General features: G+C 44.3%; 3 protein-coding genes and 1 long non-coding RNA gene across 4 annotated transcripts; 1 reads left to right on the forward strand and 3 right to left on the reverse strand.

Annotated features, from left to right (window-relative positions):
- Nucleotides 1–3,412: 3,412 nt before the first annotated feature.
- On the reverse strand, nt 3,413–10,149 carry nell3 (NELL (neural EGFL like) family member 3). The gene is made up of 5 exons (XM_084325659.1): nt 10,035–10,149; nt 9,096–9,830; nt 6,627–7,186; nt 6,446–6,512; nt 3,413–6,152 (listed from the first exon to the last, which is right to left on the reverse strand). The coding sequence occupies exons 2-5, from the start codon at nt 9,808–9,810 to the stop codon at nt 4,606–4,608; spliced, it is 2,889 nt and encodes a 962-aa protein (XP_084181785.1). The 5' UTR covers nt 9,811–9,830; nt 10,035–10,149; the 3' UTR covers nt 3,413–4,605.
- Nucleotides 10,150–20,318: 10,169 nt separating this feature from the next.
- apbb1ip (amyloid beta (A4) precursor protein-binding, family B, member 1 interacting protein) lies at nt 20,319–55,204 on the forward strand. Its single transcript, XM_084326169.1, has 14 exons — nt 20,319–20,458; nt 28,287–28,346; nt 32,427–32,514; nt 32,914–33,230; nt 35,254–35,331; nt 38,123–38,282; nt 41,783–41,904; nt 44,025–44,093; nt 46,506–46,649; nt 48,897–49,007; nt 51,687–51,785; nt 52,395–52,503; nt 53,142–53,203; nt 53,509–55,204. The coding sequence occupies exons 2-14, from the start codon at nt 28,287–28,289 to the stop codon at nt 54,259–54,261; spliced, it is 2,172 nt and encodes a 723-aa protein (XP_084182295.1). The 5' UTR covers nt 20,319–20,458; the 3' UTR covers nt 54,262–55,204.
- A 1,144-nt stretch (nt 55,205–56,348) lies between these two features.
- Nucleotides 56,349–87,022, reverse strand: LOC311237887 (protein adenylyltransferase SelO-like; the record flags this gene model as incomplete). Its single annotated transcript, XM_084325861.1, is given in 20 exon segments — nt 56,349–56,471; nt 56,669–56,748; nt 56,935–56,978; nt 72,934–73,010; nt 74,890–74,982; nt 75,329–75,410; nt 77,667–77,711; nt 78,594–78,723; nt 78,844–78,927; nt 79,039–79,111; nt 80,317–80,386; nt 80,516–80,603; nt 82,780–82,847; nt 84,624–84,722; nt 85,736–85,792; nt 85,885–85,949; nt 86,049–86,177; nt 86,657–86,717; nt 86,719–86,770; nt 86,977–87,022. Coding segments are annotated over 20 exon segments (1,566 nt in total).
- A 47,142-nt stretch (nt 87,023–134,164) lies between these two features.
- Nucleotides 134,165–139,226, reverse strand: LOC311237664. The gene is made up of 5 exons (XR_014620299.1): nt 139,146–139,226; nt 138,659–138,680; nt 135,235–135,299; nt 134,563–134,613; nt 134,165–134,287 (listed from the first exon to the last, which is right to left on the reverse strand). It is a non-coding gene; the product is annotated as an uncharacterized lncRNA (long non-coding RNA).
- Nucleotides 139,227–144,179: the final 4,953 nt, after the last annotated feature.

Here is a 144,179-nt window from a genome sequence, read left to right on the forward strand (position 1 = left end):
ATATTGTAATAACATATATTGTATGTCGGAAATGCTTAATCCTGAATAATCTTTCAGCTCCCCCCTCCCTTCAAGAGGCGTTGTCTCTTGCCAGGCCATCATTGTAAATAAGAATTTGTTCTTAATTGATTTGCCTGGTTAAATAAAGGTACAATAAATAAAATAAAATAAAAAATCTGGAATCGAACCGGGAACCTCCCAATTACCTGACAAAACTGCTCTACCTCCTGAGCCACTGATATGAAGTCAGGGGATCCAAATTCTATGACGGTAGAGCAGTCTAAAGATCCATGGAAAATGGGCGGCTGGGTGGCGCAGTGGAGATTGCGCTCGTCACCAATGCAAGAGACTCCGGTCTCGAATCCCGGTGTCAGCATTGCCTCCGGCTTGGGCCAGTCATCATACTATCTCAATTGGCAGAGGTAGCCGGTGGAAGTCGATGGGTGGGGATTGGACGTTGTGGACAGCGACTCCTACAGGTCGGTTGGGGGACGCCTGCACAGCAGAGACAGGAAGTAGCGGGGGTAGTGTGAGCCTCCCATGCATCTTGCAATCTTTATAAAGAAGGGGGAGGGGCGGTTACTCAAAATCAAATTGCATTGGATGTCGTTTTCCCTCAGGTTCAGAGAGTGATGCTATCACAAAGTATAGGCATTTTTTCCAGGAAGAGAAACCAATGCATTTCTTTAGACAAAAAACTTAAGGAAATTACTCTTGTGAATTGTTTTGGCACATCGTGATAAATACATGAGTAATGGGCTGCAGACTGACAAAGGAGGTAAAATGGAGGGAAGATATTTCATGAGATCAGTAACTATTGTCGGTGGTCTCCAGACTCCAGTATATCGTGGCTTGTGGCATAAAAGCTAAAGACATGGGTTTAACCGTTCCCCCTGGACGGAATGTCTTAGTAACATCCGCTTCTGATTAAAACTATGCGTTACTCTGTCTTTGTCCTTTTTAAGTCAACATTGGAGCAGAGAGGGGCTCATGTCTGGGTTCAGGAGGAGACTCCATAAACCATCAATTACTGTTAACTGACATATCTAGCCTAATACCATGGATCCAGTGGTCATGAATTACTTATGACACATCACATTATTCCCTTAAAGCCCCAATCCATTTTCTTTACCAGGGTATATTCACAGTTCACACACATTATTGAAGAGTTTGATTTGTAGTTGGGAAAATTGTTATTTGTAACTTTCTTAACCCGTTGTAAAATCAGAAGGTAGGTCTTATTTGCTCCAATGTTTACAAACATCACAAACATAAACAACAGCCCCAACATACTGCAAACACAATTTAAACACTTGTATTGAACATGTTGTTTAGTGCAGTGATTCTCAACCTGGGGTCTGGGGACCCTCAATGGTCCTTGACGGGGTTCCCCATAGAAGTGAGCTTAATGGGAGTAGGGGTCATCAAGAGCAACTATCATAGGTTTCAATTTATCACTGTTATCTCCTCAATAGTAGACAATTATAGAATTCAGGACATAATCATATCTTACAACAAAACTCTTCTGAGATGGAGGAGACTGCAATTAAATCTTATCCAGTGGCAGTGGGGGTCCACGGCCTAATGTTGTGTATGGATATGGGGGGTCCTTGGCACAAAAAATATTGAGAACCACTCATCTAATGTTAGTCCTTGTATCAAGAGCTCAATCAATCAACCAGAGAATGACGATGTGTCTCCATTCTTATTGAGATTTCTTTTAAACTTACTTTCAGTGGTAGCTGGTGTAGCCATTTTGTTTACGCTTGGATCACCGACTGGGCCTTTACGCGTAACTCGACCTCAGACGTTTTGGCTGTTTGTGAGCGAACGCTTGTGCCGTAGATCCAAGCAGACGCGAGGAGACGGAATTCTTGAGAAAGCAAATAAAACTCACAACATGTGTTGCGGTGGTGAAAGATGTCTCTCTATTTGACCTGCCGGGTCCGACTGCTAAGTAACTGGCGCGCGAGTAAACAGAGCATCAAATTGAGAGGCACCTTTGTGTTCCGTCGATGTCATAACGTTGTTGAGCTGTTTGTTGATTAATTAATGTCGACCGTCACATCCAATCAGCGCCAAAACACTTAGGGACATTATGTTAAGTTGTTGTAAGATGAACACACACACACACGCGGACCGACACGCATGCACACGCACACAGATCCCTCCCTCTGTGTCTCTCATGCCTTTGATATTTCCCCTCATGTACTGTGGCTCTCATTCTCATTTGATCTACAAGACATCTGGGTCCACAGTGGAAACACCTGTTTTCAATTCCGTCTGCAGACAGAAACATTTGATTATTTCTCACAATCAGTATTTCTCTCTCTCTGATTCAGGGACTATTAGTTATGTTTGGACCCAAATAATAGCTTTACCTGAAGGTAATAGACGAAGGATTTGAACTCGAGCAATTGAGACAAAAAACACTGTATGTGATTTCCCAGGTGTTATGTTACATCAGCTATTTTGGCACCAAATGTTGCTTTCAAATGGGTTCAGTATGTTTTTGAGTTGATGGAATGAGTAATGTCTGAATGTTCAACTTTCCCCTCGTTTGACTGTCATTACACTCGTCACTAGTTATTCTTTTTCTATTTTTCATTTCTTTTGTTGTTTGTATTGCCTTTGTTTGTAAGTACACACTTGTAAATACATGTAAATAAATAAATATCCAATGTAAATTAAATGTACTGTGTCTCTTTCTAAGCCCACTGTGGCACATGTTGCAATGCAGCTGGATTCACCATCTGGCGCATCAGGGTGTAGCCTATAGACCTGTTTGCTGTTTACAAACATACCGTGTTCGAGCCAATCAGCAATACCAACTGAGTCACGTGACTTAGTTGCCCCGGACCTGCGCGAGCTGGTGCGCTAAAAAAGTATGACGGGGCTCTATGGAGAAACCATGACACTCCCCTGACTAAAAGTAGTTTCAAACGAAAACGTCTGGATGTCAAATAGCCAAATCAGCATAGCTGTGAGTGTGAGTCTTTCACCTTTTACATATCTAGCTTTGGCATGGATTGATTATTTAGATCGCTAGCATGGCTAACAAATGCTAATATATTGTAGTCTGCTCCGTTGTTCTGACCAGGATTACGTTCCTTTCTGCCCCGGTGATGCACGTGCACACTGAGTCTGACGTATACAGTAAACAGGTCTATTTGACGATGAAGATAATGGTGACATAGGAAAGTCACATGATGACCTCACTGGAATCTTATAGCAATGCTTTACTTGCACATGTTGTAGGAGAGTCTGTTAGTAACATCCTGCGATCATCACACATGTTTCATCTATGACCTATAGGGCCAATAACTGCTTATGTTTGGTCGACTGGGAAACATGCAATGATCTGCCTAAAAGAAAACGTACTGTAGTCATAGCTTTGTACATGCATCAGAGTGGGATTCTACTCCGGGAAAAAAATACATGTACATTTTATTTGGCGTTAAAAAGGAATACACCATGAAGTTCGACTGTATTTGTGGAAGGAAAATCTCACACACACACACACAAATGTAGCGAGCATGATGAAGTGAAAATAAAGCACACTCATTTCAGTGGCTGCTTCGCTGCCAACTCTTTGAAACACTTCATTATGTCTAATTGTGTGGACGACAGAACACACACAGAGGCAATTAAGAACGCTACGCATGGGCAGCCTCTTCCCCCAGGGTGACAGCATCGAGACGGAAGAAAAACAACGTTTGTACAAATTAATATGATGTTAAACCAACGGCTGTATGAATAAACACATGAGAGATTATCACTAAATATATCTAAATATTAACATTGCCCACTCAGTGCTACACTCACTTGTGCCTGACCAAATACTTAACTTGTACTTCACACATTTACCGTATTTTTGTCCATGCAAAGATTTAGGGAGTGATATGATTGTATGGTATAATGAAAGTTCTATGATATAAAAAAAACAAAACGAATAAGTTATCATCAGGAATATCAAACAAAATACCTGCTCATGTGAACGTTCACAACATTACAATAGTAGTATATTGCTCTTTTTATGAAAAATAAAGCACATATGCCTACTTACATGTGCACTGGGTCCGATATACATGTATGTAGTATGTGCAGGAATGAATATAGATACAGTATGAGACCATTCACACACACACACACACACATGCAAAAACTGTTGTGTATGCATATCACATGCATGCAAACAAACAAACACACATAATTTGTACACCGTGTGTACAAATATGCGCACGCACGCACGCACGCACACACACACACACACACACACACACACACACTCAATGAGGAATTGGTCACTGTTCAACCAGCCGAAGTACTGTCTTAAAGCAAAAGCAGTACTTACAGTATGTAAAACATACCTAAAAAGGTAGATTACAATTAAAAAATAAAAGGTCTATGCATGTGATCAAAAGATAATATTGCATTAATATGATAAAATATTTGTAATAGACAAATAAGACATTTTCTCTGAGCCCAAAAAGCCTACGTCAGTTTGGTCAATTCTACAATCTGCTCTGCAATTCAATATTGTGCAAAACCATAGTCCCCCCCCCCTCCCCACGTATCACGACAAAAGCACCATCATTGGTTGGATCACAATGCTACCCAGAGGATAGAAATATTAGTGCCTCCCTCCTGTGTAATCTGGTTGACCCTTCCACGAACACAGTCCAGGGTAACGTAGATAGATGTGCCATTATAAACCTCAAGAGAGGCCCTCAGCCCCACACTGGCCCACTCAGTTCCCTCGGGCATATACCCAGACACCTGCTGCGCTACAGGACCCGCGGCACCTGCCCGCCCACCGCTGGATGCCCCTCCCACCCGGTGCACGGTGAGTTTCACCACGTTGCAGGAGTGGATCAGTTTCAGGTTGAGGGCAATGTTTGCCGTTCCTGCCTTGTGGAAGATGAAGTTCTTGTGGCCGTTTGGTTCCCCAGAGCGAGCCAAATGGACTTTGTCCGAGTCGGGGCTGATCTGCTGAAACAGGAGGGGTTTGTTTCGGACCGCTCCAGAGGGCAGGCCGGTCTTGGACACGGTAGCGGTCAGGGCCGAAGACACAGCCGAGGGGATCCAGATCAGACTCAACATACTGATTCCAGTGCTGTCCCCGAAGTAGCGGATGTTGCACTGGGCGGGGGAGGTGATCTCAAAGCTCAGGGTGTCTCCGCTGTCCACCTTCACTGCCCCGGAGAGGGTGACGGAGGTGTCTCTGTAGTTGACGCCCGTCTTGAACACCCGCATCACCTCCTTGCCGGTCCCGTTGTGGCTGGCATAGGCGATCAGCGAGAAGCCCTCTCGGACGCAGGTGTGGCCCATGGAGTACAGCGCCTGCTGGAGGACAAACTTCACCACGCCGCTCTCCGTGAAGCGCACCCCGCGGCTGTCGTGAGTCAGGCCCACCATGTAGGGGTCGGAGACCGTGGTCACGCGGAAGGTGGGCCGGTAGTTGGTCTGGTAGTGGGCCGACATGGACATCTGAGCCGTCATGGCCACGGCCCCGGTGTCGTGGGACAGCCAGAACAGACTGAAGGACGGTCCGTTCAGATCATACAAATGGAGGTCCTTGCTCTGGTTGCAGTATTGGTTGGGGCTCTTCAGCAACAGAGTCAGGGTAGAATTAGGCTCAACCTCCACTCCGCCACTGACGCTGACACCCTGGAAGTACTTTCCGTCTGGCTGTTCAATGCGCACGCTACTGAGGTCCCGGCCCTCTTCCTCCTGGCTGCCGTTGAGCCGCATGCCCACCTGGAGGAAGTTCCTACAGCTGTGCTTCAGGGCAAAGTTGTGGTCCAGCCACACCAGGCCATGCTGCCGGAAGGTCAGCCGTCCCGCCTGGTTGGACAGAAGGTCGCTGTCCTCCTTGTTACGGATGTTAAGTTGGAGGCCGGAGAAGATGTGGCTACCAGGAGCCCTGGCCGGGGGGGCGGCCACGTTAGCCGCCCAGGACTGGGAGAGACGGCTCTCTGGGAGGGGACCGCAGACGGTGTCACTGTTGGCTGTGCAGGCTATGGTGGCGGGTTCTCCGTCGCAGTCGGTGCAGGCCTGGCACTCCTGGAGTTCCTGGTTATAGAAGTAGTCGTGGCCACACAAGCCTGCAGCGGATTCCCTCTCGGAAATGCCCAAACACCTGAACCCTCCTGTCCAGCATAAAACCAGAGAGAAAGGGAGACAATGTGCTTTGGTCAGTTAGCTGTATAGAAATGTATTTCATTTCACGATTGGATTTCCATTGATAATACAAGAAGCGCTCCTATTTTTGTTGTTGTTGCATTATAGTTACTGTCACAAAGATGGTGAATAAAAAGGTAATATCATGATAGCATTTTCGATTTACAATTACTTTTTAATCAGGTTCTCCGTCATAATAAACTGTAGACTGTCATAACCTGTTGTGAACAATCAATTTAAAGGGGTAATATCTGAAACTCACCTGGAGTGTTAAGACACTTCACTCGCTCTCCGCAAATGGTGGGCAATTCAAGACACTCATCTCTATCCTGCAATTCATAAATACAGCAGTGTCATTTTCTGATTGAGCAATCTATACAAAACTCTACAACATTTTCTTTTACACAAAGTGTTGACAATAAAATAGTATAACAGCCTGATACCTGGCACAATCTGTCAGCGTTAGGAGAGCACTGAGAGACCAGGAAGAAGCCAGGCGGGCACATGGTGCAACTCTCACAGTGCGGCGGATCCCTCTGGAAGTCACAGTACTCCTCCGGTTCGCAAGGAGAGGCACACCCCAGCAGTGGCTGAGGAAAATGGGCCTCCCCGACTACATCCATCACCTTCGCGTCCATGTCCATTTTGTGGACGGCGTAGGACTTCTGCAGGTGACTGCGTGCTTGACTCTGGAGACCCGCCAAGTGTCTTTCGAAGTAGCTCTGCATCTCCCCCTGCAGGCCCTGGAAGGACACCTGCTTGATGGTGTCGGAGAGGACGCCGTACTGGGCCTTCACCACGTCCATCTGCTCGTACATGCGGAGCTGCTGTTCCAGGATCTCCCGCTGTTGGGCCAGCAGCGCCTCCTGTTGGTCGGCCAGCTTCTGCTGCAGGTCGCGGATGACTATCTGCTGGGTACGCATGACCTCCACCAGCTTCTCCTGCCCCTTGGCCAGCTGGAGATGGAGGATCAGGGCATCCTCTGAAGGAACCTCGTTTTCCCCTGAAAGAAAAAGGGGACGTGGAGATTGGGAGAGGCAAAGTTTTGATTAGTCTAGTAGCTGCTCTACTGGTCAAGGGAGATATCTGGAGATTAGATGATTTACTAAGGTGTGTTTTGTTTAGTTCACAGTATTCGAAATACTTGTCTGTAGATCAGTGGATGATGAAGCTTAAGGAAACGTAGTAGACCTACTGCATAATACATAATACTACACTTACCTATTGCATAATAATGCCCTCTAAACAGGCACATACACAGATAGGGGCCAAAGGGGGGGGGGGGGTGTTGGGGTGTGCGTGGAGAGCGGATCCTCATTATGAAGGGGATGAAGACCATTAGGGCTGTTTGGTCTTGGGCTCCAGCCCCTATGGTGAAACACACCTGCTCCCCTCTTTTAAAAGCCCAGCTCCAGTTTAGCTCTTGGCTACAGACAGGTAATGACCTATCCAGGGGGCCATAACACCCACTCCATTTAGCCTGTTGGCGGTGTGGTAACGCCCGGGTAGGAATAGTGCGTGTTGGTGGGGTGATTGCCTTTTTTTTTTTTTTTTTTAGTCCCTGCGAGCCTAAATGTCTGTGCACGGTCCTGCGTCTAAACTGCCCACGCTTGGAATTAAATGTTTGATAAAAATAAAATAAATATAATAACAAAGGGAACTCATGCATGTTTAAATAGTTTAAAGGGGGCCTATTATGTAACCTTTCAACTATGTCATACCTTCCTTGGATCTGTCTAACATGTTTGTTAAGTTTTGTTTTGCAAAGAAACAAGTCAAATCTTTATTATTTATTTTCCCTTGTTGTAGAAATATACCCATTTTAAAATGAATTATTTTGTTCCCTGCCTGGCTACCCCACACACAACAGTATAAAGACCTTTACAAATGTGGCAGTATAGTAGGTAAGCAGTGTTCCTAGCTCCAAAAAGCACAGCTAATCGATTAATCAAAGCTAATTGGTTGCTTGTGTCCACCATGACATCACCGAGGGGCCAAGGGCAATCATTTTGAACAGCTTGTTTGGGCTCGTTAAACAAGACTTCAAATCCTGGCCAAGCAGAAAGGAGTAGAAGTCATTTAAAATGAATAACATTTCAGAAAATACAGACAAAGACTAGAGGAAAACCTCATTTTCCATAATATGTCCCCTTGAAATGAAATTGGAATGGCCACCGCATTGTCTGAGTTTGATCAAACAATGATGGCACAGGCACTGGCCATGGAAAGTGTAATGAAAGTTTCCTATGAACAGACCAACATCAAAGTCAAAGCCTTCTACATTTTCTGGACAATTGACTCCCAGACATTTTTCCAGTTCAGACGCGGTTATAAACTGCAGTCTAAGAGATGACATAGCCACGCAGATGGGTTGCCCTGCGTGTATTATCGTTATCGTTTTATATCATTATCGCGATATTATCATATCATTTTGGGCTGCAGGTATAAAAAAAATAAACTAAAAGAAAGGAAACATTACACATATCTTGATGGTTTAAAGGGAAATTGAGGCTATACACATGCATGTCGTGACTTCCAGAGAGTATTTTTGGTTAATTTTGTACAACTCAAAAGTTCGTCAGCCAATTCCCATTAATATATATATTGCTAATTGGACTGCAATTAAAGCCAAAGCATTTTCTACACTCATTATGTCGAGTAGGCATTATGCTGTATTAATATGATGATGATGATGATGATGATGATGATGATGATGATGATGATGATGATGAAGATCCTGATTAATTGAAAATGGGGGACCCTGATGTAAACAAGACGAAAGTCTTTCTCTGGTCTGCATCCCCTTAATTAACAATTGTGTGTATTGAGCTGTAGGCCTACTGTATTGTACCCATTCTGCAATCTGTTAATAAAGTTTTCAATCAATCAATCAATCAATGACAACGACAGACCTGGTTTGATATCACATGTGAGTTGGACACCCAAAGGCGCACCGCCCGCGCCCAGTTCCGACGAGGGGTAGCCGAGGTCCGGGAACTCTCCCAGAAACTGCGCGGCTCTGTCCCGCATGTGGACCGGGGAGGAGGGCTGGCTGGCGGCATCCTCTGAACTAGCCAGACACCCCTCACCCACACAGGACTTTGGTCGGGGTTTAAGCCGTATTCTCAGTGGCAGTTTGCATTCGATCCCTTTACAGTCTCGCGTGTCGTTGCTGGTTTGAAGTAGTTTCTGCGGAGTGACACAATCCGTATCGGTACATCCCCCCGGCGATGATGACAAAACTTCTGGCGCTCTCATCCGTGCGCCCTCCCTGGCGCTGCTGCTGCTGTCACCGTGCCGTCCGCGCGACGGCTGCGCGGCCGAGGCGGCGTCCGAGGAGGAGACCACTGCTTTCGCAGAGCTCGGATACGCGTGGTGTTGGCTGCTGGCAACTATTTGCGCCGCTCTGCCCTGCTGTGTTGTTGCCGCGTTGTACGGTCGCGGTGGTCTGGAGGATCTACCCCCCGGACAGTGCGCCCCAATGCAGGGTCTTGGATCTCCAGTTTCCCCGCCATAACAGTGCGCGCCCCTGCACGGCTCTGCTATAGCCGTCACGGTCACACTACTGTCGTGCAGTGATAACCAGTACAGAAGCAACAACAACAGCACTGGTCTGGACAATCCCATTTTTAATGTGCTTTTATTTCCTGTAAAGAATGGGGGGAAACAATGGTACTTTATTCCAACTCAAATACTGAATAATGTTGTTGTGGAGAAAAATTTATTGGGATGAAAACACAATTACATGCTATATGAAAAAGGCAGAGTATACTATAAGCATTCCTTGTTAACATTTAACTACAGTAACAAACTTTTTCTTAATGACATAGCAGGCAATAACAGGACATTACCTTTTGCTCCAGGGTGCGGTGTGGCTGGCCTTTCCGAATGTCAGTTAGGAATAAAAACATTAGGCACATGCATTTCTGCTAGCTTTCCCCATGCCTGACCCACTCTGAGGGGCTCTAGACTAGAATGTCAGTATGTGGCATTCCAAAAACTTAATTAGCATCAGGTTTCCCCAGCTACAAATTAACCCTTCACCCTCCCAGCTCTCTCCATAGGAATGGTCCCACACTCCCAACCTTTGATGTCATTTCCTTCACATTTTGTGGTGAAGGAACAGGGAGGTAATACAAATATATATTCTAAACCACAAAAATATTATTGTACAAATGGATTTGCACCCAATTATTTTCATAATTATACAAATGAATGACCAAGAGGAAATGTATAATCTGGGCATTTCGCCAAAATCATGCTGCAGTTGTCCAATCCAGTTATGGAACATTAAACAGTAGAGCGGTAGAACAGTAGACAGCCAGTGTCATAGAGTATAGGCAGAGACATTTATTGCTAATAAATGACTCAAGAGTATAGACGGTTTCAGTGGCATTGCGCTACGGGGGAACAACTTGGACTGCAGTTGATTTACCGCTGCAGTGTTTGCTAATATCAACAACACTGATAGGAAATTAAAGGAACACGCCAACATTTTGGGAAATTAGCTTACCGTCTTCTCCAGAGAGAGACAAGAAGATAGATACCAGTTTCCTCTCTGTGCGTTCAGTAGAAAAAGCTATCTGGCTGCATGTTGGCCTAGCTTAGCGTGAATGAATGGAAGCGGACATGGCCGGTTAGCCTTCAGAAGAGGTGTTAGTTGGACAATGCCTAGACCTGTCCATTTAGAATGTTTATGTTGTCAAGTCGAAACTGTCTATGAAGGTGTAGTATAGAGTCAGTGGCATAGAGAGTAGACCAGATAGATATACAGGTATATGTTGTGGGAACATTAGCCAAAATAGTAGGAGGACATAGAGTCAATGGCATAGAATAGAGTAAGATATAAAAATAGAACAGCTTATAAAATTAATAATACATGAGGAGCCATGAATATTGCCACGGCTGTGATGCGCCCTTAGCCTCTCTGTCTTCCGAGTGTATTATTGCTTTTATACAACAGGTTGCGTCGGGAAAAATATAGAATGAATACAGACAATTCTATAGGGTCATATTATATAGATTTTAGTGAATTTGGCGTAGAAAAATAGTTCCTAAACATGTCTCGTTGCTATGGAATTTGGCAACACAAACAAAGGACATACAGTTCCGGGAGTTGGGCCAGTTCAATGCCTAGGCCGTCGACTTGGTGGTGTTGAAGGATTAATTGCGGCTTTTCTCCAGTGTGTCCAGCTCATCTTTCGTTGGACTTGGCCACTTATGAATACCGTTAGATGTTGGCCCGTCCTCTATATCTATCCACTAGTTTATAGTTAACGGGTACGTTAAATCAAACGTAATCGTAATGTTGTCCGCGGAGTAGGTCATGTTGACAGTTTCCGTTTGATGAATGGCAGTTGAAACTTTCTACAACATTCTAAAGCCAGCACAGTGGTATATTCATGGTGATTTAACCGTGAGTGTATCATGAATATACAGTACTCGCGGTTTAGAACGTTCTCGACCAATCTCAATGCGTGGTCGTACCTACCTGTTGTATAATTTGCCTTATTCACTTCGGCACCATCTTTATTTCCGTAGATTGCAGATTGATTGCTTGATTGATTGAAAACTTTATTAACAGATTGCAGAATGGGTACAATACACAGTACAGCTCAATACACGTAATTGGTAAGGGGATGCAGACCAGAGAAAGACTTTCGTCTTGTTCTGTCACCACTGGTTGCTGTCACGAGCTGTCAATTACCTGTCACTGATTGATGCATTGGAATGTTGGTATTTGACTATTTATTCACTTGTTGTTTCTCTCTGCCCCTGTCGAGGCTTCAGACTGTTGATCGTGTGGAAGGAGTTGGAGATTGTGCTGACCTTCTCGCTGTAGATTTATCTGCTGTATCTACCCTTTCTCTCAAGTTGACGCTCGCCGTCTTTTCCTGAATTCCCTTTGCTCTGTGATCTTACATTAAAAGACACCTCGAAGAAAGAGCAACCATTCTCTGTCTCACATTATTTCCTCCACCATTGGACTCACATTTGCTTACCTGCACTCGTAACAGGACTCAAACTAACAATGCTTGTGGTGGGGGGCAAGTGCACTCACCACTAGACCAAGCCACCCATCCTGATATACACACAACAATGCTATGGTGATGGTTAGTTTTAACGTTAACATAGAAAGTTAGGGTTAAGGTTAGGTTTAGGGTTATGGTTATTTTAAGGTAACAGTGTGGTTAAGGTGGCGAATATTCATGGAAGCCAAGGGAAGCCAAGCTTCCCCCAAAAAATTTTAAATTCAAATTTTTTGTTTGTTTTTAAATTACCTTTTTTTATAGTTTACAAAAATCATTATTTTTCATCTCTGTGTTATAATAATTTTCTCCCTCCTGGAGAAATTAACCGAACGAGCGAAACTGCACTCACTCTCTACACTGTCACTAAAAGCAAACGTGACCAAACGTCTTCGCCTCGCGGTATCTCACGAGATAAAGCTGGGAACGAGGTTAGCCTCGCGGGCACTTTGGCATATGCAATGAAGCATATAGCACTTTATTAGCAACTTATTTTTCGCCGGTGGGACCTTTACTGAGGACCAGCAGCCAGCACAGCACATCACTGTGGATATTATGATTTAACAAATCTATCTGTCCAGGAGGAGGACCACATTATTGGCCAGGTAAGCAGCCTACATAGGCTAGCTTGGTTTCTAACTAACGTTATCAGGCTAGCTTGGATGCTAACTAACGTAGCCCCAGTCACTTATTCCTCCGTAGTAGCCAGGTTAATGTGCACCATCAAGCAATGCTTAAAAGCTAGCGGTGGGTTCAAAATATATCAGATATAAATGTCAAAGGTACCCAGTGTTCCATTAGGGTTTCACACACACATGCGGCGGGGTTTGAAAGCTCGGCGTTGCTAATAAACATTTTAAATCATTTTTATAAACGAGTAAAACTGAGCTAGCCTTCACTAAAATGGCTGCTTCCGCATTTTACAGTAGGAGCGCTGTGATGGCTGGGCGCACCAGACACGTGAATGAATGAATGAAAACTTTATTTAACAGATTGCAGAATGGGTACAATACAGTACGGCTCTATACACACAATTGTTAAGGATTGGCAGACTAGAGAAAGACGTTTGTCTTGTTTACATCAGGGTCCCCCATTTTCAATTCATAGTGACAAAGTGACATGACGGATTGTGAATTTTGTGATTGACTCAAATTATATTTATTTGGAAAAATAAATATAGTCACTTTATTTGAAGAGTCAAAACTGTTCTCTTGGCTTTGTTTTGTTCATAGTAGTAACGCTCATGTCATGATAAATCTGGTTAGGTCAAAACTACAGGAATATACATTACCAAAACAAAATTTGTTGTTATGATTACGGTGCATCGCAGTCACGAAAGGGGCTAGGTGACTGCTTGGTTTGACTGGCCGCCGAGCCATACTGTACATGTTGACTGCTTGGTTTGACTGGCCGCCGAGCCATACTGTACATGGTGACTGCCTGGTTTGACTGGCCGCCGAGCCATACTGTACACCCATGCGACGCCAAGGTTAGGCTTAGGGTTGGGGTGAGCCCGGTGAGGCTATGAGAAAAGTGTGTCTCGGTAGCCCGATCTTGCTGTAAATGAGGGTAACCTCAGTGTCTCACGAGTTGAAATAAAATGAATGAATGAATGAATGAATGAAAACTTTATTTAACAGATTGCAGAATGGGTACAATACAGTACGGCTCAATACATACAATTGTTAAGGGGATGCAGACCTGAGAAAGACGTTTGTCTTGTTTCCATCAGGGTCCCCCATTTTCAATTCATATAGACATATATGACATACATGACATACAGATAGTCAGTACTGCTACATCTATACATTTATGACATACCAGATTTGCAAATACAGTACTTTTTGTGATACAGAAGGAGTCAAGAAAAGGGAGTATATACATTTGACGTAGAAACTGTACATTGGAGGAGGTTGGGTGGGGGGGGTTGGGTACATTGGGATATTGACAACCATACTGGGTAATTTACATTGGAGGTGGTTGGGGGGGGGGGGGGGGGGGCGGGGGGCACACTGTATAAACAAGTAACACTGTACATTGAGGGGGGGGGGGAGGAGACACTGTACAAACAAACACAATTGTACATTGAACTATTGACAAAACCATACTAGGTAAATGACTGTACATTGGAGGGGGTTGGGTTAGGATATTTACAGGGGCCAGTGTTGAATTGCAGTCTCCCGTAGGTGTCCCTTGAGAGAGGTTTTGAAAGTGGGTAGTGATCCACATTCCTTTACAGCTTTGGGTAGGGCGTTCCACATTGATGTGGCATAATTGCGAAACGTGTTTAGTCCCTTATTTGAGCCGAATCTGGGTTTAACATGATTTGTGGAGCTCCCTCTGGTGTTGTGATCGTGGTATTCCCTGACCTTTGGGAAGTATTTTGACATGTACATGGGTACCTTGGTCGTGTAGTGTATCTTGTAGACCAGGCCCATTGCAAGTTGTTGTACTCTGTCGTCTACTCTAAGCCATCCTAGGTTGTCAAAGTGGGCAGGGGTGAGGTGGGTTCTAGGAGTAAGGTCAAGCAGTAGTCTGACCAGTTTGTTTTGAGATGTTTGTAATTTTGTTTTTAGCGCCTTTGAGGTGCTTTGGTACCATGAGGTGCAAGCATAGTCGTAGTACCCCTGAATGAGTGCTCCTGCCAGAGTCTTCAGGGTGTTCTTGTTTACCAGAGAGGAGATCCGGTACAAGAATCGAGTTCGTTGGTTGACTTTTTTTATTACATTGGATGCCATTTTGTCACAGGAGAGATTAGCCTCTAGGATGGAACCCAGGTAGGTAATTTCATCTTTCCTTGTGACAATATTGTCACCCACTGTAACTGAGAAGCCGTCGGTCTTGCTGAGTTTGTTATTTGAACCGAAGAGAATGGACTCTGTTTTGCCCATGTGTAATGATAGTTTGTTATCAGCGAGCCATATGCAGATTCTGCCTAGTTCCGAGCTGAGGGTTTTTTCAACCTGTAACTTGTTCTTGTCAGAGACCAGCAGGGCTGAGTCGTCCGCAAACAGGAACAAGTTGCAGTCACAAGCTGACGACATGTCATTTGCATAAATTAGGAACAGTAGCGGTCCTAGTATGCTTCCTTGTGGAACACCACAGCTCACTGTGAGGGGGGGGGATAGAGTACCGTTTACCTCCACCATCTGTTCCCTCCCCTCAAGGTAGGATTGCATCCAGCTCACTGATAGACTATCAAAACCAATTGCTTTTAGCTTGTCAATCAGAATGGAGTGATTGACCGTGTCAAAGGCCTTTTGTAGGTCCAGCATGACCATGCCGCAGTATTTGCCTGCGTCCACCTCTTGTTTGATGTGGTCATTCAAATAGAGAAGGCATGTGTCAGTGGAGTGGGATGTTCTGAAGCCAGATTGGAATTCGTAGATTAGATTTTTTTCCGCTAGGTACTTTTCGACCTGTTCGTAGACTATTTTTTCCATGACTTTCGAGATGGAGGTGAGAATAGAAACAGGGCGGTAGTTGCCTGGGTCTAATTTGCTGCCCTTTTTGTGCAGAGGGGTCACCCTCGCAATTTTGAAGTCCTTGGGGACGTGTCCCTGTTTTATGGAGAGGTTTATTATGTGTGTGATGATTGGTGTGATGGCGGCTGCTGAGTCTCTGAGGAATTTGGAGGGGATGTTGTCATGGCCAGTGGCCTTGTTAGGTTGGAGGGCGCTCAGTTTATTGAGTACCTCATCTGTTGTTACCATTTCCAGCTTGAAGTCGTCCTTGCGGACCCCTAGGTTTTTGTAGTAAGCTACTATGTGTTCTACCCCATAAAGCCCTGAGTGGGAGGGTAGTTTGTTTACCAGTGTTGTGGCTATGTTTGTGAAGAAAATGTTTAAGTAATTGGCTACATCCAGCTTGTCTGTGATGAGCGTGTTGTCCGTTTTTATGTTTATGTTTGAGAATCTGGTTTTAAGTTTTTTACTGCATCCTAGTTGATTATTGAGTAATTTCCAAAGTTCACGTGGTTTGTTTTTGTTTTCCTCAGTTTTGTCATTGATGAAATTCTTTTTTGCAGTTTTGATCATGGAGTTTACGTCGTTTCTTAGTCTGTTTCTTTCTAGTTTGAGTTCAGTCACGTGGGCTTGGAGTTCACTGCTCGTGCTTTTAGTAAGCTTTGACTGACTTTTACGAAACTCAGAGCATTTTTTGTCTCTGGTTTTCATAGCGGCCAGTATTTCGGAGTGCATCCACGGCTCAGCGCGATTTTTTACCCTGGTGGTTCTTAGGGGGGCCATGTCGTTTAGTATTGCTGAGAATTTGGTTTTGAAACCTAGCCATGTTTCGTCAACCAGTGTACCATTGAGTTCATCTGACCAGTCCAGACTCTCCAGTTCAAGGTTAAAGGCCTCGCTAGAGTAGTAGGCTATGTGCGTGTCAGCTTTTAGCAATGCACTCTTCCTTTAATTTGATGTTGACATCCTCATGACCTTTACACCGGCCATCAGAGGTCCTTTTTTTGGTTTAGGACATCCTGAATGTCTCGACAGCTGCTGACTCTCAACCCATGTGTCCTGCTGGCAGTGAGCATCCTTCTCACATGCTTGAGCCAACGAACGGTCTGTCTGTTGTGGACGAGACCTCAGGAATGTAGCCTAAACCCAAACTGATTTTGGACCTCATCCCGCTCTCGACAGTGCTTTAGCAGAACCACACGCCCCAATATGAGTCTCAAGGCTTATGGTATGTTTGGCTTGGGTTCATTCACATCTGATATGAGTGAACATTGGAGTCGATATTCTAGCGTGGTCTGTTGTAAACTATTGTGAGATTATTTAAAAACAGGGTAATCAATTTTTACCCATAACGGTAAAAACAAACGTCTTCAGTTTTCCTGTCCTTCACATTTCAACAACTGGAGAATATAGAGGGAGATGGTGAGAAACCCAGGTGGGTTTCACTGAAACAAAAAGAAAGACTCCTGCTGCTTGATAATTGAACCCTTGCTTGCACTGAAGAACCATATAAGTCAGTTTAGATATTATCTGGACAGTTTTGCAGTTGTGAAGTCAATCTAAATCACGTGTGAATGTGATACGTCACAAGAAACTGCTCAACCCCCGACTGTCTTTAACTACGAGTGAACACAACACTCTTATCTTCCCATCTTTAGATAATAAAGTTTGAAAACGTTGTTCCTCTGAAAATCTAAAACAGACTTACATGGTTCTTCGTCTGAGGTGCTCAATAACCATATTCACATAGCGAGCAAAATGGCCACCGTGTGAATACACTCAATTAGTTCGCTGTGGTAAACATGTGGATAATTGTCTCACTTTTATTCTCCCTGGAAAGGAACTAGGAAATCCAGGTTGGTGGCGCAATTAGCCCCACTGCACCACCCACTAAGTTCAATAGCATTTGGCATGTGGTACACATGCAGCGGTACAATACAACACAGTGGCCTACAGTTATACACAGTGCTTCCTCTCAATAGAGGGCACCACTACACCCTCACAAAAAAATATAGAGCGCCTTCACATCATTGTAACACCCAGACGTTTCTTGCTACATTCTAACAGACGTTTTACTGTGTCGCAAGTCTCCCGCTGGTTCTTCGATTATCACCCCGTTTTCCTTTGACCTATAACAACTCAAGGGACGGTATCGAGAGGTGTGGGGGTAATGCGGCCATTTTAATGCAATAACATGTTGGAGGCTAATGGTTTTAGAGTATGCCCTCGTTCGCCTTTCATTCGTTGTTCTAACCCCAACACCTTACCATCTGGGGGGGGGGGTTTGTGAGGTCATTTGAAACCTGGCATGAATTTTAAAATCACTTTCTTCGCTATCGAGGCTGAGAGACTGCTCTTTGTCAGAGAAGGGAGGCTCTGTGGACCTGTTTTTCTCTTCAACCTGCCGTAGGACGTAACGTTTTATCAAACGGTTCCTATGAAAGAAACACTGACGCCGCAGAGACGAGGGGCCCGCTTCGTGTTTCTCTGAAGTCGGACAATTTATCGGAACCCTTCCTATTTTACAAACAAGCGTGTCTTTAATGCGCTAAACCTGTCGGAATGTAACACCGTAATCCTTTCACTCTTTTTAGTCAATGGACACATAGCGATGATGTCATGGAAACCGGCAGACAGCTGAGCGAAACCGTGCGCCGGTCTCGAATGATGATTAATATTCATTCAGTTTGACCCCCCTACCCCCCCCCCCCCCCCCCCCCCCGTCCATTAGTCTTTGAAAAGTGTGCGGAAAGACAAAGCAAACCACAAGACAAGTCCACATCACACTAAACACGGCCAAACTCCACAATAGCGCTCTTTCCCCCAATCAGTGTATTTATTTGAAAGGGGCTCTCAGAAAGCGCCAATGTGTTAGCGTTTAGGAGACGCTCAGAGTTAATGGGGGCAGGCCTGTGGTGTCCATCTGTTTATCAACCACTGGGGGAGAGGAAATGAGGGTGGCTGGGGCACATGCCCTCCAAGTGTTTATTGAATACATCACATCCCACAAAAGGCTCCTGCACTCATTCAAGGTTATTTGCCCCCCCCCCCCCCCCCCTTGGAGTTGAGCTCACAGTGTGACTTGACAGCCTCTTGCGCAGAGAGAAAAAGAGAGAGGGTGGTCTGCATTTCCCATCAAGGAGGAGAGAGTCTTGAAGGGGGGGGGGGGGGTAGATGTATTCGTGTCACCACAGTGCTAATAAAAGATAGATAATAGACTGTAGGCCTACATTTACCTATATAAATAGATGTAAGGGTTTGTTGCGACGGAGATCAGTTGTAGTCTTCATTGACCATATTTCTGGGAACAGGGTGGAAAGGAACTCAACCTGAGCGTGACATAAGAAATGGCCGCCATGTGAATATGGTAAATCCCTGCCTCAAGTCTGACAAGTCATACTTATGCCAATAAACTCCATTCCGTCTTATTATTGATCTCGATAAGAGATAATCATCGCCCTGCGACTCCTTGATCGGCATTTCCCAACGCTCTGACGCGCTTTTCGATTTAGATTCACGTGTGGGTGCTATAGCGCACCACCGCATCCTTGGTGGGCTCCTCCTCCTCCTCCTCTGGAGGAAAGATGTGAGATTGGCCTCCCAGGTTGAATCAAGGAGAAATGCAAATAAATACAGCTATCTTGAGTGTCTGCGTGGCCAGATAAGGCCCAGGGCTGTTCAGAGCTCGACAGCTTGACTCTCCCCTGGTTTGCCTTGAAGATAACTGACCTTGCAGCACACCAGCACTGCTTGGTTTAAAAATAAATGATAATGCTAACACCAATACTACTACCACTACTACTACTACCACTACCACTACCACTACCACTACCACTACCACTACCACTACTACTACTACTACTACTACTAATAATAATAATAATAATAACTAGACAATTTCAAACTGTGAAGTGAGGTTGCAGCCAACACAATGGTCACCGAGCAATTCATGGGTCTATCGCTAGTTTTCGGTGTATTGTAACTGCATTGTTAGGGGAACAGCGTTGGAGCTCTAGACGCATCCTCTACTGAAATGTGACAACCAGCACACTCGCAGGTGTTCGGAAACATTACGAAGGACACAGGGTCTTTCTCTGCGCGACTGGACTGCAGGGCTCCGGGTCCAGCCCAGGAGTGGTCTGGCATTCCTCATTCCAGACCTCAGCTCTGACGTGCCCTGTTGTTACTACCGCCATCTAAAGACCTACCATAAATCATTTTCAATGAGGTGAATTATTAACAGAGATCCTCACATTCCTTACACTGTTTCAATCCCTTCCCTTTCTCTCTCTCTCGCTCTCCCTGAAAACCTCCCGCCTTCCCCACCAACGACGTCAACAATAACGAGACACGTATACGTCTCACTAAGTCACCCTGGTTGCAAATCACACGTCTCATCACACTCTCAACAGTGTTTGAAAAAAATAAAAAGGGCCATCTGGTGTCTCCAGGGTTGAACCTGCGCAGTGTAGGGCTGTGGCACTGCAGATAAGCAGGTGGTAAAGAGCGGCCTAGTGTTGCCCGGACAGGACTGTTGTGAAAGTGCTGAGCTCTGTACGGAATGCACTGACAGGTCTAGACCTGAACTTCCGCATTAAGGCAGGAAACCATGTAACAGCCAGCAGCACCAAGACAGATGCAATCCACACACAACACACCCAAATCTGCCTGAATGATTGTGATGGTGTCGAGTGGGTGTTGGAGAATAGCATTTTAAAGCGGAACTGATGTTCACATCATATTGAGACTGGCTGGTGAAAAAGGTTTAAAACGTTGTCAAAGGTGAGAGCTATTATTTCTGTGTTTGCGGTACTTTGGTCTGATAGCATTAGGTAACAGTTGACTCCCAGAGCTGGTTGTGTGTTTGTATATGGTGAGAGTTTTGTGAGCTGTTTGATGATTTACATTTTCAATGACAATTTTCAATGTAGTTGATTGTAGGGCTACTGGTTCGAAAAGAATACGATCCAATTACTATAGATTGTATAATTGTGAATGGAGATGTTCAAATTGTACTCAGTTGATAACAACAATGGGCTGCTTTGCAACATCAGCTATTTAAACTCTACTTCGGTTTCTATGTGTGATACAGACAGTACGTACAAACAGTACGTATAGATTTTTGTGATGTCATTATGCATATTATAATAGGATCATACTAGCACAGAACGAGGTCACAGGCCTACTTGTCAAAGGTGGTCTCTCTGTACTAATCTGTTATGTCGTGTGCTCAGTCATGAAGCAGAATTTGATGTAATGAAAATGGTGTTAGCAAGTGTGTGCTTTATCTATCCAACTGGGTGGACCATGTCCTAAAAGTAGACCAGTGTATGATTCAATATCCACGTGAAACTGATATGGCTGGCCAAGCCAACAAATGTCAAGTTGTCCCTGTTGATTCTAAGAACATTTGTGCTGTTGAAATGGCTCCCAAAATGACAGTAAAAACCGACGGGAGGTAATTAATTTACTCATGAAACAACAAATTATTTGTGTGTTTTTTGTTTTTTAATCAAAGATTGATTGCAGTTTGACAGCTTTAGTTGTTTTCATAGAGTTGAGTGTGTGTAAGTGAGATGGGCGGGCCTTTGATGATATTTGTGTTCCCTACATTTATGATAAATATATTTGCACTCCGGCCATCGAGCATAAACATTATTCATTTGTCATGCCCTTTGACCTTTGCCCCGGTTTGTTACTAAGGCACCCCCTTCATGCAGTCTTCCAATACTGTCTTAGACCTTAGATCTGATTTAGACCCAGGCGTTGATATTTGATATGAGTAAGAGAGGGAGTTGTCTGAGGAGATGTTTATGTTAAGGTATAATATGCTGTACTTGGATACAGCCACTTAGAGCTATGGTCTGGTTTCCATTTTCCTGTCAGAGTCATGAATTCCACATGTGTATAGTCTTAAAAAGATCTAAATGTATTTCCTTCTTTTGAAGGCATTTTTGACAATCATTTGCTAGGATATACCAAAATCACTGGGCGCATCCATGTTCATCCTTTCTAAAGACAATTCTGTGGACACAGACTTCCAGTGATTTATCTGCATGCATTGTGCGGGTTTGGCATCACTACCCCACTGCCATTACCAGGTTCTGTGAAGACTTCCAGCCTTTGAACAAAGTGTGTTCTCAAATATCTTTACATTCTCTATACTGAACCGTGCTGTGTATTATATCACATGTTTTCAAAATGGCTTCTATTTTGATTTCTTGTTAGAAAAGATGACAGCAAATGTACAAAGAAGTAATAAGATGTAGGCAATAACTATGATAAACAACAAAAAAGGATAAACAACATTCAACCACCATTATGATTTTAATTCTGACATCTAAACATTCTAATAATGAGGCAACCATGATGGTGCCAATCACGTTCAAGGGGTTAAATCTGTTCCTAACCTTAAAACGAATGTACCCTACTAACAATATATAAAGTTCATATTTGCTTGATATGACGTTTGCCTAGCATTGTACATGTCTAGTTAGTCAAGATGGCTGACCCTCGCTAGCTAACGGAGGAATCATCTGAAAGAAACTCACTCAAAGACACACTCATGTCCACCAGACCCTGCGATGGATGGCGTCTTAACGTGGGGTTGCAGTCAAGGAAACTATAAAAGTAAAGGAAGGGTGGCGGCTGGGTGGCGCAGCGGACTAAGCGCTTGTCAACAACGCGAGAGACACTGGTATCGAATCTGGCTGTCAGCGTTGCCTCCGGCTTGGCCGGCCGTCATACTGGCTCAATTGGCAGAGTCAATGGGAGGGAAGCCGGTGGGGTGGTATTCTGGTCGTTGTAAACAGCGACTCCTACAGGTCGGTCAGGGCGCCTGCACAGCGAGGGAGGGAGATGGCGAGGGTAGTGTGACCTCCCACACGTTACACCTCGCCAATGAGGGTCCGCGCTAGCAGGTGAAAAGATGCTGCTGGCTGTCTCCTATGTCTCGGAGGAAGCATCTGATAGACTTCAGGGCTCCCTAGACCGACCAGTGGGGGGCACATGCGAGCAACGACCAGGAAGGGGAGGGGGGGAATTGGCATAACGACTAAATTGGGATGGGAGAAAAACATAGAAAAACAGGAGGAGAAAAAGTGGATTAAAAAAAAAAAAGTAAAGGAAGGGTCATTACATCACTGCAACGCGTGAATGCACATTGGTGCCATGTGTGGAAATGTTCAGTTTGGTCGACATTGAGTTGAATGGGATCTTCATCTCCTCATTTATGACCATGTCATTTAAACAGGTTATTACCTTGGAAGTCAGAATATTCTGCAATTTGTTGCATTGTTAACTAACTAACGTTTGGTATATTGGATGATGTATATTTCCTCAGATAGCTTGTATATTTAGAATTTGAATACAAGCTTCAATCAAACTGCCACCAAAGTCCAAAGTGACACCAAAGGTATTCTGATATGATGACCCTTCCTTCTTTTATAGTTTCCTTGGTTATGGTGCGTCGCCAGTCTTCAAATGTTTGTAAATACGAGTAAAATAGACCTACAGTATTGTCTTAAAAATATAAAACAAAAATAAGGTCTGTCAAATTAAGCGATGTAGACGAGATTTAACAGTGGCATGGCTGGGCGGCTGAATGGCGCAGCGGAGATTGCGCTCGTCACCAATGCAAGAGACTCCGGTCTCGAATCCCGGTGTCAGCATTGCCTCCGGCTTGGGCCAGTCGTCATACTATCTCAATTGGCAGAGGTAGCGGGTGGAAGTCGATGGGTGGGGATTGGACGTTGTGGACAGCGAAACCTACAGGTCGGTTAGGGGGTGCCTGCACAGCAGAGACAGGAAGTAGCGGGGGTAGTGTGAGCCTCCCATGCATTACTCCTCGCCACTGAGAGTCCGTGCTGTCTGGTGAAAAGATGCGACAGGCTGCCTCGTGTACCGGAGGGGACACGTGATGCAAGGCTTCTATCCTCCCTACGACCAACCAGTGGGAGGCATAGTCGAGCAACGTTCAAGACAGGGGAGGGAAGAATTGGAAATACGAAATTGGGATGGGAGAAAAATAGAAAAATAAGGAGAAAAAGTGGATAAAAAAAACAGTGGCATGGCGTATTTCTCCTGTAAAATGTTGTCTGAAACATATTTTTAGTGAACCCTTTAGGTGGAAAAAGAGGGAAAGCCACCATGTTGTTAACAAGCAAAGCCACCATGTGGTTGCTGTTTGAAAATGGAGAGCAGAGAACCAGGGACCGCCCACCTAGCAGCACCTTTATCCAATCAGGTGCATCATAATACTAGGGTCACCCATCAAGCGGCCAGTTGGGTGGAGCAGCGTGTACCTCGCCGGATCTGGTGGACGTGTCATTACGCAGAGCTGCCTCTACGCCTGTACGTCACACCACCTGCGAAACAGCTCTGTCCCAAGTGCCTGATTACTGTAATAACAACTGACCTCTGCAACCAAAATAGTTTGAAATGCGGTAATAACTTTGAATTGCATGTATACATAGTATCGCAAATAACCAAATAGTACATGTATGAGTTAGGCAGTGATGTAGTTATCAGAAAAGTAAACAGACTATCCTTTCTGCATAAGGAAACCACACCATGGCGGTGTTCATTGTCATTTCCATGGACACACCTTTTGTATTTTCTTTTACTTGTTTTTATTTGTATAGAAGGCTAAAAAAGGATAAGGGGAACAATGTTATGGGGAAATAATATGAGAATAAGTAGCACCGGTTAGTTTACTTCCTCTTTGGGGAGAGATGTTTGACAGTGGAATTGTATGCATTATTTTATATAAATGTGGGCTATTTCCACAATGCATTCTCAAAGAGTTTGCTTTGTAGGTGAAAATTTGACTCTCTTAACCCACTGTAAATCTGAATATATAGGTCTATTTTACTCTTATTTACAAATATTACCAATGGAAAGCAAACCTTTTTTTACAAACCCAAAGTACAGCCTGCAAAACAGCACTGCTGTTTCCTTATTAAGTACCTTATTACTGTAACAAAAACTGACCTCTGTAAAATTAAAAACACAATTAAAAATGTTTTCTTTATATTTGTCTACTTATTCTACTCTAGTTATTCTATTTCATCTTACAGAAGCCCATCAATATCATCAACAATGGTCCCTCTGTGGCAACCATGTCCAATTGACATGGAAAACCGATCCCAGGTCAGAGCCCAAACTGCAGAAGTCATGACCACTCTTTGAAATAGCTTTAGTCATGCTACTCCTCCACCTCCAACCATGAAGCATTCTGAAGCATTACCTACAGTATACTGATCTTCTCCTAGCAAAACACGCCGTATGCATTCACAAGTAGCCTCTACCAGGCTCCACATTTACCGTTATTGTATTGCTCTCGGCTTAATTGAAATGCTATTATTTCGGTATTAACCCTTTCACTACCACACTACCAAAGGGTTAACCCTTTCACTGCGACAATACAGAATGTTAACCCTTTCACTACCACACAACAAAGGGTTAACCCTTTCACAACCACACTACAGAAGGTTAACCTTCTGTAGTGTGGTAGTGAAAGGTTAACCTTCTGTAGTGTGGTAGTGAAAGGGTTAAATGTGCACTAATGCAGTTTTGTGAGAGACATTTTAAACATAAACTGAATGAGCAAACTGTCCCTGTTTGAAGCAGAGAGAAAACAACCTGAAAAATGTTGTTCCACCGCTAGTGTTGTTATTGGCTTATAAAACATCTTCCAAGCTTATGTTTGGTTCACAGAGCCTTACAGTGGGTTTGTTTTGATTTACGATGACATACTGTATATAGAATAAATATGTTTTGTAAACCAATTGCAGGCTCTGCTAATTTAAACAACCCCCCCCCCCCCCCCCCCCAGAACTGCATACTGCGCCATAAAGATGGTAAACGTAACCTACAGCCTGACAATATTACAGTAAGATGTTGGTTTCTATGACGACAGCAGTTTCAACACTTCCATGCCTGATGAAGCCAAAAAAATAAAGGAGCAAGCAAGACTTTCTAGGGTTCTATATTCCATGTTGACAGAGAGAGAGAGAGAGAGAGAGAGAGAGAGAGAGAGAGAGAGAGAGAGAGAGAGAGAGAGAGAGAGAGAGAGAGAGAGAGAGAGAGAGAGAGAGCTCTCTCTGTCAACATGGAATATGAATGAAAACACTAATGGTTCCCGTGTGCAACTATGAAAGTCCACAGAGAAACCAGCGTTGGCTGCTGGTGGAGGTTTTGTGTTCTGCATCATGATTATCGGTGCGGCAGATTGTGCTGATGTGGCCTGAAAACCACGTGACCTCGGTGGGGGGTGTTATTGTGCCCCGGGGTTGTCATAACAACTCCAAATAAAATGTAGGGCCAGAGCAAATTCAGGAACAGGGATCATGTGTTTGTTGATATGATGTCATTATGCTTTTACTGTTTCATATTACAAAGCGTGTGTTCCCGAGGTAACCTGTTGACTACACTCTTTATTTAGTCATTGACCAATATTTATGTTGTTTGTCTCACATGACATTATGTTTACAATAGGATTGTTCAAAGCTATGTATCTATTGGCACATGCCATTGATTCTCGTTGAGCCTATGGAAGCAGCTATGACGCAGCGTGTGTCAAGAGCTGTAAAGGAAACAGGCTGGGAGGATTTGCAAAAGACACTCACCGTTTTTCTACAACATGATTTCAACATTGCGAGCGACAGGAAGTTGCCCTCGACCACTTCCTCCTCCTCCTCCTTCTAACAAGGCGTGGAGTACATGCTACAACTGCCAGAGATGGAGAACCACAGCATGTGTGTGTGGGTTTTATTTTTGCACTGTTCTAAAATGCAAGTGAGTGTGTTTTTGAATGGTTAAAAATGTTTGCTACACACACACACACACACACACACACACACACACACACCATAATGAACACATTCAAATATTCTCAACACACACACCTGTTTGTGTGCGTGCACGCGCGCGTGTGTGTGTGTGTGTGCGCGCGCGCGCGTGTGTGTGTGTGTAGCAGCTCATATTTGAGGCTTTCTAGTCACACCCTCTTCTTGAGAATGGTTTGACATGCAATAGACCGTAATCAGCCGACAGCAGAAAAAGAGAAGCCAACATGCAAATCAGATTAGGTCTGGGAGTGGGAGGTAGGGGCTGTGTAGCATTGACCACAAGATAAGAAAGGGTAAGAGATTCTTTCATTTTACAGTTTACACGAGGCAAATTAAATGTGTAATATTTGTCAGAGAGGTCATAGCACTGGGTCACCGAAAATGTACCCCCCCCCCCCCCCCTCCCGGTGGAGCGGTTAGGCATTTGGGGTCTTGCTCAAGGACACTTCAAAATGGGAACCTTCAAATCACCAGATGACCTGCTCTACCTCCTGTGCCACTGCCACCCTGTGGTACCCTTTGAGAGAGGGGGAGAGCGCTGTGCAGTTGTTATATAAGCAGATCTGTGAACAGATCTAGCGCTACTGCAGATTAGTGTAATATCCTTTTAACTGCGCTGGGAAGTTAAACGCCAAATCCTAATTGGCTGACCAATCACAGTGTTGTTAACCGGGTGAACCCGGTCATATTCCAGGGCACCCTTCATGTTCCACTATAGAAAAACAGGGGGTATGTTTTGACTGCACATTCTAGCCCATCATAACATTTGCTCTCCTAAATGGGGCTTCACATAATCTATGGGCGAGAGGGACAGCATACATAATTAGATGTGGAAATCTCAGTTGAATCTTCTCAGGTTGTTTTCAGAAGAAACATCCAGCTCTGTGTTTCATCCACAGGCTATTTATTCTTTTCCATTTGACTTGACGACACTGTTTTCATTCTCATTTTCTGAAAACACAGTCAGCGGTAGTCCAGCGGCGGATATGAGTCTCTCAGAATAGCGTCGGCAAGCTTGACCCTTGGCCTGAAACGGCGAAAGGAGTGTCTACCGTTGTGTGTGACAATAAGATCAGTGTTTCAACAGACCAGGAAGTGAAATACCAAATTCTAATTGGCTGACAGGCATGAGCCAATCAAAGGTCTCTCTCGGCGTACACGGTAAAGAAAACTACTGCATGGCCCCAGAGGTAAAGTCTGCATGACGATAAACATGCCCCAAAGAGTTTGATGCAGCTTTGAAGCTCTGTAGTTGGGAGGAGCAACGATACGCCGGCAAGTTGCGACAAATAACGAATGCCTGAAGTTAGACATACCGTGCTTTCTTTCCTCCTGCACTCTAGGTTGGAGAGGTTGTGCAACACAGCTTGACCTAGGGCTACATTTTACCCCTGCGAGTTATTTCACAGTCAACTAATGGAGAAATACTAGTGTTTAACCTTTTCACTACCACACTACAGGCGGTTAACCTTCTGTAGTGTGATAGTGGAAGGGTTAATGCGAGGCACGTCTTCACATTTGTGTTGTTAAGCTTTCCACATGGAAATGGAAATGTGGGGGATTTCACTGAATGCTCATTCCAGACATTCCTTTGCTGTCATGTTGTCAACATGACGACCACATCCAGCGCAGTGAAAACAGCTCACCGCACAAATCAATGAAATTAAATGTTAACATTGTGCTTTTGACAATGGAGTCTCATGCTCCACACGCATTTGCAGTGTTGTTGTTATTAATCTTCCATTGTTGCTTCTTACCAGATGGATGACATCGACGCCATGTTCAGTGACCTGTTGGGGGAGATGGACCTCCTCACACAGGTGAGTCCAGTTAGTCAGTTAGTTAGGCCTACTCTACAGGCTAGAATAACACTGCTGCTTGTTCAGTTGACCATGTTCACACGGCAGCCATGTTGCTCTTATGTCATGCTCAGGTTGGGATTCCTTGTTAGTCAGTTAGTTAGGCTTACTCTACAGGCTAGAATAACACTGATGCTCTCTTCCATCAGTTGACCGTGTTCACATGGCAGCCATTTAGCTCTTATGTCATGCTCAGGTTGGGATTTGTCAGGACAAAGGTCATCAATAACGTTTTTTTTTTGCATAGCATAGCATACACAGAGACAGTAGGCTTCCCATTTTAGATCAACACACAGGTCAACCCACCTATACCATGAAAAACCATACCCATCCTCTGTCACTCCCAGTAAAAAGCAGTTGACCATATTCACACGGCAGCCATTTGCTCTTATGTCATGTTCAGGTTGGGATTCCTTTCCGGAAAGGAATCCCAATTAACCTGAGCATGAAAAAGGTAATCAATAAAGTTCTGTTTTGTTTTAGCAAAAAAGGAATCGAATCCCAACCTGAACATGACATATTTTTAGTTTATGCTATGCGGAAATTCTTTATTGATGAATGATTAAAAACAAGAATAAATTCTGTGAAGATTGAGTTAAAAGTAAGGATAAGTGACACCTGCGAGGGTGACCCCTGTGCACAAAAAGGGCAGCAAATTAGACCCAGGCAACTACCGCCCTGTTTCTATTCTTACCTCCATCTCGAAAGTCATGGAAATAATAGTCTACGAACAGGTCGAAAAGTACCTAGCGGAAAAAAATCGAATCTACGAATTCCAATCTGGCTTCAGAACATCCCACTCCAATGACACATGTCTTCTCTATTTGAACGACCACATCAAACAAGAGGTGGACGCGGGCAAATACTGCGGCATGGTCATGCTGGACCTACAAAAGGCCTTCGACACTGTCAATCACTCCATTCTGATTGACAAGCTAAAAGCAATTGCTTTTGATAGTCTATCAGTGAGCTGGATGCAATCCTACCTTGAGGGGAGGGAACAGATGGTGTAGGTAAACGGTACCCTATCCCCCCCCCTCCCAGTGAGCTGTGGTGTTCCACAAGGAAGCATACTAGGACCGCTACTGTTCCTAATTTATGCAAATGACATGTCATGTCAGCTTGTGACTGCAACTTGTTCCTGTTTGCGGACGACTCAGCCCTGCTGGTCTCTGACAAGAACAAGTTACAGGTTGAAAAAACCCTCAGCTCGGAACTAGGCAATCTGCATATGGCTCGCTGATAACAAACTATCATTACACATGGGCAAAACAGAGTCCATTCTCTTCGGTTAAAATAACAAACTCAGCAAGACCGACGGCTTCTCAGTTACAGTGGGTGACAATATTGTCACAAGGAAAGATGAAATTACCTACCTGGGTTCCATCCTAGAGGCTAATCTTTCCTGTGACAAAATGGCATCCAATGTAATAAAAAAAAGTCAACCAACGAACTCGATTCTTGTACCGGATCTCCTCTCTGGTAAACAAGAATACCCTGAAGACTCTGGCATTCAAGGGTACTACGACTATGCTTGCACCTCATGGTACCAAAGCACCTCAAAGGCGCTAAAAACTAAATTACAAACATCTCAAAACAAACTGGTCAGACTACTGCTTGACCTTACTCCTAGAACCCACCTCACCCCTGCCCACTTTGACAACCTAGGATGGCTTAGAGTAGACGACAGAGTACAGCAACTTGCAATGGGCCTGGTCTACAAGATACACTACATGACCAAGGTACCCATGTACATGTCAAAATACTTCCCAAAGGTCAGTGAATACCACGATAACAACACCAGAGGGAGCTCCACAAATCATGTTAAACCCAGATTCGGCTCAAACAAGGGACTAAACACGTTTCGCAATTATGCCACATCAATGTGGAACGCCCTACCCAAAGCTGTAAAGGAATGTGAATCACTACCCACTTTCAAAACCACTCTCAAAGAACACCTACGGGAGACTGCAATTCGAAACTGGCCCCTGTAAATGTCCTAACCCAACCGCGTGTTGCTTTTTAACAGCGGAGGAGTGCAAGAATGTGACAATGTGACCATGTGACCGCGGCAGCGCGAGAGAGCGGCAGTGCGGAAATAGGCTGTCTATTGCCATTCTCTAAGACAAACGCTAACCATAACCAGCTCCTTAACAGCGCCTAAACTTAACCCTTCTAACCTTAACCAACTCCGAAACAATGCCTAACCTTAACCTTAACCTTAACCATGCCTAACCTTAACCATAGAAAGAATATTGCCATTCTCTAAGACAAACTCTAACCTTAACCAGCTCCTTAACAGCGCCTAAACTTAACCCTTCTAACCTTAACCAACTCCGAAACAATGCCTAACCTTAACCTTAACCATGCCTAACCCTAACCGGCGAAAGAATACACGTAAAAAAAGAAAAAAAAAAAAAATTGATGGGATTCGAACTTGTCACCAACGGACCGCAGGACCGCAGCGCTGCCAGGTGAGCTAAGCTTCAAATGAAAATCATGGTGGATTACGGCTACATAATGCCGCAAGCTCTGCCGCTCCGCTCTGCGGCTGCCGCGCCTGCCGCGGGGCGTGTCGCAGCCAATCAGGGAAAACGCGGAAGCACTCGGCAGCACTCCTCCGCTGTTAATAAGCAATAGGCAACCCAACCCCCTCCAATGTACAGTAAATTACCTAGTATGTCTAATTGTCAATATTCCAATGTACAGTTTTGCTTGTATAGTTGTACAGTGTCGTCGTCCCCCCCCAACCACCCACCCAACCCCACCCAACCCCACCCAACCTCCTCCAATGTACAGTTTTTACGTCAAATGTATATACTCTCTTTTCTGGACTCTTTTTGTATCACAAACAGTACTGTATTTGCAAATCTGGTATGTCATAAATGTATAGATGTAGCAGTACTGTCTATCTGTATGTCGTGTGTGTCATATATGTCCTGATGAATTGAAAATGGGGGACCCTGATGTAAACAAGACGAAAGTCTTTCTCTGGTCTGCATCCCCTTAACAATTGTGTGTATTGAGCTGTACTGTATTGTACCCATTCTGCAATCTGTTAATAAAGTTTTCAATCAATCAATCAATCAATCAATGCCCACAGCCTGCATCTCAACGAAGTTCTGCCTAAGATGATGTCATCGGGCTGCGTTTCCTCCATACAAAAATCATTAGGCTACTATACATCAACATATTTAAAAATATCTGATATAAAATATTTGAGACATTTATATTTTCCATTGTTCAGTATTGGGTCTATCTGGAACTTATTCCCATGACACATGGTTTCGCAAAAAAAATTTAAATAGTCATGGTCATAATTGTTGGGGGAAATCGCCTCATTCTCTCAAAATGCAGATGGCCTGAGACTGAGATCAGATAAGACAGGTATCCACAAGACGTGCTGCCACATGACCCAGCAAACAAACAACACATGGAGACATTTTTGGTTTAGTTTCAGATTCCACGGTTCATTCAACACCACAATACCCACATTGGCAGTAAACGCAATGTTTTTCCTTTTAAAAGACACATGACAACAGCGGTAAAAGGCGCTCCAGACTGAGCAGTCCCACTGACACAGCAGGAGAACACTTCCAGTGGTCATCTCCTGACCATCAATTATATTCCCTTTTAAGAGAGGAGGTCAAAAGGCCACCTCCTAAGTTGGCCACACATTACTCCCCCCTCTCCCCCCTCGACAACCTGCTGGTCCCTTTGATGGTGTTTTTCCACTCGCAAGATCTTTTCAATCACCTCCCACACATTGCCAGGGGAACCATACATTATCAGACGTAGAAGTTCACTCACGTACCGCGCTTACAAATAGACGCAAAGGGTAAACATTGCACTTTCGTACGTAAAACTAGAGAGGATTTATACGTTCTATAGAGCACTCTGAATGTGTTGTGGATTATAGCTGAGCCCCTCAAGGGGGTGTTCCGCTAGCCCCCGTGGTCACACGGAAAACTGTATTGGTTCTCTTTTCCATGTATAACCAGGACCCTCTTGTCGTCTCCCCCCCCCCCCCCCCCCCCCCAGAGTCTCGGGGTTGAGACGGTGCCACCGGCGTCTCCCTCCAGCACCGCCAAACCAACCAGCTTCTCCACCGGCTTCACGGACCTGAATGGTGACTTTATGTCCACAGTGTTGGAAATACGCCCACCGTCTATGGATGTTTTTTATTTGAATTATGTCTTATTATCTCAGTGCACCCATTTTGGGGGGGGGGGGGGGTTATTAATTACCAAACTATTTCAATGATAATGATCACAGGGGCAAGTCGCCGCTGTCGTACAGAGGCAGATAAATGGCCCTCTGTATGTATCTGGCTACTGTTCAGGCTCTAATTTCAGACATAGATTAAGATCACTCTACATTAGTCAATTATTCACTGTTAAGCCGCTGGCTTGCTTTCACAGACGGCTAAACGAGCATAACTAATGTAGAGACGTGTCATAGCAAGGTCACCGTGTCCAGGGTCATTAAAGAGATGTTTTGTTCCCTCCCTCTCCCCCTTAAACACCAGAGACCAACATCAACGACCTGGAGGATAATGACTTGGACCAGCTCATGGCCGATTTGATGGCCGACCTCAATGCCACAGAGGAGAAGCTGGCGGCGGAGATAGAGAGCCAGAAGGAGCCCTCACCGCCCCCCTCGGGCCTGCCGCCCGCCCCGCAAGGCCTCAGCCACTACCCTGCCCCGACCCCCACCTCCCTCCCCACCTCCTCCACATCGCCTGTGAGCAGCAGCAGCAGCAGCAGCAGCAGAAAGCCCAGCTCTCCTGCCTCCCCTGCAGGCTCCCTCTCTCCACCTCCACCTCCACAAAATAAGCCCACAATGGTAAGACGCCGTAAATATTGGCAGCAGGTGTGTAATATGAAAGAGGAAATGAACCTTTTAATGTTTTAACCACGAACAGGAACATCTGCTGTTTGGATCAGTTGCACAAACGTGTTTCAGTTGAATATTGAGATAGTAATTAAATCAAACATGCCACCAGATTCCATCCAAGAAGTCTTTTAAAGGGGAATGCCACCCATTTTAATAATTCACACATGTGTTCTCCGAGACGGTTCAGTCAGTATTCGTGAACACGCACCACTCTCTTAAACCTGGATTAACTCAAGGGGCATTCATGAGTTATTAAGCACAACACAATAGAATATGTCAAAGGTTTTTTTCCAGCCTGCTTGATTTAATTTGCATATCACTCATCCTTAAACTAATCAGGACAGGGCGAAGACTTCTGCCTTTCCATTATAGGAATCCTGGCACGCTGTCAAGGAAATATCTATGCTCCCATATTCCCACTCCCAACATGTATTTTCAAAATATCATCGCCAGCTAAATCGTTGCCAGGAGGCCAAAGCGGGTTGTTTTCCAATGAGTGATGATCACATCACAAGCTGCTGTGATTTGGTTTTGTGTAGCTACATCTCATAAAGTAAGACATGCCCACTTATCATGTCTTCAAGTGTTCCTCGGAAACACAGTATTTAGGCGATGAGATGAGTCCCTGGGAGTCTCATCTCAAGCCCCACCCCTTTTATTCATCCTCCAATCACAACTGTTGCTTTCCTCTGACAGGGATTTGAGGTAGGAGTTGGAAATATGGTACCCGAGCTTAGGAGTTGTCAGAGAGCATGGCAGTTTATGGTAATAAAATAATCTGTCATATTATAGAATCTTTATATCATTTTATAGTTTTTTTTGTGTGAGTTACATTGTTAGTTATATGTTTAGTATTGTAAACAAGAAAAAAAAAAAAAAAGTGTTCTCACAGTTTACATGTCTGTTGCTATGGTTACCCCATATTTGCAATCAGAGCGCTTGCACGTCAGTCAAAGTTGCAATTACAAGTTCTGATGTGGGAAGTAGGTGCTTCCCAGATGCCGTTGAAAGTGCAGGTATCCAGGATGGCCTATGTATACATTATTTATATAATTATTAAAGGGGCACTTCACCAAAAAACAATACTGATTTATTTTGCACATAATCTCACACACATCCAAAAACTCGAAACAGTTTTGCACACATTCATTTAGTTGACAGTTATTGAGAGCAAATGAGAATATAACCACCAGTGATGTCATCAGGGATATTGAATCCTTGTGTTGTGTTAATTACAGCTTCATGAAATGATAAGGTATCAGTCCCTATAAGACAAGTTATTGATCTTTTTTGTACATCATTCCATGGTGCTGTAATCAACACAACACAAGGATTCAATGTCCCCGATGACATCACTGGTGGTCATATTCAAACTCATTTACATTTAATAACTAGTCAAACGAAATTAATGTGTGCAAAACTGATTCGAATTTAAACAAATGTGTCTATAACTTGTGGACTGTTTTATAAAAGCAATAGCTCACTCCAGGTCGTGATATATTGTGATTATATCTGTTCTGAACTACGCCCCTTAGCTGTAACATAATCACAATATACCAATATATAGTCGTGAGTTATGGCTTAATTATATTATATTATCTATCAGTCTAAGATATCACAGATGTCCAGCTCTTGCAGAGAATGGTGCACAGTAAGACACAGTAACAGGATCAATACCAAAGGTTGGAGCGTCAGGGAGGTGAGAAGGTAGCAGAAGTGGTGATGGAGATGGAAGTTTATGTCTTTTGCACGTATTGTGACCTCATCTTGCTGAGACAAAAAGCACCGGGTGGAAGGCAATGTACCATATCCATCATCATAGGGGAGATGTGTGGAGGGGTTCGTTAATGACAAATTAACCTGCCCTACTTTTATACCCAATGAATAATGACGGAGAATAATCTATATTTCATAACCATAAACTGCGATGCTTGTGTCACGGTGTCCTAACGCCATTGATTGTCTTGTTCAGGAGGAGATCGAAGCACAGATCAAGGCCGACAAAATCAAACAGGCGCTGGAAAAGCTCAAGGAGGCTAAAGTTAAAAAGGTAAGCTCAACCAACTGAATTAATGAATACAACCTCTCTCTCTCTTTCTCTATATATATTGGTGCGTTGCCGATTTCAAAGCTGGTTGCACGGTGATTTAATGACACCACGTGTGCACGCTCCCGCGCATGCACATAAATGTCCCCTCACATATGCACAGACTAAAGACAATGCCTAATTGCCTCTACGAATGGAATGTAACATTTCATTCACAAGTTTTGTGTGAATGTATCTGAGAACGCATTTGAACACACCTGGCGACCTGCACTATTGTTATGCAAAGTATAGCCAGGTGGGTACTTAGCGAGTTGGCGCATCAGTCGAGTGCAGCACATTCCTGTGTGCACGCGCGTGCACATCCGTGCATGTGCGTGCACGTGCTTCTGCTCACAGAGCCGGTTGCATGGCGTGCAACCCCGTCCCATGAGCAACGCACCCCATTATATGTATGACAATGGTAAACAAAATAAATGTTGTGCGATAAGGATATAAATAAATAAATGAATGACACTGTGAAATATATATATATAGAACTTTTACCTTTACTTTTACCTTAGAACTTTTTCTTCTTTGATTTGATTTATCATCTTGATCATGGTATCACTATGGTCATGCATGCAGATCTACGTGCCAAAGATCCACAGTTGTCAAACTACTCCCATGCCGGGCAGTCAGGTGGCGTAGCGGAGATTGCGCACAACGACTAATTGGGACGGGGAGAAAATCAGAAAAAAAAAATCAGAAAAAAAACTACTCCCATGCCATTAGAATGTCCTACCACTGTCATAACCGATGCCGTGGGTACTGTAGTCACGTCAAGCTGACGTTAAATCAATGTAAGCGACAAAAACAGTGTAGCTGTATTGCTTTGCTCAATTCTCATTATGTCCATTTTACATAACCCGCTATGAAGCTGTTTGAGTATAAATCCTTATGAATAGGCTGCCAGGTAAAAGGCAATCAGTTCTTAAGTCGGAACCTCTCCGATTAGCAATGTCTGAACAATGATGAAAGGATGATTTCACCTTGACTATGTGAAAGTAAAGCTATGGTGTAAAGGAAACAGGCCCCTCTGGCCACTTTCACAGCAACATCTGTCCCAACATCTGAGCAGGGTGTGAGGTTTCATTCTTCAGTGGTTGCGGTGTGGCTTTGCGTGGTCAGGGGCGAAGTGAAGATAAAAACACACACACCGCTTCCAGAGTGAGCGTATTTCCGATATTATATCCCCTCTCCCCTGAAGAGATGCGAGATAGACCTACAGCGCGGAGCCTCGCATGCGGAAGGGAAGGACGAGAAGAGGCGATTCATATCCAAGGAGACATTCTTTTTGAACACATGCTGAACATCCACCGTTCTGCGCGGAGGGCGGTGCCTGAATTGATACGCAGAGCCCCGGTGTGATATCATCTCTGAAAAGCACACGGCGCGACTGTGGGCTTCCTGAAGCTGGATATCAATCCAGATGAGAAGGAAGTTGTGATGAAGCTCTCTGACCCCAGAGTGACCTCTCGCTACAAGAAGATGCTCAAACTATGTTTAATTTCAATCGTTTTATAATAAAAAAAAATAATTCTCACATATTTTTTTTAACGCAGCAATCACATAATATGTAGGTTTATATAACATATCTGTAACGGATGGTACCGCGAGGCGCAGTCACGATGGACATCAGATGTTGTGAAGTGACTGTGGCGAGTAGCGGTGCTATGGGTTAAACTCACTCTCACCCTTAAAAGACACATCGACACGTTGCAAAGCAGTGAGTTCACCTCTTGGTATAGTGGTCTGTGCTGTCGACCCGTGGTGCGGCAGACCACGGGTTCGAAAACTCCCTCGGGCATTGAAGTTTAAGGTGACGATATGACTACTGTTACACATACACGCTAAAAAAAACTTTACATTATGAAAGAAGAGAAACCCACATTAATGTTTTAAAGATGCACTAAGATTTGTAACATGGACTGGTTGGACGCCACCGCATACGATTTACGTGGAATAGCGTAATATATTGGTTGAGTCTATACGGCTCTCATCCGTCATGCTCTGGCAATGAGGATATCATAGACTTGAGCGCTAAACGTTGTGCTTATTTGACTTCACTGTGTGGCTGAGTCTACATCTACACAGACTGTCCGCAAATCTTGGTGCATCTTTAACCAATTGAATGGCTGCAATCAGGGGCGTAAGCAAGAAACTCTGGGCCCTGTGCACATGTTGTGTCTCCGGGGCCCCTCCCCAGCCACGACTCATACGTGCCTTTTAGTAACAACCTCCCCCAGCTTGGGGGCCCTGGGTAGTTCCCACCCACACACACACACACACACACACACACTCACATGCCCCTGGCTACAACAAAATAGAACAGCGCTAACCATAACCCAGAATAGAAAAGCCACTCACTCCAATTGCTCTGTTTCGACAAATTCTAGGAAACGGTTCAAAAACATTTACTGTATCCAATCTGTGCTTCAACTGTGTAATGTGCATGGTGTGTGTGTGTGTGTGTGTGTTTTATAGCTTGATTGATCCGACATATCCCTTTGGACACACCTGCTCTCATCCAACATCACACTGGAAAACAGGCCCAACACCTACACCATCTTTCAGGCACATTATCCAAAGCAACGCGTGGCGTTATGATCCACAGCTGCTCGTGAGAATAGTAACTCAGAGAATATTATTTGCTATCTTTTTGGCCTCGTTATAAAGCGCAGATGTTGTTGTCAAAGGTATCGCCGCGTGTGTCAAGCGTTTTCTCTAACGATAGCCTCCCATCATCCTTTGGCAGCTGGTGGTGAAGGTGCTGATGAATGATGGGAGCTCCAAGACGCTGATGGTGGACGAAAGACAGACGGTGCGGGACGTCCTGGATAACCTGTTTGAGAAGACCCACTGCGACTGCAACGTGGACTGGACCCTGAGCGAGACCAACCCAGAACTACAGCTCGGTGAGGCGCCCGGCGCTCAGTAACAGACAGGCACATGTTAAATCTCCCTATCAACACGTTATGCGCAGATGCTCGATATGTACACACACACACATGCACGAATACACAGACACATTCATGGATACACACACACACACACCTGCAATCGAGGATGTTGTGGATATCACACACACACACATGCAAGCACGCATGAACATACTGTATGCACACAGACAGGCACATGTGAAATTTCCCTATCAACACGTTATGCGCAGATGCTCAATATGTACACATGTATTGCACACATGCACAAATACACAGACACATGCATGGATACACACACACACATTCAAGGATGTTCTCGATCTCATACACGCAAGCACGTATGCACACAGACACACACACACTGGCCAATGTGCGTAGTGGGATAGTCATTCAGGCCCAGATGATGGACTATGTTTTTATTGGCTTGACGACAGCCACACTGCAGCAAACTCACAATGAGGCATTGATCGAACTCCCCTTCACCCCTCTCTCACACACACACACAGACATGCACACACAGACAGACAGGCATGCATGCATGCACGCACGGACACACACACACACCGTATAGACAGGTGGGTTTAATTTGCTGTATCGGACTCTGTCACTCATCCTCTCTGTCATGAGGAAATAGAAGCCTTATGATCTCAATCCTGCATCTCGGTCTGTGGCTTGTACACAACACCTCCCTTCACCAGCAGACGTTTCCGTGTCCACTCACTTACCATTTGTTCACACTGGTACAAACAACTCCACTGTTTACAGTCTGTCTCCCCCATGAGTATTTAGTTGATAATCATAGTCCCTATAAAGGAATTGGATCAATCATTTTGCGTGGAGGATGAAATGTTCAAACCAACCAGTTTCTTAACTTCTTTTTTATATATATATATAGAAATTATCCTGTTAATGCAGATTAGGCGTTTTCCACTGTTGGCCCCAAATAGGAAATTAAAACGGGTACTTCCCATTGGTCAACATCATGGCTATTTTAAGCTAATAATAGCATGTGTGCTACTTATAGAATCTCACCCACGTGAAACTTTGCAATCGACCCACGTAAGCCATCTGACACGTAGTCATGGAGGAGAATCACGTGTCTGAGCAACCAAATGTAACATGACAACTAGTCAACGGAACCCATGTCCTTGTATTTTTATGCCTTTCCAATTTTTTGTCGTTATAACAATTCTCATCTTGGTCATTGTGCTCCGTCGGTCTAGGTAGCTGTGTAGACGACCACATGCCTCCTCTGATACATGTGGAGTCACCAGCCACTTCTTTTCACCCGACAGCTAGAAGTTTCACTGTGAGAGCCTAACGCGCTCTGAGGTTCACGCTATCTCCCCCAGATCCCCTCCCCTTTGAACAGGTGCCACAACTGACCTGTAGGAGTCGCTGTTGCAACGATCAGGACTCATACCCCACCAGCTTCCCACCCCCGAACACAGCCAAAAGCTAGTTTAATGTGTTTGTAGGGACTGACCAAGCCGGAGGTACCGCTGACACCAGGAATTGAGCCAGGGTCTCTGCGGTGGTAGACGAGAGCTTAGATCTCTACACTACCCAGACACATACATACTGTTTACATCTGAAACAAAGGTTCATTGCCTTCACTAAATATGGCCCACTCAAATCAATTCAAATGCTCAGAACTGAACTGAATCATGAAATGGACTTTATGTCAAAACAATAGTTCACTAATATGTGGCACAATCCTAATGTGATGACCGGAGTGTCGGACGTCCCGTGATGAAGACCGGGAGGATGCGGCCCTCTCTGCGTGCCCTCCTGTCTCCCTGTCTCTGGCTGTCTCGTAGTGATGACCGGAGTGCTGGACGTCCCGCGATGATGACGGGAAGGTTGCGACCCTCTCTGCGCCGCCCCCTATCTCCCTGTCTCCGGCTGTCTCGGAGCGATGACCGGAGTGTTGAACGTCCCGTGATTAAGACGGGGAGGACGCGACCCTCTTTGCGCCGCCCCTGTGCCTCGAATAGATCCGCTATCAGCTCTATCTCTAATCTTTCAAAATGTTCAGTTGCTATCGCTATCAGCTCTATCTTACATTTTTCAAAATGTTCAGTTGCTATTGCATGCACTCATCTGTGTTTCACTACACACATGAGTGCATGCTTACCAACTGTCCATCTGCAACACTACTATCACCGACATCTAAGAAGGGAGATCCCCCCTTGAATGGCCCTTCTAAGGTTTCTCTCCTCCACACTGCCTGTGGTGCATTTTTTCCTATTGCTAGGTTTTAGTGAGTTTTTCCTTACCTTCGCGTGGGGTATGTCTGGGAGTGTTTGCATTCATTCATTTATTTAGCATTTATTTAAAATTTGTTGGACCTTATGATGTTCTTGTTTTGTTCTTGACTTATTGTTATGTTTCTTCTTGACTTGTTTAAAGAAGACGTGTCTGGCCCATGGGGACATTAACGTGTGTTGTCGGGCCTTACAAATTAATTTGATTTGATTAATGTAAACATATAGCCTAGTTCAGTCATGTAGTTCAGTAAGTCATGCCCAGTGGTTACAGTATAAAGTAGATTAGCATCCACAGGCCTGATGGCTTGAGTCAACGCCCTCTTCAAACATGGAACGCGCGCCACGTTAAAGTGCACCCATAACCACAAGACGAGCACATGTTTACGCGCCACACTGAAAAACATCATGTGTTTTTAATGCTCTTCAAAAGGCTTTTTACTCCAAATGACTTGCAAAGTCACACACCATCCAGTTAATGTCATGTAACGTCCAGACCACAGCCTGGGTGGCTGGAAGTAATCTCTTTAATGCCCACCGTACCTCCTTCTCCACTGCTGGCCTGTAATTGGGAATCACAGTGTAACTGCAGTCAGTAAAACCCTCCATCATATGATTTTACTACATCGAGTGTGTGGGTGGGCGAAGTGGGAGGAGGTGGCGAAGGAGCCGTTAATGGCTTTTAAAGTCCCTCCAGCAAATGAGTGGGTTGTATTTGATTGAACTCTCTCTAAATTCAGCCTCCCGTCTGCACTATGTAAAAGAAAATTATAAAATAAAATACAATTGTATGGCTGTGAAATATTTTTCCAACCCAAGAGAAACTAAGTGCAATGGTTGTTTTGAAAAGGAAGTCTTGTACAGTGAAAACCAAAACAAATTGAACAAACGGGTGGGCAAAGCATCCGAGGAACAACCTCAGTGTTTGTATTCCAAGATTGTGACGTTAGGGATTTGCCCTGCTTTACTAAACATCCTCTTTTTAAATAAGGGTAAAATAAGACATTTTCAATTTACCAAAGTTTTGTTTAACCACGCCAATGTTTTAGTATCCTTGTTTAACCACGCCAACGTTTTAGTATCCTTGTTTAACCACGCCAACGTTTTAGTATCCTTGTTTAACTATGCTGAAGGGTTCTTTTGTAAAGGAATGAGAGAATAATATTGGCTGTGTTTGCTTACTTCTGAGCTGGCTTTTCTCTTTGCCAGTACGAGGATTTGAGGACCATGAGAACGTGGTGGAGCCACTCACAGCGTGGATGAGGGACAGCGAAAACAAAGTCATTTTCCAGGAGAGAGCAGACAAATATGATGTCTTTAAAAACCCTCAGGTAAGTCCCTCTACTCAACTTCCTTTTTAAAGGAACACGCCAACACTATGGGAAATGCGCTTACCGTCTTCTCCAGAGTCGGACAAGAAGATATATAATTTGTGTTCAGTAGAAAGCTATCCCTCTGAAAGCTAGTCTAGCTTAGCACACATTGATGGAAACATATACAGACCGCTATCCTAGCTTAAAACTCTGGGAGAGGTGTTTTTGGCCAGCAACTAGGCTAGCTGATACGTATCTGAAGAGGGCGGGGTATGAGATATGTCTATTGGCTGATCTGTAACACTTGTTAAAGTGAAATCATACAGTAAGTACCTTGTTATAAAGTGACCCATAAGTCTTGATACAGTAAGTACCCTATTATAAAGTGACCCATAAGCGTTCATACAGTAAGTACCTTGTTATAAAGTGACCCATAAGAGTTCTGCCTCTCAGTTAGGCAGGCCCGTACGCGTCTATATTAATCCCAGCCGAAGAGTGTGTCGCGTTTCTCTGATTGGCCATGACGCCCATGTGACCGCGGCGCGCGGCAGAGCGGTAGAGCGGAAATAGGCTGCTGCCTCCACGTCAAGAAAGACAGACAGGCATTCTATTGCCATGCTCTGCGACAAACCCTAACCTTAACCAACTCCGAAATAATGCCTAACCTTAACCCTAACCTTAACTTAACCCTAACCGTAACCAACTCCGAAATAATGCCTAACCTTAACCCTAACCTTAACTTAACCCTAACCTTAACCAACTCCGAAATAATGCCTAACCTTAACCCTAACCTTAACTTAACCCTAACCTTAACCAACTCCGAAATAATGCCTAACCTTAACCCTAACCTTAACTTAACCCTAACCTTAACCAACTCCGAAATAATGCCTAACCTTAACCCTAACCTTAACTTAACCCTAACCTTAACCAACTCCGAAAGAATGCCTAAACTTAACCAGCGAAAGAATGCACGTTTATAGCGAGAGAATAGGCGGCCCGTACTGTCATACACAGTTATAACTGGTGGTCTGCACATGATATCACAAAACCTTAACACCAGCCAGTTAACCTTGCCTGGCCTCCTTCTGTTTGTGTAAGTCTATCTCCAGTATTTCATCCCAGTGCCATTTGGCAATTTTCACCGTTTTCCGAATCGCAAGATGCCTTTTCTGCACGAAAGATGGCCTCTTACGTGTATGCCTCCACTGTAATGTATAAATATAGCCTCATATGAAAGACGGAGGCATCTTGGCATGTCTACAATCTTTTTATTGTCTGTTGGCAGGGATCCATTGCTGGTTGAGAGTATGGAAGCATTCAAAGCACTCCATCATGCCTTCAAGCTCCCCAAACAAAAGACAGTTACACGGTCCCTATCTAATCCGTTTGCCAATCCAAAATTGTGACAGAAAGCCATCACAGTAACTCGTCACAATCCAAACAAAAAGACTGATGGGAACAAATCAAAACACATTAGAATGATCATAAAACATAGGTTGAAACATTTGTTCTGTGTTGATGTTGGCATCCTACTATAAAATGGGGGGGAAAGAACTCTTGTCTGTCCGTCCGCATCCATCTTTCTCCCCAAAGGGTTGGTTGGCCAATCAATCTTAAATTATACATGGGCATTGAGCAGATTTTTCGTATTTCACAAATTCAAAGGAACACGCCAACATTATTGGAAATGCTATTACCGTGTTCTCCGGAGTTGGACAAGGAGATACTGTAGATACCAATTTCCTCTCTGTGCATTCAGTAGAAAGCTATCCAGCTGCAAGCTAGCCTAGCTTAGCACAAATTAATGGAAGCGGATATGGACCACTAGCCTAGCTCAAAACGAGAGGTGTTTTTGGCCAACAGCTAGGCTAGCTGGTCCGTATCTGCTTCCATTAATTTGTGCTAAGCTAGGCTAGCTTGCAGTTGGATAGCTTTCTACTGAACGCTCCGGAGAACACTAAGCGCATTTCCCATAATTTTGGCGTGTTCCTTCCAATGTCTTCTTGGTCGGCTCTGCAGAAGACGGTAAGCACATCTCCTTAATGCTTATGAGCATTTTTGGCAGGTCTGCGCTGCATTGTTGCGTGCACATCCCCAGGTATGGACTAGTAGTATTAAAGACATATTTCTCATTGCAGAAGTTCTATCTGTGGAAGAAAAACGGCCTTGAGGACATGAAGGAGAGAGACAAGGAATTACTAATAGAGGTAGGTAATTCACACATGCACATTAACGTGTGCACACACACACACACATTAGCACATAACAAAAATGAAAGAACAAAGACACAACAAAAATGTAAGATTCTTTGAGTGATGGTTTCCCTTGGGAACTCTTCATACCTGTCAGGATCCGTTTGCCCAGGCTGGTCCCATTCCCCCTCCAGCTCCCCAGCCTGGTATGCGTGAATACTTTCGGCAGCCCACTTGTCCTTCCGCATTGCTCTGATTGGCCTAGCGTGCGCATGAGCCGCGACGGGCTCCTCAGCCAGGCAGGAATACTAAACTCTGCTTAAGCTCCAGGAGAGAGGAGAGAGGCTGAAAACCTGCAGTTCTTGCCCGACTGATGGGAGCCGAATCCCGGATCCGATTTTTCTGATGAATACCCCCAAAACATGGAGGTCCCGAACGCAATTTATACAAATGGAAGTATTGATTACGCTGTAACGAATCATTAAAAAAATATACCGTTAACTGGAATATGTTGTTTCTTTACACATATGTTGGATTATGTAATTGGTTTGTCATGACAAACCAATAAAAAAACGTGAATTAATTATTAATTAATTAATACTGCTGTGACGATTTCAATAAAACAGACCATTCTGAGTCCATGGTACATGCTTGTACAACTGTACAAGCAAAACTGTACATTGGAATATCTAACATGTATTTACCACCTTCCTCTGCACAAGGCCACAGATGGGTTTTATGTAACACAAGGACAATTATATATATATATATTTTAAATCCACTCACCATTTGTGTACTTCTTTACGAGGAAATAGTGTCCCTCCCATCTGATCACTTGTAAATTAAATCCATCCTTCGATATTTTCTGATGAAACGTTCAATGACCTCGTCTGCTTGCAAACAGTTGCAAATCAGGCAATACAACAAACAGCAGTCTTTTGTGATCTAATCGATCCTTCATTTGCATGAGGATGCTGTCGAAATCCACTAAACATTGTTCTGTTGATGCGTGACACTCATCAAAGCACACTCATCAAAGCTGTGGGCACCTATCCCATCTTCCTCTTCTTCTTCTTCTTCCTCTGGGTGAACGTTTCGATGACTTAGCTATTAGCTCACGTTAGCTACAACAAGTTAGCTTACAGAGTCCAAGACGGCACGTTCACGTCAATTACACTACTTCAACTGAGATAAAAAAATATATATATATCATCAAACGATGCACAATAAGTTCATGAACAATTGAATAAAGATCTTATTCTCGATGTCAGTCTCTTTCAAGGCAAATTGCACACAGTCAGTCTCAGTGGTGAGATGATGACAGAAAAATCTAGAACATTAGATGGCTATTGACGCCACAGTCAATAGGGTCTAGCTGCAGTTCCGTATCATTAGCTGGCACCATTCTCTGATTGGATTTCAAGGCTGTCAACACAATGTGGTACGACGTGAACGCCAATCAATCAAGTGCGCTCCGTCTCACTACCCGCCTTTTTTAAACTCAAATAGCCTATTTTGATTGGATAATTATATTCTTAAGCCCAACCCAAGTCGGCCCATGTCACCCCACTTCTTAGGGACCTGCACTGGCTCCCCATTGCTGCACGTATCCGCTTCAAGGCCCTCGACCTAGCATACCGTGCGGCAAAGGGAACCGCTCCCGCCTACCTCCGGTCAATGGTCTCTAACTACACACCCTCAAGACCCCTACGCTCTGCATCTTCTGGCCGCCTCAGACCTACTCCTATCCAAGCTCCCGGAGGGTCATCAAAGAGAAGCCGCCTATTCTCAGTCCTTGCCCCACAATGGTGGAATGAACTACCCATCCCAGTTAGGACAGCCGAATCCCATCCAATCTTTCGCCGTCGACTAAAGACTCACTTCTTCAACCATTATCTGAAATGATACAAAAATAAATAAAAAATAAATAAATCTAACCCTGACTAACCTTACTGTCATGCACTTGTCCTAATAAACTAACCTACACTGTAACACGCAACACTTTGATAAACATTGTTACTCAGCTGATAGAGTTGTACCCTTCTTCCTGTCTTGTCGTACAGAACTTGTAAGTCGCTTTGGATAAAAGCGTCAGCTAAATGACTAAATGTAAATGTAAATGTAAACCTGTGCAACTATTTTAGCAGTAAGTGATTGACAGCTGGCCATTACTGCAGTCAGGTCAGAGAGCTCAGAGCTGTCACTTGGACCTTTTTGAAGAAAAAATTATTCACTGGCATTGTTTTTGTTCAAATTCACTGGCATTGTTCACAGAGGAAAAATGTCTAATAAAAAAAAAAAAAAATAATACAAAATATACATTAATAATAATATATTTTTTTGTCTGTATATTACTAGTGAAGTACTGCCTCACTAGTTGTCATGCAATAACCTCCACTGCTTCATACCCCCCCCCCCTTCCCACAGGAGAACTTCTGCGGGACCTCCATCATCGTGCCCGACCTGGAGGGGGTGCTCTACCTACGAGAAGATGGCAAGAAGTCCTGGAAACAGAAACTCTTTCTACTGAGGGCCTCAGGAATTTATTACGCACCCAAAGGGAAGAGCAAGGTCAGCAAGTCAGGAGTCAAGAGAGGGCAAAGCCTAGACAATAAACACACATCCACCCAGCCATGGGTCACAGAGTGAGCTTAGTGTCAACACAAGCCTTGACCTGCTGCTCCAAACATGCATTCTGTTGAGAGCAGCTATCAAATATTAAACATCCATGGAGATGCCATTTACAGCTTTGCGAGCTTCTGCATTCTGACGCATTTCCAAATGCAACGGACCTTTGGTCGATTTGATTAAGTACCCGTGCATTTAAAATCTTTATGAGGATGGGTGGGGGGGGGGTAAAAATATAATAGACCTCTCTGATGTTGTTGTGCAAAGCTCTGGTGTTTTGAATGGTGTTTTTCTTTCTTGTTGACCAGGTGAGAGGTAAAAGTGATGTTTTATAGGAGGTTTATATGTTTTGCTAACTACCACATCGCTAACATTAAATGACCAGATGATGCAAATTTAGTTATGCGAATACGCCCCCAATATGAGAATACACTGGAGCTGTCACATGGTGACAGACCTACAGCTGCGATGCTAAGCTAGTTTTGGCCGAGGGAGTTTCTATTGTATTTCATTTAATTTCATGTCAAACCTTTATTTATACTCGAAAAGGCAACTGAGGTTTCCCTCATTTACAGTTACGTCGTGTTTACACACAGAGATAAGGAATCATAAATACAGCATAGAAATCACAGCATATAAAATCACAACAATAAGACAACAAGATGAGGGTAGACAAAAGCAAGGATAACAAATCAATTAAAACACATACAACTTGATCGACAATGATTAGTGATTAAGGTCTTAAATTCCGCAAAAGAGGGGAGAATAATATTTTTTTTAGATTGTTGGAGTTCATTCCATGAGCTGGGGGCATCATAATAAAATGCAGATTTGTCCTTTTCTGAGCAAACTCAGGGGACCTCCAGTCACTAGAACAGGTTCCGACCAGGGCCGTTTCTAGCTTTTTGGGGGCCCTATGCAAATTGTTGTTTGGGGGCCCCTATTTTGTAAAACTATGGTGGGAATATTCAAACCCCTTTAATGTGGGCATGCATTTAACATTTTAAATGCATCAATCTACATCAAGAAACTATTTTCCTTGACCGAATCTGCATTATAACATCTCCCAAATGCACATAAATGAGACGGATAGTTTCTGACTTGCAATAAAGTTTGAAAATGCAACTACATTTTTGTCAGTAAGCTACGTATGTTTTTTTTTTTTTATAAAGAAACGCCCACTTGCGGTCATAAGCAGTAGCCTATCGGTTAAATTTTTTAAGCTGAGGATTTGTTATATCGCTACAGTATATACAGTATACAGTGTATTGAATAAATTAAAAAATCAATATCAATAAACTTTTTTGGCAGTTTAGGGGGCCCCCTGGTGGCTTCGAGGGCCCTATGCAACCGCATAGTCCGCATATGGCAAGAAACGGCCCTGGTTCCAACATTCCTTTCCGATAATGATGTGATATAATGAGGTAGCTTACCAGTAAGGGCCTTACATATATTTTTTTAAATACCAGTGTTTGTTGCGCCTCTCCACCAGAGGGCCAACCAACCTTCTCTTATAGGACACAGTGATGAGTGTCGTATCTATCACCAGTAATGGAACAATTGTTTGTTCCCCTTCGAGTGCAGAGTGCTCACGGATTAGGTGCTTTTTCCAGGAAGAGAAAACTATTTGATTTCTTTAGATGAAAATAAAAAGGAAATGATTGACATAGTGTTAAATAGATGAGGAAAACTAGGGGCAGACAAAAGGAGGGGGTAGAAATGGAGGGAAAACATTTTTAATTTCATTTAATTTCATTAAATGGTGAAAGATGAAAATGCTCCCGACACATATCAGCTTTCAAGTCAAGTGACACCTTAATGAAATGTCAAGAGAATGTTTTTTCCCCCGCCATAACGACTACAAAGTTCTAGTGTGTGGTCTCCCTGCTTTATCAAACGCTCTCTTGTTTCAAACCCTGCTGGGTACCTGCGGTATATTCACTTTATATCTTTGATCTCATGGCAACTCTTTACTCTCAAACATACTATTCATGAGGAGTAACAGGCCCTGATACTGTGTGTTGGTGAGATATACGCTATCGCTTTACTCTTTTGGCAAGGGGGCTGTAATGTTAACAGCCCTTTAGATCTTATTTCAAATCATTGGGAGGGTTATCTTGGCAATACATCACTGTGGTTCAGGCCCGTGTTTTAAAAACATTCAGCGGCAACCCTTTTTTCATCCTTCAGACGTCCCGTGACCTCGTCTGCTTCGTCCAGTTTGACAATGTAAATGTCTACTACGGCGCAGACTTCAAGAACAAATACAAGGCTCCGAGCGACTTCTGCTTCGTCCTGAAGGTGAGTTAATCATCAACACGCTTCTGATGAGACACTTCACATTCAGCTCAAGAGCCACCGGTTGATTGATTGATTGAAAATGTTATTAACAGATTGCAGAATGGGTACAATACAGTACAGCTCAATACACACAATTGTTAAGGGGATGCAGACCAGAGAAAGACTTTCGTCTTGTTTACATCAGGGTCCCCCATTTTCAATTCATCATAACATATATGACATACATGACATACAGGTAGACAGTACTGTTGCATCTAGACATTTATGACATACCAGATCTACAAATATACAGTACTGTTTATGAGTACAAAAATAGTCTAATGGTCTTGATGAATGGAGGGGTTGGATATAGGATCAGCTCATTATTCAGTGTAGTTACCAAGACGTTTACAAGACTTCCTCTGGAAACGGTTTGTCAACTTGTCAGTACAATTAGAGAGGTGTTTAAAACCGCTCTGGTTTAGTGTGGTGGTCAGCTACGCCTTGTTAATGATTAGAGGAAGTGAAAACATCACCATTTCCAGCACAATTTCAGACTGCAGGATACAAACGAGTCTAATAAGAGCTTTTAAAGCATGTTCTTTTCAATAAAAGCACTGAACACATGTATCACTAGAGTGTGTTCCAACGCTGAGACCAGTGAGAGCGACAGTGTGCGCAGGTTTTCCCCGCGACCTTCCATAGGATCCTCACTTCTTTCTCTTAAGACAGAGAGATGCTGACTGATATGAAAAGAAAAGAAAAGAGAGAGAGAGAGAGAGAGAGAATTGGATGGGTTTGTGGCTAGTCTTTTTAAGGATCTGAAACTACCCTCCTGTCTCTTTTTCCTTCCTATCTCGCCTGGGAAACGCTCGAATCAGCAGATACCATTAGTGGGCGTTGGGGATCAAAGCCAAAAAAGAGCTTAGAGAGGCAAGGAGACTTGAATTACCTTCCACTGACAGCCAGAGCTCTCAAGGCTAGAGGTGGGGGATGTGTGGCTGTGTGAGGCGCTGCCTTGCCAAGGGCTAAGGGCTTAACGGCCAGGGAGAGATGACCTCACGCCGGCGGGGCAGACAGTGTGGAACCGGGGTTCACAAGGTCTCTCTCATATCTGCCCCTGCAGCAGGCCATCGTCAGGAAACTCTGGAAATCCAATTAAGCGGAGCCTGTGTTTAACACAGCCGTGCTATTGCGTTACTTACTGTAACTAATGAAGATCACACATGTAAGAGAGGCTCTGTTCAACATCCAAACTGCTCGGTCATGGTGTGCCTGCCCAACCAGGTTGGGGTTGTTGTTGTTTGCCAAAAATTACTTCAAGGACCAGAGTGAAATCATATTGCTTTTAAAGGCCCAATCCGTGATTCCAGTGTGTTGAAACACTGGCGTACCATTGCTGCCTTTGTTTGTCATCGTCATTTTTTTTATTGAGTTGTTTAAAAAAAAATTGCAGTCTGAATCGTATTAGCTGTGTTTTCAAGTATTTTTATGTGCATTTTGAAGTATTGCGTTAGCGATACTGGCGCTGGATGGAAAGAGTAAAATTTGATCGTTTCTCAATATCGCAAAAAGGTTTATACGTTCATTAACGTTTGCGATGGAAAAGCAGTCGTCTGAACATACGAGGACTGACAGCAACGTTTCACACAACCTTTGAGTAATTTGTTTGAGGTTGGTTTACATGTTAAAACAGACCTGTATTTTGAGTTATGAAAATAATAATACAAATATTCCATCTGCAAATAATACTCTTCGAGAACATCTGTGAATAAACCCAAAATGTACATAAAATTAAATCATAGATTGTGCCTTTAACTACAGCAATGATTTCAATCCAGTAACCTCATATAACATCATGCTTATCTACATCTGATATAATGAAACGCATAATAAGCCGTTTCTCTGCATGGCTCAACGCCATGATTCTATTCTTATTGCGCCCCCTTGTGGTGCGGCAACATCCCCAGGCTCTGAAACACAGAGAACATTGAATCGTCCAAATCATCATGCTAGTTTAGGCCCCGAGCCAGAGTCTGTATTTTCTCTTTTTCTGAAAGAACTAATGCACTAATGAAATATGGCCCATGATCTCATACCAACTGGAGGGCTGGAACAAAAGCTAGGGGGAGAAAGGAAGAATTACACACCCTCCTTAGGGATGGATGCTGTGCCATGTTTTTATTTTTTTATCAGGAAGTTGCCTTCGCAGTGTTTTCTATGAACCAGTGCTGACTGATAATCCCCAGCTTGCCACATTCAGCAAAATATCACAGAAGTTTATATGATGGTCACGTTTGATCCTCAAACCGCAAAGTGACGCATCGGTTTATTAACGAAGTAGGGGCAGGGCCGCCCTGACCATATCTCAGAGAAATATCTCTATGACTACTATATTAATAGTGGAATGATGTAATCAAGGCCCTCTTAGTTATGTTTGTAAGTCATTGGGAGGTCAGTCAGCCGGAGGGCAACCCTAGAAACGTCAAGTCAAACGTAATTTCAACCGAACGGCACAATGTCGAAACGGCTGTTACCCCTCTGGTGCAGAGATCTTATATAAGGTAAAACGGAAAAATCCCCAGATGATTTTTTTCCCACCAAAGGTCTAGGGACGGCTCTGAGTAGCTGAGAACAACTGGACATGCCTGGTTGCGCTGACCCTGATCACATACTGTATGTTGTGTTGTGTGTCTTCAGCACCCTCAGATCCAAAAGGAATCTCAATATATCAAGTACCTGTGCTGTGACGACGCCCGGACCATGACCCTCTGGGTGACTGGGATACGGATAGCAAAGGTGAATTTGGACAATCCTGTTTGTTTTTACCCTTCGAGGTGTAGGCTACAATCAAAACAATTGTATTCAATTCTAATTATGGTGTACTGTAACAATGGCTGCTGGTCATTGAAATCTACAGAGTTCTAGGACAAAACTCACACCTCAAAGGGTTAATTTGATATCACCCCAATGGATAATAATCTCCACAAAAGAAGCAGGAACACTGATCCCTCCACACACAGGCACACATGAACACACATGAACACACACACACACACACTGCACTCTCCCACACACAAACACGCTACAGGTATAGTATAGCTAGTATAGTTTAGTATACATAGTATAATTTTATATTGTATAGGATATTGTATAGTAGTGTACATAGGACCCATTACCTTTTAATTCGTAAGCTTAGCATTGTATTTTATTTTATCTTTACTTTTTATCATGTCTATTTTATTATCTATTCTATTTTATTCTATTATATCGTATTTTTGCACAATCGGAGGCGGGCATGGCCACCTTCATTTCACTATATGTCTCGTGTATGTATGTGATGATTAAACCTCTTGAATCTTGAGGAGTAACTTGTGCTCTAAAAAGCCTGTTTGTGTGAACTTTCAGTACGGGGTGAATATGTATAAAAACTACAAGGCGGCCGTGAAGAAGGCTTCCACCGCCTCTGTGTGGAGCGACCGCATCACTCCGTCAGCACCATCGCCCACCATCACAGGTAGAGTCACCCGCACCAGCTCCTCTTACAAACTGGCTCACTGATGATGTGACTGGAGATCTGTGACAGTATCTTAACTTTTTCTTTTATCGGCTGGTTCAGTGGCCTATCTATTAAAGATAAGAACAGCCTACAGTATATTGTGAAAGTGTGCTCCAAAATAATTGAAGTAAAACAGATAGACCTATGTTCTCTCTGGACGGACCAGGTGGTCAAGAAGGGGACGAGCATCACAAATCAACCTCTCCACGCTCTGTCTCAGCAGTTTTCGCTGTTGCCTTCTGGCCGCCGTTATGACGTTCCATTAAGTAGGACCAACCGCTACGCCAAATCTTTTGTCCCCTCGGCTATCAGACTTTTAAACACAGACAGTAGTCATTTTAAGTAGCCTTTTACACCTAGTTGTCTGTTTTTACTTTTACTGGATTTTGTATTGCATGGAATGTTGTTGTTGCTGTGCTGTCGTTGAGATGTTTTTGTTGTTGTTGTTTTTGTTACTACAAGCTACAATATGAATTGCCCCACGCGGGATAAAGTTGTCTGAATCTGAATATATATGTGACGTGCAGTTTATTGATGTGGTGCAAACCTTTTTTCTTTTGTTCCTTTCCATCTGACACACACACACACACTTCTAGCCAAAGCATCCAGCCAGGCCAATGGTCACGCTGCCAAGCCTCAACCAGGACCTGCATCTAAGGTACGATGACACTACTGTTCATATCAACCTTTTACATACACCATACAGTATCAATCTATAAGCCCCCTACAAAAATCTTCAAAATCTCAGGTACAATAACTCTAGGACCTGTATCTAAGGTGCAATTATACTATTGATATGATTAGCTACTGAACGGTATCAGAAACTTCATCTTCAACATTAGTGAGACAAACTCAACACATAATCAACCTATGATGTAAGGAAACGGTGAGAGTAACCTTAAAATCAGCCCAGTATGTCTTGACTAACCTTTTGGTCGGCTCTCATATTCTCTGCTCACCCAGGATATGGACAATTCCTTCCCCATACCACCTCCACCACCTCCACCACCTCCGCCACCTCCGCCTCCAACTCAGATCCTCCCCCCGCCCCCACCGGACCCGGCGCCGGCCTTTGCGCCGCCTCTCTTCCCTGCCAAGAAAATGTCACCGTTTCCGTCACCCTCTGCTCCTCCGCGCCGCCTGCCGCCAAACTTCCCGCCTCCTCTGGCAGCCGTGGACCGTCTCCAACCCCCGCCTCCTCCTCCTCCTCCGCCCGTCGACGACACCTTGGAGGCCCCTCCAGACTTCCTCCCTCCTCCGCCCCCGGCCTCGGGCTTCAGCTCCCTGCCTCCTCCGCCACCGCCGGTGAGCACTCTACCACGCCCCCCACCGCCGCATCCTGGCTTCAGGGGGGTCGACCACTCTTTGCCCCCTCCACCACCGGACCCCAGCTTCCTACCCCCACCGCCGCCACCACAGGCCTTCCAAAGGGCCGGAGCATCACCCCCACCTCCACCACCGGACCCCAGCTTCCTACCCCCACCGCCGCCACCACAGGCCTTCCAAAGGGCCGGAGCACCACCCCCACCTCCACCACCGCCTCCACCTGCCGCAGCGCCACCGCCGCCAGGGGTGCAGCCAAAACCCGCCATGAGGAAAACACCCCCTGCTCCGCCCAAGAGGACTACTCCATCGCTAAACGCGGCAGGAGGAGGAGGAGGTGGAGACTTCATGTCAGAACTGATGAAAGCCATGAACAAGAAACGTGACCAGTAGCCAGAACAGGGAGCTAGTATAATATATAGTGTACTTGCACAAGCCTGTGAGAAAAACACTTTTACCTTGATTCAAACAATAATCCTATTCCATACGCAATAGGCATTGTTTAAGAATACAATTCATTTCCATTTAAAAGACAGTGGAGACAGATGCCAAAAAGGAGCATCCTTTTTCGTAAAGGGAAAGTACAGCAATTTGGACCCGATTTTTGTCTTCCCCCGTTGGACTTCATTAGCATAACAAGAGAACGTGCACAACGTGCGGGAAGGGCGGCGATTAAGCCGACACGTATAATAATGTCCTCGCTGGTAATCAACAATGATTACTAAGGGAGAGAAAAACTATACATGGGTCCAAAATCTCCCAACATTTCCTGTTATTTTATTTTCCTGTTATTCTGATGTATACAGGGAACAACTTGCTTGAATCAAGTGAAAAGGGCCTCATAACTTCAAGAAATTAGCTATGAAAAGACCAGAGACATACTGTAGTTTTCTATAGAAGACTACAGCTCTATGTGACACCAATAGAGGCTCTCTTCAAACATGGTTGCTTGTAACCATTTGTAACCACTTTCAAAAGAAAATGCCTAATTTCTGTACAGTGGTAGAGTAGGTAAACATTGGAAAAGCACAACATTACAGTTCTACTGTGAATTGTTTCCAAATTATTACCTTTTTGGTTGATATATTTCTTATATCAACACATAGCAACCGTTGTCTCTTCCATTGCAAAGCAACAAAACAATGGTTGCTATGTTACAGGCAGCCATGTTGGAAGACAGAGAACTACACAAAGATTTTATGATATTGGGTTATGTATGTACAGAAGTAGATAGTGCTTGAATATTTTCGTATTGGGTGAGATTTCACGGGGCAATGCTGTTACTGTTCTCTTTTCAATGTGGACAAAATGTGTAATAAAGTTGTTGAATAATGTCTTTTTTCTCTCTCAATGGACTGAAAAAAATAATTACACCCTGTACCTGTAGATAGCAAATATTGCCAGAAGTAAAGTTTTTACACAAGAAGGAAACATTCTTGTAGTTGTCTCTACACATTTAGTCTTTGAATCACTGCTGAAGTACTGCTATATAAATACACCTTTCTCTCTTTTCCCCTCTAATGTACCAGGTTGACATGTGTCAAATCCATCTCAAGATCATGAATTCACAATTGGATGGAATTCTCTGCCATATCGTAGATTTGTCCACATTAAAAGTTATTTATAAACCATAACCCTAACCTTAACCCCACTGGAGAGACATCACACTCCACCTTAACCTACAATAGAGAGGAATTGTTTTACTTTTGTGATAGATTTTTGAGGTTTCAACAAAATGAGGACACATTCTAGTTAATTTCCTCCAGTAACCACGGAGAACGTGCTGCCATTGGCTGTTGAGAACACATGGTATATCTGACACGAATATAAAGCCATCACCGGCTCTGTTCAGTTTCACAATCAATCTTTCCCCCGCCTAGCTATACAACACTCACATGTTCAGACCGGTTCTCAATCAAACGAGTGACAGGATTCATAATATTCCATCGCAGACATTTTGGTCTGCAAACAAACAGGCGACTGTAATCAAATAACAGGTTATTATCATTAAATGACAACCATGGCCAATGACATGTGCCATATTGACTGGCATGACTGGCATCACTAATATAACACTGTCTTCACAAAAGGCACAGTGACTCAATGTGTTACACACTAGTTTTTAATATGACTTGGCTTCAAAAGCATAATCTGTGGCAACAGATTTCCTTTGAAGGACAATAAAGAATCTTATCTATCTTGAATTACATGACATACATAGCAGAAAGGACTAGTATGTGACCATAAAGTACTAATATTTAGTCTTCAAGTTCTCTTCCACGGGAATAGCTATGAGATATACACGTTTACCATCACCGGCCGTCACAATCTCCCCTAACGGAGACTGGAGTACAAGTGGCCTTGACCTTGACGTTTCAGACTCGACATGATATTCAACACGGTGAAACTGTTCTCCCAGATAAGCCACCAGATAGCTCAGCTACAAATGCTCTATTGGGTAACCTCTCCTCTTCTGTCAGTCAAGAGGAACAGCTAACCTTTAACCTCTGAGCCCACCACGGGGGCCGTGCTGCATAGCCCGCCTCCTCTGCGGTCTGTTGTGTAAGATAGGGACGTGTAAGGATGTGGTGCAGTAGCTCCACCTAGTGGGGGAGAAGGGACACGTAACACGACACATGAAGATACAAAGAGAAATCAATCAGATCTGTTGCAACTTCGTCCTTCAACAAAGGTGCATGAACTGGAAACAACTATCAAGGGAGAAAAATATACTTAACGTTTATAAATATTGGTTTTTAATCTAAAAGCAATGAATGGATTCATCTTCATAAACACATACCTCCGAAAAATCATTAATCTCAGCTTTCCTTATGGCTGATTCCGCCATCCAGTTCCTCAGCACGTATCTGGGATTTACATCTGTGGGGAGTTTGGAGGAGATTAATGAGTGCTGTCATTCTTTCAAAGTAAAGGTTTGGAGGAGATGAATGAGCTCCATCATTCTTTCAAAGTAAGAGTCTACTCTGTTGTCCCTCAGGCTCATGCCCATTTCCCACTATGAACAGCATTTCAGTCAGAACTAACAAGAACCAAAAACAAACTCACTTCTCATCCTTTGCTGACGGTCCTCATCATGGTCCTCTCCTTGTCTGAGTACACAGAAAGCAGTTCAACTTCAGACCGAACATCCACAAAATCCGTATGCTCATGCAGTGCATGTGACTTGATGAACGGAATGGAATGCGTAATAATGTAAAATCAAATAAATTGTATTTATATAGCCCGAGAGATCACATGGAATAGCCCCCATGGGCTGTACAAGTCTCCTTGTACAAGTCAAGAAGAAACAATCACAATAGATCAAAAAAAAAAACACCATAAGATCCAAATATGCGACACTCCCAGACTTTCCCCAATGAAGATAAGGAACGACTCACTAAACACCTAGCAATAGGGAAAAACAAAAACAAAACAAAAAACAGGCGGTGTGGAGGAGAGAAACCTCAGATGGGCTGTTCAACGGGGATCCCCCAACCGGTTGTCGGTAATAATATAGTGTTGCAATGGATGATAGATGGATGGAGAATAGAACAGGCGGATAATTGGAATGAATATATATATATATGTAATGAAGCGCATATATACATAGTATCTAAGGTACATAAAACATAACATCATTTTTATTTTTTTATAAATAGAGCTAAGAACATCTTATATTTGTTAAATTGAAGGAACACTTCATTTTCTCCAAGTTCTCAGAGTAGGAAATTCATGTTGAAATAAGAATACTCAAGTCTTTTTACTTCGTCACTTTATGTGGAAATAATTCACGGACCAGCTAGCCTAGCTGTTGGCCAAAAACACCTCTGGAACCCCTTGAAGCTAGGCTAGTGGTCCGTATTCCACTTCCATTCATTTGTGCCAAGCTACAGTAGGCTAGCTTGCAGCCGGATATCTTTCTACTGAACGCACAGAGAGGAAATTGGTGTTCTTCTTATCCAACTCTAGAGAAGACGATAGTCGCATTTCCCATAATGTTGGCGTGTTTATCTTTAAAAACGACCAAAGCTGGACTTCCGGTATGAGAGCAGACGGGTAACACACGTGCGATAGAGCTCCTGGTCAAATGAGCGAAAAAACGGATAAAAAAGGACCCGAAAAGTGATTAAAAATGAAAATGCACACGAGAAGTAAGGAAGAGACAACGACTGTTGTGAAGGATCAGATTAAACCGAATATATATATTTATTTATGGATATATATTGAATAGTATTTGTATATCGTTTGATATCCCTTGTATATTCCTTGTACATATACACAGAATATCCCTTTAGTCTACTATAGCCCATAATAGTTCATTCTCTTATTGGACAAGGACCTGGCGCCAGGAGACAAGCCCCTTGGAGCCAAGTTCAATGGTACCGACGAAACATGTCCCTACTAGCCCCGGCTCTGCGCAGGAATACGGCTACCGAAAAGAGAGTGGCACTATTTGTTCACTGTGCATATAAATATGGCGCAAGTAAATGTAGAAGTCCTCTTATCCCTTAGTCCTTTACCCTTCTACCCAACTAAGTAACAGAACGTGAAGCCTCACCCCACGATACCGCGTGCGGTGTAGTATGGCCTGTTTGGCCTTAGAGTAGCATCGAGACCTCGTGCGAATTGATAGCTGAATTGTCAGAGTTTGGCACCGTATTTCTATTAAGTAATAATAGTCTATTATGTATGGTGCATCGTGCGGTTAGAGTTCAAGAGTGAGCAGCATCCCCGTCGCTTCCTCGTGTTATCTAGAGTCTTAGCCAGGTTGGGCAGACCACGCGTGGTGCTTTCATCCGAGGAGTTCTAGGCGAGGACCGAGTGGACCTGTACATTGGATTACCTACCCGACGACTGCTGAGCCCTATGCGGCATGGAATATATATTTGCTTTGGTACTTTGATTTGTGGAGCGGATAATCGCCAACACCGGTGAGTGTTGGATCCACCCCGAAAGGAGTCAAGGTGAGACGGCGCTCAGACCAGACTGAGGTCGCCTCGCTTCTTCTTCATTGTGGAGCTACAGCTACAGCTACAGCCTACAAGAGAGCCAAGGTGTATTCATCTGTGGATCAAGATTCTACTGCACTGTCTTCTGTACTTGAGGTCTCCCTAGACATCATTGACCAGACGGGATACCGCCGACGGCTCTCCTACCCCCCCTACCGGCTTACAACCGGGAGGACCCCTACAGTATATCCAGCTATAATCATTAAGTGTGCCATCGTTATAATTCCCTAAGAGCCAGGTTGTATACTTGCTTCCTGCGTAACCAGAGATTGGACATTCAGTGTTGATTTGCCTACGAGTACTCATTTGCCTTACAAGTGCATTCAAATCATAAATGTAATAGTAACTATTATATGTACCTTTTGCTATATATTAAATATTTGATTATTACCTTTGTGTGGACCCGATTTCATTGTGGGAAAGTGTTCATCATATTTAGATATCGTGTACTGTATGGCCAGTAGTTAAAGTACATAAAGCGGTAGTGGTTTAATGATACCATACTTATCAATACAGTCAGGGAATTGTACCCCTCAGTTACAATTGGTCCTTCGAGCCGGAGGGTAATTAGTGTAATATTAATATAGTGGTATTAATATTGAAATGGCCTATGATGAACACTCCACGAAACGGTCCTCCTAAAGTAGAACGCCCGCAGCGTAGACGACAGCCACCTCAGTACTTAGAGGATTACGCTGCCAGTATACTACCTAGCCTTCTACAAACGGTAAACGCGGTAAAAGTAGAAAGTAAAATTATGTCCGACCCTATCAACCAGGATACCCCAACCACAGAGGCCCTAGTGGGTTCTAATGTAACTGACCAAGCTCACGGTGGGGACCAGGAGGGAACTGACACGACTTTACCCCCCGCCAAGACCGAAGAAGTAGTCCCCCAAGAGCTCCGGGAGGAAGACAACCCTCCAGAGATGGAACTCTGCACGGAACAAGAGGAGGAGAGCGTCGAGGAGATAGAGCTCCAGGACTCCCCGCAGGGGAACGCATCCCCAACGGGTACTGCCAGGAGCGGCTCACCTCAACAAGCGTCTTCCCCCAGCGAGGCGGAGAGGATGCTGTCACAGGCGTTCCTCGCCACCCTGGCAGCCTCTACCGAACGCGATCGACTTCAGGGTGAACGCGATCGACTCCAAGCACAGCAACGGAGCGAAGAAGAGCACATACGTCTGGAGCTGAGACGCCTTCAGACGGAAGAGAATATGGCAAGAGACCGGGCCGACACCCAGCGTGCCGCTGCCGGTGCCCAAAGAGAAGCAGATCTCACCAAGCGCGAAGCCGAGCGCGACAGACTACAAGCCGAGCGCGACAGACTACAAGCGCAGCTAATGGAGCAGCTGATCACCAGGGCAACACCCCCTCCCTCCACAAGGGGTTCCAGGGCCTCGTCAAGACACGGGTCAAGGGCACCCTCCCCTAACCGATTAAGCGACCCTGAGCCCGACCACCAGAGAGAGCCTACACCCCCCTCCGAACTCCTTCCCCGACCGGTCCAAGTGAGACCCAGCTACAAGGAAGGAACGGCGGACACCGCGGAGAGGCTAAATAGACGACTACAGGATCTAGAAGACCTGGCAGAGGAAGAAGAGGGAGAAGAGGAGAGTCAAGCCCGACAGCAGCACATTACTCCACAGGACCAGGAGGTCCAGTACAGCCCAGGCTATACCCCCGCGGCTCTGCGCTACAGACCCCCGACTCGATTCACGGGTGAGCATGACGCACGACCAGTCCCGAGGAATAGCACCTGGACCAGCGGGCCATGGTACCCTGCCAGTACCAGCCCACCGAGAGGCGTAAGAGGAGACTCGCCCAGGAGGCCTCTCTTCCAACGCTCACCGATGTGCCAGCCATCCACGGCGTCATACATTGGCACACCGACGTTTCCAGACTTCACCCATGAGAACCGAGCACAGTACACGGAGCTACGGATGTGCTTAGAGACAATGATGGTGGATGTAGCTGATGAACGCCACAAGTATGCGATCCTATTGAAGCACCTGAAAGTGCCCAGAGCGCACAACATAGCGCTGGCCTATGCCACCTCTACCACCCCATACACAGCGGCTCTAGCAGCACTAGACCAAAGATATGGACGTATATGGGATTACGTAATACAAGAGATAAGGCATATTGACCGCCTACCCCCAGCAACAGACAATCGCTCACTAGACGACTTGTCTATCAAAGTACAATCCCTGGTAGGGATGCTGGGGGCGCAACGAGAAAAGGGTATGCACGAACTATACGCAAACTCGAACGTCGAGAGGATTTTAGAGAAGCTGCCGCCCGCCCGACAGGAGCGCTTCAGGCGGCAAAGAGACCACCGTGATCCTAACGGTCCCGAGCCATCCCTCCTAGACCTAGCCGACTTCCTGGCGAGAGAAGTCAGCAGCCTACGGCTAGATACGTTCGTGCGGAGCACACCCAGCTCCAGAGAGGGACCTAGGAGAACAAACGATGGCCGAAGATCGGTGACTGTCATGCACCAATCAGAATCAGTACCGAGCAGCAAGAACCACAGTACCCCCTCGATGAAAGAGAAGTGGAAGATGGTGTGCCCGTACTGCGAGAAGGAACACTGGTTGTCACAATGTGACCAGTTCAAGAAGATGACCGCTGAAGAAGTGAGTCACTGGATAAAGTCCAACAGGCGCTGTTACCGATGTGCGCGCAGTCACATGGCAGCCGAGTGCCGCCTCAAGAAGAGGTGTAGTCGGTGTGACGGAGCCCACCTAGATGTCCTACACGACAGTAACAGAAGAAAGCCTGCACCATCCAGCAGCACAAAGGCAAGCGTTATGTACATTGACCCCGCTAGCAGCAGCGGCGCCCAGGTGCTCTTAAAGGTGGTCCGCGTAACACTGAGTTACCAAGATAAGGTCATGGACACTTACGCCGTCCTTGACGACGGGTCAGAGAAGACCCTTCTCCTCGCGTCCGCTGCGGCCCAGCTGGGGCTGCGGGGGAGCGAGAACCAAATGACGATTCGGACAATAAGAAGAGATCTAAAGACGATAAAGGGCGAGAATGTCTCCTTCACTATCGCAGCAAGCGGGCAGCCCGAGAGACGGTATAGGATTACTAATGCTTTCACCAGCCAAGAAATAGGACTATCGCAGTACACCTACCCCATCGCCAAGCTGATGGATAAATATGTGCATCTGCGTCAACTCCCTATCCCGCTCATAGACGGTGCCACCCCGACCCTGCTGATAGGCTCCGACCATGCAGACCTCATAGTCCCGATAGACCGGGTCCATACAGGACCCAGAGGTTGTCCTGCAGCAGTCGAGACCCGCCTAGGATGGACATTACAAGGCCCCCTCGCCAAGTCTCTTAACCGAACAGCAGCCACTAGCTGCCTCCACTCCAGCAGCGACCCGCAAGTACTGCGCAGCCTCTCCCCCGATGACAAGGCAGCGAGCAGCGACACCTGGATGGCGACCATCCCAGGAGAAGCCCAAGAAATGACACTAGGACTAGTCTGGCGCTTCAAAACAGACTCGCTCCATTATAGACACAAACCCCTGACCAAGGAGCAGGGAAGGTCGACGGCAATACCGACCACCAGACGGAGTGTATACAGAACACTCGCCAGACAATATGACCCGTTGGGATGTATTCTACCTTACACCACCAGGGCAAAGATGATTGTAAGAGCGCTATGGGACAAGGACCAGGGCTGGGACGATCCCATACCCGAACACCTTGCATCCACATGGAGAGAGTGGGAGACGGAACTCCGCTCACTCCCAGGTGTTAATATACGCCGCAGCTACTTCCCACCCACAGTGAGGCCAGAGACATGCAAGATCGACCTGCACGTATTCAGCGACGCCTCCGAAGTAGCCTACGGTTCGGTGGCCTACTTGCGTGCCCGAGAGGAGGGAGGAGAAATACATACTGCTTTCATCCTGGCTCGCTCAAGAATAGCCCCACGAAAGCAACAATCTATCCCGCGTCTAGAGCTCTGCGCAGCCCTAGCAGGAGCGCAGCTCGCCACGTTAATCCAACGTGAACTCACCATCCCGGTGCAAAGAACAATCTTGTGGTCAGACTCCACGACCGTACTCACATGGATCCGGTCTGATTCGTGCAGATACAAGGTCTTCGTGGGAGTCAGAGTCACCGAGATTCAAGAGTTAACAGAAGTAGCGAGCTGGAGGTATGTAGACACCAAACACAACCCAGCTGACGTCATCACCCGGGGAATGTCCCTGGATGACCTCACCCGTCACAACCTCTACAGTGACGGACCAGAGTTTCTCAAGCTCCCCGAAGAAGAGTGGCCTACACCCACCCCACGGGAGGCGAGTAAAGAGGAGGCAGAGAACAAGAAACCTATGTTCTGTGGGTTGACACACACACTCATCCCCACAGACCCCGATCTAGACGATTGCCTCACCCTACAGAGTGCGCAGCTAAAGACATTTCTGTGGCACCACCCAGAGGTTCAGCCCACAACTGACATTTCAGCAGCTGACTACGAAGAAGCAGAACTTCTTCTACTACAACGAGCCCAGAGAGACTCGTTCCCCGATGAGCTAGCCTGTCTACAGGGAGCAAAGCCCGTCCCATCAGACAGCAGACTGCTCCACCTAGCCCCCGAGATCGACGCCCATAATCTCATCAGAGTGGGTGGTCGTCTGCGGAGAGCTCCAGACTTACCGGATGACGTCAAGTACCCGATAGTCTTGAACAGCCGACACAAGGTCACAGAGCTGATCATAAAGAAATACGACGAGGATGTGCACCACGCAGGGGCAGAGAGAGTCTTCGCGGAGATCAGACGTCGTTATTGGATACTGCAAGGGAGAGAAGCAGTGCGGCGCTTCCAGCGAAGCTGTCTAGACTGTCGTAAGTGGCGAGCCCAGCCCAGTATACCCCGGATGGCTGACCTACCTCCCTGTCGCCTCAGACTCAGCGACAAGCCTTTTCACTCCACCGGTATGGACTGTTTCGGCCCGCTGTATATAAAGAAAGGAAGAGGAACCGAGAAGCGGTGGGGTATTGTATTCAAATGCATGACCACCAGAGCGATACATATCGAACTCCTTCCAACCATGAGCACAGACTCATTCCTTATGGCCTTCCGAAGATTCACATCACGGAAAGGGAAACCATCTACATTATTGTCTGATCACGGGACAAACTTCAAAGGCGGAGAAAGAGAGCTGAGAGAGAGCTTCCAAGCTATGGGCCCAGAACTTAAGACCCACCTCGCTCCATCCCAGATTGACTTCCAGTTTAATCCCCCGAACGCACCTCACTTCGGTGGAACCTGGGAACGAGAAGTACGTTCCATAAAGACAGCCCTGTACGCCGTGCTTGGGGCCCAGACCGTGGCGGAAGAAGTCCTAATGACAGTCCTCACGGAGATCGAGGGAGTATTGAACTCAAAGCCCCTCGGTTACGTCTCAAGTGATGTAGCAGATGTCGACCCAGTCACCCCCAACACACTCTTGATGGGGCGGCTGAACCCCGCGCTACCCCAGACAATGTACAGGCCTGAAGAAGCGAACGGCCGAAGAATGTGGAGGTACAGTCAAGTACTGGCTGACAAGTTTTGGAACAGCTTCCTACTCCACTACCTACCGTCTCTACAGACCCGCCAGAAGTGGGTAAAAGAGAGAGACAACTTGACAGAAGGAACAGTCGTCATGATTATCGACCAGTCACTACCCCGAGCTATGTGGCCGGCTGGCCGCGTAAGCAAAGTGATCACCGGTGCCGATGGAAAGGTCCGAGCAGCTGAAGTGCTCGTCCAAGGGCGGACCTACACCCGACCCGTGGCGAGGCTAATAGAACTGCCAAGGCTCCCCGATACTATCGATGACGACCATGACCCTATGACTTTGTGAGTTGACTGACCCTCACAGCGGACATTGAGTAGTGGACAGTGCGGTTAATCTGTCTCTGCTTAGCTAATTAGGTGGGACTAATTAGGGGGCGGCTGTTGTGAAGGATCAGATTAAACCGAATATATATATTTATTTATGGATATATATTGAATAGTATTTGTATATCGTTTGATATCCCTTGTATATTCCTTGTACATATACACGGAATATCCCTTTAGTCTACTATAGCCCATAATAGTTCATTCTCTTATTGGACAAGGACCTGGCGCCAGGAGACAAGCCCCTTGGAGACAAGCCCCTTGGAGCCAAGTTCAATGGTACCGACGAAACATGTCCCTACTAGCCCCGGCTCTGCGCAGGAATACGGCTACCGAAAAGAGAGTGGCACTATTTGTTCACTGTGCATATAAATATGGCGCAAGTAAATGTAGAAGTCCTCTTATCCCTTAGTCCTTTACCCTTCTACCCAACTAAGTAACAGAACGTGAAGCCTCACCCCACGATACCGCGTGCGGTGTAGTATGGCCTGTTTGGCCTTAGAGTAGCATCGAGACCTCGTGCGAATTGATAGCTGAATTGTCAGAGTTTGGCACCGTATTTCTATTAAGTAATAATAGTCTATTATGTATGGTGCATCGTGCGGTTAGAGTTCAAGAGTGAGCAGCATCCCCGTCGCTTCCTCGTGTTATCTAGAGTCTTAGCCAGGTTGGGCAGACCACGCGTGGTGCTTTCATCCGAGGAGTTCTAGGCGAGGACCGAGTGGACCTGTACATTGGATTACCTACCCGACGACTGCTGAGCCCTATGCGGCATGGAATATATATTTGCTTTGGTACTTTGATTTGTGGAGCGGATAATCGCCAACACCGGTGAGTGTTGGATCCACCCCGAAAGGAGTCAAGGTGAGACGGCGCTCAGACCAGACTGAGGTCGCCTCGCTTCTTCTTCATTGTGGAGCTACAGCTACAGCTACAGCCTACAAGAGAGCCAAGGTGTATTCATCTGTGGATCAAGATTCTACTGCACTGTCTTCTGTACTTGAGGTCTCCCTAGACATCGTTGACCAGACGGGATACCGCCGACGGCTCTCCTACCCCCCCTACCGGCTTACAACCGGGAGGACCCCTACAGTATATCCAGCTATAATCATTAAGTGTGCCATCGTTATAATTCCCTAAGAGCCAGGTTGTATACTTGCTTCCTGCGTAACCAGAGATTGGACATTTAGTGTTGATTTGCCTACGAGTACTCATTTGCCTTACAAGTGCATTCAAATCATAAATGTAATAGTAACTATTATATGTACCTTTTGCTATATATTAAATATTTGATTATTACCTTTGTGTGGACCCGATTTCATTGTGGGAAAGTGTTCATCATATTTAGATATCGTGTACTGTATGGCCAGTAGTTAAAGTACATAAAGCGGTAGTGGTTTAATGATACCATACTTATCAATACAGTCAGGGAATTGTACCCCTCAGTTACAACGACTGTGAAGGAAAGAGAAATGGAGAACACACAAGAGGAGAATTTGAAGAAACAGAATCCCCGAAGCGAAGCCGAGAAGAGACAGGCGGAAGAAGGGGGAGGTCCCGCTGAGGCAGACACGGGAATGCCAGGATGGGCCGTGGTCATGCAGGCCGGGATATTGGAGAACATAACAGCGGCGATAAAACTGAACACGGACACGATAAGGAAGGATATTGGGAAGCTACGGGAGGAATTGAGGAAGGAACAGGAGGACTTCAGAGGTGAAATGAATACAGAACTCAAAAGGGTGGAGGAGAAGATGGCGGAACAGGACAGAAACGTGACCGAGTTACAGACTAGAACGGCGCAAGCGGAGGAATGGAACACAGAGATACACGAGGTATTAACATGTGCGATTCAGAAACAAGAACAGATGGAGACAAAGATGTCGGACATGGAGGGGAGGTCACGGAGAAATAACATCAGAATATGGGGATTGAAAGAAGGAGTCGAAGGGGAATCGGTGACCCATTATGTAGAAAAGCTTATCAAGGAGCAATTGAAGGAGACGGGACTGGAAAAAATGGAGATTCAGAGGGCCCACAGGGCGTTGGCTCCGAGACCGAAACCGGACAGACCTCCGAGAGCGGTGATTATTAACTTTGAGATTAAGGAATTGATACTCAGAACCGCGTGGACCAAGAAGATTGAAATCGAAGGGAAAAGACTATCGTTTGATCACGATTACTCGACAGCGGTAGCAATAACACGCAGGTTCTACGCGGGACTGAAGAGAATTCTGAAAGAAAACGGAATGAGATTCCAATCACCCATGACCTCGCTAAGGATTCACTGGGAGGAAGGGACGGTGACGTACGCGACGGCACGGGAGGCGGCGCAGGAGATGAGACGACGGGGGATGCAGATGGCGGAGGACGGAGAAGGAAGGAGACAGGAGGACCAGACGCGGAGCCTGCAGCAGAGATTGGAGGGGGCACGCAGATGGACCAGAGTAGGAGACCGAAACCAGGGAGAGGAGGGAGGAGAGAGGAGAAGGCCGAGGTGAAACGTGACAGACCGAGGGCGGAGACGGACGAGGAGGCCAGAGACGGAGAAGGAGGGGAGAGGAGGCGGGAGGAGGCGAACGGATGAGTACACGCACAAGAGATTGAAAAAACTATCCAAATAGAGACAAAATATAGGAACTGAAATAACATATGCATAAACACACATTCCCAGGTAGAGGCAGGATATAGAAATGAACATAACGTATACATGGACACATAATACACATGCTGATGGAGGAAATAAATGGAAATATAACTAGGTATGATAGACGAGACACAGAACATACTGAAACAAATACATAGACACACGCTGCGAGTAACACAGTTGGAAGGGATTAAGGGGATAAATGGACATCACATAGAAAATAGAGGGGAGGAAAAGAAAGTAAAAAGGGGTACACAGGAGACACCACACACGGGTTTGGGAGGAAGGAGGGACATTGAAACATATGAGACACATTGAGAGGGACCTAGGAAAAGAGGGTCTTTGGTCAGAAGGAAGGACAGAGCGCTTTTGACCAGGAGCTCGACAGCAAAAAAAAAAAAAAAACAGTAAGAAAGCTGGACAAATATGACGAGCGATTGGGGGTAAGGGTTTCAAACCCCCAAGCCGTCAGGAGGGGGCCTCTCGCTAGGAGAGCAATTACCCCTCACCCACCAGCAGGGGACAGGGGGGGACACAGGGACCCCCCGAACGCCTTGGGAGCACTTTATGTAAAGTTTATGTTTTTTATTTATGTTAATCATTATATGTATTCGGTGAAGAGAGCGGAGGCTCCAACCGGAGGGGGGAATGAATGTGACATGGGGGGGACTGACAGACGAAAGAAGAAGAAAGATGACAATGGTTAAAGGTATAAAAATGATGTCGTTAAACGTTAATGGAATGAATAATGCGATAAAGAGGAACAACGTGATGTTGAAATGTAAAAAAAGTGAGATGGAAGTGATTTTTCTGCAGGAGACACATTTGGTAGCACAGGATCATGAGAAACTGAAGAGATTTGGATATGAAAATGCATACTATAGTTCCTTTAAACGGAACCCGAGTAGATTTCCTTTGTCTATCCGTTGATTTATTTTATTTCTCTGTTTATTTTATACTTTTCTTTGTACTTAGCTTAGCCATGTGAAGCACTTTGGTTGACAAGCGTCATGTTTAAACGTGCTATACAAATAGATAGGAGGAGAGGAGTAATCACGTTAATCAAAAACAGTCAAATTTGAATTGATCAAGGAAGTAAGAGACAAGGAGGGAAGGTTTGTTCTGGTGAAGGGGAAAATGGAGGGCCAAATGGTTACGTTAGTGAATGTTTATGCACCCCCAGAGAGTGAGAGGGATTTATATGAGACCATTTTTGATATGATAGTGATGGAACTAGAAGGGATATTGATATGCGCGGGAGATTTTAACGTAGTACTGAATCACGACCTAGACACCACGAGTACTAGAAAAGGACGAGCACCCATCAGTAGATATATGAATATTCAGATGACGGAAATGGGAATTACAGATGTTTGGAGGGGGATGCACGCCATGGACAGGGAATACACACATTACTCACACCCGCACGTGACATATGCGAGAATAGACTACTTTTTGATGACGACGGGGGACAGTTACAGGGCACGGGAGAGCAGAATAGGAGTAGCGGACATATCGGATCACAGTGCCATATATCTGACAGTAGATCTAGAAGGGAGACGGAGGAACACGATCTGGAGACTAAATGTAGGAATATTAAATAACAAGGGGGTGGTGAGTCAGATCAAGGAGGAGATAGCCAGATATAAGGAAGAAAATGACAATGGGGCGGTAGATCCGAACATTCTATGGGACACACTGAAGGTGGTGATAAGGGGGAAATTGATGGAGAAGACAGCAATGCTGAAGAAGGCCAGAACGGAGACATATCACAATCTGATAGGGAAGCTGAAGAAGCTAGAGGGGAGACACCAGATATCAAAAGAACAGGAAACGCTCGGAGAAATCAAAGAAGTAAAGGCCAGGATAAATAGGGAATTATTGACGGAAATAGAAAAGGAAGCGAGGTTCATGAAACAAACGTACTATGAAGGGGGACCAAAAGCGACCAGACTGTTGGCTAGGAGAATTAGGACGCAACAGAAGTTGAACACGATACACACAATAAGGGATACAAAGACTAATGAAATATTGAGGGACCCAGCTGAAATAGAGAGGACATTTAGAGAATACTATGAGAAATTATACACACAGCCAAAAGCAGTGGGAGAAGAGGAAATAGAAGCATATCTGGAGAAGCTAGAGTTACCATCGATAGGGAAAGAACAGAATGAAGAATTAAATAAAATAATTACGGAACAAGAACTGGAAGAGGCAATTAGTAGAGCTAAAAACAACAAGTCTCCGGGGAGCGACGGATTCCCATCGGAATTCTACAAGACATTTAGAACTGAATTAGCACCCATGTTAGGGGCGGCGTTCAGACACACGATGGAAGAGGGAAAAATGCCCCCCTCGTGGAATCACCACGATACCGAAGGAAGGGAGGGATAGGGAATTATGTAGTAGTTTCAGACCTGTGTCCATACTCAACGTGGATTACAAGATGTATACATCGATAATATCAAAGAGATTTGAGACGTTTATGCCAGACATTATAGATGAAGATCAAACTGGATTTATTAAAGGGAGACAGACACAGGACAACGTGAGAAAGACATTACACATAGTAGAGGAGATACAAAAACAAGGGGGTAGCGCGGTACTGATTAGCCTAGATGCAGAAAAAGCATTCGACAGTATGAGCTGGACATTTTTATATAAAACATTGATGAGGTTTGGACTGAACGGGAGGGCGATGAAGATGATCAAGGCGCTATATCAAGAACCGACAGCGAGGGTTAAGGTGAATGGCAGCTTGACGGATAGAATCAGATTAGAGAGGGCTACCAGACAGGGATGCTGTCTCTCACCGATGCTCTTCGCCGTTTTCATAGAACCACTGGCACAACTGATCAGACAGACCGAGGACATTAAGGGAGTAAGGATAAAGGGAACGGAATATAAACTAGGCCTATTTGCAGACGACGTGATAGTATACATGAGGCAACCAGGCAAGAGCTTCCCGGCACTGATGGATCTACTGAAGGAATATGGCCACTACTCAGGATACAAACTAAACGTGACAAAGACACAGACCTTAGCATGGAACTATACCCCAACGACGGAAATTAGAGAACAGTACGGGATAAGATGGGACATGGACAAGATTAAATACTTAGGGGTGAACATCACGAGAGGGGTGGAGAAACTGTTTGAGGCGAACTATACACAGATAAATCAGAACATCAAGAGAGACTTAGAGAGATGGACAGTAATGCCCTTGGACTTCAATTCAAGAATAGAGGTCATTAAAATGAACATACTATCAAGGTTGCTGTACCTATTCCAGTCACTACCGATACAAATACCACAGAATCAATTCAGGGAGTGGGACAGACTGATATCGAGATTCATATGGGCGGGGAGAAGACCACGGGTCAGATATAAAACACTACAACTACCAAAGGAAGAGGGAGGGATGGCAGTACCCAGCCTACAAGATTATTACTATGCAGCACAACTGAGAGCAGTGACGTGCTGGTGTAACGACAGATATGAGGCAAGATGGAAAGACATTGAAAAAGAAGGGGAGGGATACAAGGTACAAGCTCTGGTGGGAGATAGGAAACTATTTAAAGAAAAAGAGGGACTATTAGATCCAATCACCAAATGCACCTTGACCATATGGAACAGAGTAGTAAAAACACACAAATTGGAGAAGCAGTCAGGGGTCCTGAGATGGGTAGCACATGACAAGAGATTCAAACCAGGGAGGTTAGACCATGGATTCAGAAGGTGGGAGAGGGGGGGGGGGGCAACAGCGATATGCAAAATGATAGAGAAGGGGGAAATGCAAACACTACAAAGATTAAAGGAGAAATTTGGACTAGAAAACAACGACCACTTCAGATATCTACAGATTAGAGATTACTATAATAAAGAAATAAGAGGGGACAAGGAAGAAGAACAGAATGGAATAATTAGGATGATAGTAAGGGCATACAAAGGAGGGAAAGGAAGGGTAATATCAGCACTGTACCGGGCTATAATGACCAGCAAGGGACACACGACCGATTATATAAGGGAGAAATGGGAGAGAGAACTAGAGATGGGAATAACAGGGAAGGAATGGGGGAACATATGCGAGGTGCAACATTCAACAACAGGATCGAGGATATGGAAAGAGTTTGGATGGAAAAACATAATCAGATTCTTTATAACCCCAGAGCTGAAGGGAAAATATGCACCAACACAAAGAGCATGCTGGAGGATGTGTGGGAAGGAGGGGGCAAATCACACGCACATATTCTGGGGATGTCAGAAGCTGAAGGGGTATTGGGAGGAGATAGGGGAGGCAATGATCAGAATATTAGGATACGGGTTACCACAAACAGGACTGGTGCTTTACTTAGGAGACCTGACACACGAGGGAATACAAGGGGGGGACAAATATTTAATAAAGATAATGTTGATAGCGGCCAGAAAAGCAATAACGAGACTGTGGTACAAGGAAGACCCACCGACAATAGCACAATGGGTAGGAATAGTGGAAGAAATACAGGATATGGAGAGGATAACACACATGCTGAGGTTACAGGAAGAGAAATTTGGGGAAAGATGGGGAAAGTGGGAGGATTATAAAGGGAACGAAAACGACATCACAGAGGAAGAACCAAATGCAACACAAGAGGGCGAAGGGTAAAGGAGGAAAGAAGTTCAAGGAGGGTCTCTGAACCCATGTCACACACCTATGCTTTAGTTAGTATTTTCTATTTTTTTTGGGGTATTACAATTGTTTTATGTTTTTATACTTTATTATTTATGTCTGTTTAACAGTGTTATATTAATATTCAGGGATGATGTGGTTTGTGTATGGGTGAATCAAAAGGCAAAGTGAAAGTTAAAAAAAAAAAAAAAAAAAAAAAAAAAAGGACGAAGGATAAGGGAAGAAAGAAGCTCAAGGAGGGTCTCTGGACCCATATCACACATGCATGCCTTAGTCAGTATTTAATATCTTTTGAGTAGGAATTATATTTTTATACATGTTTAAGGGAGGTACACAATCAGCCTTTGTATTAAGTACCTGGAAAACAACTGTAGTGGAACCAGACAACTAACCATGATACCCATGTAACCATTTATGTGCACTGTTTTTTTTTGTTTTTATTGTGTTGTTAGTTTTTTTTTTTTGTAAGTGCTGTTTGTCTATAAGTGTTAATAAAAATTTAAGTAAAAAAAAAAAAAAACGACCAAAGCTAATTCCTTGTATGTGAAAACTACTTGGCAAATAAAGACCTTTCTGATTCTGATTCTGATTCTAAAGCGTTCAAATCAGCTTGAGATCTAATTCACTGGGGTTAACTCTTTCACTGCCGCACTACCAAAACGGTTAACCCTTTCACCGCGACAACACACAGAAGGTTAACCCTTTCACTGCCACACGGCGACCGTCGGTTGTGTGATAGTAAAGGGTTAACCTTCTGTCGTGTGGCAGTGAAAGGGTTAAGCATATGAAGATATCTTGCGGGCCTCAAATCACATGTTCTCCCTTACCTGCCGAGCCGCTGAAGGTACAAGCCGACCCACTCGGAGAAGAGCTGGTGGGGCGAGAGGTCCTCAAGAGCCCACGCCTGGTACAGAGAGGTCGTCATTAGTCTGTGAGCTGGCACATACTAACACATACTGGCACATACTAAGTCTCTGGATAGGTATTTATAGAGTTGTACAATACTATAACACTACATAAATGTATCTTCTGATGTGTAGGATTTAAATATAATTCAATATTTTCTCTGACATGCAACCACTAGGGGCAGAGCGGCTAACCGTGAGTGAATGGATCCTGAGTGAAGGAGTGAGTTGGTGACATTATGAGTAGTATGTATTTTAATAAAACATGGAGTAATATGCCCTCCCATCAGGTAAGTTAACTGTATTATAATAAAACATGGAGTAATATGCCCTCCCATCAGGTAAATATAACTAACTGTATTATAATAAAACATGGAGTAATATGCCCTCCCATCAGGTAAGTTAACTGTATTATAATAAAACATGGAGTAATATGCCCTCCCATCAGGTAAGTTAACTGTATTATAATAAAACATGGAGTAATATGCCCTCCCATCAGGTAAGTATAACTGTATTATAATAAAACATGGAGTAATATGCCCTCCCATCAGGTAAGTATAACTGTATTATAATAAAACATGGAGTAATATGCCCTCCCATCAGGTAAGTATAACTGTATTATAATAAAACATGGAGTAATATGCCCTCCCATCAGGTAAGTTAACTGTATTTTAATAAAACATGGAGTAATATGCCCTCCCATCAGGTAAGTATAACTGTATTATAATAAAACATGGAGTAATATGCCCTCCCATCAGGTAAGTATAACTGTATTATAATAAAACATGGAGTAATATGCCCTCCCATCAGGTAAGTTAACTGTATTATAATAAAACATGGAGTAATATGCCCTCCCATCAGGTAAGTTAACTGTATTTTAATAAAACATGGAGTAATATGCCCTCCCATCAGGTAAGTATAACTGTATTATAATAAAACATGGAGTAATATGCCCTCCCATCAGGTAAGTATAACTGTATTATAATAAAACATGGAGTAATATGCCCTCCCATCAGGTAAGTTAACTGTATTATAATAAAACATGGAGTAATATGCCCTCCCATCAGGTAAGTATAACTGTATTATAATAAAACATGGAGTAATATGCCCTCCCATCAGGTAAGTTAACTGTATTATAATAAAACATGGAGTAATATGCCCTCCCATCAGGTAAGTATAACTATTATAATAAAACATGGAGTAATATGCCCTCCCATCAGGTAAGTTAACTGTATTTTAATAAAACATGGAGTAATATGCCCTCCCATCAGGTAAGTATAACTGTATTATAATAAAACATGGAGTAATATGCCCTCCCATCAGGTAAGTTAACTGTATTTTAATAAAACATGGAGTAATATGCCCTCCCATCAGGTAAGTTAACTGTATTTTAATAAAACATGGAGTAATATGCCCTCCCATCAGGTAAGTTAACTGTATTATAATAAAACATGGAGTAATATGCCCTCCCATCAGGTAAGTATAACTAACTGTATTATAATAAAACATGGAGTAATATGCCCTCCGATCAGGTAAGTATAACTGTATTATAATAAAACATGGAGTAATATGCCCTCCCATCAGGTAAGTTAACTGTATTTTAATAAAACATGGAGTAATATGCCCTCCCATCAGGTAAGTTAACTGTATTATAATAAAACATGGAGTAATATGCCCTCCCATCAGGTAAGTATAACTAACTGTATTATAATAAAACATGGAGTAATATGCCCTCCCATCAGGTAAGTTAACTGTATTATAATAAAACATGGAGTAATATGCCCTCCCATCAGGTAAGTTAACTGTATTATAATAAAACATCAGGTAAGTATAACTAACTGTATAAATACCAACTAAGGTTCAACTAGGGGTTATGACCTCTGTGAAGCTCCCGCTGTGAAGCTGCTGCACCGAGGCTTCGCTGAGCTGCCTGAAGGTCATAGTGAAGTCTGAACCAGTGTCCTCCATCATCTACACAAACAACAAGAGATAGGAGCAATCACAAGGAAGGAATAGCATATCAACCACGTCTATACTTTCCGTAGCCGCATTTCTGGCAAGACGCTCTCCGAGTATAGACGCATATCCCACCTGCTAACATGTTGATATATCAACCATACAATGCATATATACACTAGCAGTATACTATACTGTATATCAATATCATTTGACTTTACCCAATCATTTCTATGGTGAATAATTATAAATACTAGGTTTTAGCATAACTACCATACTGACAGAGTTACTCGTCTTTGTAGAGTAAAATGAACCACATGAAAGTTTGCATAAAGATTCGGCATTGCATAAAACGACTTGCCTTAAGCAGGAACGCAATGAGATATCCGTCTCCGTCCTCCTCACCCAGAAGCCCCAGCTTGGCCTTGAATAGCTGGTGAATCCTGAAACAGGCTAACAAGGTTAGAACATAATAATAATAATGTATCATATTACTGTTTTGTACAGTAAATCGGACAGATCCCCTCCCCCACATGGGACAATCTGACCACCTTTCTTTGTTCCTTCTTCCCAAGTACGCCCTACTCATCAAACATGTGAAGCCCTCAGTTAGAACAATTAAAATATGGCCTGAGGGGGCAGACTCTGAGCTGCAGCACCTGTTCCAACACACAGACTGGAGTATGTTTGCCACTCAGTCCACCCTGGACGCCCACACAGACATCATCTCCTACACCTCACCTCCTCCGTTGTTGACCACATCAACTCCAACATCGACAGTGTCACCACCCTTAAACAGATCACTACATTCCCCAATCAGAATCCGTTTCACTGCTAAAGGCACGTGACACTGCTTTTAGATCTGGTGCCACGCAGGCCTACTGTTCAGCCAGGGCTAACCTGAATAGGGGAATCAGGCAGGCCAGGCACAGTTACAAGCTAAGGGTTGAAAAGCACTTCAACAACTCTGACTCCTGACGCATGTGGCAAGGCATGCAGGCCATCACAGACTATAAACCCACCAACAACTCTCCCCCAACCACTGACCCCTCCCTCCCTGATGAGGTCAATCATTTTTATGCCCGCTTTGACAGGAAGAACCAGGAGGCGCCCACCAAGGCTGCCCTCCCTGCCAACCTCCAACCCCTCACTCTCTTCCACACCAACCTGTGTACCGCACTGAGCAGGACTAATGCACGTAAGGCAGCTGGCCCTGATGGCATCCCCGGCTGTGTGCTGAGGAACTGCGCTGAGCAGCTGACTGAGGTCTGAAACTACATCTTCAACCTGTCACTAGCACAGGCAGTTGTCCTGGCATGCTTTAAAACCACCTGCATCGTGCCAGTGCCCAAACACTCCTCTTCCACGGGCCTCACTGACTTCCGCCTTGTTGCACTCACCCTCCACCACCCTCACCCTGAACACCAGTGTCCCACAGGGCTGTGTGCCAAGTTCCCTTCTCTACTCCCTCTTCACCCACGATTGCACTCCTACATTACATGGCACCAACACCATTATCAAGTTTGCAGATGAGACACAATGGTGGTAGGCCTCATCAAAAACAACGATGAGTCAGCCTACAGGAAGGAGGTCCAGCACCTGGTTGCTCTGTGGCGCACAACCTGGCCCTCAACACCAAGAAAACCAAGGAGCTCATTGTGGACTTCAGGAAGACTAGAGCTGGCACGCAGGTTGAGCCTGTCTCCGGCTTCAAATTCCTGGGAGTCCACATCTCTGAGGACCTCTCTTGGACCCTCAACACCTCATCACTGGTCAAGAAGGCTCACCAGTGCCTCTTCTTCCTGAGGAGAGTGAGGAAGGCCCACCTGTCTCCTTGGATTCTGGTGAACTTTTACTGGTGCACCATAGAAAGCATACTCTCCAAATGCATCACAGTCTGGTACGGCAACTGCACTGACTCATACTGGAAAGCACTGCAGAGGGTGGTGAAAACCGCCCAACGCATCACCGGTACATCACTCCCTACAGCAATAGAGTCTATTCATCACAAACTGTGTCTGAGGGAGGCACGCAGGATTGTCAAGGACACCTCTCATCCCAATCGTGGACTGTTTGCCCTCATCCCCTCTGGGAGGCGCTACAGGAACCTCCGCTCCAAGTCAAGCAGACTCAGGAACAGCTGCTTTCCCTCAACTGTCATCTCCCTGAATTCTGTACCATATACTCCGTCTATAATTACCTACCTATACACCTGCATATAACCCATAACTCTGTATGACAGCATGTACAATAATGCTGTATATACCGTATATATATTTATTCTTACCATATACATATTTATCCACATCTGTCTGTACATACCCACATATAATCCTTTTTACATATCTGTAGATAGTGTACTATATCTATATTATCTGTACATATCCCTTTCCTACTCTTACTACTTACTAGTTACACTGCAGGCCAGTATGACTTACTACCATAGTGTCTTTATACCTGTATCACTGTACATAATAATAATACAACTCTGTACATCTGATTAGCACTATTACTCAGTATTACTAATTTACATATTTTATACCTAGTTCACCTGTACATTGTATATTACTACTGCACTTTACGGTTACATTTGAACTCTGAGTCTGGTTGGATGCCAAACTTCTTTTCGTTGTATTGTACTTGTGCTGTATAATGACAATACATTTTAATCTAATCTAAATACGGTAGACGTAGCTTACCTCTTCTGGTAAATATCACCATAACCCTTTAGCACATTTTTAGCCCTGTGTTAAAAAGAAAAGTAGAGATATCAATTTAGGGCTAATAGTTACAATCTTCACTTCATGAGAACCCAGTGTGTTATGGTATAATTGACCAGAGCCCTGGTCTTCTCCCACAGGGTCCTGTCTAGCTTTACAGAGAATTGACCCTACGAAGGTCTGGGAGGTCTATAACAAAACAAGCGTGAATTTGCAATAGCTACCACCTTTTTGTGATGGGCCGCTCCCATTGTCACGCCACCTTTTAGCCAATTGGCATGAATACACACAAACACACTTGACCTCCATGCCCAATTCCAGCCTCCTACAGTGCTGGTGGGGAGATTGTGTGGACTGACCGGCAGAGTGACCTATAGAGCTGCTGATTACAGCTAAAAACGATGTTGAATTTCACTTACTTATTTATTTGTTTGTTTGTTTATTGGCCAGGGACCATGCACAATATTGCACCAGATTATAGCTACAACACTAATTATCTGTAGTCCGAACACTTGTCTACTTCCCAGGTGGTGGTGACAGGCGCTTACATCTCCTGCACAAATACTCTTTTAGACATAGTATACCCCAAAGTCTCAGAGTAAGCCAAACCAAAGATGGCCTCGAGTCCTCCTCATTCTCACGAGTGGTGCTGTACTTCCGAGCAATACGCTCACGAGAAGAAGTCTGATTTGGGGTATACTTGTCTAACATCTAAACGTTTATTTGTGCATAGCAGATGTAGCGCCTGTCACCACCAAGAAAGTAGACAAGTGAAAGATTATGGACATAATATCTGTTTGACTAAGTGAAATTTTTTTGTTATAGACCTCTCCGACTTCTGTAGGGTGAATCCTCAGTAAAGCTAGAAGGGAGGAGACCAGAGGGTCCTGTCAGGGCTAACCTTACCCCTGGTGCTGTTTGAGGACAAGCACAGGACTAAGAGCCCCCAGAAGTTTCTCTAGGTTGAACAATCCAACGTTAGCCTGAGCTCCCACGCTGTATCTCCCCTCATCGTCAGACGTGTTGGGGACAAAATCTACAGGCAATGAGAAAGTTGCGTTTTGAAACATTAGCGACTGACAATATAATACAGCAGAAGAAGAAACAGTAGATGAAAGTGACTTTCATGAATAAGAAAAGAACATTATGTACGTACTCGGGTCATAAGACTCCATGAATCCAAATGGTCCATAGTCAATGGTGACGGAAAGGAGGCTGAAGTTGTCTGTGTTGCACACTCCTGTCGTTGTGAAGATGACATGTGGATGTCATTAGAGGTTGGTGGTACGAGTTGTGTCACATGATAACAAGTCAAACCTGGTACTCGCTCACCATGTGCAAAGCTACTCACCATGTGCAAAGCCGACAGACATCCACTGAGCAATCAAATGTGCAGTTTCATTTACAACCGTAGCATAAAAGACCTGGGAACACACACAGTATGTGAGATTACAGTGTACACTATAAAATAGTATGTACTGGCGGGCGGCTACGTGGTGCAGTGGGCAAGGCGCTCACCACGAATACTGGAGACGCTGGGTTCGCCTGTTCGAGCCCAGCGCTCCACATTGCTTTCAGTTTAACTGGTCGTCCGTACTAATACACATTGGCAGTATTAGGGGGTGGGAAACTGATGGGTGGGGATCGGGCGTTGTGGACAGCGACTCCTACAGGTCGGTTGGTGCGCCTGCGCAGTAGAATCAGGAAGCGATGGGCCAGGGGGCGGCGCCCCACCAAAGCGCAGACCCCTGACGCTGAAAGATCGCGCCGCGCAGGTGAAAAGATGCGACTGCTGTTACCTCGAGTATCGGTGGGGACTCGTGCTATGTATGACTTAGTCCACATTGCAGCCGGCTTGTGGGAGGCAAGAAACAGCGTTCGAGACAGGGGAGGGTTGAATTGGATGATACAAAATTGGGATGGGAGAAAAATAGAAAATGGGAGAAAAAGTGGATACATTTTTTTTTTATTATGTACTGTGTATATATATATATATATACATACATACACAGCAGGATAAACAACTGTTCTCAATTAGATTGACAGCTTCAGAAAGATTAGGAAACACTGTACTGTTTATACAATTCAGGATACTTTGGCATTTAATACATGGTATGTTAGGATCAACATTATGCCTACTAAATGCAAAGAGCTTGCAATATTGTGTGTTAAAGGTGCATTATGTCGTTTTGGAGAAAGGGGATCCGTTTGCAGAGCCTGCTAAATACATTTACTGTAATTCATGAATGAAAACAAAATCCTTTTTAGGCACTGTGGACCAAATGTAAGTCTAGAATGTTTGTTCTAGAGAACAGAATTGCAGGCCCTGCCTTTGTAAACAGCAATGAAATAGTAACTTTGCAGGTAGCTTTCTAGATTCAAAGTGTTCCAGGGAGCCAATTTCCCTCTAAGGACAGTTTGTTTATTCAGTTATGAAAATATGCTGTACTTTAGAAATGATTCACTTCTCTGACTCACAAAACGACATAGTGCAGCTTTAACAAAAGCATTGGGCCTGGGCAGAATAGCTTAATTCTTACACTGTATCTTCTATGTCAAATAACTATCCAATAAATTAGGAAAATATCAGTGTTGGCAGAAGCCTTCAATAAATTCCATCACTACTCACCAAATATTTATCTGGGTCATTTGAAACGATAGAAGGAAAATGTTCATCGATAACAAAATTCATCAATTTTCTGGAAACGACACGACACAAGACGATACAGGCAGTGGGTAAGTCATAGGCTGCAATACAAAGGCAAAAAAGATTAAAGGGATGAATTATGCTGGAAACATTGTGGTCCTGATAGGATAAAGACGCTGACCTCAGAAGATCAAGTTCTCCAGCTTGAGACAGAATCTCTAGAGACCCAATACGGAACCACGACTTGGCCAGCCGGAGAACAACAGCTCCTGGGGATAATGAAAACAAACAAAAGTATTCAACTGTGACATATAATAGACAAATGGCTGCTTTTATAAATGGCTGCTTTTTTATATAGCGCTTTTATCCAAAGCGCTTTACAATTTGTTACTCACATTTTACCCATTCACTCACACATTCAAACACAGACGGCGAAGGCGACCATGCAAGGTGCCAACCTGCTCATCGGGAGCAATGAGGGGTTAAGTGTCTTGCTCAAGGACACATCGACACGCTGCCCGGGAGGAGCGGGAATCGAACAGAGAACCTCCGGATTGCCAGACGACTGCTCTACCTCCTGAGGCACTGTCGCCCCTCAAGACAAAACAGTAAACAACTATGGGAAATGCATGCACTGAGAAGCACTACTACACCAACCATATATGCCACTAACAAATTAAATGGCAATGTTAATGAATAAGGCCAAGATGTTTAAAGGACATCCACTAGATGTCGCTCTAGAACACCAGCATCTCATTTATCCAACCAGGTGCATTCCATGTGAGGAAATGGGAAGTCGGGAGGCCTGTACCTGTTCCGCAACAGTAAGTTACTTCCGGGGTAGGCCTGATTGGCCCCGACAGGCACGTGACGCGGCAAACTCAGGACGCGCAACGAGGCTGCCGAGAGCTGTCGCGCGGCAATAGGCTGTCTATTGCCATTCTAACACAAACTCTAACCATAACCAGCGCCTAAACTTAACCGTTCTAACCTTAACCAACTCCGAAACAATGCCTAACCTTAACCTTAACCATGCCTAACCTTAACCATAGAAAGAATATTGCCATTCTCTAACACAAACTCTAACCTTAACCAGCTCCTTAACAGCGCCTAAACTTAACCGTTCTAACCTTAACCAACTCCGAAACAATGCCTAACCTTAACCTTAACCATGCCTAACCTTAACCATAGAAAGAATACACGTTAAAAAAAAAATCACGTTAAAAAAAAGGGATTCAAACTCGCGTCAACAACAAACCGCAGGACCGCGGACCGCTGCTATGCCAGGTGAGCTGAAGCGCCGAATGAAAGTCATAGCGGACTGTACAACTGTACAAACAACACTGTACATTGGATTATTGACAAGACCATACTTGGTAATTTACTGTACATTGGAGGGGGTTGTGTTCGGACATTTACAGGGGCCAGTTTCGAGTTGCAGTCTCCCTTAGGTGTTTTTTGAGAGTGTTTTTGAAAGTGGGTAGTGATTCACATTCCTTTACAGCTTTGGGTAGGGCGTTCCACATTGATGTGGCATAATTGCGAAACGTGTTTAGTCCCTTGTTTGAGCCGAATCTGGGTTTAACATGATTTGTGGAGCTCCCTCTGGTGTTGTGATCGTGGTATTCACTGACCTTTGGGAAGTATTTAGTCATGTACATGGGTACCTTGGTCGTGTAGTGTATCTTGTAGACCAGGCCCATTGCAAGTTGCTGTACTCTGTCGTCTACTCTAAGCCATCCTAGGTTGTCAAAGTGGGCAGGGGTGAGGTGGGTTCTAGGAGTAAGGTCAAGCAGTAGTCTGACCAGTTTGTTTTGAGATGTTTGTAATTTTGTTTTTAGCGCCTTTGAGGTGCTTTGGTACCATGAGGTGCAAGCATAGTCGTAGTACCCTTGAATGAGTGCTCCTGCTAGAGTCTTCAGGGTATTCTTGTTTACCAGTGAGGAGATCCGGTACAAGAAACGAGTTCGTTGGTTGACTTTTTTTATTACATTGGATGCCATTTTGTCACAGGAAAGATTTGCCTCTAGGATGGAACCCAGGTAGGTAATATCTTCTTTCCTTGTGACAATATTGTCACCCACTGTAACTGAGAAGCCGTCGGTCTTGCCGAGTTTGTTATTTGAACCGAAGAGAATGGACTCTGTTTTGCCCATGTGTAATGATAGTTTGTTATCAGCGAGCCATATGCAGATTTTGCTTAGTTCTGAGCTGAGGGTTTTTTCAACCTGTAACTTGTTCTTGTCAGAGAACAGCAGGGCTGAGTCGTCCGCAAACAGGAACAAGTTGCAGTCACAAGCTGACGACATGTCATTTGCATAAATTAGGAACAGTAGCGGACCTAGTATGCTTCCTTGTGGAACACCACAGTTTACTGTGAGGGGGGGGGATATTACTCTACATAACATAACTTTTTAAAGTTTAAAACACAATTCAATAAATTACCTCTTTCTTTCTTGATGTTTCCATTGTAGAACTGGTCCCTCAATACTGGCTCCTCGCTTAAGATAAGGCTGAGGTACAAAAACAGCACTTTATCAGCTCAATTACCAGTAAACACTCTTATAAACAATGAGGTCGATAGAGGGCCTTCTGTCCCTGTTGTTCATCTTAAATTCTATCCAGAACATCCACTCTATCATTGAAGGGTCAAATCCAATTGACATGTTGAAGCAGCCAGTCAATATCTTAGGCTGTGTACTGTAGCTCATCGCAACTCAATGGACCTATCTCAAACCCTGTCCTCTTTTCTTGATCCTCCAATCACAACTGTTTCTTCCCTCGGAACAAAGCACCAGTTGTGATTGGAGGATCAAGAAAAGAGGGCGGGATTTGAGATAGGTCCATTTTAAATAATAATAATTATAATAATACATAAAATTTGTAGTGCACCTTGCATTTGGAACCTAACAGCTTAAACAGCTTAACTCATTGGGCGCCATTCACGAGAAAAGTTGGGTTAACTCGCCATCGCTTGAGCACCAATCACGAGAAAAGTCGGGTTTTAATCGTTATTTCTTTTATTCGCTATTGCCATTTATAATTAATCGGGGCAGCCTGTGCATACTGTTCTGAATGTGTCTGAGCTGGCAGACGGTCAATACCGCCCTCTAATGCCTTCGGCCGCTATTGCACTCCCATTTGAAACGATGTAGTTTGTTTTTTGGGCCGAGCTGAGCCGTGCAGGCGGGGTTTAAATACTCTGGCAGGACAAGCGCTTACAACGATGCATCAACTAGCCCCCCCCCCCCTTGTTTATATGCAATGCCGGATAACGTGGGACGGACCTCCGCAACCAGTACTTGGAATGGCGATCAGATAATTGGATTCTTTTTTTTGCATTACATCAGAGACAAGGTAAGGACACTATATATCCAATCTTGCGTTGATTTGATATTTTTTTTTCTCCCGCGATCGAAGCTGTCTGTGTGGACTGCGTGTGTGCTGTTTACCGTTGGTGGCGGGGGGGGGGGGGGGGGGCGCCCCGCTCCAAGCACATCACATTTCATGGGTGCATGAGGAGACATAATAACGATAATCTAGCGTTGTTTTCAGAACGATTCATAAATCAAGCGACAAATGGCACGATTTCTAAGGAAATACATTGAAGCGCGGTTTGCTAGAGTTTCCTGAGATTAGACAGAACGCTCTGGAAATATACTCATATTTATCACGGTATAAAACGGAAATGTATGTATGAAAAAAGTATCTGTTTTGTGCATGTTGACTGGAAGAAACTCACTGACAATCGACGGGTGTATTAGATCCATAGCTATAATATTTCATATAGTTTTAGCACTAGCAAGATTGGCTTTCTCCCCATTGAACAAAGCGATGGCATTCTACCCAGAGGTAAACAACGACCCCTAGCGCTGAATGAGTTAATGGCTGAGGAACTCCTGCTAAAGGGTACATCACATAAAAACAATGCTGATTTATTTTGCACATAATTTCATATACATCCCAAAACTGAAAAATGTATTTGGTTTAACAGCTATTGACATAATGAGTTTGAATATGTCCTTCAGAGGACAATGAACCCTTGTGTTGTTTTAAATACAGCCCAATTAAATCAAATGATGTACATTTAAAATATTGATTACAATAGGGATTGCTATTTTTCATGCACATAATCTCATTGAGTGGTAATTCAAAGACAATGATTCAGTGTCCTCCAAAGACATCGCTGGGTGACATATTCAAACTCATTCATTCTCAGTAACTGTCGGACTAAATTAAAGTGTGCAAAATGTATGTTTGCTATATTTGTAGATCACTGACTCTCTTACCTTGCAGCCCTGCTGGTGGGAACACCCAAAGAATACATGGCTTCACTGCACAGGAATTCCCTGACCGAGGAACGGATCACAGCTCGACCATCTCCTGACCTTTAGTGAAATGAAAGTGCAAGATCGAGCCCATAGACAACTATTAAGTTTTTTTTTGCTGAATGTATACTTGGAAATGTCACCCATTTTAAGAATTCACATATTCCAGGACGGTTACATTAACAACTTGGAAGTATTTTTTTCATCACAACAGCAATGTCTAGAAAAGAGAAATACCTTTTGGATAATGTAAGTAAGTATAATGAAGGGAATTAGCTAAAAAGCGGTAAGCACCAGTGAGGCACCCGTCACTCACTGCGAGTGGCACCTGTCAATCATTGTGTTCTGTGGGTTAATTTCCCCTAATGGGGGACAGGTGTGTGAAGCCTTTATCTAGCCTCTGGTTTCCAGTGTTCAGTGCTGACTCATTGTTAGAGGTAGTGAGAGCATTGTCCTGTGTCAGGCTTTATGTGTGTAGGGGGGTGTACGAGTCATTGTCTCATTGTTAGAGGTAGTGAGAGCATTGTCCTGTGTCAGGCTTTATGCGTGTAGGGGGGTGTACGACTCATTGTCTCATTGTTAGAGGTAGCGAGAGCAATGTTCTGTGTCAGGCTCAGGTGTGAATGAATCTGCAGTTATCACACAGATCCTAACTGCTAGATTTGTACACCACTTAGGGGGCTTTCTCATTAGGAATGGGTGCTCCGCTCCGTCCTCGCTCCGTCCTTGAGTGCAAACTGCCCCACCCCCCCGCTCTCCCCCCTCTAGTTTGTGTACACACTGCAGTCTTGGTTCGCTCCGGGTTTTTCCTCCGAGCTGGTTCCCTCTTAGCGCTATATTCATACTATTATCATGCCCATACCTCCCCTCCCCCATAATGCTATGACGCCCGAATTTCCCCAAGGGGATCAATTATTAGGGGATTATCTAATCTTATATCTTGTAAATTCTTATCCAATCGGGTCAAGATGCTGCGGATGGCTCAGAAGAAGTCTATAGAATGTGTTAATAATAATTAATAATATAATAAGTGTGACTAATAATTCATAATATATACTGTTAATAGTCCATACCTTGAGTATGGCGTTTTCCCTGAGCCTTTGAGCTGGAGTTCCCATGTTACTCCCTTCCTGTGAAAAGGCATGTTTCAAAGAAATCAGAGTTAGGGCTCCTGTGAGCTATGAGCTTCATAACTGAAAGACTCATTTCAAAATGGACCTGCCTGTTGGTATACTGGCCGAGGAGATGTGCTCGGCCGTCTCCCAGCTGCCCTGCCCAGTAGCCAAACTATCAAGAGGGGAGGGAGAGGATGTGGTGTCATACAAGTCATTCTGAAAAAGGCCACCAATGAGGCCTAAAATGCAATCGGTCATGAATACACTGTACCTGAAGTCCGCCATATCTGTGTGCGAGAGGGATGGATCCAGGCAGAAGCCTGCCACCACTGGCATAATGAAGGAAATCATCAGACTGGGTTATAGCCACCTCCAGATCTAAGAGATCCACAATGACATCCTACTGAGACAAACCATTTAGAAACATCAGACAACCTTTCTATTCTGTGTTACATTATGCCAACATAATACGAAGGGCCCTGCTTGTGTCATAGTGTTACATACAGTACACCATCATAATTAGGGATGCACCAATCTGACTTTTTCTGTCCCGGTGTAACCAATACCTGGGCTTTCAGTATTGGCAGATACAGAGTTCCAATCTGATCCATTACTTTTAATGAACAGTATAGACTTGGACCATCATTTTGGGGTTATTGAGATATAATACATTTGTCTCCATTAGAGGGGGTTAATGTGTCCAAAGTACAGCAAATCAAGTAACTTTGCTTTGATTTGTGACATGTTAGACATGTTTTTCGGTATCGGATTTTAGTACCATGGACATTCTCAGATACTGCGGACCAATATCAATATCGGTGCATCCTGAAACATAATACCAAGGGCACTACTTAATGTCATATCATGTTACAGCATCACCTTGGATACTGCTGCCAGTCTTAGCGGCCCTTTCAGTGGAGTTGGATTGGGAAAAAATTCAGTTCTTCACTGTACGAACAAAGTTACCATCCACCTCATCCACTGGGAGGGATTCTGAAAATAAGGTGAATGAAAACTGTATTTAACAGATTGCAGAATGGGTACAATACAGTACGGCTCAATAGGGGATGCAGACCAGAGAAAGATGTTTGTCTTGTTTACATCAGGGTGACAGGCCACCTTAAAACATGCCTTTTATAATACACAGTAGTGGTTTGTTTATAGTAATCTGTAAATGCATACTAGTATTTTTGTTTTACCTTTGAGCTTTGTACATGACACTTTGAAGTGGTTAAAGTCATGCATGTGGTTTGCAAAACTCTTGTTCAAGCTGGTCTTGATGGCGGATGGTCGGGATGGATATAGCCGACAGTCTGATACACCATCATCATCATGTGGCCATCACGGTCAGTGCTGCTCTCACAAACCTCCACCGGACTTACAGGCGTGAATAGGTTGGTCCCTGCTGCTAAAAGAGCACAAGCTAGCACTCTGTAGTAGATGCTCACCATTGTCAGCATAAAATCATGATAACGAACAACTGATGAGCTGATCACCATCACCATCAACTGTGTGAAAACATCCGCTGTAACGTTAATAACATGATTAGTGACGGCTAGTACAGTAGTAAGCCCTTAAAGAGCTCTAGTTCAAGAAGAGGTAGCTAACGCCAGCTGCGTCTCTACATTTCGTAGCTCCAGTTCTGCAGACCCCTCTCTGATTGGTTGAGCTCCATTTCTGCAGCCCCCTCTCTGATTGGTTGAGCGAAGCCCCTCTCTAAGGTACGCGCCGTAAGGTTATCACAGTGAGCTGTAGTGTTCCACAAGGAAGCATACTAGGACCGCTACTATTCCTAATTTATGCAAATGACATGTCGTCAGCTTGTGACTGCAACTTGTTCCCGTTTGCGGACGACTCAGCCCTGCTGGTCTCTGACAAGAACAAGTTAGAGGTTGAAAAAGCCCTCAGCTCGGAACTAGGCAAAATCTGCATATGGCAAAACAGAGTCCATTCTCTTCGGTTCAAATAACAAACTCAGCAAGACAGACGGCTTCTCGGTTACAGTGGGTGACAATATTGTCACAAGGAAAGATGAAATTAACCTACCTGGGTTCCATCCTAGAGGCTAATCTTTCCTGTGACAAAATGGCATCAAATGTAATAAAAAAAGTCAACCAACGAACTCGATTCTTGTACCGGATCTCTGGTAAACAAGAATACCCTGAAGACTATGGCAGGAGCACTCATTCAAGGGTACTAAGACTATGCTTGCACCTCATGGTACCAAAGCACCTCAAAGGCACTAAAACAAAAATTACAAACATCTCAAAACAAGCTAGTCAGACTACTGCTTGACCTTACTCCTAGAACCCACCTCACCCCTGCCCACTTTGACAACCTAGGATGGCTTAGAGTAGACGACAGAGTACAGCAACTTGCAATGGGCCTGGTCTACAAGATACACTACACGACCAAGGTACCCATGTACATGTCAAAATACTTCCCAAAGGTCAGTGAATACCACGATCACAACACCAGAGGGAGCTCCACAAATCATGTTAAACCCAGATTCGGCTCAAACAAGGGACTAAACACGTTCGCAATTATGCCACATCAATGTGGAACACCCTACCCAAAGCTGTAAAGGAATGTGAATCTATACCCACTTTCAAAAACTCTAAGAACACCTACGGGAGACTGCAATTCGAAACTGGCCCCTACAAATGTCCTAACCCAGTTGTACAGTAAATGACCAAGTATGGCTTTTGCCAGTATTCCGCCCCTCCTACCCAAAGAATACCCAGTGCTAGTTAAGTGTCACTGTAGTCATGCGAGCCAAGACCAAAACTAACAAGCGATTTACTGGGATCATAACTGTTGAGGGAACCTGAGCTTGGACCATAACTACCAACAAGTGATTCATCACGAACATTATAGCTACTGTAGGCAGGCTGGTAGATCAATTCTGGCCCTGTAGCATCTCCAAGAATTTTAGCCTTGGTTACAGATGCAGAGTAGACCTGTAAGCTGTTGATAGAAACAATATCACATCAAGTTAATTCACAAGCCTGACAATCAGTAGTTCTTGAATGGGTAATAATCAGGTTGTTCTTGAAAAGGGTTAACTCACCGCTTGCATGCTGTCTTCCAGTCAGCGAAGACAACAGCAGCACTCTAAACAAAAACAAGTTTATTTAGATTAAACATAACTTATATCAGAATCACAACATTCCAACACAATGGATCAAAACTTTACCTTAGAACAAGTCCTACAGCTTTAGCCATAGTTTGCATCTATTCCAAAAGCTACAGAAATCCTGGCCCCTTTGTCCACTTTCAGCAAACCCACACTGAGCTGTCTTATCTCACAGGCCTCTTAGGTTCAGGTGCTCTGCAGGTTTGACAGCCAATCATCTTTCTCTTTGTCTAATTAGTTGATTGGAAACAGGTGGATGTTGTGGTAAAGGTGTATGTGTTAATTGACTCTGGTGTTGGATTGATATCAATTGTTTTTTAACTCAGTCCATTTACATCATTGACAGACATTTTCAATTTATTTTAATGTATTAATGTGAGTCAGGAGCTACATGATTTCTTCAGGGCTCAATGAAGAGCAGCATAGACACCCTGTACTGGATTGATAGCTAAAGAGAGTTACAAGCAGCTGGGATGATTAGGTTCAGAGGAGGTCCATGAAGACCCTAGAGTAAACAACACTATATACTACAACACTATACTAGTAGGGCGGGCCATACTTTTTTTTTTTGGAAAATCAATCAAGTGGGGTGTCTAAAATATGTGTTTTTTTGTGGGGAATTCAAATATGGGATTATTTTTCTAATCGGATAACTCCTACCTACATTGTTTTGGATTTCAAAATGGCCGATTTTACCATTTTTCACCCCTTGGCCATACATGGATGCCAACATGAATCTGAAGGAAATCCTAACATGCAAGGTGTCTAAATGATGTGTTTCTTAATGGGGAATTCAAATATGAGTTCATTTTTGGGATAGGATAACTCTAACCTACATCATTTTGGATTTCAAAATGGCCGATTTTACCATTTGAACCCATTGGTATTGTATTACAAAATTGCCAAATGTACCCATCCCCTTTCAAAGATTAAAAAATATATGGGAAATCATTTATAATGACAAAGCCATCAAATGTATTAACAAGTGAACTGTATATAACTGGATACAACTCCAAAGATCAATAATAATAATAATAATAATAATAATAATAATAATAATAATAATACTAACAATAATAAATTGTATTTGTAATGCACACAAACAAAACAAGTGCTAAATCTCGATCTCCTTCTTGAACTTTGCCAGGTTCCAATATCTTGATTGGACTCATTCTTGGACAGCAAGATCTCCTATTGTACTGCTTTAGCCACCAACCTACAAACACAAACTTAAAGTCAACGTCAGCCATAAATAGGTGAGCTCTTTCCAGAACTACTCAGCAGAAACCTCTGTAACTGTTGTGAAGGATCAGATTAAACCGAATATATATATTTATTTATGGATATATATTTAATAGTATTTGTATATCGTTTGATATCCCTTGTATATTCTGTGTACATATACACTGAATATCCCTTTAGTCTACTAACAGCCCATAATAGTTTCATTCTCTCATTGGACGAGAACCTGGCGCCAGCAGCCAAGCCCCTTGGTTCAAGTTCAATCGTGCCGACGAACATGTTGTTACAGGCCCCGGTTCCGCGTAGGAATACGTCTGGCGAAATACGGATGGTACTATTTGTTCACAGCGCATATATATATGGCGCAAGTAAAGTAGAACTTTCTTAGTCACTTCGCCCTTAGTTCTTTACCCTCCAACCTAGTGGCAAGACGTTAAGCCTCACCCCGATACACGTGTGGTGTAGTATGGTCAACTTGGCCTCAGAATGGCATTGAGACATCGTGTGGATTAATAGTTGAATTGTCATAGTTTGGCACTATACCGTCGAGTGGGACGTATTTCTATTAAGTTAATAATAGTCTATTATGTATGGTGCACCGTTCGGTTAGAGTTATAAAGTGAGCAGTACCCCCATCGTTTCCTCGCGTTATCTAGAAGCTTAACCAGGCTGGGCAGACCACGTGTGGTGCTTTCATCCGAGGAGTTCTGGGCCAGGACGAGTGGACCTGCACATTGGATTACCTTACCCGGACGACGGCTAGCCCTACACGGCTTGGATTATCTACTTGCTTTGGGTGCTTTGATTTATGCCATGGATAACAGCCAACACTGGTAAGTGTTGGAACTACCCCCCGAGAGGAGTCCAAGTGAGACGGCGCTCTACCCCGAGTGAGGTCGCCTCACGTCTCTTCGTTGTGGACCGGCAACTACCGTCTACAAGAGGGTCCGGCTGTATTCATCTGCGGACCGAGGTTCTGTGGGCACCGTGTTCAAGACTTTGAATTCTCCCAAGAAATCGTCGGCCAGATGGGATATTGACCACGGCTCTCCTAACCCCCCCCCCCCCCTACTGACTTACAACCAGCGGGACCCCCCCTTTGCATTATCCGGCTATAATCATTTAAGTACCATCGCTATAGTTCCCTAAGGAACCAGGTTGTATACTTACTCCCTGCGTAACCAGAGATTGGACATTCAATGTTGATTTACCTACGAATACTCATTTGCCATACAAGTGCATTTCAAATCATAAGTGTAAACAAGTGAACGTTGTATATACCTTTTGCTATATAAAATATTCGATTTGTACATTTGTGTGGACTTCGTTTCATCAGGTGGGAAAGTGTTCATCATATCTATATCATGTACTGGATGGCCAGAAGTTAAAGTACAAGAGGTAGTGGTTTAATAATACCATACTTATCAATACAGTCAGGGAATTGTACCCCTCAGTTACAATTGGTCCTTCGAGCCGGAGGGTAACTAGTGTAATATTAATATAGTGTTATTAATATTGAAATGGCCTATGATGAACACTCCACGAAACGGTCCTCCTAACGTAGAACGCCCGCGGCGCAGACGACAGACACCTCAGTACTTAGAGGACTACGCTGTCAGTCAACTACCTAGCCTTCTACAAACGGTGAACGCGGTAAAAGTAGAAAGTAAAATTATGTCCGACCCTATCAACCAGGATACCCCGACCACAGAGGCCCTAGTGGGTTCTAATTTAACTGACCAAACTCGCGGTGGGGACCAGGAGGGAACTGACACGACTTTACCCCCCGCCAATACCGAAGAAGTAGACCCCCCAGAGCTCCGGGAGGAAGACAACCCGCCAGAGGTGGAACTCTGCACGGAAGAAGAGGAGGAGAGCGCCGAGGAGATAGAGCTCCAGGACTCCCCGCAGGGGAACGCATCCCCAGCGGGTACAGCCAGGAGCGGCTCACCTCAACAAGCGTCTTCCCCCAGCGAAGCGGAGAGGATGCTATCACAGGCGTTCCTCGCCAGCCTGACAGCCTCTACTGAACGCGATCGACTTCAGGGCGAACGCGATCGACTCCAAGCACAGCAACGGAGCGAAGAAGAGCACATACGTCTGGAGCTGAGACGCCTTCAGACGGAAGAGAATATGGCAAGAGACCGGGCCGACACCCAGCGTGCCGCTGCCGGTGCCCAAAGAGAAGCAGATCTCACCAAGCACGAAGCCGAGCGCGACAGAATACAAGCCGAGCGCGAAGCCGAGCGCGACAGAATACAAGCCGAGCGCGACAGACTACAAGCGCAGCTAATGGAGCAGCTGATCCTCAAGGCAACACCCTCTCCCTCCGCCAGGGGTTCAAGGAACTCGTCGAGACAACAGTCAAGGGCAGCGTCTCCTAACCGAGCAAGCGACCCTGAACTTGACCAACAGACCAAGCCTATACCCCCCGCAGACCCCCTTCCCAGACCGGTCCAAGCGAGACCCAGCTACAAGGAAGGAGCGGCATGCACTACGGAGAAGCTAAATAAACGACTACAGGATCTAGAGGACCTGATAGAAGAAGAAGAGGGAGAGGAGGAGAACCAAGCCCGACGACAGCACAGTACTCCACCGGACCAGGAGGTCCAGTACAGCCCAGGCTATACCCCCGCGGCGCTGCGCTACAGACCCCCGACTCTATTCACGGGTGAGCATGACGCACGACCAGCCCCGAGGAATAGCACCTGGACCAGCGGGCCATGGTACCCTGCCGGTACCAGCCCACCGAGAGGCGCAAGAGGAGACTCGCCTAGGAGGCCTCTCCCCCAACGCTCGCCGATGTATCAGCCATCCACGGCGTCATACATTGGCACACCGATGGTCCCAGATTTCACCCATGAGAATCGGGCACAGTACACGGAGCTCCGGATGTGCCTAGAGACAATGATGGTGGATGTCGCTGATGAATGCCACAAGTATGCAATATTACTGAAGCACCTGAAAGTACCCCGGGCGCACAATATAGCGCTAGCCTATGCCACCTCTACGACCCCATACACCGCAGCTCTAGCAGCGCTGGACCAGAGATATGGACGTATATGGGATTACGTAATCCAAGAGATAAGGCATATTGATCGCCTACCCCCAGCAACAGACAATCGCTCATTAGACGACCTGTCAATCAAAGTGCAGTCCCTGGTAGGGATGCTGGGAGCGCAACGGGAAAAGGGCATGCATGAGCTATACGCCAACTCTAACGTCGAGAGGATTTTGGAGAAGCTGCCACCCGCAAGACAAGAGCGTTTTAGGCGGCAGAGAGACTACCGGGATCCTAACGGCCCCGAACCATCCCTCCTTGATCTAGCCGACTTCCTGGCGAGAGAAGTCAGCAGCTTACGACTGGATACGTTCGGGCGGAGCACGCCAAGCTCCAGAGAGGGACCCAGGAGAATAAATGATGGAAGAAGATCGGTGACTGTCATGCACCAATCAGAGTCAGTACCGAGCAGTAAGAGCCACAGTACCCCCTCGAGAAAAGAGAAGTGGAAGATGGTGTGCCCCTACTGTGAGAAAGAACACTGGCTGTCACAATGTGACCTGTTCACAAAGATGAATGCAGAAGAAGTGAGTCAATGGATAAAGTCCAACAGGCGCTGTTACCGATGTGCGCGCAGTCACATGGCAGCCGAATGCCGCCTAAAGAAAAGGTGCAGTCGGTGCGACGGAGCCCATCTAGATATACTACACGACAGTAACAGAAGACGGCCTTCACCTGCACCATCGAGCGGCACCAAGGCAAGTGTCATGTACATTGACCCCGCCAGCAGCAGCGGCGCCCAAGTGCTCTTAAAGGTAGTCCGTGTGACATTGAGCTACCAAGATAAAGTCATGGACACTTACGCCGTCCTTGATGACGGGTCAGAGAAGACCCTTCTGCTCGCGTCCGCTGCGGCCCAGCTGGGACTGCGGGGGAGCGAGAACCAAATGACGATTCGGACAATAAGAAGAGATTTAAAGACGATAAAGGGCGAGCATGTCTCCTTCACTATCGCAGCAAACGGGCAGCCAGAGCGTCGGTATAGGATTACAAATGCTTTCACCAGCCAAGAAATAGGACTATCGCAGTACACCTACCCCATCGCCAAGTTGATGGATAAATATGTGCACCTGCGTCAACTACCTATCCCGCTCATAGACGGCGCTACCCCGACCCTGCTGATAGGCTCCGACCATGCAGAACTCATAGTCCCGATTGACCGGGTCCATACAGGACCCCGAGGCTGTCCTGCAGCAGTCGAGACCCGCCTAGGGTGGACACTACAAGGCCCCCTCGCTAAATCTCTCAACCGAACAGCAGCCACTAGCTGCCTCCACTCCAGAACGACAGAAGAAGACACCACTCTCCTGCAGCATGTCGAGAGGCTATGGACACTAGAGACAATGCCCTTTAAGAACGAAAAGAAAGATATTCGTTCTAAAGAAGACATTTACGCCATCAACCTACTCGAGCAGGGGACAAAGAGAGTCACAGTCGGCGGAGTGATGAGATACGCAACTCCACTCCTGAGGCGAGAGGGAATGCCCACCTTTCACGCAAAGAAAGACGCCACGGAGCGCTATCTATTGAACACAGAGCGGCGCCTAGCCAAAGACCCCGCTCAAGAGCGTGTGTACCGCGCTGAGATTGAGAAGCTAATCACAGCGGGACACGTGACAAAGATTGACATTAAAGAGGCCGATCAGACGACCGAATCATGGTACGTGCCGCATCACAAGGTCCACCACAACGGCAAGGATCGCATTGTGTTTAACTGCAGCTACCAGATCGGATCCCAAAATCTGAATAAAGAGCTCTTGCCCGGCCCCACACTCGGCCCCTCCCTACTAGGCGTGCTACTGCGCTTCCGCCAGGACAAGGTGGCTATCAGCGGGGATATCAAAGGGATGTTCCTGCAGGTGGGACTAGTGGAGGAGGACAAGCCCCTGCTGCGGTTCCTATGGAGAGAGAGGATCGGGGATGAGAACCCAGCCATCTACCAGTGGGAAGTACTCCCCTTCGGAACCACATGCAGCCCGTGCTGTGCTACATTTGCACTACAGAAACACGTCGCAGAGGACCCAGCAGAAGATGAAGAGGTCCGACACAGTGTGAAGAACAGTTTCTACGTGGACAACTGTTTACAAAGCGTTTCGACTCAAGAAGAAGCCGAGGCTCTCCTACTCAAGCTACGCGCCTCCCTGATCAAAGGCGGCTTTGATCTCAGGCAGTGGGCCAGCAGCGACCCGCAAGTATTGCGCAGCCTCTCCCCAGAGGACAAGGCAGCAAGCAGCGAGACCTGGATGGCGACCATCCCAGGAGAAGCCCAAGAAATGACATTAGGACTAGTCTGGCGCTTCAAAACAGACTCGCTCCATTATAAACACCCACCCCTGACCAAGGAGCAGGGAAGGTCGACTGCACTACCGACCACCAGACGGAGTGTATACAGAACACTCGCCAGACAATATGACCCGTTGGGATGTATTCTACCTTACACCACCAGGGCAAAGATGATTGTACGAGCACTATGGGACAAGGACCAGGGCTGGGACGACCCAATACCCGCACCCCTTGCCTCCACATGGAGAGAGTGGGAGACGGAACTCCGCTCACTCCCAGGCGTCAATATACGCCGCAGCTACTTCCCACCCACAGTGAGGCCAGAGACATGCAAGATTGATCTACACATCTTCAGCGACGCCTCCGAAGTAGCCTACGGCTCGGTGGCCTACTTGCGTGCCCGAGAGGAGGGAGGAGAAATACATACTGCTTTCATCCTGGCTCGCTCAAGAATAGCCCCACGAAAGCAACAATCTATCCCGCGTCTAGAGCTCTGCGCAGCCCTAGCAGGAGCGCATCTAGCCACGTTAATCCAACGTGAACTCACCATTCCGGTGCACAGAACAATCTTGTGGTCAGATTCCACGACAGTACTCACATGGATCAAGTCTGATTCATGCAGATACAAAGTCTTTGTGGGAGTCAGAGTCACCGAGATTCAAGAGTTAAAAGAAACAGCGAGCTGGCGGTATGTGGACACCAAACACAACCCAGCTGACGTCATCACCCGGGGAATGTCCCTAGATGACCTCACCCGTCGCAACATCTACAGTGACGGACCAGAGTTCCTCAAGCTCCCGGAAGAAGAGTGGCCTACGCCCACCCCACGGGAAGCGAGTAAAGAGGAGGCTGAGAACAAGAAACCTATGTTCTGTGGACTGAGCACAGTCGCCTCCACAGACCCCAACATAGATGATTGCATTACCCTACAGAGTGCGCAGCTCAAGACATTCCTGTGGCACCACCCAGAGATTCAGCCCACTGCCGACATTTCAGCAGCTGACTACGAAGAAGCAGAACTTCTTCTACTACAACGAGCCCAGAGAGACTCGTTCCCCGACGAGCTAGACTGTCTACAGGGAGGAAAGCCCGTCCCATCAGACAGCAGACTGCTCCACCTAGCCCCCGAGAGCGACGCCCATAATCTCATCAGAGTGGGTGGTCGTCTGCGGAGAGCTCCAGACTTACCGGATGACGTTAAGTACCCGATAGTCTTGAACAGCCGACACAAGGTCACAGAGCTGATCATAAAGAAATGCGACGAGGATGTGCACCACGCAGGAGCAGAGAGAGTCTTCGCGGAGATCAGACGTCGCTATTGGATACTTCAAGGGAGGGAAGCAGTGCGGCGCTTCCAGCGAACCTGTCTAGACTGCCGAAAGTGGCGCGCGCAGCCCAGCATACCCCGGATGGCTGACCTACCCCCCTGTCGCCTCCGACTCGGCGACAAGCCATTCCACTCCACAGGCATGGACTGTTTTGGCCCGTTGTATATAAAGAAAGGAAGAGGAACTGAGAAGCGGTGGGGTATTGTATTCAAATGCATGACCACCAGAGCGATACACATCGAACTCCTTCCAACCATGAGCACAGACTCATTCCTTATGGCCTTCCGAAGATTCACATCACGGAAAGGCAAACCGTCTACATTGTTGTCTGATCACGGGACAAACTTCAAAGGCGGAGAAAGAGAGCTGAGAGAGAGCTTCCAAGCTATGGGCCCAGAACTTAAGACCCACCTCGCTCCATCCCAGATTGACTTCCAGTTTAACCCCCCGAATGCACCTCACTTCGGTGGAACCTGGGAACGAGAAGTACGTTCTATAAAGACAGCCCTGTACGCCGTGCTTGGGGCCCAGACCGTGGCGGAGGAAGTCCTAATGACAGTCCTCACGGAGATCGAGGGAGTATTGAACTCAAAGCCCCTCGGTTACGTCTCAAGTGATGTAGCAGATGTCGACCCAGTCACCCCCAACACACTCTTGATGGGGCGGCTGGACCCCGCGCTACCCCAGACAATGTACAGGCCTGAAGAAGCGAACGGCCGAAGAATGTGGAGGTACAGTCAAGTACTAGCTGACAAGTTTTGGAACAGCTTTCTACTCCACTACCTACCGTCTCTACAGTACAGACCCGCCAGAAGTGGGTAAAAGAGAGAGACAATTTGACAGAAGGAACAGTCGTCATGATTATCGACCAGTCACTACCCAGAGCTATGTGGCCGGCTGGCCGCGTAAGCAAAGTGATCACCGGTGCCGATGGCAAGGTCCGAGCAGCTGAAGTGCTCGTCCAAGGGCGGACTTACACACGACCCGTGGCGAGGCTAATAGAACTGCCCAGACTCCCAGACACTATCGATGACGACCATGACCCCATGACTTTGTGAGTTGACTGACCCTTACAGCGGACCCTGAGTGGTAGACAGTGCGGTTAATCTGTCTCTGCTTAGCTAATTAGGTGGGACTAATTAGGGGGCGGCTGTTGTGAAGGATCAGATTAAACCGAATATATATATTTATTTATGGATATATATTTAATAGTATTTGTATATCGTTTGATATCCCTTGTATATTCTGTGTACATATACACTGAATATCCCTTTAGTCTACTAACAGCCCATAATAGTTTCATTCTCTCATTGGACGAGAACCTGGCGCCAGCAGCCAAGCCCCTTGGTTCAAGTTCAATCGTGCCGACGAACATGTCGTTACAGGCCCCGGTTCCGCGTAGGAATACGTCTGCCGAAATACGGATGGTACTATTTGTTCACAGCGCATATATATATGGCGCAAGTAAAGTAGAACTTTCTTAGTCACTTCGCCCTTAGTTCTTTACCCTCCAACCTAGTGGCAAGACGTTAAGCCTCACCCCGATACACGTGTGGTGTAGTATGGTCAACTTGGCCTCAGAATGGCATTGAGACATCGTGTGGATTAATAGTTGAATTGTCATAGTTTGGCACTATACCGTCGAGTGGGACGTATTTCTATTAAGTTAATAATAGTCTATTATGTATGGTGCACCGTTCGGTTAGAGTTATAAAGTGAGCAGTACCCCCATCGTTTCCTCGCGTTATCTAGAAGCTTAACCAGGCTGGGCAGACCACGTGTGGTGCTTTCATCCGAGGAGTTCTGGGCCAGGACGAGTGGACCTGCACATTGGATTACCTTACCCGGACGACGGCTAGCCCTACACGGCTTGGATTATCTACTTGCTTTGGGTGCTTTGATTTATGCCATGGATAACAGCCAACACTGGTAAGTGTTGGAACTACCCCCCGAGAGGAGTCCAAGTGAGACGGCGCTCTACCCCGAGTGAGGTCGCCTCACGTCTCTTCGTTGTGGACCGGCAACTACCGTCTACAAGAGGGTCCGGCTGTATTCATCTGCGGACCGAGGTTCTGTGGGCACCGTGTTCAAGACTTTGAATTCTCCCAAGAAATCGTCGGCCAGATGGGATATTGACCACGGCTCTCCTAACCCCCCCCCCCCCCCTACTGACTTACAACCAGCGGGACCCCCCCTTTGCATTATCCGGCTATAATCATTTAAGTACCATCGCTATAGTTCCCTAAGGAACCAGGTTGTATACTTACTCCCTGCGTAACCAGAGATTGGACATTCAATGTTGATTTACCTACGAATACTCATTTGCCATACAAGTGCATTTCAAATCATAAGTGTAAACAAGTGAACGTTGTATATACCTTTTGCTATATAAAATATTCGATTTGTACATTTGTGTGGACTTCGTTTCATCAGGTGGGAAAGTGTTCATCATATCTATATCATGTACTGGATGGCCAGAAGTTAAAGTACAAGAGGTAGTGGTTTAATAATACCATACTTATCAATACAGTCAGGGAATTGTACCCCTCAGTTACAGTAACCATTTTAACAAACGTCTCAATGTATTGAGAAAATCCATGGGGCTCCATCAATCCTCTATCTTCTTGAATTTGATCAGGTTGCACAAGTCCTGCTTGGATTCATTCTTGGACATCAGCCTCCTGCTGGTCTCCTGAGCCCTGATCCCTCCATCCCTTTTCTCTTGTGAAAACTACTTAGCAGAGGCCTCAGTCACCATTTTAACAATCCTCTCGATGCTTTGTGTGTGGCAAGGCCAGTTGAGAACCTCCATGGGGGTGTTGATGAAGTTCTTCACCTCGAAGGTGCTTAGGGAGCAGGTGAGAGGTGGCTCTGACACATCTTCTGACCAGCTGATTAAGCCACCAATGCTGGAAGCGTCACTATTGATGTGAGGTGTTCTTCTGATCCTGACAGAGGAGTCTCCCAGCTGAGTGTCTGGATCCCCTGATGGCCAGGATTCTCTCCACCCCCTCAATTCTCTCTTTTTGATCCTCAGAGCACAGCAGTGTTTGGAGGATGGCTTCACTGTGGGCATACCAAGCAGATCTTCTCACAGTTGGCATCACAACATCCAGCACCTCCTTCCTCTGAGACTTGAGGCAGTCCAGCTGAAACAGGATGTGCCTAGGCCCTTCGATCCAGGAGTGCTTGACCTTCATGTTGAACCAACATGGATAATACACTCCAATGATGAATTCCACAATGCATTGTAGATTATTCAGGTTCTTTCTTTTAAGTTGATGCTTTGACACCCAGAGCCTGAGGAGTCTGTTTGCTGTGGTGAGCCAGCGGCTGTGGTTTACCGGTCCAATCTCCAGCAGAGCCAGCCTCGCAGAAAGCACTCCATCCCTGATTGCACAGACCAGCTTATAGCCATAGTGTTGATCAGTTGAGAGATCTTGAATGATCTTCTCAGGCAGCTTGATCAGCGGAGGGCCAAGAAAGATCCTGGTGAAGTTAGGATTGATCTCCAAGTCTGTAACAGAATCAAGGAGCTGTCCTATTGGCCCAGATAATTTGTTGTCTGACAGAGTAGCCCCATCAACTTCAACAATGAGACGGCACAGTGGAAGTTCACCAGTGTGCAGGTTGCACACCAACCAGACCAGCTTTCTCCCCAGGTGCAGCTCCATCTTCCGCATTACACCTGCCTTCACTCCAGTGTTGACATTGGTTGAGTCTCCTCCAATGGCCCACAAGGTCTTATCAGAACCTCTCTCTTTCAGCCAGGAAAACAGGACCTTAGCAATCTGCTCTGCATGGGACTCCTCTTTAGTTGCTTTCTCTGGTGTAAAGTGGAACAGATAGTTGCTGCCAGGCTCACTAGCAACACTATAGTGTTCTTCCTTGATCTTTGCAGGAAAAGATTGGTCACTGCCCTCAGCTTCCATCATCACATTGGTCATGTCAATCCGCCCATCAAAGAGGATACAGGAGATCCCCCCCCTCCTCCCTGCACTTCTCCTCAAACTCTTCCCCCAGATCTTGCATCAACTTTTCGTGTGCTCTCTTAACCTTGTTCTTATCAATCACTTTACTTGTGTCATCTTCTAAGATGAGTCCTGCATCAATCAGGGCTGCAGTTGCTATAGCTGCAGTTGGCCTTAGCCCTATGCCATACCTTACACTAGCAAGGGCAATGTTTGGAATCTCATCATAATTTTTCCGCAGCTTTGCTGAAGCTGCAGGGTCAGTTTCAGGAATGAGCTCAACTTCAGGGACTGTAAGGACGCTCTCAACATCCTTCCTGGCGACCTTTCTTCTTTGCCCCTTCTCCTTTTCTCTGCCTTCTTTTCCATCCCCTGCCTTTCCAATGTTGTCACCTGTCTCTTGTGCTCAGGCAGATCAGCTCCAGCCATTTGGTGTGGTCTTTTACTTCCAACCTTTTCCCTGTCCCTATAGGCAATATCTTTCACAGGAATCTTTTTGTCTTTGCTGCAGCAACAGTTAATGTGGGCTTGCATCACACAACCCTCACAACCTGCCCCCTCACAACTAGTAATCTGGCACTTGCAAGTTCAAATATCAAATAACTTGTCCAACTTGACAATTAAACTCTCAAGTTTGCTTCTCCCAAGATAAAAGCTCACTGCCTGCTTCCACATCTCCTTGAGCTTGGTCATGATGGTCACCTTTTTATTGACAACATGTGACTTGAAAAGAGCATTAGCTTTCTTCCACTGACAGAGGGGAGGGGGCAGGAGCTGACCTGGTAAAAGGGTATGGTAAAATCAGCCATTTTGAAATCCAAAATGATGTTCCAAATGATTTCCCATATATTTTTTAATCTTTGAAAGGGGATGGGTACATTTGGCAATTTTGTAATACAATACCAATGGGTTCAAATGGTAAAATCTGCCATTTTGAAATCCAAAATTATGTAGGTTAGATTTATCCTATCCCAAAAATGAACTCATATTTGAATTCCCCATTAAGAAACACATCATTTAGACACCTTGCATGATAGGATTTCCTTCAGATTAATGTTGGCATCCATGTATGGCCAAGGGGTGAAAAATTGTAAAATCGGCCATTTTGAAATCCAAAATGATGTAGGTTAGAGTTATCTGATCCGAAGAATTTACTCATATTTTAATTCCCCATTAATAAACACATCATTTAGACACCTTGCATGTTAGGATTTCCTTCAGATTCATGTTGGCATCCATGTATGGCCAAGGGGCGTAAAATGGTCAAATTGGCCATTTTAAAATCCAAAACAATGTAGGTTAGAGTTATCCGATCCGAAAAATAATCCCATATTTGAATTCCCCACAAAAAAAACATATTTTAGACACCCCACTCGATTGATTTTCCAAAAAAAAAATGATGGCCCGCCCCAGTGGTACGTATGGTTATAACCTGTCTGAAGGGAGGGTGGTGCGTATGGTTATAACCTGCCTGAGGGGAGGGTGGTATGTATGGTTATAACCTGTCTGAGGGGAGGGTGGTACGTATGGTTATTATAACCTGCCTGAGGTTGTATCCTCACATTTGCAACATCGCCTGGATGTTAAAGCTGCGGTTGCTCCAAAAACAATGAATGGGGTACTGGCTTTATGGGCACATAAAATGTTTGTCTGAACTCTTAAATTCTGGTTCAGAACTGTTAGCAATAATAGAATATAAACCTTTTATGGGCCATAAAGTCAATACCCCATTCATTGTCCATGGAGCAGTCTTTTACATCCAGGTGATATCACACATGTGAGCATTCACTCTGCCTCTTTAAAGCTAGTTTTAGGAAAATGACCTCTAGAACAATTAGTTACAAATGTTTATCTCAACACAAATCCAAGAATCCATTCAGCCAAACAGATCGTTTCTAGCTTCATACGGTGTTCCAGGGATTCAGTTTTGTTCATAGGACCAGTGCTTGAAGTGGAAAGAAATAAGTGCCGGTACTCATTTCACTGTTGGGGGCGACAATAGACAGGTTTCTCGTCAATGTCAGACTCATGTGCGCATCAAGGAGACAAAAAGGAACGTAATCTTGGTCAGAACAATGGGACAGACTACAATATATTTGCATTTGTTAGGCATGCTAACGATCTAACGAACAATCAATCCATGCCAAAGCTAGAGGATTGCAAGCGAGAAGGGGAACAGGTGAGCGGCATGGTCCAATGTAAATTACCCAGTATGGTTGACAATATCCCAATGTACCCAACCCCCCCACACAACCTCCTCCAATGTAGTTTCTACGTCAAATGTATATACTCCCTTTTCTTGACTCCTTCTGTATCACAAACAGTACTGTATTTGCAAATCTGGTATGTCATAAATGTATAGATGTAGCAGTACTGAATATCTGTATGTCATGTATGTCATATATGTCCTGATGAATTGAAAAGGGGGGACCCTGATGTAAACAAGACGAAAGTCTTTCTCTGGTCTGCATCCCCTTAACAATTGTATGTATTGAGCTGTACTGTATCCATTCTGCAATCTGTTAATAAAGTTTTCAATCAATCAGTCATCACATAGTGCCCCCTGGGTAATGTCGTTTATTTAGGGCCACGCTGAATCCGCCTGATCCTACATAAACTGCATTACCTAAGAGTACCGTCGGTTTGTGAGAGGTCCCGGTATGCAAGAAAAAGTCATGGTAGGCCAAATTGTAAAATAATAAGTGCAGAAGTACTGGCCCACTTCAAGTACTGCATGGGACACTTAATTAATTCAGTACTAAAGATATAGCACACATTATTTTGACCTTGCAGAGGTTCAAATTTATATCCCAAAACTACGTAGTGCGGCTTTAACTGTTGTTTTATTTCACTCTCCATCTCCCTCCCTCTTCTTCCAGTAAGATGTATAGGTTTGAGCAGTACACCTCCACACGCCTGCTGGCCCAGTTTGACAAAGATCTACAGCCTATCCAGAAGATCTCCATCCGCATCAACACCGGCAACGTGATTGGCCCTCGGTACAAAATCCGACTGCTCCGAATACGTCCAACGCCGCTGGGATATCCTGAAAGGTGAATTGTGGTGCATGTGTGGTCACGAGTGTGTTCCGTTGGTTGTTACAATGTGGAGCCATCTTTGTTTTCACATTTACTAAGTATTTTTACTCAAGTACTGTAATACAATTTCAAGCTACTTGTACTTAATTTCAGTAAATTTTAGGGAACTTCCTACTTTTACTACACTTCATTTATCTGAATTCATCTAGTTACTAGTTACTTTGAAGAAAAATATTTAGCATAGAAAACAAAAATGTATGAAGATGATATACTTTCAGATTTGAAGCCCGTCAACTTCAAGAGGATGTATTCAGAGCAGCATAACTGGACCACACACTACTTTAACATAACCTTTAATCAGAGCAGCATAACTGGACCACACACTACTTTAACATAACCTTTAAACAGAGCAGCATAACTGGACCACACACCACTTTAACATAACCTTTAGAGATCAATGGATCAAGGATTTAATTATCCCAAGCACTGGAATACCCAAACGTCATGTAGAATGGATACTTTTATTTTAGATACTTAAGTACATTCAATAGCAAATACTTTAGAATGGAGGACTTTTACAGGAAAAATTTTTACATATCAGCTCTCAGACATTTTCTCTCTAACCATACCTGCATCTCCTTCTGTATTATTACTGAAAGATCTCTCTAAATTACCGACCTCTATACAGGTGAAAAAAACTCATTTTGGCCGGCCTCACAGCCGCAAAAACATTGATTGCCTCACGTTGGTTTCATCCAACGTCAGGTATGGTTTCTCACCTACCTTGACGTGATCTATTTGGAGATATCCACGGCACGTGTTATAGGGGTTAGGGAATCTGATATCGTAATTTGCTACAGTGGCAAAGTTGAGGGAACGCATATAAGTTTGGAAATGTTTGTTTTGATTCTTGTTTTTTTTTTTTGCTGAGTGATGTATTGTGATGTATTGTGAGTGTGACTCATGTTGAGGTCCTGGGGTGAGCGAGGGGAGGGGGGGAGAGAACGAGCGAGTGTCCATGTTAGGATGATCACTGTACAGTTGTATCAGTTGTCTTGTCATGTGGTGTTGAGTTACTGTCTTGGGAAGTCTTTTTATGTATTGTTGTTGTTGTATTGTGATATGTTTTGTTTCATGTTGGAAAAAAGAAGAAAATAAAAATATTTGATCAAAAAAAAAGAGGACTTTTACCAGAGTACTCATTTATATGGGTATTTCTACTTTTACTTAACCTGTTCCACCCCAGGTGAAAATCTGCATAAAATGTATACCTAGGTAAATGGAATATTGCTCCACTTCTACAAGGGATATTTGCATATTCTTGGTATCTAGGAACATCTATGGACCTCAATGAATGTATTCTCAGTGTCAGAAATATTGTGTCCATTACTAGGCTTGCTTAAATTGTGATGAAACAAAGGAAAATATGAATTATGATTTTTCTTTTCATCTTTGACAGTGAATAAAACCATGATAATAATGACTAAACTTAAAAAACTGCCACTGAGCTCATTCAGTACCCTCTTGAGATCATGTGTACAAAAGATCTAAGGAAATTAATAAAGGGAAGATGATCAAATTGAAGGTTTTGTATATACAGTACTGAATTCTCCCATCCGGACCAATGCAATTTGAAATATTATTATAGAATATAGAATATATGCTTATACATTACCTTATTATAGCCAATTCGCACATTTATATATATATACATATAGTATCTTTCAAATGGCCGAGTTCAATTTGGATATAGTATCACCAGGCGTGCATAATAACATATACTGATATTTAATGTAATCGACTGTACTTTTTTATTTCCCCCACAGTGTAACCATTTTGTAACTAATTTCAGATCTAATTCTTCCTACATGATTACAATAGTGTGGAGAAACTGACTGTGTTTCAATATTTGTCAAAAACGTTACCTTTTGTAGCTTATTATCACGAATCATAACAATTATTGATATGATTAATTCAGAACGCTGAACTTTGAAACACCATAGTGGACCACAGGAAGTGTAGAACGGAGAAATTCCACCACTGAACGATAGGTAGCGAGGTCCTCTTCAAAATGGCCGCAAAAAGATTCCAATTCCCATGGTTCAACATTTCCATTTCCGCTTCCGGGTCAAAAAACGAGTGGAAAATAAAAACTTAAAATGATATAAATACACTTTTAACCTATTGCTAAACTATTGCCAACCTAACGTTTTACATTCTACATGTATTTGTGACATAGTAGTGATAATAATACTTGAAAACGGTTGATTTTAAAAACGTTAATTTAATTTATGAACTGAACTGTAGATCAATATTCCCACACTCAAGACACGGAAACAAAAAACCTCAGCTGTGCTGGAAAATGTGGCTAGGAAGCAGGAACGGACTCAAGGGGAAATACAGAATAACAAAGGGCAATTCCACGGAAGGCAGGAAAGGCATGGAACACGAAGGCATAGGATACACAAAGACACGGGGTGAACAGAACAGCACGGCAGGTATCATGTCTTCTATCTGCACCACCTAGAGCAGGGGTCAGCAACCTTTTTGACATGGAGTGCCTGGTTGAAATATAGTTGTAACTAGTGTGCCTCAACAATATTCCATGCATCGTACATTTTTTTTCTCATAATCAGGTCTTTTTAATGATAATTTTTACATTATTACATCATTATTGTTATTGTTATTATTAACAATATTATTATGATGGTTGTATCAACCCTAAATCTGAGTTGGGGGGGGGGGGGTGAATGCAATGCAGACAAACAGCTGCATACAGTGCGACCATTTCACTCACAATCGCCCATTTATTTGTGGACACATCACACACCATCGGTGTGTGTACTGTACGTGTGCTGTCATAGCTCCACCTACAGGCCTAATGGAGAACACCAGGAGAACAAGTTTTCAAGCCATAATAAGTTAACAGAAAAATAAGTACACAACCACATTATTTCAACCTAATAAAACTGTTTATTGTCATTGTTTTAAGAACGACTTGGTAAAAAATGGCTTTTAACATGTGCAATGTTCAATGAAATAATAGAAAAATAAATAATAAAATGTCACAATGGTGACCTTAATAATGTTTTTGTTATAAGGCTCTGCAAATGTTACTGAATGATGTAGCAATGTATTTCCAGCTAAATTGAAATAAACAAATAAAGGGTCTCAATTAAATATGTGTAGTGTCACATGACACCGCACACAGATCAGAACACAGATCAGCACACAGCACACATCAGAACACAGATCAGCACACAGCACACAGATCAGAACACAGATCAGCACACATCAGAACACAGATCAGCACACAGCACACATCAGAACACAGATCAGCACACAGATCAGAACACAGATCAGCACACAGCACACAGATCAGAACACAGATCAGCACACATCAGAACACAGATCAGCACACAGCACACATCAGAACACAGATCAGCACACAGCACACAGATCAGAACACAGATCAGCACACAGCACACAGATCTGAACACAGATCAGCACACATCAGAACACAGATCAGAACACAGATCAGCACACAGGACCTCCGAACACAGCTTCATCTAACGAGGCGTCGCAAGGTTTAACTGAGGCTAACATGATGGCACACACACAGTGCACACACAAAGCACACCCTCCTCCTCCTCCTCCAATCTCTCCACCAGATCTCTCTCTCTAAGCAGGCACGCGTGCCTAGGGTTGCCGACCCCTGACCTAGAGAAAGCCAGAAAGGAGTCAACAATTTAACAGGCATTAAAATAACTACATTACAACTGTATGTCTTCATAAGCAAAGAAGAACAATATGAACGTTAACTCGGGTAGATAAAACACAACCATAGACAAAAGTATCTGCTCTCCTATATATCAGCTGCTCAAGAGTAGTAGGTATAGGCACTCAAGAGTGCTGATCCAGGATCCAATTGGTGATCAGTACCCTTTTACCATGCTATTATGAAGCCCAGAACTGATCTGTAGATCAATATTCCCACACAGGAATCAGATTTATCTGAAATCTATCTGCCGTGGAGGGGTCTTCCATTTCGACAGAGACAGGTTTACATTACAGAAGTACTTACCACACACGGCATGTCCTTCATATGACACACATTTAGGGAAATTAGCTTACCTTCCATCTTCTTTATTTATTTCTTCTTATTATGCCGGTCTACTTTGAAGTTGAACATGGCACTCAAAGTTGTCCCGGGCCTGGTAGCTCTCCAGGTCACCCTGGTAAAAAAAAATAAAAAAATTACTCGACTATCCAAATCCTTAGTCGGGGACAGCCCACTGATGTCAACAACACTACTGAAGCTAGCACAGCACTGTGAGAATTCATTTTCTACCCTCAAGAACGTCTTTACAGAACATCGCCTTAGTATGCTTCATCGACGCAAGGCCAATTTAATTCAGTTGGCATTTGAGAAGGACTTAACAAAAAAGTTCAGGAATGAGTGGAGGGACAGTGTTTTAAGAAGATTTCACTCTGTCCCCAAACGCCGCTTGCCGCTCTACTAATGATGGTGAGTAGCCTGTGGAGGGATTTTGTTTGCTTTTTTATGCACCTTATTTTTGTCAGTTCAGTTCAGTTTGTCAGTGAATTCAGACGTGTTGAATAAATGGACTTTTCAAAGATATAGAATATAATAGAAATGTATTATCCTGAGGGAAATTTGACACTGCAAATCACTCAACATTAAACATTTAGACAGAAAAAGTCACAAATAAGAACAAAACAAATGGCCTAAGAATAGAATAAAATGAAATAGAATAAAAGATACAGTAAATAAATACAGTAAAAATATACTGAAGTCTACAGTAGGTGTAATATTGCACAGTGCCGTTTAAAAAGTAAGAGTCCAGGAAGATGGTAACTGCCACTCTGTGCACAGTGATGCATTGTATAGTCTGATGGCTGTCGGAATGAAGGACTTCCTGTGCCGTTCAGTGCTGCATTTAGGTAGTGTGAGCCTATAACATGCTCCTCCTGTCAGCCAGGTCTGTGTATAGTGGGTGAGAGGGGTTTTCCCTGATGGCCTGGAGCTTAGCAAGGTTCCTCCTCTCAGTCACCCTCGCTAGAGTCCAGCTCCACCCCAACCAATGGGCCTGGTCTACAAGATACACTACACGACTATACCCATGTACATGTCAAAATACTTCCCAAAGGTCAGTGAATACCACGATCACAACACCAGAGGGAGCTCCACAAATCATGTTAAACCCAGATTCGCTCAAACAAGGGACTAAACACGTTTCGCAATTATACCACATCAATGTGTCAAAATACTTCCCAAAGGTCAGTGAATACCACGATCACTACACCAGAGGGAGCTCCACAAATCATGTTAAACCCAGATTCGGCTCAAACAAGGGACTAAACACATTTCACAATTATGCCACATCAATGTGGAACGCCCTACCCAAAGCTGTAAAGGAATGCACTACCCACTTTCAAAAACACTCAAAGAACACCTACGGAGACTGCAATTCGAAACTGGCCCCTACAAATGTCCTAACCCAGTTGTACAGTAAATGACCAAGTATGGCTTTGTCAGTATTCCAGTGTACAGTGCCCCCCCCCCTACCCAACCCCCCCCCCCCCCCCCACCTCCAATGTACAGCCCCCACCCACCCAACCTCCCCCAATGTACAGTTTCTACGTCAAATGTATATACACTCTTTTTCTGGACACTTTTTGTATCACAAACAGTACTGCATTTGCAAATCTGATGTCATAAATGTATAGATGTAGCAGTACTGTCTATCTGTATGTCATGTATGTCATATATGTTATGATGAATTGAAAATGGGGGACCCTGATGTAAACAAGACTAAAGTCTTTCTCTGGTCTGCATCCCCTTAACAATTGTATGTATTGAGCTGTACTGTACTGTACCCATTCTGCAATCTGTTAATAAACTTTTCAATCAATCTACCCAAAGCTGTAAAGGAATGTGAATAACTACCCACTTTCAAAACCACTCTCAAAGAACACCTACCTTGGCGGGGGGTTTGGTGTTGCGGGGGGGTTTGGTGTTGCGGGGGCGTTGACATTGATGCTGATGTTGACATTTGGTGGTTGGGGGAAAAACTGGGCTGGTGCTGGGAACACATTGGGTTGGGTGGCTGATGCTGGTGGTTGGGGGAAAAACTGGGCTGGTGCTGGGAACACATTGGGTTGGGTGGCTGATGCTGAGGGTTGGTTGCTGGTGCCTGGGGACTGGGGGGGCAACACAGAGGTTAGACTGTGCAGTTCAGCAACAACAGACGGGTCAGCGTCCAGAACTAGGGATGCACCGATCCAACTTTTTCAGTCCAGATACAGATACCTGGGTTTGGTATCGGCCAATACAGATACCGATCTCCATTGTCCAAATTTTTCTCCCAAAAAGTTAAAAAGAAAAGATTTAATCCGCGTTTTTATTTTTTTATATAAAAATATTTAGTTTTTAAGAATTGTAAAGGATCACAAGTGTGTTTTTGATTTGTTGTAAACAAAGACTAAAAATAAACTTCATTCATTCAAGTAATAAACTGTATGCCTCACTGTCACTGTGTGGAAGAGACTGGGATCATGCCAGTGCAAGGCAACATCAGGCTTGACTTAAAACATTACTTTCCTAACTTAGTGAAACTAAATGTAACAAATTAACACATAGATATAAATGTAATGAATGGTTATTTCTTATTACATTTTAAAAAAAATTATCCGATATATATATATTTTTTTACCGATACCCGATCCAGCTATTTTACTGATATTGGCGGCCGATACCGATACCAATATGGGATCAGTGCATCCCTATGCAGAACACATCCCCAGGGTAACAGAGGCTTTCAGGCGACATAGCTGAAGGGTCCGTGTACGTTTTGATAGTTCGTTTTTCGTTTCAAAAGGAAAAACGGAAAAAACGGAAATACGAGGTGTTTCCTATTTCCGTTTGAAACCAAAATCGAAAAAACGGGGAAAAACTGAAATACGGACCTGTTTTTCGTATTTTGGTATCAGAATCAAATGAAAAAAATTAGTCAATAATGGGCCGTGTACGTTTTGATAGTTCGTTTTTCGTTTTTGATGTGAAGAATGGAGAACGGAACCACGTGACAAGTACATTTTTCAATGTAAAAGCCATGCACGATCTAACGTTAACGAATATGTATAACGTTATGAATAAATACATAAATACATGCATACAGATCTATACCAGGGTAACGTTATGATACATACATTTTTTGTTTTGTGCATTTCATTTAGACATGATATTTTATGTGAAGTAATAGCCTAATAATATGGAAATAGCCTGTGTGGTCTGTCCCAAGCAGTGTTGTCTAAACGCACGTTATACAGATATCCTAGTTCAGTGCAGTGGTCGGCAATAGGCGGCTCGCAGACCGAAATAGGTCCGCCAGCAATAATATCTGCCGATCAGATTATTTTGAGAATATGATTTGTGATGAAGACTCGCTTTATTGTATCGGAATCGGGAGACTTAGGTAAAGTTAGAAAGATATTCACAGATTCGAATTTCCGCGTCAATAATTCTTAAGCGAAATGTTTTTAAAACACAAAGGACACCTCTTTCCTATCGTAGTAAGGTAGACAATGAGCTACAACCTTAATTTCACCTAAACGAGGCGAGCCGGCCTCGGAGCTGTACATTTAATAATAATAAATCTATATGTGCAGTCGGCCTTGACGAGGCAAGTGCGCAGCCAGGGATCGTCTAAAAAGTGCAACACCGAAAAGAGGCACTGCAAAAAGATTCAATAACTTCACGTCATACAGTGTATAGTGTCACCAAAATCACTGCACACATCATCAATGGTATCCTATTGGTTATACTACAACACTTAGATTTGAAAAAAATGTTTTTTCATAATTCTGGGGATTTTGTATTGGAAAAAAACATTAAATATCTTCACTCTTATAGAGTGTAGTGTCACCAAACTCACTGCACACACATCAATGTTATCCTACTGGTTATCCTCGTAGAAGGGGTGGGGGAGGGATTCTCCAGGATAGTGTAGTGGATAGTGTAGTGATATGCAGTAGGTACCATATAACGTCCACATTTTTATAGGGTTCTATCACATTTTCATAATAGCGAATATTACATACTCTGCGCCGTTTTCATTGGGGTTTCTTACAAATTAACAATGTTTTATTTGTCCTTTATATGCGGATAACATTCAAATCTTAAATTGTACCATTATGTTTCCCTTTAGACAACAAACGTAATGCTAATGATGCAATTTTGTTATGATAATTAGTTTACCATTCGCGGTCACTGTACTGAGGTCCCGTTAATAGTTTAACGCTGTTCAGATCGCGTCAAAGAATAGACACATCCCAGTGACCTGTGACCTGTGCTAACGCTCATGGGAACTGTATTTATGTAGTTTTCAACATTTTCACCTTTTAATTTTAAACCAATGCTGCCATCTACTGACAACAGAAAGTGTTGTCTAATCGTCACCTTGAGAGCCACTTCCGTATACAGCGTTGCCCGAAACCCATTCTAGAGATTCCCACTTCTTACTGGGAATGGGGTGTGGTCGTATTTGGTCCCAGACAATAAGAGTGGCCGCGATTGGTCTACGTTCCGTTAGTGCATGTCTCGATAACACAGATAGCAGCCAGCTTCCTTCTCATCCCCCTCTCTGTCATCACCTCTAGTCTGACCAGCTCGACTCCCACCACAGAGCTCAGCTTGTTCAGTTTGTTGAACGAATGAATGAATGAATGAATACTTTATTTAACAGATTGCAGAATGGGTACAATACAGTACGGCTCAATACACACAATTGTTAAGGGGATGCAGACCAGAGAAAGACGTTTGTCTTGTTTACATCATGTGTCCCTTGAGTTGATGTAGCGCCCCCAGCATAGAAGAGGACGCTGGCCACTACAGACTAGAATGACTGCAGCAGTCTATTGGACACATTGAAGGACCGGCCCACAGCAAAAAGACCAGTGTTGAATTAACTCCCAGAGTTGATTTCAACACTTTTTCAGGGTTTATATAGCTCCAATTAACACTTGTAAAATAGTTAAACATTTAACACTATGCCAGTTCCTTCTTTAACTCCAAAACAGAGTTAAAGTAACACTAAGGGGATTAGATAAATAACACTGCTCCAAGTTACATTTGTACTATTTGGGAGTGTTAATTGTACTCCCTAAAGTGTCAAGTTATCAACTCTGATTTTTTTTTATGAATTTTATATACGTATATAAGAATGAATTCCATAAACAAAATCATTTTCAAAAATAACCATCTGTGTGCAAGCCAGTGCCGGTTCTAGACCCTTTTTAGGGGGGCTGAATGTAATATTAGCCCCCCTAAGATAAAAATTATTATTATTATTATAATTTTTTTTGTAATTACATTTTTTTATGTTTTATTCTTGTTTTATTATTATTATTACAGACATAGATTGCCGGTAGTAGCCTGTTGACCTCATTGGTCAACTATAAAAAAATAAAAAATAAATATTCAAAGATGTTGGTAATGTCATGTCAAGTCCCAGTCCGACATTCAACACAAGACGTGGAAGCAGATGTAGCTAGCAACCTACTGTAACTAGTTTAGTAATAGTGCATTTGCCAGTGCTGATGGGGAACAAGACAAGTATGTTGAAACGTTAGCTAGCACTATATAAAATTACTGACTATTCTGACAGGGAACATTGTAAAATTGGTCATTAGTTCCATGGTGTTGGTGTGAGGTGCGTTGCTCATGGGACGGGGTTGCACACCGGGCAACCAAGCTTTTGTGAGCAGAAGCGCGTGCATGCAAGAAAGCGCTGCACTCGACTCGTCGCGTGTACCTGGCTACCTTGGGGGGCAGTGGGGCGGCGTGGCTCAGGGGTAGAGCGGGTCGTCCAATGATCGAAGGGTTGGTGGTTCGAATCCCGCTCAAGCCCATGTCCATCGCACTGCCGTTGTGTCCTTGGGCAAGACACTTAACCTACTTGCCTCGTATGAATGTGTATGAATGTTGGTGGTGGTCGGAGGGGCCGTAGGCGATGATTATTCGCCACGCTTCCGTGAGTCTGCCTCAGGGCAGCTCTGGCTGCAATTGTAGCTTACCACCACCGGTATGACTGTGTATGAACGAATAATGGACTCTGTAAGCGCTCTGGGGTGTCACGAAGAGCGTTATATAAATCCAATCCATTATTATTATTATTACCTTGCATAAGCATAACAATTCATGGCAATCACATTCACAGGTTTGGTGTGAACGGTGCTCTGCCTGAGTCAGACCATCGTTCACACCAAACCTCATGAGGAATGCGCTGCACTCGACTGATGCGCCAACTCGCTAAGTACCCACCTGGCTACCTTGCATAACAATAGCTCAGGTCGTCAAGTGTGTTCAAATACGTTCTCAGATACATTCACACAAAACTTGTGAATGAAATGTGTTACATTCCATTCGTAGAGGAAATTAGGCATTGTCTTTAGTCTGTGCAAACTAATCATCTGGGAGGCGATACAGGGCCTTCATCTGAGAGGCGATACAGGGCCTTCATCTGGGAGGCGATACAGGGCCTTCATCTGGGAGGCGATACAGGGCCTTCATCTGGGAGGCGATACAGGGCCTTCAACTGGGAGGCGATACAGGGCCTTCATCTGGGAGGCGATACAGGGCCTTCATCTGGGAGGCGATACAGGGCCTTCATCTGGGAGGCGATACAGGGCCTTCAACTGGGAGGCGATACAGGGCCTTCAACTGGGAGGCGATACAGGGCCTTCATCTGGGAGGCGATACAGGGCCTTCAACTGGGAGGCGATACAGGGCCTTCAACTGGGAGGCGATACAGGGCCTTCATCTGGGAGGCGATACAGGGCCTTCATCTGGGAGGCGATACAGGGCCTTCAACTGGGAGGCGATACAGGGCCTTCAAAGCTCCACCTCCAGGCTGCAGAACAGCTTCTTGCAGAGAGCCATCACTGAACTGAACAATCACCCCCCCCCCCGCCCCCTATTGTTGCCACCACATCTACAACCCACCTCACTATAATTTATACTTGTATGTGCAATATGACAGATGTTGGGACATGTGCAATAATGCAATAATGGTTCATGTGCAATATTTTCCGCCGATTTTTTTTCTACTGTGATGATTTTGCAATGGTTTTTTTAACTGAATTTGGTGGTACTACAGTGTACAAGAGTGAACTATTTTATACTATTTTCCTCAATCAAAAATCCCCCAAATTATGAAAAAGGATATATATATATTTTTTTTTTAATCTAAGTGTTGTAGTATAACCAATAGGATAAAATTGATCTGTTAAGTGAGTTTGGTGACACTACACTCTGAGTGAAGATATTTAATGTTTTTTTCCAATACAAAATCCCCAGAATTATGAAAAAGCATTTTTTTCAAATCTAAGTGTTGTAGTATAACCCAGGGGTTCCCAAACTTTTCAGGCCAGGGCCCAGAAAATAAGGCGTCAGAGAGCCGCGGCCCAATGCACATCGTCAGGCTTTTTTTTTTTTGTCAGGCGACCGATTTTTTAAGCCAAATATCACTTCAATCCTATTAAGTTAGTTCAAGTTAGTTATTCATTTATATGTGCTATTTATGAGAGGGCTAACTTGTTGCAAAATAATAATGATAATAATAATAGCCTCATTAAAATACTATTGTTGCTTCGGTTGTTTTCAGCGTTTTATGTGCATAATCTGTTATTTAGTTTGAAATGTTCGTTGAAATAAGTAGATTTTTCGTTTTTGTTTATTTATTAAGTTAATATAAAACCATAGTCAAATTTTAGAATACAACTAGAAACACTGTCCTGGCCTGCTTCTAAGTTCAGTGGCCTGACAAAAATTAAAATAATAAAAAAATAAAAAAATTAAATTTTTTTAAAATCATCTCGCGGCCCACCCGTGGCTGTTCGCAGCCCACCTTTGGGTCGCGACCCCGACTTTGGGAACCACTGGTATAACCAATAGGATACCATTGATGATGTGTGCAGTGATTTTGGTGACACTATACACTGTATGACGTGAAGCTAAAAGCAATTTTTGATAGTTTATCAGTGAGCTGGATACAATCCTACCTGGAGGGGAGGGAACAGATGGTGGAGGTAAACGGTACCCTATCCCCCCCCCTCACAGTGAGCTGTGGTGTTCCACAAGGAAGCATACTAGGACCGCTACTATTCCTAATTTATGCAAATGACATGTCGTCAGCTTGTGACTGCAACTTGTTCCCGTTTGCGGACGACTCAGCCCTGCTGGTCTCTGACAAGAACAAGTTAGAGGTTGAAAAAGCCCTCAGCTCGGAACTAGGCAAAATCTGCATATGACTCGCCGACAACAAACTATCATTACACATGGGCAAAACAGAGTCCATTCTCTTCGGTTCAAATAACAAACTCAGCAAGACCGACGGCTTCTCGGTTACAGTGGGTGACAATATTATCACAAGGAAAGATGAAATTACCTACCTGGGTTCTAATCTTTCCTGTGACAAAATGGCATCCAATGTAATAAAAAAAAGTCAACCAACGAACACGATTCTTGTACCGGATCTCCTCTCTGGTAAACAAGAATACCCTGAAGACTCTAGCAGGAGCACTCATTCAAGGGTACTACGACTATGCTTGCACCTCATGGTACCAAAGCACCTCAAAGGCACTAAAAAACAAATTACAAACATCTCAAAACAAGCTAGTCAGACTACTGCTTGACCTGACTCCTAGAACCCACCTCACCCCTGCCCACTTTGACAACCTAGGATGGCTTAGAGTAGACGACAGAGTACAGCAACTTGCAATGGGCCTGGTCTACAAGATACACTACGCGACCAAGGTACCCATGTACATGTCAAAATACTTCCCAAAGGTCAGTGAATACCACGATCACAACACCAGAGGGAGCTCCACAAATCATGTAAAACCCAGATTCGGCTCAAACAAGGGACTAAACACGTTTCACAATTATGCCACATCAATGTGGAACGCCCTACCTAAAGCTGTAAAGGAATGTGAATCACTACCCACTTTCAAAAACACTCAAAAAACACCTACGTGAGACTGCAATTCGAAACTGGCCCCTACAAATGTCCTAACCTAGTTGTACAGTAAATTACCAAGTATGACCCCCCCCCCCACCTCCAATGTACAGCCCTCACCCACCCAACCCCACCCCACCCACCCACCCTCCTCCAATGTACAGTTTCTACGCCAAATGTATATACACTCTTTTTCTGGACATTTGTATCACAAACAGTACTGTATTTGCAAATCTGATATGTCATAAATGTATAGATGTAGCAGTACTGTCTATCTGTATGTCATGTATGTCATATATGTTATGATGAATTGAAAATGGGGGACCCTGATGTAAACAAGACGAAAGTCTTTCTCTGGTCTGCATCCCCTTAACAATTGTATGTATTGAGCTGTACTGTACCCATTCTGCAATCTGTTAATAAACTTGTCAATCAATCAATCAATCTTTTTGCAGTGCCTCTTTTCGGTGTTGCACTTTTTAGACGGTCCCTGGCTGCGCACTTGCCTCGTCAAGGCCGACTGCACATATAGATCAATTTATTATTATTATTAAATGTACAGCTCCGAGGCCGGCTCGCCTCGTTTAGGTGAAAGTAAGGTTGTAGCTCATTGTCTACCTTACTACGATAGGAAAGAGGTGTCCTTTGTGTTTTAAAAACATTTCGCTTAAGAATTATTGACGTGGAAATTCGAATCTGTGAATATCTTTCTAACTTTACCTAAGTCTCCCGATTCCGATACAATAAAGCGAGTCTTCATCACAAATCATATTCTCAAAATAATCTGACCGGCAGATATTATTGCTGGCGGACCTATTTCGGCCTGCGAGCCGCCTATTGCCGACCACTGCACTGAACTAGGATATCTGTATAACGTGCGTTTAGACAACACTGCTTGGGACAGACCACACAGGCTATTTCCATATTATTAGGCTATTACTTCACATACAATATAATGTCTAAATGAAATGCACAAAACAAAAAATGTATGTATATAACGTTACCCTGGTAATGGTATAGATCTGTATGCATGTGTATTTATTCATAACGTTATACATATTCGTTAACGTTAGATCGTGAATGGCTTTTACATTGAAAAATGTACTTGTCACGTGGTTCCGTTCTCCATTCTTCACATCAAAAACGAAAAACGAACTATCAAAAGTACACGGCCCATTATTTACTCCTTTTTTTCATTTGATTCTGACACCAAAATACGAAAAACAGCTCCGTATTTCAGTTTTTCCCCGTTTTTTCGATTTTGGTTTCAAACGGAAATAGGAAAACACCTCGTATTTCATTTTTTTTTTCGTTTTTCCGTTTGAAACGAAAAACGAACTATCAAAACGTACACGGACCCTGAAGCACTTGACCTATCTCAACCCCCCGCCCCGCGACAGCTGTGGTTGGAGGATCAAGATACGTTTATTTGGATCCCCATTAGCAATAGCCACAGCAGTGCTATTCTTCCTGGGGTCCATAAAAGTAAAATACAGTTACAGACTTACATTACTCACATGGCATACAGACAAATTAAAACAACAATACATACTCCTAATCAATTCATAATACAATACAGAATATACAATTTAGATTTTTCATACATTATCTATGTTTACCGTAATTCCTCTAATAGTGACCTGTATTCAATTAAAAACCGACTCTATTAATGTCCGGGTGCGCTGATAAGCTAAGCAATTATAAGCCGACCTCTCAATACAAACCGGGTTACTAATATACGCGTGAGTGAACCTCCCCTTACTTCCGTATGGAACACGGGTCGCGCGCAGCACGTAACACAACAACAGAGCAAGCATGGCTACCGGTACTAAACAGAGACAAAAGTTTGACGTTAAGTTTAAAGAGGAAGTTCTGAGGTATGCGGCGGAGCATTCGGGAGAGAAAGCCGCAAAGCACTTTAACATTGATTCCAGAGCCGACGGTAAAAGAGCCCGCATAACTGGAGGGAGAACAAAAGTGAGCGAGGAGATGGAGACACTACTTTCCGAGTGGATTTATGCATTGCGCGACAAACAACCGTGCGTCGCGCAAAATGATACAAAGAAAAGCAATGGAAATCTACCCAACAGTTAGTGATGGAGGCAAGGCGTTTGTGGCCAGTAAAGGTTGGCTAGAGAAGTCTTTTACTCAGGTAAAGTTACTCGATTTCACTTTGAAAACGTTGAAATGACCAGTGACCACCTGTAATTGCACTGTTTACTATTTCATACAGTACTTGGTTTCAATAAATGAACCCAGTACATTTTACTGGGTTTAAACTTGACACAAAATGTTGATTTATTCATTATGATCCGTTTGAAAATTAGAAATATAGGCCTCTCTCTTATACATGCTTCCTCCTAATAAAAGCCTGGTACCCGCTACAGTTGAAGCAAATACAAGCCCGGGTCACTATTAGAGGAATTACGGTAGTAGCATACTCAGTCTCTATGGGGCAAGAAGGTAGCAGTATGGTTATGGTAGTGAATTCCCAGACCCCCCCCACAATTTGTCTATGTTTTTATAACGATGTGTTCCTTAGAATGGCATGCCAGTTAGGGTACCTTGTAGGTCTAATTATATTGTTCAGTTTACTTTTATATTCATAGTTAATTATATTGACTACAGAGTTAATTATATTGTTCAGTTTACTTTTATATTCATAGTTAATTATATTGACTACAGAGTTAATTATATGTGTGTGTGTGTGTGTGTGTGTGTGTGTGTGTGTGTGTGTGTGTGTGTGTGTGTGTGTGTGTGTGTGTGTGTGTGTGTGTGTGTGTGTGTGTGTGTGCAGACCTCTAGGTTCGCCCCCGCAGATTTGGCCCATACCTGGAGGAACACGGGAGGAAACATTCACGGTTCGGCAAGTTCATATTTATCTGGCTGGCAGTGTTGTGTAAATGGACATTTATTTCTGCTCACCGATACTAATAACAAGGGTTAGACTTAAAGGAACACGCCATGTGTGTGTGTGTGTGTGTGTGTGTGTGTGTGTGTGTGTGTGTACAGACCGCATACTGCTGATAAAGCTCCCAATCCTCATCGGACATGCATCCGGCAAGATTTTTGTTATGCTCCGACAATTCTCTTTCATGCCACTGCTTCAGATCCTCCAGATGCTCCAGATGCTGGGCAAGCAAGGCATCCTTTAAAAGAAGTGAAGTGTGTCAGTCCACTGTCAAATATCTTCGACATCTGAATAGTTAAATGTAGCCTATATGTACATTAGGGGTGGGACGATACATCGATCCAGATCGATACATCGATGTAATTATCAACGATCGAATCGGATCGATGCAATGTAATAAGATCGATTCATATCGATACTCTTATTTTGAAAATCCTGTGGCGAGTCTCATATCCGCCCAAGAACAACAGCAGTAGCTCCGTGTGTGTAGACATTACAGCATAGCATTCTCCCTTTCTGTGTGTGTGTGTGCGCGCGTCTTTGGAAATACCAGATGAGGTCAGAGGAGTTTGATGTTTAAATGTTATTTAAACATAAGCAATATAATACATAATAAATGTAGGCCTATACATAATCATGCAACATCAACAAATTGTTTTAGGAACGGTTTGGGAGAGGGAGGTAGGGAGGGGTTTTAGGTTGTGAGTTTTGAGTTCCAAAAAATGGAGCTTAAAGTTTAAAGCTCAATATATCAAAACGTGGCACTTTACAGTGAACAGGAGGTCTATTTGTATTAAAAACAATAGATTGATTTTCCTTTAAATGTCTGGAAGAGCTCAAAAATACAAATGTCAAATGATATTTTCGTTTTTTTTAGTTGATCTAAATGTTACTGATTGTGTTAAATGGGCATATGATATCATCTCATATCGATTGCAGGCACCTGAATCTAATCTAATCGTATTGTATCGTGAGAGACTTTGTGATATCGGCAAATATCGTATCGTTGTCCAAAGAATCGATATCGTATCGTATCATGATGAAACTGGTGATTCCCACCCCTAATGTACATACTTACCAACTGTTTCGCCTGTTTTATAGCAACACTACTATCACCGACATCTAAGAAGGGAGATCCCCCCTTGAACGGCCCTTCTAAGGTTTCTCCCCTCCACATTGCCTGTGGTGCTTTTTTCCTATTGCTAGGTTATTAGTGAGTTTTTCCTTACCTTCGCGTGGGGTATGTCTGGGAGTGTTGCATTTATTTATTTTACATTTTATTTAGGATTTCATGGTCTTTTTTGTTTTGTTCTTGATGTATTGTGATGTTTCTTCTTGACTTGTTTAACACTTTGGATGCCAGCCACGCGTTTTGTCGTTAGTTCATGCCGACCATGGAGTGCCCGCCAACGCTATATAGCGTTTGTTTGTCGTATTTTTTTTATTGGCAATTTTAATTCATATTTCATCAATCGAGCCTCAGGTTAGTGTTGCAGACTCTCTGAGCTCAATTGGGAAGATACCGCCCCATATCGTCTCTCCCTGTGTAACTGCACCCCATTACTTTAGACTGCTGAAGGGGGGAGCCAGTTTCCTCATTTTACTTTTCCGTCGAGCCAACTGAAGAATCCATTGTGATCGCCGGCCCGGAAAACGCGTGGATTATGTATTTACAGTACCCAATGCTGAATCAATAAACGCAAGCAATATTTGGATGGCGATCAGGAATTGGAATAATCTTTTTGGATCTAAGGTAAGGAATCTATTTTACCAGTCTTGGGATAATCAGAGCTATTTTCACCTATATATCAGCGTTTGCCCTATGCGTGTGTGTGTGGCTGTGCGAGCAATCAGGAAATGAGATAATCGATATTTCAGCCCGCTTCTATAGCGTGCATAAGTACACATATACTATCGATAATCTAGCGTTTATTTGAAAACGATTCATAATAGGCTGAAAAATGACAACGTTTGTGTATGCCAGAATATTCCAGTAAATGCCTTTTATCACGGAATCTTTATATTTTCCTTGAAAACGAGGGCTTTTCAAAATGCTATCAAACGGAAATGAAGCGATTAAAAAACAATCCGTTTCAACAATGTTGACTGCAAACAAGTCATTGATAAACGACGGGCAGATTAGACACAGCCATAATTTAAGACAGAGATTATGCGTTCACAACGCTATCATTGAAGTGGGTGGTGGCATTTAACCGACCCTAAGGGGTGGAACAGGTTAACCATGTCACAACCACACTCAAGAAGGTTAACCCTTTCACTACCACACTACAGAAGGTTAACCCTTTCACTACCACACTACGTAAGGGATAATGTATAGCTACGAGGTCATTGTCGCAAAATAATTGACCGACGCAGAGTTTAAAATACAGAGCCGCCTCGGCGAGGTGTTTTGAACGTCAGTGAAGGTCAATTATTTTTTGCGACAATGATAGAGTATAGCTATACATTATCCTGCTTATTACATGGCTAACTTACTAACAATATACCTAATTAATTTTACATCGACTCGCAACACTGGTTCTGGCTCTGCTCGTCGCTCCGCCCTGTCATCGCCGGCAGCTTCCCCGGCAGCCGGCAGTGTCTGATTGCACTGATGTCAGTGGGCTTGATTGCGAACAGCTGCGCACAGCGGCCATTATTGTTCCACAGAGGTCCGTTATCGGGTAATATCGGACCTCTGACGCGTGCTATTGACCAATCACAAGCAAGCATTTCGGCGAATGTGAAAACGCCATGTAATAAAGACGGTTAACCAATCCGTGGGCCATCTGCGCATGCGGAGTTCGGGAGTAGGTGCGGAAAAGTGACTATAGCTCAGTCGAGAAAGCGCAGATCAACTGGTCTCTGTGTTCAGGAGACTCGGGCATATAAAAGTCTATATTGGATCACGTCTCCCGCACCCCTACAGCCGTAGCTACAACCACTATTAATGTCAAGGCTCTCATCCACATTAATTCATTTTCTACCCCCGCTCTCTCACTGACTGTTACACTGGGGAGTAGTAGTGTAACTGAGGGGTTACAAAACCCTGACTGTATTAAAGATTGTGATAAGATTAAACCACTACTACATATTATTATTACTTGCCAGACAGTACAGTTAATTATGGCAGACACTCAGAATAGACGGCACGGTGACAAGGAGATATCATTTACAGTATTTATTATTATGCAGAAGATACAACTGGTAATTACTGGGTCGCTCTTTTATGGCGAATGATATTAGAAAGTCGGAGAGTAGCAAAGTCAGTGGGAATGAATAATTCCTAGGCTAGGTATACTAGACCAGACGCCGCCTGGCGTGGGATGGTAATATAGGGGGCAAAACGAGGGTACAGCTGGAGACTGGTGATATCCTCCCAGAGTTGTAAGCTCCAGAGGAATGAAGAATGTACGGATACTCAGGCTGTTCACTTGAAGAAAAAGGGGTTCTCATACGGATCCGGTCTTTATAATCCAAGTGCTCGGCAGCAAGGTAATAGCTGTAATCCAATGCCCGATAGCAATGATGATAGCCAGCCAGCTTCGTCCCCGAAGCTAGCCCGATGTAGAATCTTCAGGGTAGTTAAATCCAAACGACGAGGGTATTAACGATGCTCTTCTCCACGGTACTACGTTTCCACAATCACTATAATCCAACCAATAATGGTTCTACAATATCGCCGCGGTAGGTTCCAATGCGCACATGTCCAATAGTTCCGCTACTAGGCCCACCTCGTGTGCTGGCACTAATTACTTTAAGTCCACACACACTTGCTAAGGTTCACGCTAGTTACTAAACGAACGAACTGCTTGTTAATGCTGCACACCGAACGAACTGCTGTAATACGATTCACACTAAATGACGACTCTTTACTTCACATTAAGTTAGGTCGAACTTGACTCTGCTATACGCTAGGTTCAACTACTGCTGTTGCATTACTCCGGACGAACTTCACGTTACTGCATTAGGTTGCTAGACGAACTGCTTACTTCACCGAACACTGCTACCGTTTGCGCCTTCCACAATATATATACTTAAGCCGAAGCTCTTGTCTGGGATCAATGCGCTGGCCCCAGGCATGTCCCAACTTGTCCAGACTCGTCTTTGAACTTGTCTCAGGGGCGCGATTCTAGGCGCCGCCGACGTCAAGGGCATTATCCAATGAGGAAAGCGAATAATGCTATGATTCAAACGGAGGCTTAAAGGGATATAGCTTATATATATAAATAATATACAAGTTATATAAAACAATAAAACGTAGATTCTCAATGTTAATCTGGCCCTTCAGAACAAGTAGCATACTCAGGTATATATGATATGTCTTTACTCTTATTACTTGTATTATTGCACTTAATGTCGCATTCTCATCCTATTGGATTCTTATCATTGTATTATGCACAATCGTTGCGGGCAAGACCCCCGCATTTCACTGTATACTTGTATGCCGTGACAAATAAAACTCTTGACTCGACTCATTCCCAGACCCCCCCCCCCCCACAAATTGTCTGTTTTTATAATGATGGGTTCCTTAGAATGGCATGCCAGTTAGGGTACCTTGTGTGTACTGCACCTTGTGTATACCGTTTACTTTTACTCATAGTATATATTCAGATACAAATGTATTGTAACATAATATAGACGATAGGGCATACACAGACCCTCGTCTGCACCTTTGTTAACACATATTTTTACATTCAGAGTTAATTATATTGTTCACCGTTTATTTTGTCCTGATATCTTTATAATCAGATCGAATTGTATTGCCTATATATGTATATCTTTCTACTATTACCCTGCCCATACCTGTACCTCCCCTCCCCCATGCTGCTATGACACCCGCATTTCCCCAAGGGGATCAATAAAGGAATATCTTATCTTATCTTAGTTGAGGTCAGCCATCGTAGGCGCCTTGAGTATTGTGTGTGTGTGTGTGTGTGTGTGTGCAGACCTGTTCTTGTTGCATCTTCTCCTTCAGAGCAGTCGTGTACTTCATCTGGAGGAACACAGGAGGAAACATTCACGGCTCGAGTTCATATTTGTGTAAATGGACATTTATTTCTGCTCACAGATACTAAACAAGGGTTAGACTTAAAGGAACACGCCAACATTATGGGAAATACGTGTTAATTGAAATGAAATACGTGAAATATTGTGTGTATTGAGCCGTACTGTATTGTACCCATTCTGCAATCTGTTAAATAAAGTTTTAATTCATTCATTCAGTTGTTTTGTTTTTGTAGTTTGGTTGAATGAATGAATGAATACTTTATTTAACAGATTGCAGAATGGGTACAATATAGTACGGCTCAATACACACAATTGTTAAGGGGATGCAGACCAGAGAAAGACGTTTGTCTTGTTTACATCAGGGTCCCCCATTTTCAATTCATAGTGACATTTATGACATACACAACATACATGACATTTATGGCATAGGGACATACATAACATACATGTATATAGTAGTGTTACATTTGTGACATATACGATATGCAAATATACAGTACTGTTACCCAGAGATCCTAACATATATATATATATACATATGATGGGGAGGAGACTGTACATTAGGAGGGGGTGGGTGGGTGACAAAAAAATACATACGGTGGGGTGAAGCTCTCATCAACACAAAGTGTCCTTGTTTACATCCGTGAATAGATTATTTTGGATGTAAGGGGCCAATCCAAACCTGTAGGACGTTTTGTCTTTGCCACATGTGAATGTTTTAGCGATTTCCGAGTCAGGGAACATCGCATGGAATACCTCTCCTAGTCCCTCATTTCCATTGTAGGACTGATGCTTTGCGACCGTATTTAGAACCCACAGTACCTCAGCTTCAAACGTTGGCATGGAGCCGAACGTTACCCGGACAGGTGCAGATGTTACAGACCCGTCTCAAACCCTGCCCCTTTTCTTGATCCTCCAATCACAGCTGTCGCTTACCTCTGATAAGAGGTAAGCGACAGCTGTGATTGGAGGATCAAGAAAAGAGGGCAGGTTTTTTGAGACAGGTCCATTGGTGTCGCTGGTGGTAGACCTACCAGATGCTTTGCGACCGTATTTAGAACCCACAGTACCTCAGCTTCAAGGGTTGGCGTGGAGCCGAACGTTACCCGGACAGGTGCAGATGTAATTGGTGGTAGACCTACCTGTCCCTGAGCAGTTGATGTGGACGGCGTCGAAAAGAAATTTGATATTGAAGTTGTCTGCAGGCGGGTTTTTGCAGAGGTAACATGCTTAGCGCTGTGCATGTGTGACTCGACTGCTTTTATTCCCATTGTTCCCAGTTTAAAATCCTTTTTGCAGAGTTTGCAGCAGGCCTCGTACATGTCTTTCACTGGGACCAACCACGGTGCAAACAGAGGGTTTTCGAGCCAGTTCTCATTAAATTTGCACTTTCCCATGTTAAATTAACGAGTGCAAATAAATACAAATCAATTAAACTAAACTAAACGTCAGCATTATCGCTACGGCTTGAATAACGTGTTACCTATGCTCCGGTGTTCTGAAATAGCTCCCGACGGCGACACACATTAAGGACCATGTTAATTGGTTCCGCCCCACTGCGTACCGTTTGCGTGAAAGAAAAAAAAAAGCCTGACTTTATCTCCCGTTAATAGTTTCCCCCCAGATTTCACAATGAAACATAAGATGACATGGCATGTTTTTAAGACCTCCGAAAGTCGGATTTAAGACATGTTAAGACAAATTAAGGCCTTAATAGTTGATAGTTGAATTTAAGACTTTTTAAGGTCCCGCGGACACCCTGTTAAAAGGCCCATACATCTCCATAAATGTTCAGGGGGGAGGGAATAAGTGCTTACCCTACAGACCCCAAGAAGTGCTGTATATTCTGTATTGTTTAATATAAATGCATTTTTTATTCCAATCCCGATTTGTATTCGAGATTCCCAAATCCCATCGGACTTGACTTCTTCGTGTCCCTCAATGAGTGTAATACCAGCATTCAACTGTATGCGCCACAGCGGTTTCTATCATTTTTCATTCATATTTTTTGGCACGAAGACTGGAGTAGGCCTCAGAGTCGCACCGCTATTGACATGAATAGACAAGCACACAGGCCACCCACGCGCTTAGCGGAGGCGATGGCCGGCAGGAATGCAGTCTTGAAGACAGCTGTTCCAAAGACGCCTGCTCAAGAGGCTCAAACGGGGCCTCAGACAACCGGCCGAGGACCAGTTGGAGGTCCCACTCGGAGACAGAGAACGTTCCACCGGCTTAAGACGCCGAGCACCAAGCAGGAAACCATTCACAAGAGGGTGGCTGAACAACGTAACGCCTCAAACCCCACATGACAAGAGGAAATAGCCGCAGCATATACCCTCACTGTTGAAGCCGACAGTCTACCAAAAATAGACTGAACAAAGGAAAGGACAGCGTCCAGGGGGCAGGACACCGGGTCCAAGCCCCCCACTCTACACCACAACAGAGTTCCGCATGCCTGAGAGAGGGCCCGTGGTGACCACGGAACAGGCCACACAGCTGAATCAGGGCCTGGGACCAAACAGCTGAGCCCCGGCCCGGCACGACCAGGACCAAGTCCAGCGCTCCCGACGTACCCGCCCCAACAGCTGAGTTATCAGGTGTAAGGGAGGGGGGAAGCGTACAGAATCCCGGACGGCCACGGTCCCAGACCTGCCTGACTATGTCTGGACGTAATCCCCACTAGTCAGGGTGAGGACCGCCCCGCGACATCACACCTGCACCCACATTCACCCTGCCGGGGATGTGGCGAGCCCTCAGGCTGCGCAGATGGAGAAACGCCCATAGCCAGCCGACCGCCGCCCGGTGCAGACAGGGGGAGCGTACTCCTCCCCGTCTGTCGATATACGACTCTGACGTCGTGTTGTCCGTCCTGATCAAAACACCGTTTGAGGACCAGAAGGACTGCCTTCAATTCCAACATATTGAATGTAGCGCAGACCGGGCAGCATGGTCTTGCCAGCTGCCCCCTACTGCGTTGGCCCGACACGTCCCCACCCCAGTGAGGGAGGCGTCGGTGAAGACCGTGACGTGCAACAGCCTGCTGCTCATGGGGACCCCGCTGGTGAGGGCCCCAGGCCCTCCCCAGAGGGCGAGGTCCCCCAGTACTGACATGGGAACCTTAGCCGCTTCCACTTGCTCTCACTGGGTCTATTTCCATACTGGAAAACCACCTCTGTATCCACCTCACGGGGGAAGAGGAGGCCAAGAGGGACCACGGAATGAGCAGATGCCATCATACCGAGCAGGCGCATCACGGACAGCGCCGTAACCGTCCTAGGACGGAACCTCCCGAGCGTGCCGAGAACACCCACTCGCCGCGGCTCCGAGAGGGATGTCCATATAGACCTTGAGCTTAGAATAAGCCCAAGTACTCCACCCGTTGACTGGGAAGAGGAGTACTCTACTTCCAGTCTACAGCAAAACCCAGGCGGGAGACGGTCCAAAATGCTGAACCTTCCATGAGACAGGTCCAGAGACAGGTCCACTGCTGTAGCCATATGTGATGATAATCCCAAGCGCACCCGCCGCAACTTGCCGCTGGTCCGCCAGAAACCGTAGATAGGCGGCCCGGTCCCGCCCGCTGTGCGTAGCCAACCCTGGACCCGCTAACCACGCGAGCAGAGCGTTCCGTGGAGTCGGGACATCGGACCCTGACACTACCCACGAGGCAATCGCACCCAAGGGGGGACCCCGACAGAAAGGGCCGGTTTGATACGGCAGAAGCTGACATCTTACTAGGTGACAAAAGCTCCCCCACTGAACACCCCTCCAGCATGGACTGCTGAGGAATTGTTCTACAGCTGGACATGCAAGGTGTGAGGCCCCCACACTGCCCGACAGGGTGGGTTCCTACACACCGTAGCCCTGCAGTGATATTACTACCACCCAAACACACTGCAGAATGGGCTAGCCCATACTAGGCTTGGGCGGTATGACTGTATTACGGTATACCAGGATATTTCGAGATCCCGCCGGTATGATTCTCAATACCGTGATGTCACAGACTGCTATTACACTGACAGAGTTGATTGTAGTGCACAGCGCGCGCGAGGGTTACGTGGCTATCGTTGGGAGCTAACGGTAGTACCTGGCTGCAGGCTGGCTAACTAACGTGGCTATCGTTGGGAGCTAACGGTAGTACCTGGCTGCAGGCTGGCTAACTAACGTGGCTATCGTTGGGAGCTAACGGTAGTACCTGGCTGCAGGCTGGCTAACTAACGTGGCTATCGTTCTGTGATTTGTTTACTTGGTAATACGGGTTGCTAAGGAATTTAGGCTTGAGGTTGAAGAAAGTGCACTTTTAGGTTGAAAGAACGGCCCCAATGTCAACGTGTTTCAATATAAGCGTTCCTTCTGCATTTCATAACAACTAGTTCATGGAGTGCACTGCATCCGCCATGATGGAAACAAAAATGAGGAAGGGCGAGTATGACCATGTCCGGTGTCTTATAGGGGGACACTGGGGCGGGGCCTGGTCAAGTGCATGGGTGCATTGTTTTTTGTTAATGAAGTACAGTAGGTACTGGAGATAAAGATATCTCAATATGGCGAAGAGCGAGACCAGTAGGCTATATAACTTATCTTATGTTAGTTGAGGTCAGCCCTCATAGGCACCTTATGTATTGTTTGTGTGTGTGTGTGTGTGTGTGTACAGACCATGTTGGCAAACCAGAGATACTTGCTGTCCATTCCCCCTTCCATTCCTTCAATTTCCGCACCCGGGCTGCTATCGGTCTCCTCCTTAATGATGCCGGCAGCTGGAGGAAGAAGAAGTTTGCCTTTAAAGCTGCACCATGTTCATAAAGTGTTGAGTGCTACAGTGTAGGTTAGTTTATTAGGACAAGTGCATGACAGTAAGGTTAGTTAGGGTTAGATATTTTGTGTGCGTGTAGATTTTATGTCCATACATTGTTTGCTGGCTACATGTCACAACAATATGACCAATCATTTTGTGTCATGTACTCATGTCACAATCGCAGTCTTAAAACCCTGTACCCGTTGCTCTTGAAGGGTTCATCTATTAGACAAGTACAGTACAATGAGAGAGGTAGTGCGACCTTCCACAATGGTGGAATGAACTACCCACCCCAGTTAGGACAGCCGAAACCAGTCCAATCTTTCGCCGTCGACTAAAGACGCACTTCTTCAACCACTATCTGAATAAAAAAATAAAAATAAATAACCCTAACTAACCTTACTGTCATGCACTTGTCCTAATAAACTAACCTACACTGTAGCACTCAACACTTTATGAACATTGTTACTCAGCTGATAGAGTTGTGCCCTTCCTGATGACTTGTCGTACAGAACTTGTAAGTTGCTTTGGATAAAAGCGTCAGCTAAATGACTAAATGTAAATGTATTCCCCCTAAAATGTATATACTCTATTTTTGTATCACAAACAGTGGTGTATATTTGTAGATCTGGTATGTCATAAATGTCTAGATGTAACATTACTGTCTATGTAAACGAGACGAAAGTTAAGTTGAAAATGGGGGACCCTGATGTAAACGAGACGAAAGTTAAGTTGTGTATGCGTGTCGTAAACGAGAGAGCCCCCCCCCCCCCCATGCGCAGTAGTGCAAATACTTGTCCAGGCCACTAATACTCGTCTACGCCACGAAGCCCCGCCTCAAACCCATCCACGCCTGGGCTCTGTGGCTCTGCAGATATCCCCTACTCGTTCTGTGCGCAACCGAGGGAACATGTATGCGCGTGCACGTGAAGTTTGGCCTTGGCCCATATTACGACTGCACCACTGGTTAAGGCAGTGTTTCTCAAAGTGGGGGGCGCGCCCCCCAGGGGGGGCGCAGAGGCATGACAGGGGGGGCCTTGAGATTTTTTTTTTTTTGGATTCCAGAAAATTATCACTAAAGTTCTCCATGAAAATACCATTTCTCAAAATCTGAAAATCATTATTTAATAAAACACAGAAAAGGATCACCAAGTTACTCTGGATAAAAAAAACCTTTACAGACAACATTGAGACAAAGCTTCCTGACACATCTCCATCCAAACTCTTGGAAGAACTCTTTGAAATCTCATCCGATACCACCAAGAGAGCTAGTTTCAGAGTGTGATGCCGAGTACCAAGTATCTCATCTCATGGCCCACCAAGTATCTCATGATGCAGCAGTTAAGGTGTTGATACCATTCAGCACCACATACAGTATCTGTGTGAAGCTGGCTTTTCATCCATGACAGCTCTGAAAACAAAATATAGGGCCAATTTGAAAGGTCACGATATTGGTGTTGTTTCAATAAATTTAAACATGGCCCATTTCATGACTATTAATTTTGTTGGGGCGAGGGGGGGGCCCAAAATATTTTGGTCCGCCAAAGGGGGGCCTGACAGAAAAAGTTTGAGAAGCACTGGGTTAAGGGGATGCAGACATGAAAAAGACATCTTGTTTCCATCAGGGTCCCCATAGGCGGCGGGTATATATAGGCTAGGGGGGGCTATGCCTACCCAGAATATTATGCTCGGAATCTTGAAATGTATATAATATGTGCGCAGGCTGCTGGCTATTGTGTGTGTCTTGTGCTGCAGCCGGCTGGCCGAGGTGTCAACGACGAAGGTGTCAATCGGTGGCAGCGTTTAACATTCCAGGTACAGGCAGTAACCAATCACACATAGGCTCAGGTTAAATAATGTAGCCAATCACATCATTCACATCATTCACATGATCATCCTGATCCCGCAGGCCGCAGTAAGCAAACATCTGTGTTCTGAATTTCAGCCCGCCGATCGCTTTGTAGCGAACACCAGCGCACTATTTTGAGTCAAATTTCAAAAAGCAAAATGGATATATACGGTATTTTTCCAAGGCATAAACAAAGTAATTTAGAAGCTGCACCGGGCTGGCCCTGGGCATAACTACCGATCACCTGAGGGCTGAGGCTGTATGTTGTTTTATCTTGGCAAACAAGGGCTTGCTCTAAGAGGACATGATGAGTCTGAGTTCAACAAATCGTGGAAACTTTTTAGAGCTACTGTATGTACATTGTTTTCAAAGCATGATGAGATCTAAATTACAAAAAACTTTCACTTCATTGCAACTTGTGATTAAAGTTGTGAACGGTCTTTCTCACCAAGACGAAACGTCGCATTTATCTGCATTAAGGTAAGACAATGGTTAATATATTATTGGATGCCTTCATTTGAACACTTAATTTGCACTATATGAAATGAGTGGGGCTCGCTGTAGTATGTCTAGTAGTGTGTGTGTGTATGAAATCAGAACCTGGACAGCATCATTTGTGTGCAACCCAAAAAATTGTATAGTTAGTTCATATTTCATGATCAGTGAACCGTTAATCATATTGGATGCCTTCATTTGAACAATTAATTTGCACTATATATAAATGAGTGGGGCTCGCTGTAGTAATAGCCTAGTAGTGTGTGTGTATGAAATCAGAACCTGGACAGTTTGCGTGCAACCAAAAATAAAAGTCAAATTTTTCCCGCTACACGCGGGAGGCGTTCCCTTCACGGCACAAACACACTGCTGACGAATGAACACAGACGGACGGGCGGCTGCCTCTTCACTTCCGCTCCCATGTTAACGGACGACAGTAGGCACACTGGCCGCTAGCGGCAAGCTATTTTTTCGCTTCAATCCTATTTGAGGCGACGCGCATTGTCACAGAAATACAGTTGAATATCTGCATATACCACAGATATAGATGTTGTTCAACCAGCTGTGTCTGTATCTGCAAATAAACGCCCAACCCCCCCGTCTGTATGTTTGTTTATAACTATTACAATGTTGCATAATAATAATAATAGCAGGATATAGCAGTCATTAAGTCAATCCACCTTGTCACCTATAATGACAAACGTTTTATTTGTTTCCTGACAGCTAATTATGATTATGATTGAACAGCAACCAGTAGGCTTATATCAGTGTATATTTTATTAACAGATTGCAGAATGGGTATACAATACAGTACAGCTCTATCTTTTTCTCTCTCTCTTTATTCTCCCTATGCCTTTCTCTATCTTTCAATAGATGTTGTTCAGCCAGCTAATGTGTCTATCTTTCCAAATGCAAATAAACAATATTACTATAGTAGTACCCCGCCCTGTCTGTTTGTTTATATCTGATTGCCTGTCTGTCCCGACAGAGACAGAGAGAGAGGGGGGGGAGATAGAGAGAGCGAGAGAGGGAGAGAGAGAGAGAGAGGGGGGGGGCGAGAGAGAGCTGCTGTGGCTCCACGCTGCTCTTTAGAGTACAGTCACACACTGATCATTCTAAAATAGATGACTTCGCATATAGACTAGGCAATGTGCCTTCCTCGGTGGCTTCCGCGCGCTCAAGTGAGAGAGACGGCGCGGAAATTCATTCGTTAGCAGTGTGTGCTTCCCAGTGGTGCGCCGCGCGCGTGCGTTCCTGAAATCAACTGAGTGCACTCGCTATTTGCATATCAATAGCTCCGGTCGTCAGGTGTGTTAAATACGACCAGATTGGATCCGAACAGAATGTACACAGGGTGAATGAAATATTTAACGGAACATGTAACAACTAGATAATGTATAAAGCACAAATTACAACTTTTATAAGTTGCCTTACCTCAAACTAAGAGTAGCCTATGCTCTGATGACATGCGATTGGGGAAAGGGGAGTATCTTCAAGTACGTCTGAAATAGACCCGTCTCAAACCCTGCCCTCTTTTCTTGATCCTCCAATCACAGCTGTCGCTTACTTCGGACTTCCTCGTACAAACAAACCAGAGCCCTTTGCGACACGCTTTGATCTCGCCGACAGGATATCACGTGGCTCACGTAGCTACCTGTAGTTCCAATTTGGCCTTCCTGTCAACTTGATATCAGCGGGACAGAACAGCATAACTAATTATACGGCTCTGCTACTACAGTTACAGCACTTTTTGGTACTTATTAATACAATGTGCATTGCATATCTGCTACTTTAATATTTACATTATATCACTAGGCGATGACGGCAATTTCGAACGTTAAATGCTAGCTGTGCTAGCTGACTTATTTTACATGAGCCATATCACCAGTTGTTACACAATCAAGCATCATTGTATTAATCAGCCCACATTATATGTGGGCTATTTATATTCAATATATATAATAGCATTTCAGGTGAGTGGCAGAGAGACTTGTGCCTCTACACATCCTAATGCTATCTATAGTATAAGTATAGTATAAGACATTCATACATGCACACGTGAAAATGCAGTGAATATCATATCAAGCTGTTTACTCTGCATTTACATTTCATACTGTAACCATTGATACTACTCAATTAAGCCAAGAAAGAAGTTTGGTCAACAGTACAAAATATACAAAGCAACCAATTGCATTCCACAATTTTTTTATTATTATAGGCCTATAATATGTCCATGTCCATGTAGAGGTCCAGTCTTCCACTCCTGTCGTTTGTAGTGCTAGGGCCTTTCTGTCACGACTGCTGCTCACCACAGACTGGACACATGCACGTCATTATAGTGGTAATTTATCCTAGAAAACAAAACAGGGAGATAGAGAGTTATGGAGTTGCTCATGCACTCTACAACAACACACATCTTGCATCTTCTCATCTCTAACATTTCCATTCCACAGCATGCAAGCATCCTGCTTCAAGAGGTGTACGAGACAATAAAACTATTTGATTTCAATATTTTAGAGGGTTTAGAGTTGACCCACCAGTTTCTGCTGTGGGAAACTTGATATTTTAGTATACATATTTTGCTTGCTTAATCATAACATCGAACTTTTATAGATCAACGTCTTACCATGGTCGGCTGTTCAGCATTCGGGTGCACCAATCGGTCAGAGAAAGGGATCTGTATGGGTTCCCAAAGGACACAGACAGAAGAAGAAAATGGTTGGCCAAAGTCAGCAGAAGCAACCTGACCATCACACGAAATTACAATAGTAGAAAACTGTGTGCGGTACGTTACATTTCTACTCCACATTTGGACATTTCACTTGTGGATTAAGGTTCAATTTATTTTACAGTAATATGTACATGACTACAATGAAATTGTGATTAGCAATTATGGGGTAAAGTCTGGAATTATTCTGCAGGCACATTTTGAGGGAGACCAGTTCACAGCAAACAGAAAAGGCCATCTGAAATTGAAGGCTGATGCTGTTCCGACACTATTTGTGCATCGCCCGAGACCCAAGAGGAGGAAGGGTCCCACTGTGAGAACCCCAGAACCTCCAGCACATATTCATACAGTGGCCAGTGACCACACATATTGTGCTCAAATTAACTTTGGTATGAATAAACATGAAGTTATAATTTATATAATATTTCTAATTTCAATGACTAGCCTACACAGTACACCCTCACTGACAATGCCATGTCATCATTTCAGATATTGAGGCAGGAAGGGAAAATGAGGGAAGAGAGGGCAACGAAGGTGAAGACTGTGAGGAGATTGATGAGAGGGCCATACCAGGAGCCAATGAGCCAGAAACTAGTGTGCAGCGTCCAAGTGAACCAGGAGCCAGTGAGAAAGACCTGAGGGTTGAGTTAGAAAGAAAAATACATCAGTTAGAGGCAGCCCTAAAAAGACAAAGAATGAATGTGGTCCTACGGAAAAAAAAAAATTGTCATGGAAAAGAAATTAGCTGGATTAGCGATTGGTATGAAGAGCAAGAGGGGCATGAGATGGGGAAATGACATAATTAAAAAGGCCATAAAAATCTGTTTTGCCACAGGCTCAACAGGCTACAGGCTGCTTCAGGAGATGGAGATTCCTCTCCCCGACATCAGAACCCTGCAAAGGAGACTGCAGCATATAAAGATGGAACCAGGAATATTAGGGGAGGTGTTTGACATACTGAAGCTGAAAGTAGATGGCCTGACAGAGATGGAGAGGGAGTGTGTGCTGACTCTGGACGAGATGTCAATCACACCCAGCGTGGAGCTGCATCTGGGGACAGGGAAACTTTATGGGGACGTGACGTTACCCGGCCACACAGGAGAGGCAACACATGCGTGTGTTTTTATGTTGTCAGGGACCACGACACGCTGGAAACAAGTAGTGGCTTACCACTACAGTGGCAATTCCACTAATGGAGCAATTTATAAACCCATCATTCTGGACATTATTGACAGAGCAGCTTCCATAGGGCTACATGTAATTAATGTCACCACCGACATGGGCAGCCCTAATCTGGCAATGTGGAAGGCCTTTGGAGTGAACCAAAACAAAACGTTTGTCCCACATCCAGCAAGACCAGACAGGAGGCTATATTTCATGCCAGATGTCCCACATCTGGTGAAGAACCTGAAGAGTGCCCTGGTCCGTGGACAGATGTTTACAATTCCACCACATACGGTGGAGAAGGAGAACCTCTCATCCAACGAGGTTTCAATTAGTCCATTGAACGATTTGGTGAATTTTCAAGAGGGGTTGGTATTGAAAATTGCTCCAAACCTCTCACGTAAAACCCTTCAGCCCAGTCATTTCGACAAGATGAAGGTGGGCCCTGCGTTGAATGTCTTCAGCAAGGCAACAAGTGCCGGCCTGAAATACATGGTGGAGCGGGAACAACGACCCCCCTCTTACCAGACAACAGCATGGTTCCTGGAGCAGGTGGACCATTGGTTTGACCTCATGTCCTCTCGCCACCCAGTAATGGCACTGAGCAGGCACAAGATGGAGGAATACCAAAAGGCCATCAGTTTCCTCCAGGACACGGTCCAACTGTTCCGTGGGCTGAAGATTGGACAACCGGCTAGATGGAAGCCTGTGCAAACAGGGATTGTGATGGCAACATCAACAATACTATCAATCCAAGAAGACATGCTGGCCCAGGGACACTTGTTTGTGATGACCAGCAGGTTTACCCAAGACTGTCTTGAAAATCTATTCAGCTGCATAAGACAGAGGAATCCAGTCCCAACTCCAGTGGAGTTTCAGCAGGCACTGAAATCAATATCAGTTGGGCAGTTTCTTGCAACAGTCAAATCAGGAAGCTATCAGGAGGATGACAACAGCCTTTTGGCAGACTTCCTGGACGCAAAGGAGACATTTCCCAGTCCTGTTCTCAGAATAGAAGATCTGATGGAGTGCAGCCCTGCACCTGACCCCACAAAAACCGAGACCTGTGCTCTCTACCATCTTACGGGCTACATTGTGAAGAAAGTGATCAGTTATTCCAACATTTGTGCTGAATGCCAAAATGCAATTAAGCACAATGATGAGAGTCCTGAAGGAGAGCACAGTATTTTACTGAAGCTGAAGGAATTCAAACCAGGTGCACTTTGTCGGCCGTCACAAGAGGCCTTTGTTCTAGTCCGGCAAATCGAGGAGCTGTTCCGAAACAAGACCAGTGCCGCCCTCATGAAGCTCCCAAATGCCATGGATTTGCTGGAGAGAGGCTAAGCTGTTAGACAGCAGACTACCCTCATGCCATGATGTACAAAAGAAAATAACCAACAGATACATCAGGCTGAGGTTGAGAATCGCAGCAAAGCACATCCGGGCTGAAAGAAAAACAGTGCTGTCTGACGATGGGCATCTTGGGAGTAAAAGCCAGACAAAAAGGGCAAAGAAGGACCAGCAAAGCCAAGCAACATCTAGGCCTACAACAAGCAGGCCCCCAACAAACACCTTGATCGTTGCCATGGACGTGTTTGGTCTGACCGTTGCTCCTACAAATGTCCCACCACCTAGCGTGGCTGTCCATCGCCCCACTAGCCTCTCCATCGCTTCTACACAAATGGTAAGTCAATATATAAATTGAATATATAAATTGAATATGAATTAAATCATTTGTGAACATTATTTCAGACAATAACGTTGCACCTTATTTAATATTACAGGCTCTCCATCGTCTCCCCCGAGTCTCCATCGCTTCTACACAAATGGTAAGTCAATATACATTTAATATGAATTAAATCATTTGTGAAAATTATTTCAGACAATAACGTTGCACCTTATTTAATATTACAGGCTCTCCATCGTCCCACCAGCCTCCTCATCGCTCCACCAGCCTCCTCATCGCTCCACCAGCCTTCCATCCCTCCACCAGCCTCTCCATCCCTCCACCAGCCTCTCCATCCCAACAGACAGACCCTCCCCACTGATCCAGGGACTGTAGCCAGACCCTGTTCAATCCCACGCCTATAGATTGTGGGCCACGCAATTGTTGGCCGGCCCTCTTAAGATTTGCATGCAACACTTTCGAGGGTTAAAATCGTATTGGTCGGATGTGTTGTTTTTTAATCAACATGGCTAGCACAATTAACCCCTTTAATCCAGAAAGCCTGCAGAGATTTGAGTTATCTTGGCAGGCTTGCACATGGAAAGAAGTCAGAGACATTTGTGCCTCGAATGCAAATGGTTATCTTCTAATCTATCAAAAAAAAATATATATATAAAACATATATATATATATATATTTATATATACTGTATTTCAGAATAAGGGAAAATATGTTTAATATGCCCTTGTGCCATGAGATAAAATGTCGCTCAACACAAAATTGTATTAGATTAGATTAAAATGCATTGTCATTATACGCACAAGTACAGTACAACGGAAATAAGTTTGGCATCCAACCGGAGTGCAAATATAGCAGTAAAGTGCAATAGCAATATTCAATGTACAGGTGATTAGACTGGATACAAAATATATAAAGAGTACTACTGAGTAATAATTATAACCAGATGTACAGTATGTACGGTGTTATAGTATTATTATCTACAGTGATACAGGTTTAAAGACACTATGGTATATACCGACAAGTGTATAAATATATATACGGTAAATATAAATATATGTATACGGTATTTACAGCATTATTGATATCATACAGAGTTGTATGGGTTATATGCAGGTGTAGTAGTAATGTGGTAGGCATATTCACCTTATCAGTCTTCTAGTTGAACCTGGAATGATGTGACAAATAAACCTCTTGATTCTTGGTTTGCAGATTGCAGAATGGGTACAGTACAGTACAATACATACAATTGTTAAGGGGATGCAGACCAGAGAAAGACTTTCGTCTTGTTTACATCAGGGTCCCCCATTTTCAATTCATCAGGAAATATATGACACACAAGACATAGATATACAGTACTGCTACATCTATACATTTATGACATACCAGATTTGCAAATACAGTACTGTTTGTGATACAAAAAGTGTCCAGAAAAGATATACATTTAACGTTACATATACATGGTAACGTTATCTAACTGCATTTAGAATCTAACAAGCTATTAACTTATGATAAACATAAACTAAAGATTGCTACATAAAATACCACTATTGACTACATCCATGAGTGGTCTGCTAATGCGTTAAAATGTAAAAAGAAAATGCAGTAAGTAAGTAAAGTAAAGTAAACTTACGAGCGAGTGCCGCCTCGGCAACAATGAAATGAATGGCGATGAGCTGAGAGCTTGAACTACGGACCCCCCCTGAGGCGCTTTACTTCCGCATTCCACGATAACAACGAAAGTGGGTCAGAGTGGCGGAACTACAATGTTTGTCCGAGGTAAGCGACAGCTGTGATTGGAGGATCAAGAAAAGGGGTAGGGTTGCAAGGAAGTCTGTGCTGACGTCAAGAACTGCTGGCCAGTGGCGGTTTCTCCACTAGGGGGCGCCGTCCCACCTGGTAAAGAGAGGGGAAGAAGATGTTTTATAGAAATAAAATAAACATGTTTAAAATGAATAATATTTACTCATTTTAAGTATGTTTGTGTTTCCAATGCACAATATAATGTTAATATAAAGAATTGTTTATTCACAGGAAGTGAATCCTACCTGGAGGGGAGAGAACAGATGGAGGTAAACGGTACCCTACCCCCCCTCTCACAGTGAGCTGTAGTGTTCCACAAGGAAGCATACTAGGACCGCTACTATTCCTAATTTATGCAAATGACATGTCGTCAGCTTGTGACTGCAACTTGTTCCCGTTTGCGGACGACTCAGCCCTGCTGGTCTCTGACAAGAACAAGTTAGAGGTTGAAAAAGCCCTCAGCTCGGAACTAGGCAAAATCTGCATATGGCTCGCCGACAACAAACTATCATTACACATGGGCAAAACAGAGTCCATTCTCTTCGGTTCAAATAACAAACTCAGCAAGACAGACGGCTTCTCGGTTACAGTGGGTGACAATATTGTCACAAGGAAAGATGAAATTAACCTACCTGGGTTCCATCCTAGAGGCTAATCTTTCCTGTGACAAAATGGCATCAAATGTAATAAAAAAAGTCAACCAACGAACTCGATTCTTGTACCGGATCTCTGGTAAACAAGAATACCCTGAAGACTATGGCAGGAGCACTCATTCAAGGGTACTAAGACTATGCTTGCACCTCATGGTACCAAAGCACCTCAAAGGCACTAAAACAAAAATTACAAACATCTCAAAACAAGCTAGTCAGACTACTGCTTGACCTTACTCCTAGAACCCACCTCACCCCTGCCCACTTTGACAACCTAGGATGGCTTAGAGTAGACGACAGAGTACAGCAACTTGCAATGGGCCTGGTCTACAAGATACACTACACGACCAAGGTACCCATGTACATGTCAAAATACTTCCCAAAGGTCAGTGAATACCACGATCACAACACCAGAGGGAGCTCCACAAATCATGTTAAACCCAGATTCGGCTCAAACAAGGGACTAAACACGTTCGCAATTATGCCACATCAATGTGGAACACCCTACCCAAAGCTGTAAAGGAATGTGAATCTATACCCACTTTCAAAAACTCTAAGAACACCTACGGGAGACTGCAATTCGAAACTGGCCCCTACAAATGTCCTAACCCAGTTGTACAGTAAATGACCAAGTATGGCTTTTGCCAGTATTCCGCCCCTCCTACCCAAAGAATACCCAGTGCTAGTTAAGTGTCACTGTAGTCATGCGAGCCAAGACCAAAACTAACAAGCGATTTACTGGGATCATAACTGTTGAGGGAACCTGAGCTTGGACCATAACTACCAACAAGTGATTCATCACGAACATTATAGCTACTGTAGACAGGCTGGTAGATCAATTCTGGCCCTGTAGCATCTCCAAGAATTTTAGCCTTGGTTACAGATGCAGACCTGTAAGCTGTTGATAGAAACAATATCACATCAAGTTAATTCACAAGCCTGACAATCAGTAGTTCTTGAATGGGTAATAATCAGGTTGTTCTTGAAAAGGGTTAACTCACCGCTTGCATGCTGTCTTCCAGTCAGCGAAGACAACAGCAGCACTCTAAACAAAAACAAGTTTATTTAGATTAAACATAACTTATATCAGAATCACAACATTCCAACACAATGGATCAAAACTTTACCTTAGAACAAGTCCTACAGCTTTAGCCATAGTTTGCATCTATTCCAAAAGCTACAGAAATCCTGGCCCCTTTGTCCACTTTCAGCAAACCCACACTGAGCTGTCTTATCTCACAGGCCTCTTAGGTTCAGGTGCTCTGCAGGTTTGACAGCCAATCATCTTTCTCTTTGTCTAATTAGTTGATTGGAAACAGGTGGATGTTGTGGTAAAGGTGTATGTGTTAATTGACTCTGGTGTTGGATTGATATCAATTGTTTTTTAACTCAGTCCATTTACATCATTGACAGACATTTTCAATTTATTTTAATGTATTAATGTGAGTCAGGAGGCTACATGATTTCTTCAGGGCTCAATGAAGAGCAGCATAGACACCCTGTACTGGATTGATAGCTAAAGAGAGTTACAAGCAGCTGGGATGATTAGGTTCAGAGGAGGTCCATGAAGACCCTAGAGTAAACAACACTATATACTACAACACTATACTAGTAGGGCGGGCCATACTTTTTTTTTTTTGGAAAATCAATCAAGTGGGGTGTCTAAAATATGTGTTTTTTTGTGGGGAATTCAAATATGGGATTATTTTTCTAATCGGATAACTCCTACCTACATTGTTTTGGATTTCAAAATGGCCGATTTGACCATTTTTCACCCCTTGGCCATACATGGATGCCAACATGAATCTGAAGGAAATCCTAACATGCAAGGTGTCTAAATGATGTGTTTCTTAATGGGGAATTCAAATATGAGTTCATTTTTGGGATAGGATAACTCTAACCTACATCATTTTGGATTTCAAAATGGCCGATTTTACCATTTGAACCCATTGGTATTGTATTACAAAATTGCCAAATGTACCCATCCCCTTTCAAAGATTAAAAAATATATGGGAAATCATTTATAATGACAAAGCCATCAAATGTATTAACAAGTGAACTGTATATAACTGGATACAACTCCAAAGATCAATAATAATAATAATAATAATAATAATAATACTAACAATAATAAATTGTATTTGTAATGCACACAAACAAAACAAGTGCTAAATCTCGATCTCCTTCTTGAACTTTGCCAGGTTCCAATATCTTGATTGGACTCATTCTTGGACAGCAAGATCTCCTATTGTACTGCTTTAGCCACCAACCTACAAACACAAACTTAAAGTCAACGTCAGCCATAAATAGGTGAGCTCTTTCCAGAACTACTCAGCAGAAACCTCTGTAACTGTTGTGAAGGATCAGATTAAACCGAATATATATATTTATTTATGGATATATATTTAATAGTATTTGTATATCGTTTGATATCCCTTGTATATTCTGTGTACATATACACTGAATATCCCTTTAGTCTACTAACAGCCCATAATAGTTTCATTCTCTCATTGGACGAGAACCTGGCGCCAGCAGCCAAGCCCCTTGGTTCAAGTTCAATCGTGCCGACGAACATGTCGTTACAGGCCCCGGTTCCGCGTAGGAATACGTCTGGCGAAATACGGATGGTACTATTTGTTCACAGCGCATATATATATGGCGCAAGTAAAGTAGAACTTTCTTAGTCACTTCGCCCTTAGTTCTTTACCCTCCAACCTAGTGGCAAGACGTTAAGCCTCACCCCGATACACGTGTGGTGTAGTATGGTCAACTTGGCCTCAGAATGGCATTGAGACATCGTGTGGATTAATAGTTGAATTGTCATTGTTCTGCCTCCCAGGCAGTGTATTATGGGTTTGATTGCTTTAGCACCACCTGTTGGTCGAACTTGGTATATACAGGAAGTGGGACCTCACCAAGATAAACAGGAAGTGGGACCTGCAGCTTCACCAGGAAGAGAGTTCTCAGTATGAACAACATGCTGTTCTTATCTGTTGTAATCCTTTGATTTGCCCCATCGTAAGCATTGTCTGTAAGTAATCCTTTATTGTTTGCAAGGTTATCTTTCAGTTTTGAAGTATATTGTCGTAGATGGGTCGCTGTTATGTTCGTATTCTATTACCTATGATACATGCTAATGGCAGATACAGTAGATGTGCATAATACTTGGAATGTTTAGTACAACATGTCTACTTATAATCGTTTAGTACACTTACTGTATATCTATACTTTTTACGTGCACTAGTAGTAACACTATGCACTTCATTCTGTTTCAGTTTTACTCATATCCCAGCAACAAGAACTGTATTAAACAAGAAATGAGGAAGTTACGTTGACTCGTGTTGCTTATTGGAGAAGAGTTTGGCTGGCTGTCTACCTCTGATTGGGAACATCATCGGGAGGACAGCACAGTAAAAAGACAAGCGACCAGCTGGTGCAATGCCACCCTTCAACAGATCAACCCTCAGCATGTAAAACAGCATGACGGACCCTGCCAGGGAGAGCGGCAGGGCCTCTCGGGTCGGCGCAAGCAGCGACGGCACACCTACATATTCAGCCTACACCACAAGGGCCCGTGCAAGGGCAGAGGCTGCCCGTGCAAGGGCAGAGGCAGGATCATTCACAGTGGAAGAGGCTAAATTAAAATATGAGCTGGCCAAGAGGGAAGTGAGACAAAAATATGAGCTGGCCAAGGCGAGACTGGACGCTGAAGCTTTGGCCATCCAAAGAGAGGCAGCCGCCGCTATAGCACAGGCAGAGGTATTGGAGGCAGCCGAACAGCAGGGTAGAACACCGCTACGCAAAGGCAGGAAGACATCCTTAAGGAGAGACATTGACGACCGCACAAGTGCCTATGTAAAACAACAGAATGAGTCACATAAAACCTTGCGTCATGATGTCCCCGCCCCTTTGCCTAGTCGACCGGATGGCAGTCTAATCGAATGGGGAACTGCACATGGGGATTTGCAACCTAACACCCCTGTCGTCTCAGGACACGCCCCCGCTGTCTCAGGACGCGCCCCCGCCGTCTCAGGACACGTCCCCGCTGTCTCAGGACACGCCCCCGCTGTCTCAGGACACGTCCCCGCCGTCTCAGGACACAGTACACCGTCCAAATACAGCTACAACAAATATATTACATATATATATAAGCATTTAATGTATATTTTCCACTACATATTCTCCCTTTCATGGCAGAATGCCATGACAATGCA

This window comes from Notolepis coatsorum (assembly GCF_963971535.1).
Source record: "Notolepis coatsorum genome assembly, chromosome: 12".
Classification (NCBI taxonomy): Eukaryota; Metazoa; Chordata; class Actinopteri; order Aulopiformes; family Paralepididae; genus Notolepis; species Notolepis coatsorum.

Coding starts and splice junctions, on each gene's coding strand:
- nell3 (XM_084325659.1), bottom strand. CDS start 9,810: ATGGGATTGTCCAGACCAGTGCTGTTGTTGTTGCTTCTGTACTGGTTA. Junction 7,187..9,095: donor CACATGTGATATCAAACCAG/GTCTGTCGTTGT, acceptor TTTTTCTTTCAG/GGGAAAACGAGGTTCCTTCA. Junction 6,153..6,445: donor GAAGTGTCTTAACACTCCAG/GTGAGTTTCAGA, acceptor TATGCTGGACAG/GAGGGTTCAGGTGTTTGGGC.
- apbb1ip (XM_084326169.1), top strand. CDS start 28,287: ATGGATGACATCGACGCCATGTTCAGTGACCTGTTGGGGGAGATGGAC. Junction 41,905..44,024: donor ATGTCTTTAAAAACCCTCAG/GTAAGTCCCTCT, acceptor TTCTCATTGCAG/AAGTTCTATCTGTGGAAGAA. Junction 53,204..53,508: donor AACCAGGACCTGCATCTAAG/GTACGATGACAC, acceptor CTGCTCACCCAG/GATATGGACAATTCCTTCCC.